Source organism: Elephas maximus, chromosome 4, assembly GCF_024166365.1.
Source record: "Elephas maximus indicus isolate mEleMax1 chromosome 4, mEleMax1 primary haplotype, whole genome shotgun sequence".
In the NCBI taxonomy this organism is placed as follows: Eukaryota; Metazoa; Chordata; class Mammalia; order Proboscidea; family Elephantidae; genus Elephas; species Elephas maximus.
Genome location: NC_064822.1, coordinates 56,901,986 through 57,030,299, shown reverse-complemented (window position 1 = coordinate 57,030,299; position 128,314 = coordinate 56,901,986). Strand labels below are relative to the sequence as shown.

At 40.0% G+C, this 128,314-nt stretch overlaps 1 protein-coding gene and 1 pseudogene across 6 annotated transcripts; one reads left to right on the top strand and one right to left on the bottom strand.

Annotated features, from left to right (window-relative positions):
• Window positions 1-39,774: 39,774 nt before the first annotated feature.
• Window positions 39,775-126,615, top strand: ADIPOR2 (adiponectin receptor 2). 6 transcript variants are annotated; one of them, XM_049885133.1, is made up of 8 exons: window positions 39,775-39,966; window positions 82,935-83,189; window positions 110,869-110,988; window positions 115,589-115,760; window positions 118,167-118,353; window positions 118,614-118,801; window positions 121,228-121,421; window positions 123,787-126,615. In XM_049885133.1, the coding sequence occupies exons 2-8, from the start codon at window positions 83,016-83,018 to the stop codon at window positions 123,913-123,915; spliced, it is 1,164 nt and encodes a 387-aa protein (XP_049741090.1). In that variant the 5' UTR covers window positions 39,775-39,966; window positions 82,935-83,015; the 3' UTR covers window positions 123,916-126,615. The 6 variants fall into 6 exon arrangements, with proteins under 6 accessions (XP_049741090.1, XP_049741091.1, XP_049741088.1 ...); XM_049885134.1 differs by lacking the exon at window positions 39,775-39,966 and adding an exon at window positions 41,973-42,164 and having other exon boundaries at window positions 82,920-83,189; XM_049885131.1 differs by lacking the exon at window positions 39,775-39,966 and adding an exon at window positions 41,973-42,230.
• Window positions 45,466-63,992, bottom strand: LOC126076228 (protein SDA1 homolog; annotated as a pseudogene).
• Window positions 126,616-128,314: the final 1,699 nt, after the last annotated feature.

Genomic DNA, 128,314 nt, shown 5'->3' with positions numbered 1-128,314 from the left:
GGTATCTGAGGCTGGCAGAGAGAGTAGGCCAAGCTCAGAGAGGGAGTAGAGATGTTACTATCCTAGAAAGGGAGGGGGGAGATTGGGAGAGGGAGGCATTGAGCCAGGCTGCACTGGGTGACAGGCCTGCAGGTGAGCCAGGCACCACATACAGATACGAGTTCTGTTCTGGGAAAGCTTATTTCTGGGGGAAATAACGGAATTACAGAATTAACTTGGATTATAACAAGCAAATGATACTGCAAAATGATCTAAAAGAGATTCTGCCTGAGGGTGTCTGTGGTAATACATACTACTGGTATCTTTAGTACCTAAAGAGGAAACTTCTGACTCAACATCAAAGAACATCAGACCCACGGTTATTTTACTGGTAACTGTTATTCACATTGTCACCCACATTCCTTTGGTCAACATTTTTAAGATGCCTGGTGCAGGTTGTAGCCATGGATGAAAATGATTGAAGCCAGTTGACCTACAAATCAAAACCTTGTCTTTTGCTTAGTTGGCATTTAACCAAATAAGCTACAGAGGCATGTGGAAGGAGGGTTAGAAGGGGCATTTGCCCCTGGGTGCAAGTTCAAGGTGGTGCCAGGCAATGCCAACAGGCTGGTGAATTGCCACCCCCCACCCTATTCTACCCCCTACCCCCCACCCATCGACATAGTTGGCTGGTGTTGGGGGGTGAGGGGTGGGGTGGGGGGTACAAACTTAGAGATTGCCTCTGGGCACTAGTTACCCTCGCTGAGCCTCTGATAAACTAACCAGTCACACAGATCAGCCATGATAGTAAGTGTTTTGAAACACTACCTGGCATCATTGCTCTTTCCTATGTCATTGTTCTGGAAGCCCAGAGAGTTACCTTCTATCAGGTGCTCAAAGTATTTGAGAGCTAATATTCAATTCCCCCTGAGAGACCTTGGGAAATTAATTGGGAGTGACTTGTCCACAATCCCCAAATCACTTCCATATTCATGAAGGGAGATGGATAATCCCTACTATGTCAAGATACTCCTTCGGAGTTATGGCAAGGGGAGGGAGTAAATACATTTTTCTTCTGGCCTGGGGAATAAGTCATTTGTTCAAATACCAATGTGATTGTTCCATCCACTGACAAACCAGGCTCAGGAAATATTTCATTTCCTTAGTTCAGTTTGTTTCCATGGTTTTAAAAATAGATTGAGATGGATTTAAAGTTATTGCCACATCCTTATTAAATCCTGGGAGTTGTCTGTGAAGTGACAAGTAATGCTGTAGGAATGTGGTTGCAGACTATGGAGACCAACCTACAAGAAATAAGCTGCTGCTGCGAATCATAGGAAGTTAGAACAGGAAGGGAACGTGACAGTCAGATCTCCAGCTCCTGGTTTTCCAGATGAGGACCTCTAAATCTTGAACAAATGTAGAGTCCTAGGCCTCTGATGCAAGAAACTTTTACTCAGTTGCTTTGAGGTAGAGCCTGGGATTAGCTGTACTTGTAACAAGGACCTGAGGGCATTCTATGCTGGTGGTCCAAGACTACACTTTGAGCAGATGCAAATCTATAGGTCTGTAGTCAATAAGAGCTAGCTCAAAATCCACAGGGAGACAGGAAGCCAGTTCCTGACTCCCAGCCCAGTACTCTTGGCAGCGCTGTGCAGGATTTCCTAGTATCTACAATTTATTATAATCAACATGTCATCCTGGAAAGATCAATGCATTGGGTGTAATGCCTGGACCAAGCAGTCCTAGCCATCCCAGGGAACCTTTCTGATGAGGTGGAAAAGGACATACTGGCATAGAGCAAAACTGATTTGCCCAAGGAGGTGCCACTTCCTCCATCTGTAGGGACATACCTGTAGGTTCAATCCCTACATGAATATGAAACACCAGCTGCCATCTGAGTTGATTCCAACTCATGATGGCCCCATGGGTGTCAGAGTAGAACTGTGCTCCATAGGGTTTTCAATGGATGATTTTTTGGAAGTAGATTGCCAGGCCCTTCAGAGGTGCCTCTGGGTGGATTTGAACCTCCAACCTTTCAGTTAGCAGCCAAGCGCGTTAACTGCATCACCCAGAGACTCCGTAGTAAGGCTATATTTGCTTAGCTATTTGCATACATCCACCTTGTTTTCAAGATAAAATTAGGGGGAAGGTTTGCCTGACATTCTCCATTGAGAAGACAGGATGGACAACTAGCAGATGGCAGGGTAAGAAAGTACTCATTCACAGCCGGGGTTACCATTAGGGTAGGCCTACATTCATAAAAGCATCCTGAGCAAAGTCTCTCAAGAATTTGGTTTCTGAGCCCTAATTTGGAGAGCTCATTTAGTTCTTCTCAAGGGGCCCTGGTGGCGCAGTGGTTAAGCGCTTGGCTGCTAACCGAAAGGTCAGTGGTTCAAATTCATCAGCCTCTCAGTGGGAGAAAGATGCTACAGTTGGCTTCCATAAACATTTACAGCCCTGGAAGCCCTATAGGGCACGTCTACCCTGTCCATATGGTAGCTATGATTCGGAATTGACCCGACTGGCAATGGTATTTAGTTGTCATATACTCTCTGTTCTTTGAGGTGAGAAAAAAAAAACTTGCTTCTTGTGTGTTAAAACCCCAGACTGGTTGTTGTCTTTGAAATTCTGCCCTGCTTCTTCTCTGTAATCATTAGTATCTTATTTAAGCTTTGTCATCCCATGGATTTCTAGGAGCTAGCAAGACATCCTGTGGCTGAGATTGCCCCACAAGATAGAAACCGTCCAGCTGCAGTAGCTTATCAAGAAATAAGCCCTATTTTTTGGGCAGAGAGCCACACCGCCCCAAGAGGGTGGAAAAATAGCTGTTTCCATCTTAAAACGGGCTCTGATACATTGCCAGACACCGCTGACACTGGTCATATGTATTTTGAAAGAATCTCAGTGTATGTGAGCATGTGTGTGTGTGCGTGTTGCGCTCATACACGCCCATGCACAGAGAAGTGGATGTTTTCCATTAATTTGGGGTGTGGGGAGGTGGGGAGACACATGAGGCATGGAATATGTAACAAATTAAAAATAACTTACCACTTCTGGCTGAGATGTTGCAGAACATGGGTTGTCTAGCTTTATTTGGAATCCCTGTCTTTTGATTGGCTAGTGATGACAAGCTTCATGTCTCTGGAAGGAACGTTGAGAAGGACCATGTGAGCCATGGTTGCTAAGTTATTGTTATATAAGAATCTCTGTGTTGTAGTTATACTAAAATAATAAGTAAAAAAAAAAAGGATGCTTTAATTCCTGGTTTTACATAAACACTGTGGACACATATATGGTTTACTCGTATTTGCCCAGTGTAAGAAAGCGTTGGCCTAGATATGAGGATGAGACATTAGGCATATGGAAGGAGACTGAGTCTCCCACACAGTTAATGTGCTAGATGGGACCTCCAGCGTGTAAACTCTCCACAGCCCTTGTTCTCTCCCTCCTGCTGCCTGCCTTTTGGCCAGGCCTCTGCTCATTCGCAGCTCTACCAGAGGCAGCAAGAGAAGATAAAACTGAATCAGTTAATTTAGGCTTTGTAAGTAGTTTTGATAAATAACTGGATTGGAGAGGAGGTGGATAAACTGAGATTTGAAAAATGATCTGTGAATTTAATTTGTCACTTATGTGTATTATCTACTACTCCCCATGATAACTGAAAACAGACTGAAAGCTGCTCAAAGCCAAAGCGGTAGGAGACTGCAGTATCCAGAAAGTAGAAGCAAAGATTCCTATCACTCGAGAGCAAAAGAGGGTCTGCTCAAGTGTGGACAACAAGCGGCCTATCAGCAGAATATCAGAAGGGGGCTTCAGCAGTAGCACCAAGAAAAGCTGTGAAAGAAGAGACACTGTAGAACGGGTGACCCCTTTTAATACAATTTCATTTTAAAGCCAAAAGGAATGTATATGGTTTTAAGCCTCACCCTGTGGTAAGTTTTCTAAGACTTGCGCTCTGTCTGTTGAGTCAACCAGCTCTTTGGCACCTGATTTAACGTTGTCTTCTTCCATATGTTTACTTTATCTCCAGTGACCTGAAAACCTAAGTTTCACAAAGGGAGGATGTTTTAAAAATTTTATTTTGTTCCCTGCTATGTCTCCCAGAACCTAAAACAGTAGCTAGAGAAAGCGGTCAGTAAATATTTGCTGTATGAATGATAATGAATTATAATTCTCAATGAACATGAGGAAACTGAAGCACAAGGAGATTTAATTGCCCAGGCCTCTGTATAGTTTGCTCTCTCAGAGTTCCAAGTAACAGATCAGTTTGCAGCTAGCTTAAAAAAAAAAATTTTTTTTTTGAGGAGGGGGTATTATAAGGGTTCAGGAGAACCTCATTGTTCCAGGGTTTTCAGGAGCTCAGGATCTCTCCTTCCCTCTTCTGTCTCCTCTCTGGTTTCCTTCCCTCTCTCTCTGGAGACCATCTTCTGCTCCTCATTGTGGGAGACGTGGCAGCCAGCAGCTTTTGAGTTTACTGGTTGCAGTTCTGGACACAGGAAGTAATAGACTCTCACCTGATCCTTGTTCCAAATTGCTGGGAGGGGCTTCTGCGCCAGGGTTCTTTTCAGCACCCCATGCATGACTTTACGGTGGTCCAAGTCAGCAAAGCAGGGGGGCTTAAGAATTCATCAAGGCAGGAGGAGGTGCTTATGTTCTCATCAATTTCCCTGACTGATGGTTAGATCCAGAGAACATGTAATCCAGTTTGTTAATGTCAGTAGCTATCCCTAAGAATTTACTCAGGAAAAGCTTGTTATCTTTTTCCTGAGGAACTCTTTATCTGTGAAAATGCATAATTATGGGACCAGTCCTGAGACTTCTTTTCACCTGAGCCCAGTAGTGTAAAAAGGAAGGCTCCTGTTCCCTAAATGACATTCAGGATGGGATAAGCACCCATTTGTCTGTCTGATGTGGCTGAGGGAGTAGAGTTGCTGAGAAGCAGAGGACTAGATTAGATTCAATGACAGTCCCTGGCTGTCATTAGGTGCCCTTGAGTCAACTTCATCTCCTAGCGACCCCATGTGACAGAGTAGAACTGTCCCATAGGGTTTCTTAGGCTGTCATCTTTACCAAAGCAGACTGCCACATCTTTCTCCCGTGGAGCCAGTGGGTGGGTTCCAACCGCCAGCCTTTCGGTTAGCAGCCGAACACTTAACCATTGTGCCACCAGAGCTCTTAAGAATATATTAAGTTGTTTATATTGAACTATATTTGAAGGGGCCAAACACTCCTATTAATGATTTAAAGATATTTTTCCTTTGTTAGTATAACTCTACAGTAGCAATTGGTTACTCGTAATTTTCCTAGTTCTTCAAAGTCTGAGTATGCCAAAAGAAGTATCTTAGAAGGATGAAGATTGCTAAGAGAAAAAAGAAAAAGATTTTCCTGTAAATCTTCCACAGCTCTTGAGGGGCAATATGCAAACACTGTTTTTTAAGCATTTCTTTAAATTGTGGTAAATACATAACAAAACAGATGAGATTTCAACAATCTTCACATGTACAGTTCAGTGATATGTTTTATCATGTTGTTCAACTGTTACCCGTACCCTTCCCAAATTATGCTGTTGTTGCCCAGCTCATGGCAACCTCATCCAGAAGGAAGTGAAATATTGCCCATTCCCACACCATTCCCTCGACTGGTTGTGAATCAGGCCGTTGCAACCCATAGGGTTTTCAGGGCTGGTGGTGATTGGTTAAGAGCTTGACTGCTAACCAAACGGTGGGCAGTTGAATCTACCAGTCACTCCTTGGAAACCGTATGAGGCAGTTCTCTGTCTTACAGGGGCATTATGAGTTGGCATCGACGGCAGGGAGTTTGGTGAGTTTTTTTTGTTTCCAAAAGTAGATCTCCAGGCCTTTCTTCCTAGCCCATCTCAGTCAGGAAGCTCCCCAGAAACCTGTTCAGCATCAGAGTAACACGCAAGTCTCCACTGACAGACAGGTGGCTGCCCACGAATTACACTGGCCTGGAATTGAACCCAAGTCTCCTGCATGGAAGGTGAAAATTCTCCCACTGAACCACCACTGCCTCTCCCAAATTACACCAACGCCCTAATGGAAGCTGGGTGTCCCACAAGCATTGAGTCCTTATTTCCCCCTCTATCCTGCACACCACACATTTGAAAATTTACATATATCCTACAGGCAGCCTTCTTTTGTCCTTTTTCACAGGAGAGCACAAGCCATCCAGCCCTAGAATCTTAGGCTGTGGACAGTAAGGACATTTTTGTAAAGTAGGAAGTAATTCCACTCACGTTTGTAACCCGTTGCCGTCGAGTCGATTCCAACTCATAGCGACCCTATAGAACAGAGTAGAACTGCCCCATAGAGTTTCCAAGCAGCACCTGGCGGATTTGAGATGCTGATCAATTGGTTAGCAGCCATGGCACTTAACCACTATGGCACCAGAGTTTCCCACACCTGTAAAGCGTTGTGAATTTCCTTCCTCCTTTTAGTTTCTAAATGAAAAAAAAAAAAAAAAAATTACCCTAACTGCTCCTCTGACAGAGAACACGGCTCCAGGGCACTCAGTCTCCAACAGGCCTCAAAACTGCGGGATCATCCCAGCACCCACACTGGGTCGGCCTGTAGTTCTCTTTCTGGCCACACGGTGTCGCTGTTTTACCGGTTCTAGCCAAACGTCTTTGGGACTTTAAAAACCCATTGCCATGGAGTCGATTCCGAGAGAAGTCGGGTAGTGGGTCCTTGTGGATTGATGGCTGAAAGCAGAATCTGGACAGCAGTGAAGCCGAGTTCTAGATTTTTCATTTGGACAGATTTGGGAAGAATTAGGTTAGGGTTACAACAAAACAAAACAAAACCCGAACTCATTGCTGTTGAGTCGATTCCGTCTCAGAACAACCCTATAGGATAGAGTAGAACTGCCTCATAGGGTTTCCAAGGTCGTAATCTTTCTGGAAGCAGACGGCCACATCTTTCTCCTGTGGAAGCTGCTGAGTTCAAACTGCTGACCTTTTGATTACTAGTCAAGCACTAACTACCGTGCCATCAGAGCTCCTTAAGCTAGTGTTACTTTACTTATTTTTTAAAGATTGAGGGTACATAGTTAAAAAGGGGAATGCCTAGTCCTACTGGGCCAGACCAAGACATCACAGTCTTGAGGAGCACCTGCAGGGGAGCGGCTGTGTACCGGGCACATATTTGGTTGTGGTTAGGTTCATTCCCTGCTCCTAAATGGTTTCCAGGAAGCCAAATACTTTGCATGCTTGAAGGTTATCATTACGTAGGTGGGTAATAAGTATAACTACCATTATGGAGTGTCTACTGTATACCAGCCACTTCACATGTGTTACATATAATTCTCTTGATATCCCTGCAAGGTAGGAATTATTATCCACATGTTACAGATGAGGAAACTAAGACTCAGAGAGGTTAAGTAACATCCTTTGCCTCACACAGCTAATAATTGGTGCTGACTCCTGAGCTCTTTCTGGTTGCTCAATGAGTTTCTAGTTAGTTAAAGAATCTAGTTACCTGATATAAGAGGTGCCCATTTCCTTACGAGTCTCAAGGTGTGTACAATAATCTTCCCCATCTCACCACCACGAATTTTGAATGAGAAGGGCCACTAGAGAAATCTCATTTGGTAGGGGCACATGGCAGAGGGAACTTGGGAATCCCAAATCTAAAATAACAGACGAAGCCTACAGGGCTATCAACACAGAAAATTATGCTGAAAATGAAGGCAGTTTATTGACTATATATTGAAGTCAAGGGAAAACATGCTGAGCTTGGGGAGCTATATGCCTAGGACAATGGAACTAAACAGGTAACTCAACATTCAGCGTGAATTGTAGAGCTGCCTTATAGCAGGTTCTTCTCACACAAGAGCTGTGGCCCTTTTCAACTTTGCTGCTTCCCACAAATTTGCACAAACGGAAACTATCTCTCCATTGCCTTTCCTCCAGGTATTGTGAGTCTGAGGTGTTTGAATAGGAAATCGTCTTTACAATTCAGAGTGCTCTGAAAATGTTTGGCATCTGAGCAGACAGGACCATGAACTGAGCTTCTGAACGTCCTTTTCCAATTTGCTCTTCCAGCCTCTTCAGTCTGCATGCCAGTATTTCACCCTCTATCACAAACACATAGTTTCTGTCATGGGAAAGGGAGACAGCCTCAGGTACTTTAAGATTGAGTGGCCTGTTGCCAGCCACTTAAAAGCCTCTGTCCCTAAACTCAGTAGAGCCTTGGCACTGGGATGTGCTAGTGGTACAGCCTGGCCAGTGAAGACTCACATGTGTGCTGGAATGAGGGACAGGGCCACTGCTGGAGCAGGAGGGAGGAAGTGGAAACAGGTACTGTGAGCAGGTTTCAAGTGAGACTGCAGAGCACTTCCTGCTCCCAGCTCCCAGGTGTGTCCATCGAGGATGCAATAGAAGGAAGAAACAGCAGTGCCTGTCTCTACCTGACTCAGAGTTCTCACCTGGGGCTCCTGAGTTCTGAACAGGGGGGAGGGGTGAATTAGGTGAGACCTGTGGGATGAGCAACGTCCACCTCCCTATCCTTTACCTGTGCTGAGAGAAACAGGCCAGGCTAAATTGAGATGGTGTTTATATATTATGAGATGTTGCTGTTGTTTTTAGGTGTCGTCGAGTTGGTTCCGACTCATAGTGACCCTCTATGACTGGGTACAACTGCCCCATAGGCTTTCCTAGGCAGTAATCTTGTTTTCTAAGCCCCTTGTTTTTTTCCAGCAAAGTAGGGAGCAGATCACCAGGTCTTTTCTCCTGCGGAGCTGCTGGGTGGGTTTAAACCACTAGCCTTTCGGTTAGCAGCTGAGCGCTTAACCATTGCGCTACTAGGGCTCCTTTATCTTATGGGATAGGAAGCTTGAAATGGACTTTGAGCAGAGCTTGGATTACAGTTAGCTACTTTGGGCCCTAGTCTGAAATGCTGCTCATGTATGTGGAAATGGTGAGAGTTGTGGTTTTTTCCCCTTCGGTGGAGCAGTGTGGAGGGGTTCACACATCCAGGTCACTAATTGCTTGCCCTCAATCCAAGTGGATTAAAATAACCTGGGTCACTACGAGTCAGAGGTGATTCAATGGCAATGGGTTTTGGGAAGATTTAAAAGTCCAGGTTCCTGGATTCCTGCCCTAGAGATTCTGACTGAGGAAGTCCAGGGGGAGATCAGGGTGTCTGTGTTTTAAAAAGATGCCTTGGATGTTCTGCTTGGCAGCTACGTTTGGGAACTGCTGACAGGGTACTGTTAGGTCTGACTACACCAAGCCTTCTACGTGGTAAGATGGCTGTTTGCAGAAAGAGTTGGGTTTACAGCAAGTGTGGCTACGGTCTCTGGCTGCTAGAGGTCAGTGGATGGAGACCCAGAGTAAGTTTTCAATGTCCATGCACCAAAGGCTAAACCTGGGAGAGGGTCATTAGTTCAAACCCCCCAGCTGCTCTGCAGGAGAAAGATGTGGCATTCAGCTTCCATAAAGATTACAACCTTGGAAACACTGTGGGACAGTTCTAATCTGTACCATAGGGTCGCTATTGAGTCGGAATTGACTCGATGGCAAGGGGTTTTGGGAGAGACTAAAATCATCAGTCTGTCTCCAAATCCTTCTACATGATAAGATGTGTGGGTTTCCTGGGCTTATTCCTAATCTGCACTATGGTTGGTTGAAGAAGCATTACTTTATATGATCAGATGAGGAAGAATTTTTTTTTTTTTGATGTGGTGAAGTCAGTCACTACAGATTAGTAATTTTTCACTATGGATTAGTAAGTAAACACAATTAAGCCCGTGTGTACCTTGCTTACTGTAAGCTGGTTCACACTATGTTTACTGGTTAATCCACCTGATTGCACTCAGGTTGTACAAACTACACAGTTTACAGATCTGGATGGACCTAGTGGGTTACATCCCAAAAGAAGCTTCTGAAACATTTCTGGTCCCACGCAGGCCTAAGCAGGATGAAGCAGCAACTGCACAGTTGCACACACTCCACCGTCTTAGCCCCAGCACAGCTGGCAGCAGCTAACTGGGGCTTCATGTTCTCTCTAAGGGAAATCTACGGGGGCCATCTCCGTTTCTACCTTCAGTGGTCTTGAACTTGAGCTTGGGCCCTGAGTTAAGAACTAACTAAAAACAAGTGTTGTTAATCTGCGAAGTCAACATGAGTTTTTTTTTTTTTTTTTTACCATCCCCTCCTATGCAGCCCAAAAGTAATCCCTGTCCTCGTTTTTTTTTTTTAATAATTTGTATTGAGCTTTAAGCGAACGTTTACAAATCAAGTCAGTCTGTCACATATAGGCTTATATATACCTTACTCCATACTCCCACTTACTCTCCCCCTAATGAGTCAGCCCTTCCAGTCTCTCCTTCCGTGACAATTTTGCCAGCTTCCAACCCTCTCTACCCTCCTATCTCCCCTCCAGACAAGAGATGCCAACACAGTCTCAAGTGTTCACCTGATACAAGTAGCTCACTCTTCATCAGCATCTCTCTCCAACCCATTGTCCCGTCCCTTCCATGCCTGATAAGTTGTCTTCGGGAGTGGTTCCTGTCCTGGGCCAACAGAAGGTTTGGGGACCATGACCACTGGGATTCCTCTAGTCTCAGTCAGACCATTAAGTCTGGTCTTTTTATAAGAATTTGGGGTCTGCATCCCACTGTTCTCCTTCTCCCTCAGGGGTTCTCTGTTGGGCTCCCTGTCAGGGCAGTCATCGGTTGTGGCTGGGCACCATGTAGTTCTTCTGGTCTCAGGATGATGTAAGTCTCTGGTTCATGTGGCCCTTTCTGTTTCTTGGGCTCATAGTTAACGTGTGACCTTGGTGTTCTTCGTTCTCCTTTGATTCAGGTGGGTTGAGACCAACTGATGCATCTTAGATGGCCGCTTGTTAGCATTTAAGACCCCAGATGCCACATTTCAAAGTGGGATGCGGAATGTTTTCATAATAGTATTATTTTGCCAATTGACTTAGAAGTCCCCTTAAGCCATAGTCCCCAAACCACTGCCCTTGCTCCGCTGACCTTTGAAGCATTCATTTTATCCCAGAAACTTCTTTGCTTTTGGTCCAGTCCAGTTGAGCTGACCTTCCATGTTTTGAGTATTGTCCTTCCCTTCACCTAAAGTAGTTCTTATCTACTAAATTAATCAGTAAATAACCCTCTCCCACCTTCCCTCCCCGCCTCGTAACCACAAAAGTATGTGTCCTTATTTTTTTTAACAATAATTTTTATTGTGCTTTAAGTGAAAGCTTACAAATCAAGTCAGTCTCTCACATAAAAACTTATATATACCTTGCTACATATTCCCAATTACTCTCCCGGCCATGAGACAGCCCGCTCCCTCCTTCTACTCTCTCTTTTCATGCCCATTTTGTCAGCTTCTAAGCCCCTCTACCTGCCCCCCGCCCCTCCAGGCAGGAGATGCCAACATAGTCTCAAGTGTCCACCTGATCCAAGTAGTTCACGCCTCACCAGCATCTCTCTCCAACCCATTGTCCAGTCCAATCCACTTCTGGAGAGTTGGTTTAGGGAATGGTTCCTGTCCTGGGCCAACAGAAGGTCTGGGGGCCATGACCACTGGGGTCCCTCTAGTCTCAGTCAGACCATTAAGTCTGGTCTTTTTATGAGAATTTGGGGTCTGCATCCCACTGTTCTCCTGCTCCCTCAGGGGTACTCTGTTGTCAGGGCAGTCATCGGTTGTGGCTGGGCACCACCTAGTTCTTCTGGTCTCAGGATGATGTAGTCTCTGGTTCATGTAGCCCTTTCTGTCTCTTGGGCTTGTTATTACCTTGTGTCCTTGGCGTTCTTCATTCTCCTTTGATCCAGGTGTGTTGAGACTCATTGATGCATCTTAGATGGCTGCTTGCTACCCTTTAAGACCCCAGATGCCGCTCTTCAAAGTGGGATCCAGAATGTGTTCTTAACAAATTTTATTATGCCAAATGACTTAGATGTCCCCTGAAACCATTGTCCCCAAACCCCTGTCCCTGCTTCACTGACCTTCAAAGTGTTCAGTTTATTCAGGAAACTGCTTTGCTTTGGTTTAGTCCAGTTGTGCTGACCTCCCCTGTACTGAGTGTTGTCCTTCCCTTCACTCAACATGACTTTTTGACAGGCGCGGAGACTTAGCCTCTTAATTCCAGGGTCAAGTGACCTGAATTCTAGCCCTGGCTCTGTTGTCGATTTGTGCAAGAACCTTAGATGAACACTCAGGCTTCCAGACTTTAGTTTGCTGATCAACTCATGGCGTTGATGCCAGCTCTACTTGCCCCTCAGCACTAGTGTAAGGTTTAGCAGCCACAGAAGATGAAAAAGTACCTTGAAAAATGTACACGATCCCATTCTTGCATTAGTTACTGCTTCAGTTTTGCCTTGAACTGTTGTGAACTGACCCAATAAACACAGGCTGGTGTCTTGTTTTCTTCCCACAAAGCAGTGTAAAACACTTTCTCTACCAAACAAACTTTTTTTTTTTGTAACAAAGAACCAAGGTAGAAATAAAAGATGTCTTTCTAATCAGAGAGTGGCTATTTGTCACCAGGACAGGTAACTGAGAAAACTTATAGATTTCATTCCCTAGAGATGTTTAAGAAAATAAGAGGCATTTAGATGCTTAGGATAATTTAGTCGAGTCTGGAGACAAGAAGTAAACCAGATATTCTCTGGAGGCTCATTTCAGGTACAGGACTCTGAGTCCTGCCTCCCTTTAGAGAATTAACCAGTCTCTAAAAAACATCGGCAGAGGCATGGGATTTGGTGAGGAAGACCTGGTTTCCCAACCAACTAGCTAAGTGATCTCGGGCAGTTTCCTTAGGAATGAAATAGGGATAAAATATCTCTACCTCAAATAAGATAGTGAATGTGAAAGCTTTTTGTAAAATATAAACCTTTTGAAAATTGAGATATTGGTATAGATACAATGAGTTCGTACCAGTGCAAGATCAGAGACAATACAATTTTTAAATGATATGATACAAGATTATAACACATAAGATTTTGGGAATCATCTCTTGATTGAAGCCATCCACAGCTGCAAGGGATCTAACGTTGCCATCTGGATTTTCCTCCCAATATAAGGGGTCTCTTTATTCAGTCAGAAATCTTGGTGGTACAGTGGTTAAGAGTTCAGCTGCTAACCAAAAGGTTGGCAGTTCGAATCCACCAGGCAATCCTAGGAAGCCCGATGGGGCAGTTCTACTATGTCCTGTAGGGCCACTATGAGTCAGAATCGACTTGACAGCAATGGGTTTGGGTTTTATTTGGTCTTTTGTATTCCCAGAAATCCACCCTTCTTCCCTGTGTTCACCTTAGTCTTTCCTGAGAGGGCCATTACTTGAAAAAAGAGCACTCCTGCCCCTGCAAAAGGGACTCTTTTTTTTTTTTTTTTTTTAAACCCCTAGTCTGTCTACCATTGTTTCTAGGGTGCAAAGACCTTAGGAAACTTTATAAGCAGAAGAAAAGCAGGCATATCCTTGGAGCTTTCAAAGGCTGTGCACAGGATCTCCTCTGTACTTACAGCACAGTCTATGACCCCGTCATCACAGAGACACTGTCTGACATGTTTGGATGGGACCTGCCCACTCTGCCTGCCATCATCAGCAAGATTATCACCCCGAGGAGCTGATGGCCTCCCTGGACCAGCCAGCATGGACGGTGGTGATGCACTGCACTGAGTCCACTACCCAGCACAGCTTGGCTCTGCAGCTGGCTGAGAAGCTAGGCAGCCTGGTGGGGAAGAACGAGCGTGTCTGACCACAGCAGGATACCTATGGTGGCTACTTCCGAGACCAGAAGGATGGCCATCACAAAAATGAGGGATACATGTGCCATGGTGGCTAGCAGCCTGAGACAGTGAGCAGCAGCCTCAGATAGCCTACCAATCTGTCCCCTGGCCTAGACCACTCAGCCTTTAAGTACTAAATATCCCCAGTTATTAAAGGTCTATTTAGAGTTGTTATGTCAAAGGAAAAAAAAAATGATGCAGACAGGGAGGAAGAGTCTGAAGGGAATTCTGGGGGTTTACTCTGCTCTCCTAGGAGACCCTGGGTGGTGCGAACAGTTAACATTCTTGGCTGCCAACTGCAGGGTTGGAGGTTTGAGTCTGCCCAGAGGTGCCTTGGAAGAAAGGATAGGAAATCTACTTCCAAAAAATCAGCCATCGAAAACCCTGTGGAGTACAGTTTACTCTGACACACACGGGGTCGTCATGAGTTGAAGCTGACTCAGTGGCAGCTGGTGGTTTTACTCTGCCCTCCACCAGATCCGATCACCCCATTCCCAGCTCTTTCTCCTCACTGGCCTCCACTCCAGGCCAAGGCAGCCACACCAAGGGCTTAGAGTTGGAGAACATCCCTCCTCCTATTCACAGTGGATCTGTGACACAGGGGGAAGATTTCCAGGATCTCAGATTTGAAGTCAGAAGGCACTTCCTGAGGGATAAGTGTTTACACATGGTGGAATTTCTGGTATCATCAAATGGTCCTTGATTTCAAGGACACAAGAAGTTCTTTTGGGGTATTCTGAATAATAAAGACTACACATAACCTTGTTTTTCTGGGGAAAATGCCTTCTAATTATAAACAGTTGCCTTACAAATTCTCTTTCTGAGAACAATACCCATTCATAGCTTGGGGACATTCTGTACTAACGACCTCTGGCTGGGTAGTCAGAGTTCCCACGAGAGGGTGGTGGGTAGGATTTCATCCGTACAGAGTGGACCTGTGATTAGAAACTGATTCCAATGTTTGCTAGGAGCACATGACCACACAGAGGTGACTGATCCAAGCCTGCCCCGAGGAACACACCCTGTGCATGTGACAGGCACATGTGCTGCCAACATGCCATTTAATCTTCACTCTGAGCTGAAGAATGTTGGCCATCAGGCTGGCTACACCCTTGGCATTTTTCATATCCCATAATTTCTTTATTAATCTGAAAACTTGAATGCCTAGATTCCTTCTCCAACCCCAGCCCCCAACCCTGTACCTCTGCCATGCCGTCACTTCCTCCAAGCCTGCGTTAGTCTCATCACAGGGCTTTCTCCTTGGCTACCTGCCCTCTCCTGAATTCATTGTCCTCTTTCCCCTCCCTTAGCCCTCCCATGGCCAGCTATTTCAACCCACCCCAGCAGCACCCACAAATTCCATCTTCCCCTGGACCACCTTGTTAAGAGAAGTGTCACTCAGCAGCATGCAAGTTACAAGGGTAAAGGCGGCAGAATTCAGCCTCTTAGGAAATGCGCTTTTAACATTCTCTCCCACTGGGCGAAACAGCCTCCTCAGAGCTGTTAAGCAACCCGATCCCTGATCCTGACAGGTAATAATCTTATCTCACATCTGAAAGCGACGTTTATGCAAGCACTTACACAGGACTCCTTCTTCCCCTTGACCAATCGCTATTTAATTTCTCTCCTGAGGCAGAGTTTGCTGAAGAAACTCAGAAACTCGCATGCTTGTGCCAGTTTGCTCCGTTACAAACTCATGATTTCCTTCTTGGTAGTTCCATCTCATTGCCCCAAAGTTGTTTTCCTTGCCCCCGGCCTCCTCGGCTCCTTCTCGGAGTCCCCTCACTCCTGATTTCCCCTAAGCTGACCTTGCTCCCATCTGGCTCAGATAATGCAAAGAGCATCGTGAATTTCTGTCACTTTTCTCCCTCTACCTCCAAGCTTTCCTGTAACTTCACTCTCCTTCTGTGAGAGCCTTCACTGTGGAGAAGAGAGGATTTGAGGGCGTTCCCAGCGTGGTGTTCCATTCATGCCTCCATGAGATTCCCTCATGGCACACAGTACAGTTGTCCTCATATTTGCTTAGTTTCTTAAAGCACAACTTCCTTAAGAACAGGAGCTTATCTTCCTCATCTTTTCATCCCGCAAGGCCTAGTCTACCATCTAGCACGTGGTAGTTGCTTGATTGCTTTGCGTTCCTTGATGAACCTGATGATAAATATGAAGAACTAGACATATCCTCTGAAAGTTAAGGAAGCAAAGTACAGAAGAGGTGTACATTTGCAGTGTTAAAGAAATGCAGTAAGTACTCATTATGATCATCTTAAAGGAGCCCTGGTGGCGCAGTGGTTAAAACACTTGGCTGCTAACTAAAAGGCTGGTGGTTCAAATCCACCAGCCGCTCCATGGGAGAAAGCTGTGGCATCCTGCTTCTGTAAAGATTTACAGCCTTGGAAACCCTATGGGGCAATTCTACTCTGTTCTATAGGGGTCGCTATGAGTCGGAATCAACTTGATGGCAGTGGGTTTGATTTTTTTGGTTTTTATGATCATCTTAATGTCCCCGGGTGGTGCAAATGGTTTGTTCTCAACTACTAACTTAAAGGTTGGCTGTTTGAACCCACATGGCAGTGCAACAGAAGAAAGGTCTGTTGATCAGCTTCCGTAAAGATTACAGGCAAGAAAACCCTACGGAGCAATTCTACTCTGTAACACGTTGGGTCACCATGAGTTGGAATCAACTAGATGGCAATGGTTTTATGACCATCTTTGGAAGCAGGGCCACCACCAGCTACCACCAGCCTGGCCTCTTGTCTAGGAAGGTGATGCAGGAGTCAGGAGACCTGGGGAAGAAATGGAAGCAGCAAATAATTGGTTGGACTTGATGGCCTTTCAAGTCTCTTCCAGCCCTGAGAGCTTCTCTTCCTACTAGCACTGGCTCAGCACTAAAATGGTCTGTGACCTTAGGCAAGTCACCACTTCTCATCAGTAAAATGCAATTAATGACATCTTCCCTCTTCCCCTGTGAGGATCAAGTGAGCCAATGCATGTGAAACCACAAAATCTCAATTCTGATTGATATGCTAGAAGCAAGGGGAGAGACTCCCTCCTCCAGTAGGAGAGAGAAAAGTGCTTTTTTTGAGGACACAATTTGACAGTTGAAGCTTGATAGAAGCTACACTTGGGACCTGCTAATTGCCTCTGTCCTAGTGAGGGACCAGCCTCTAGGAGGAGGGGCACGGATTTACTAAGTGACTCACTATATGATGCTGTTTGATTGCACACTTGCTGAAGGTGGCACCTGCCTCTGTCAGACGGTTCACTATGACTTGCCAGGACCAAGCACAGCGCTGACATCTGTTAAGAGCTCGGTAAACATTTGTGGAAGAACAAAGTAAGGGAGGGAAGGAGGGAGGAAACAGTGTGCTTAGGGGTGAGATGTTTCTAGGGAGGATGCAGCCATGCTACAGGCCACTAAGAAGGGTCATTGTCTTAGTTGTCTTAGTGCTGCTGTAACAGAATTACGACAGTGGGAGGCTTTAGTGAACAGAAATTTATTTTCTCACAATTTAGGAAGATAGAAATCTGAGTTCATGGCACTGGCTCTAGGGGAAGCCTTTTCTCTATCTGTTGGCTCTGTGAGAAGGTCCTTGTCTCTTTTCAGCTTCTGCTCCTCGGTTCTTTGGCCATCTTCACGTGACATGGCATCTGTCTTCCCTCATCTGTGCTTCCTTGCTTCTGTGCCTAACCTGCTCTTTTATATCTACACTAATATGGTCTCATTAACCTAACAAAGAAAAACTCTATTCCTAAATGGAGTTATATTCACAGGTATAGAGGTTAGTATTCCAACACATATTTTGGGGGGACACCATTCAATCCTTCACAGTGGTGGAAGGCAATAAGGATGAAGGAAGGTGCCACTCAGCGTGTGATAACAAATAATGATCCTTTTTTATGTTTTGTTTTCATCTGTCTTTTTAAAAAAATCCTCAATTTTTAAATAATGATATTTTGTGCAGACCTTTGTGGTTGTGGTAGAAGAAATGGGGGGGGGGGGACACCAGAAATAACTGACCATGCCCCACCCTTACAAACTAGGGGAGATTGACCAAATGAAAAAGATGAAAATTTTGTGTACGTAAAACCTTTAAAGAATACACCAAAGCAAATTCAAATGATTACACCCACATTTACGTCTATCTCTCTAAATATTAAAAGTCATGAGGTCATATAAAAAAAAAATAGTTACCTCCAATTCCCATCCAATGCCATAGAATTTATTCTTGTGTTCTCTATGCCACTTCTGTGACAATGAGAAACCTGGCTCCAGTGGGGAGTTTTTTAAGGAGCTGGAAACAATGGAAAAGAAGGGATATCTCGCCATGTTCCTAGCTCTCCAAATGCCAGCCCACTTTGATGTCTCTGAGAGTGTAGGGCAGACTAGGGTAGAGACAGTCTAAGAAGACCAGCTTCTTTGTGGGGCACTCCCATGTTGAAAGAAGTCCAGGAAGTTCCAGTGCCTGGAGCTGGTTTAACCAAACGCGCTGCCGTCTAGGATGGGTCTAAATAAAAGACACCCTGTTAATACACACCAGGACAAGTTGGAGTCAAGGGCACCAGGAGCCTCTGAGCTTACGCTGAGCTTCCAGGGCTCATCTAGATTAACTCTAGAGTGGCTTCCAGCTGTTGATCTGACCCTGGACTCAGGTACCTGAGCTATGATTTGGGTTAGAATGGTGTTAGGTTAATTTTGGCATTTGGGGGAAATAGGGAAGTAGGAGAGAAAGGGGAGGAAAGGGAGAGAAAGCAACTAATTTACCATCACTTAAAAGCATTAATAAAGGTTGATAAAGCTGACTGTATAATATTAAAAATTTCCATCGGCCAAAAATAGCAAAGTCAATGATAAGCAATAAACCTGGAAAATATTTACAACACATATGACAAAGAACTAAGTTTCTGCACATGCAGAGCACACTTAAAAGTCAATAATAAGATCACCAATCCAATAGAAAAATGGGCAAAGAACCTTTAAAAAAAATCAGAAGCAGAAATGTACATGGTTTTCAAACACATGAAAAGATACTCAACCTCATTTATAATAAAAATACATAAATTCAAACTAAGAGATATCATTTTTCACATATTAGATGAGTAAACATTTAAAATTTTTATAAAGAAAGTCAGTGTGGAGAAATAGGTACTCCAAACGGTGTTAAACCAAACCAAACCAAATCCATGGCCATCAAGTCGATTCCAACTCATAATGACCCTGTAGGACAGAGTAGAACTGCCCCATAGAGTTGCCAAGGAGTGCCTGGCGTATTCGAACCGCCGACCCTTTGGTTAGCAGCTATAGCACTTAACCACTACACTACCAGGGTTTCCAAACATTGTTAGGATGAGTAAAAATGCATACAACTTCTTCAGAAGGCAAATTGGCAGCCCTGGTGGCCTAGTGGTTAAGTGCTATGGCTGCTAACCAAAGGGTCGGCGGTTCGAATACGCCAGGCACTCCTTGGAAACTCTATGGGGCAGTTCTACTCTGTCCTATAGGGTCGCTGTGAGTTGGATTCAACTCGACAGCACTGGGTTTGGTTTTTTTGGTTTATTAAAATAAATAATGTATATATCTTTTAATCCAGGGAATCTGCTTCTAGGAGGTTATCTTAAGGACATAACCACAAGGGCGCACGAAGTTGTACGTGTAAGAAATTCCCTGCAGTATTATTTGGGGAGCAAAAAACCTGGAAGAACCTAAACACTTGTCTATATCCATTGCCATTGAGTTGATTCCGACTCGTAGTGACCGTATGGGGCAAAGTAGAACTGCCCCGTGGGATTTTCAAGGAGCGGCTGGTGGATTCGAACTGCCCACCTTTTGGTTAGCAGCCAAACTCTTAGCCACTGCACCACCAGGGCTTGTATATCTTGTTTATAGACATAGGCATGTGTATAAAAGCATGTGAAAATGTAGTACTGTTCTGAAAGGATGTAACAATTTCTCGATTGTGGTCACCTTTGGGAATGGGAGCGGAGGAGGAGGGCAGGCCCGGAAGGCCACGGAATACTTCAGCTTTTTCTGTAACATTTTACTTCTTTTATTTAAGAAAAAAAAAAAGGGAAGGAAGAAAGAAATAGCTATGACTCAATGTTTTTATCAATTCTGGATGATAGGAACTTGGTATATTCCACTCTTGCTTTTCTGTATTTTTCCACAAAGCACAATCCAGATGAGTGGTGTAAGATGATATCTTTGTGCTTGTCAGTGTGCTCTGTCTCTGGAAAGACAAAACAACCTAACAGAGGCTGATGCTGGGAAGGGGAACAAGGAAGTGGGGATCAAGATTGGGATGGAAATTTATTTTTTATAGCATATCCTTTTCCTCCTCTTTATATGTTTTACCATTTGAATGTAGTAGTTAAAATAATAATTATAAAGAGCAAACAGACAAAAAGCACATATTAACAGCCTTCTGTGCTTGGTGAGCACAGGCCAATCCCCTAGGTCACGGCTGTCTTTAGTTTCTGGAGAGAGACAGGGCTTCTTTTAGTTCTCTGAGGTCTTTGCCTTAGAACAGTGGGTAAATGCTGCTGATGATGTTGTGGATGAAAGAGAGGAAGAGGGAGGCACAGGCAGCAAAGGTCAGGAGGCAGCGTACCCTTGGCTTTCAAAATCCTGAGGTCCATACAGAGGAGCAGGCAGGCATAACTGGCATAATTGGCAGGCTAACGCACCAACTATGTAGTAGACAAGGCAGCAAAGAACCCTGAAAAATGTCCAATATGGCAATACGGCAAAGATAAGTATGTTGTAGGGTGAGAAGGAGGAGGTTTCCACGGCCAGGCACACTTTCAGCCTGCTATCCTGTTTTCAACGTTAGAGTCCTCAACAAGGAAACAAAAAACATTCCACAACATAAGCAAACTGAAAACGACAAACAACTCCGCAGTGATGAAGGCAGTGAGTTTCAGATTTCCTTTACCAGGCTGGAAACGCCCAATGAACCTGCTTTTGTGCTGGCCAAGAAAGGAGAAAAGCTACTTCTATGAGAATTTACACACAAACTCACACACACACACATACTCTTCAACCTTTGAACAAATGTGACATTTTACCAGTAATACATGCTGACAAAAACAAAAGGAAACAAAAAAACAGCCCCATAACTTGAAAACCACAAGGGAAACCATCACACAAACACTTCCACTCAAAACTACCCATTGTTAATATCAGGTGGATGGGGTTGCCCTGTTTTCTCCTTTTAATCTGTATCCTAATTGAATTTCTTTCCAATGGCAATGCCATAGTATATGAGAGTGCGTGTATCTTGAGCTCTGGGCTTTAGGGACTTTGAACAGAACTAGGGCAAAGGTAGTCTGGTATCTTGGAGAGAGATTACTGCTGCCTTACACCAGCCAAATACTGGTTTTGTAACTTTCCGTAGCAATGGCTCAATTGTTGCTTGCTGCAACTGTGATCAGCCCACTTCACTTCTATTCTCACTTTTGAAATAACAGTCTGGGTGAGAGGCAAGGCCAAATCACCCAATATTGCCTCCGCCAATGAGAGGATCCCTTCTGTCTGCCTCCCCGAGGACCGTCCTCTGGACCCTGAGCCTCCACCCCGTGCCATGGGATCATCGCCTGGCCAAATGGCATGGAAACATAATTGCTGCCAGACTTGAACTTGAATGGAAGCAGAAATTGAAATACCCAATGTTCATTGGGAAATGGAGCTAAAATAACTATATTCCTAAGCCAGCTTGATCCTTGTCTATAAAGACCTTTTATTTCAGTTGTAGTTTACTTGGCTGACGGCCAGGAGCACCGGTTTAGGGGGCGAACTGGGGAGAGGTAGACTATTACAATAAATGGGTATAATTTGAACTCCTTACACCTTATTTTTTCTGTATCACCCTCAGATAACTCTAGTAAGTTCTCAGAAACGTCACAAGCCCTTTCACAGACCAAAGAAACCCTACACAGTTTGCTTTTCCTGGTATTAACAAGACTCATTCTAGAGTCTTATGTGTCTCCAAAAACTCAGGAGGAAGGGATATTTGGCTTCTTCTACACACTAATCTGACCTTCTGGAGGAACTTGAAGATCTAAGTAGCTTCTGAGGCCTTCCGAGGGCAGAATTTGAATGGGGTGGATAGTTGGCCCCTGCAGAAGAGAGAATAAACCAACACAGAGAGGGGACTCTTGGGCCCTTTACAGCTTTATTGGGGGCCTTGCTTGGAAGCAAAAGGGTCTTCATCTTCAAGGAACCATGGTAACACCTTCTTTTTGCTCAGCTCTCAACTTTTTTATTTTTTCCATTGTGCATTTCAACGCTGAGACAAATGTTTGCATGAATGATGGAAACAAAGAGAATAACACTTTTTTTGTTTAAAATATTTTTTATTGCACTTTAGATGAAGATTTACAGAGCAAACTAGCTTTTCATTAAACGATTAATGTACACATTGTTTTGTGACATTGTTTGCCAACTCCATGACACATCAACACTCTCACCGTCTCCATCTTAGGTTCACTATTACCAGCTTTCCTGTGTCCTCCTACCTTCTCATTCTTGCCCCTGGGCTGGTGTGTCCATTTAGCCTCCTTTTGTTTAATGGGCCTGTCTAATCTTTGGCTGAAGGGTGAGTTCGTTATTGAGCTAAAAGGGTGTCTGTGGGCCATACTCTTGGGGTTTCTCCAATTTCTGTCAGACCAGTAAGTCTGTTTTTTTCTGTGTGTGAGGTAGAATTTTGTTCCACATTTTTCTCCAGCCTTGTGCAGGACACTCTATTTTGATCCCTGTCAGAGCAGTCGGTGATGGTAGCCAAGCACCATCTTGTTGTGCTGGGCTCTGTCTGGTGGAGGCTGTGGTACTTGTGGTCCATTAGTCCTTTGAATTAATATTTCCCTTGGGTCTCTGGTTTTCTTCATTCTCCCTTGCTCTGGATGGGTGACACCAGTGGAGTATCTTAGATGGCCGCTCACAAGCTTTTAAGACCCCAGAAGCTACTCACCAAAGTAGAAAGTAGAACATTTTCTCTATAAACTATATTATGCCAATTGAGGTAGATGTTCCCCGAGACCATGGTTCCCATAGCCCTCACTCCAGTAATTTGGTTCCTCAGGGAGTTAGGATGTGTCTATGGAGCTTCCATGACCTTGCCTTGGACAAGTTGTGCTGGCTTCCCCACTACTGTGTACTGTCTTACCCTTCACCAAAGTTACCACCTATCTATTGTCTATTTAGTGTTTTTCCCTTCTCACCACTCCCCCACCCCATAACCATCAAAGATTGTTTCTTTTTGTGTGTAAATCTTTTCATGATTGGCTATCAACTTTAATAATGCCTGCCTTTGTTTTCACTGCGTGCAATTCTCCACCCCGCACCTCTGGCTGGCACCCTTATTTATTCTCCTCTTTATTTTCATCCTCTTTTCTTCACATTGGTAGTCCAGGTTTCCCACAGTCAATGGAGGAAGTCCCAAGGATTCATCATTCCTTCATTCACCATATATTTATTGAGCACCTAATTTAAAATCACTAAAGGTTTAGACTTCATTCCATTAATTTCAGAGATTATAGAATGTACATCTCATTAGAAAAGACTTTACTCATGAAGTTTAGGTCTCTCCAGCTATGTCATAGTTTTTTTTTTTTTTCAGTATGAAGTCCTTGATATGTTATCAGGTGATGTTTAGTTCAGTGTGCTGAGTCATGTGTCTACAGAGGGCCTGACACCCTGACAGCTGGTGAAAGGCTGGCCATATTTGCCCTCACTTTGTAATGGTACATTCGTAAGTGCAGTGTTCAATTTACCCTGTTGTTCTTAACCAGCCATGATGTCTCAGTCTTGAAGTTGAAGTAGCATAGTTTTTCCCTGAAATTCAAATGCATTTACTTTTTCACCTTCTGAAAAACAACGTATTAACTTTATCAACACAGCTAAACAGACATCGTTTCTTCTCCCCTTGCTGTTTCTAGCTCCTAAAACTGGATGTTCATAGAGTGCCACATCTCCACCAGGCTCACCCCAGATCCACAATAGGGATAAGAAGTACACCAGAAGCTACCACCAAGTCCTGCTGCTGGAACTGTGGTGCCCAGGGGCCTGGCATTCACTCTCTGGTTCTCCCTTTTAGGCTCCATATAATGAACAAACGAACAAACAAACAAACCCGTTGTCATTGAGTTAATTTTGACTCATAGCAACCCGATAGGACAGAGTAGAATTGCCCCATAGAGTTTCCAAGGAGTGGCCAGTTCATTCAAACTGCCAGTCTTTTGGTTAGCAACCAAGCTCTTGACTAATGCACCACTAGGGTGCCTTAGGATTAGGTTTTTACTTGGTTTCCCTGCCTAGGTCTCTAGTTTCCTACTCAGATTGGAAACTGTGGTAGACATATGTCTGGCCAGTTTTGGTTCCTTTAGGCACCGCTCTACAACTTTATGGGAGTCTTTGAAAGCTAACCCACCCTCCATCAAAAGAGTGGGTATGTGACCTAGGCTGGGCAATCAAAGGACTCTATCCCTCCTGGCTGTGGTGATTGGTTCAGGGATAGGCATAGAACCCACACTAGCACAATCAGAGCCCTTCTTGGACTTCTTTTGTTTTAAACTAAAGTTAACTGAAAAAATGGTTTATATCCATTTGGGCTGATAAACCCTGAGAAAGTGAGACAGGGACAGCCAGTAGCCATTTTGCCCTTGGCAACAGAGGTTGCATGCAGGGTGAAGCCTAGCAAATACAAGCAAAATTCATAGGTAGTATGACGGATTGGCTTATTGTTCCCAGCCCTTCACTCCTCTGAAATAGATTTATATATATAACCATACCTTTTGCCATGTGACTTTGTAGTACCTCCTACCATAGTAAATGGGATTTACATTTCTACCCACTGACTTTGGGTTTGGCCACATCACTTACTTTGACCAATAGATCGTGGGTAGAAGTAACCAGTATGCCAGTTTTAAGATGAAACCTTAAGAGTTCCCGTCAACAATTTTGGACTTTCTGTTCTCTCCCAGGTAGCTGTTGATCTTTCCACCTTGGTCCTAGGATAAAGACAGGGTGTAGATCTGTACCCAACTTGAAGACTGGAGTCCAGCTGAGCCCAGCTGATATTACTCTAATCATAGCAAACCTGCAGATTTGTGAGCATGAAATGAATGTTTGTTGTTGTAGGCCGTTGAGATTTTGGGGTTACTTGTTACACAGCATTATTATAGCAAATCTAACATAGACGGCAAATGAAAATGAGTTCTAATTACATCATTCTGGATTCCACTGCATCTGAAGTCAATGCCATTCAATTAGGAGACTTCAGTTTCTATTATTAAGAACCAAACAAGTCCTAATGAAGAAACCTTTCCTAAGGTTCTAAGATGTAGACAGAATACGTTGGCTAGCCACTGCCAGCTCCCAAACCCAGATGGGGAGGTTTCCCAAACAGAATCCATTCCTAATATGACAATATTAATACCAAACCTAAAAAACCCAAACCCACTGCCATTGAGTCAATTCTGACCCATAGCTACCCTATAGGACTGAGTAGGACTGCCCCATAGGGTTTCCAAAGAGCAGCTGGTGGTTTCGAACTGCCAACCTTTTGGTCGGCAGCTGAGCTCTTAACCACTGCAACACCAGGGCTCCTTACAAAGCCCTTACCAAAACTCAAAACAAAACAAAACAAAAAAAAAACCTCATTGCCGTCGAGTTGATTCTGACTCATAGCGACCCTATAGGACAGAGTAGAACTGCCCCACAGAGTTTCCAAGGAGCGCCTGGTGGATTTGAACTGCCAACCTTTTAGCTAGCAGCCGTAGTACTTAACCACTACGCCACCAGGGTTTCTACAAGGCCCTTAAGCCCATTGCCATCCAGTTGATTCTGATACACAGTGAACCAATAGGACAGAGTAAAACTGCCCCATAGAGTTTCCAAGGAGTGCCTGGTGGATTCGGACTGCTGACCTTTTGGTTAGCAGCTGAACTTTTAATCACTATGCCACCAGGGTTTCCACAAGGCCCTTAGTGACTTTAATTCTATTATACCGCCATCCTATCTTCATGTCATTTTGTCCAGTACTCTAGTTCCACTTCCTTTATGTATTTATCATTAAAATAATACTGTTACACAGTAAATGTATGTTTAGAGTTACTTAAAGCTATATCAATTTCTTTGCTCCCCATTCTTTCTTTTTTGGGGAGAAGGGATCCATTCATGTTTTTCTTTTGCATGCATATGTTGCATGTGAGAAATAGGTCATACATGTAAAAATATATGAAAACATATATATATAAAACCGTATTTATAGATGAATAATATGATATCTGAATACACTTCAAAATAATCTAGGAGGGGAGAAAGTAGGTGAGGGCATAGATGAAATAAGATTGGTCATGTACTGATGACTATTAAAGCTGAGTTATGAATGTAAAACCAAAAACTATAAAGATCATAGAAGAAAAAATAGGGTCAACCCTAGAGGCACTAAGACATGGCATTAACAGGATACAAACCATAACTAACAATACACAAACACCAGAAGATAAGCTAGATAACTGGGATCTCCCAAAAATTGAACATTTATGCTCATAGAAGACTTCACCAAAAGAGTAAAAAGAAAAAAATTTTGGCTATGACAAATCCAACAAAGGTCTAATCTCTAAAATATACAGGAAAATCCAATACCTCTACAACAAAAAGAAAGATAATCCAATTAAAAAATGGACAAGGGATATGAACAGACACTTCACCAAAGAAGACATTCAAGCAGCTAACAGACACATGAGGGAATGCTTGAGATCACCAGCCATTAAAAAAAAACATTAGAGAAATGCAAATCAAAACCACAATGAGATGCTATCTCACCTCAACATCACTGGCATGAATCAAAAAAAACCCAGAAAACAACAAATGTTGGAGAGGCTGTGGGGAGATTGGAACTCTTAGGCACTGCTGGTGGGAATGCAAAATGGTACAGCCATTTTGCAAAATGATATGGCCTTTCCTTAGAAAGCTAGAAATAGAAATACCATCTAATCCAGCAATATCACTCCTAGAAACATATACTAGAGAAATAAGAGTTGTCACACAAATAGACATATCCACACCCACATTCACTGCAGCATTGCTCACAATAGCAAAAAAATGGAAACAACCTAGGTGCCCATCAACAGATGAATGGATAAACAAACTGTGGTACAGACACACAATGGAATATTGTGCAACCATGAAGAACAATGATGAATCTGCGAAGGATCTAACAACATGGATGAATCTGGAGGACATTATGCTGAGTGAAATAAATCAGTCACAAAAGGACAAATATTGTATGAGAACACTACTATAAAAACTCATGAAAAGATTTACACACAGAAAGAAACAATCTTTGATGGTTATGAGGGAGGGGAGTGGTGAAGAGGGAAAAACACTAAACAGATGAATTGTAACTTTGGTGAAGGGTAAGACAGTACGCAATAGTGGGGAAGCCAGCACAACTTGTCCAAGGCAAGGTCATGGAAGCTCCATAGACATATCAAACTCCCCGAGGGTCCAAATTACTGGGCTGAGGGCTGTGGGGATCATGGTCTTGGGGAACATTTAGCTCAATTGGCATAACATAGTTTACAGAGAAAATGTTCTACATTCGACTTTGGTGAGTAGCATCTGGGGTCTTAAAACCTTGTGAGTGGCCATCTAAGATACTCCACTGGTGTCACCCCATCCGGAGCAAGGGAGAATGAAGAAAATCACAGACACACCAAAGGAAAGATTAGTCTAAAGGACTAACGCATCACAAGTACCACAGCCTCCAGCAGACCAAGTTTAGCACATCTAGATGGTGCCCAGCTACCACCACTGACTGCCCTGACAGGGGTCACAACAGAGGGTCCCAGACGGGTGGAGAAAAAGCGTAGAACAAAATTCTAACTCCGAAAAAAAAATAAAAGACCAGACTTACTGGTCTGACAGATACTGGAGAAACCCCGAGAGTATGGCCTCCAAGGACATCCTTTTTGCTCAGTAATGAGGTCACCCTTGAAGTTCACCCTTCAGCCAAAGATTAGACAGGCCCATAAAACAAAATGTGATTAAATGGACACACCAGCTCAGGGGCAAGGATGAGAAGGCAGGAGGGGACAGGAAAGCTGGTAATCAGGAACCTAAGGTGGAGAAGGAAAGAGTGTTCACATGTTATAGGCTTGGCAACCAATGTCACAAAACAATATGTATACTAATTGTTTAATAAGAAGCTATTTGGCTCTGTAAACTTCATCTAAAGTACGATTGAAAAAAAAAACTCAGTTATGAATATGGGTGTGTGTAAAAATGGTGTAGCATCAGACATCCTCTAACTTCAAGGGGAGTAGAGAGAATCACCACTATCAAGATCAGCATCAGCCCAAAGCTGATTGCTAGGAGGTGAAGGTCAGACAAACCTCCTCTCTTCAAACTTTTTACCGATTCTGATACCAGGGGTCTGTCCTAAGGCACTCTTTACTTCTCTGCTGGGTTTGATAATTTGTTGCAATGGCCACACAGAACTCACACACCATATTCACAGTTATGGGGTTTATTAGGGAAGTAATAGGTTACAATTGGGATCAAGGTCAACAGGCTACAACTCAGGATCAGGGTCAGAAAGTACACAGGCAAAGTCTCCCTTCTTCAGTAAAGGACAGCTCTCTCAGCTCTTCACAGCTGGACAGGCCTCCTTTCAGCCTCCTCAGGGTAGGCTTCCTCGAGTCCCACTGAGGACAGGCTCCTCTCTTGGCCCTTGGTCCTCAGTCCCAGCAGGGTTCTGGAGCCTGCCCTGCTCAGGCAAGTGTTACAAAACTCTTTAGCTCTGCTGATCAATGCCCGGAAGCACTCCACCCTACCAAGAAGGCTCCTGCCCAGAAGGTGCTCAGTTATCTCATTCTGTTGGTTGATAAGCCCACTGTACCCGCCTTGCTCTTTACACCATGCTGTCTTGCACCAGTCTCCTTGTTCTTGCAGCTTGCGCTGGTAGCAATAGACTCTACTGTGTTTGCAGCCTCTTCTTGCTGTCTGTTGCTGTCTCTGGTGTTATAACTCTGTCTTCTGGGTCTAGGAGGTCTTCAGAACAGGTACTCTGGGTCAAAATGATTTACTCTGTTCCCAGCCCTTCTTGATGGTAGTTAGGTCCCCTCCTCCACTTTTGGAATTTTCTCTCTTTAAGCCTAGCTGAGTGCCAAAACTGACCAATCCCTTTGTTAGGGTTCCATACGCCTTATTTACATGGTCCCATACACCTTATTTGCATTATTAGTAGGCTGTCCAATTCTCTTGGTGGGCCACAAACACTGTATTTTCGTAGTCCCACCTAATCATTTTGAGGGAGTCACAAAACTATGCGTGGCTAGAAGACCCATATTATGTAATTCACTGCACCATAGGGTGGTTATACTATTTACTCTACTTTTATATATGTTTGAAATTTTTCATAACATGTTAAAGAATGTAGAAAAAAGAGAAGGCACTGGACTGGCACAGAGATCCTGGGCTCCAATGCTCACTCTGCTGTTGACTGTGTCACATTTTACAAGTCACTTCCCTCCTCTGGACCTCAGTTTCTTTCTCTCCAAAATGATGGAGTTGGACTAGAGGATATTTAAGATCCCTCTTGACATGGTAGAAATATCAGAAATCTTTGTTGTTGTTTGTTGAGATAAATTCACGTACCATATACTTCATTATTTTAAGTGCATAATTCAGTATTTTTTAGTATATGCACTAGATTGTGCAACCATCATCACCACCTAATTCTAGAACGTTTTCATCACCCCAAAAGGAAACCCGTAGCCGTTAGCAGTTATTCTCCATCCTCTCATTGCCTCAACCACTGGCAACCACTGATCTACTTCCCGCCTCTGTGGATTTGCCTACTCTGGACATTTCATATAAATGGAATCATACAATATGCGGCCACTCTCTGATCAGCCTCCCTTCATCATGCCTTTGCTTTTTTCTTTCACCAGCCAACCTATCCCTAAATGATACATTGTTTAGTTTTGCCTTTTTTTATGTTTATCTAAATTAAATCATACTGTATGTATTTTTTTGTGATTTGCTTATTTAAAAAAAAACAATGTTTTGAGATTCATGCTGATGCTGTTGTTTATTGCTCACTTATTTTCATTACTTAGTATTCTATTATATAAATATAAAGCACCTTATTTATACATTTGAGTTGTTACCAGTTTTTTGCTGTAACAAGCCATGTTATTATGTTCCTGTATATGTCTCTTAGTACAAATATACAAGAGTATCTACCCTTAGCAGCAGAATTTCTGACTCATAGGATATATGAATATTCAACTGTACTTGGTAATCCAAATTGTTTTCTCAAGCGCCTTCAGTAGGAAAGAGTTTGTACCATTGATTATTTCATTTCATTCGTTTCTTCTGGATTCAGTTTCCTCCCTCCTCAGTTGTTTTTTCAGAGAGGATCTGAGAGTGTTAAACTCTCTTGGTCACTGTTTATTGAGAATGTCTTTATTTTGCCTATACTGTTGATAATTTATCTGAATACAGAATTCTAGATTGACAATTTTGTTCTCTCAGTGCTTTGAAAATATTCTACTGTCTTTGGACCTTTATTGTTGCATCTAATTATAGTTCCTTTGTCTTTTGTCTCTGGTAAATTTTAAGATCTTTTTGTTGTCTGTAGTACCTTCAATTTCACCATGATGTGCCTAAGTGTGCATTTATATTTGTTTATTGTACTTGAAACTCATTCTCACTGGGTCTCCTGAATCTGAAGATTCATATCTTTCAACAATTTTGAAAAATTATCAGCAATTATCTCTTTGAATATTGACTCTCCTCCATTCTCTTCCTTTGCTCCTTTTAGATTGCTTATTAGAGATGCATCAGACATATTACCCTCTTTGTCTCTAAGTCTTCATTTTCCCTCTCTCTCATTCTGTGCTGCCATCTGAGAAAATTCATCCGCTTCATTAATTTTCTCTTCAGCTATATAGTTCAATTTGATTATTTTGTATTCCAGTCTTTGTTTCATAGACAATAGTTATTTTCTTACATTTCTTCTTTTAGGTCTTTTATAACTTAAAAATACTTATTTTAGAACTTCAATCAGGTTGTTCTAAATTTAAACCCTAAGTTCACAAGAGGCACAGGCCCAGTATAATGAATTTCTCAGGGAAGACTCTTTTTCTTTCCCTGCCCCGACCTCCACGGGCAAATGCAGCTTTAACTCATACATTTATTGCAGTGATTTTAGTTCTCTTTGTGTTTTTGGCTCCTGGGGATATAACTTTCTTTTTTGAGTATTCAGCTTTGCATTTAAAAGAAAGCTTATTGAGTGCATTTAGCAGCCCTACATATTTGTATCAGGAGAATTTTCAGGTCATCTGGCCTGCCACTTGAAGTGTACTAATTAACTTTTCATAAGATGGGTAAATTTGCAAAAACAGAGTCCATTTTTAGTTGCAGTATTAGGAAGGAACTTCTTGATAGGCTAGTAGGAAGGAAAGGATTTTCAAAGGAATTAAAGACAAAGAGGCAAAAACTGAAGGACATATTACGGGAATGGTAAATAGTTGATTTGGATCCTAGCACGTGGTACCTGGAGTAATGTGAACAAATTTCTGGAACGGTAACCAGAAATACCGACAGACTGTGGAGAGCCTTGAATTTCAGCTTAAGGAAATTTGGACCTTAAGAACATTTAAAGATTTTTGAACTTAATTCCTTTTGAAGGTTAGTGTTGGCAGCAGTAAGCAGAATAGATTGGAGGGTGGTGAGATTAATGGAAGGGAGACCAATTAGGAATTTATCGCAGTAATCCAAGAAGGTACAAAGGCAAATGATAGGGGTAAAGTCTGAGAAAACACAGAGTCCTTGAAACTACCAAATCATCACTGTAGTTAATAACCAAACTGGGGCTGAGAGATGATGCCAACACAGACATACGACAGCATTCTCTAGAGCTAAGTCACTTTGCAGTGGAGTAGCATTACAAACTCTCAGAGACTTGCTAATGTCCCCTAATGAAGTTACATGCTATTTATAAAATATCTGCTAATTATCCTGTTGGGCCAGAGCTCTTCTTTGATCTGAACCCCAACTTAAAAAGCATACCTCAGTGTGATTTGAAAACCAATATAGAATAGGAAAGAAAAGTAAAACAGACAGAGCCATAGCTCTACAGAGCATAAACAACTATTTCTAGCATCAGCCAAGTTTTATGTGGTCTCCTGATGTTCACTTTTAATATGAACAACACCTTTTAAAATTGTTGCTCAGGACTTTCAATCTCCAAAGTTCTTAAAACAACAAAAAAAAATTGCCGTCGAGTCAATTCTGACTTATAGCGATTCTACCGGACAGAGTAGAGCTGCCCCATAGGGTTTCCAAGGAGCAGCTGGTGGATTCAAACTGCCAACTGTTTGGTTAGCAGCCAAGCTCTTAACCAATGCACCACCAGAGCTCCCCAAATTTCTTAGCAGGTCAATTTGATTGCCTCTTCCTACTGGCTCATATATCCAATTGCCATGGTAGCAACCCAATATGTCTTGGATTGCATTTATTTTCACGATTCCCTGACGTATTCTAAGATTATTTTCATATATGTCCTATATGTGAGCCCCCCTTTCCCAAATTGTTGTGGAGTGCATTATAACCTGTTTCCTAATTGGCTATGTTTAAATGAATGTTAGCTGTTTAAAGATGCCACATTTAGTACTTAACTGATTAATGGACTCATGAAAAGTAGTAAGACAATGAAGCTAAGAAGTTTATTAGAGAAGAACTCTAACTTGATTCTGAGAATAGGTGACCTAGATGTGGGTGTGGAGATGGAGGTTGCTAGAGAAAATGGGACATAGAAAGTAAAGGGAAATATTGTGGTTCCCTCACTTAATTTCTGATTTATATAGATTTTACCTTCAACTTCTCTCTCTCATTCTTCTGTGTGTTTCTGTAATTGCTAGGTTTGCTTATCACGTAAAACCTTCTGCCATTCAATCAATTCTGACTCATAGTGACCTTATAGGACACAACAGAACTGCCCCACAGGGTTTCCAAGGCTGTACATCCTTATGGAAGTGGATGGCCACATCTTTCTCCTATGGAACAGTCAGTGGGCTTGAACCCCCATCCTGATGTCTAGCATAGTTCTTATTACATAGTAAATAGTCTATAAATAAATGTTGTTGTTGTTAGGTGCTGTCAAGTTAGTTCTGACTCGTAGAGACCCTATAGGACAGAGTAGAACTGCCCCATAGGGTTTCTAAGGAGTGACTGGTAGATTCAAACTGCTGACCCAAGCTCTTAACCACTATGCCTCCAGTGCTTCATAAATAAATGAGTGAATACTGTTTAAAAGGAATTGAATGATATTTTGAAATCACATTCAGTATACTACTAGAAAGTATTAAGCCATCCTTGCCCACCTTTTCTCCGTTCCTTCCTTCTACAAACATTTATTGAGCACTCAGTATGGGCCAGGTACCATGTTAGGTGTTGGAAGTCACACTGGTTTACTACTCCACCATCTTGAAATGATTTGGCAGTTGATAAAAAGCTTTAAAGTTTGTTATTTAAAAATGGCCAGTTCTTAGATTTTGATGACGTGGTACGTGGCTTACAGTTTATTATTGCCCTGAGTGCACACTTCATAGAGTCATTAGTTTTTTAAAAATCTTTTTGTCTTTGATAGTAATAGCTGTTTTAAAAGTTTTAAACTCCTGGTGGCTGGAGTAGGAATTCTTAATAGTGGACCCAGCTATAAAGGCAAATGTATGGTCTTCAAGGAGCAGGGGCAGTCCTCTGTGAATCTGTAAATATGTGATGTATATGCTTCTGAGAGTTTTAGATTCTCAAAGAAGTCTGTTACCCCCCAAAATTAAGAGCAACTGTTTTCCTTGCTTCATTAAGTTCCCAGGATGGGCCCTCTGCTACGTAACCTAGTGGTTAAGTGCTTGGGTATTAGAGTCACACTGCCTGTATTTAAATCCTAGCTCTGCTGTTTAACAACTATGTGATCCTAAGCAAGTCATCAAACCTCTCTGTGCCTCAGTTTCCTCATCTGTAAAACAGGGATAATAATAGCAATACATCATGAAGTTGTAGTGAGGGTTACATGAGTTAGTGCATATAAATAACTCAGAAAATATTCAGCACATAGTAAATGTTCTATAAACACTAGCTATTATAATAAAATATCAAATTATTATAATTGTTCCATAGATGTGGCATCGATGATGATGATGAAAATCATGATGACTTATACCTTCCTTAAGCCACTTAAGAGTGAATGAAAATGAACAGCCACAAGGAATGTGGAGTAGCCAGCTGATCACTGAGGATAAAGCTAATATAGCCATTCCTTTCTCATTCTACGTTATGTCCAGTCAAACTCCTGGGTCGGCTGAGCAGTCTGACTCTATCGCTGAGATGAGAGTACTCAAGCTGAATTATAGTGGCAAAAGCCAGTTGTTTTTTAGATTTAACTAAAATGTATACTAGATCTGTATGTTAGCCTGGGAAGGAACTGACTCATCACCCCACTGAATGTGCATTGTGGGTGCTCTGCCAGTGATAAATGATAAATGGGGAAATGCGAACTTTTGATTAGCTGTGCTTAGGTTTCTCTCTCCTATTCTCCCACAAAATACGATGAATACCTGAGAAACCTTATCTTTAAGTCTCCATCTCCACTTACTGACCCTCACTGCTGAAAAGGTCAGTAGAATTTGATTAGATTAGAATCCATTTCAAAGGTCTCTAACTTTTTCTAGTTTCTATGACCAAAGTTTCCTCTAAAAAAAAAGTTTCCTCTAGATAGTTGAGTTTCAGAGATATCTGTTGACCGTTGGTGAATTTTGCCTCCCCTCAAATGCCTGAGAGTCATTTTTTTTCCCATGTATTATTTCTGTGGTTTCTACTTGTTTTTATCCCTTCCCTCGACAGATAACAGCCCGTGCCTGCAGCAGCAGCCTCCGGAAATCTGTTTCCTGTAACAAGGGCTACTTCCCTTCCTGGGCTCTCTCTGTGGAAACAAACCCATTACTGGAACCTCTGATCCAAGAGTGCCCAGGTGAAACTGCAACAGGTGATTTTATTCAGATCCTGTCTATGAGGATTAAAATCTGTAGGTGACCTGTAGATGATTGAATATTTTCAGTAGTGGAAGACTGACTCCTAAGTTCTAACCCCCATTGCAGTGTTTTCCAAAATGTGACCCATGGAGACAGGCCTGGCTATGTAATTTGTAGGACCCTGTGCAAAATGAGGATGAGGGGCCTTTTGTTCAATTTTACGACGGTGATGATAGAGCATTAAGTCAAGTGCAGGGTCCTTTTGAGTACAGGACCCTGTACAATTGCACAGGTTACACACCTGTGAAGCTGGCCTTGTATAGAGCTCAAGGCATCAGAATTTCTGAAATCGGACTGGTAAAAATCCAACTTCTGGGGCCACCAGAGAGTTCAGGGGTCTCTGAGCGGTGCAAATGGTTAAGTGCTGGGCTACTAACAGAAATATTGGCGGTACAAGCTCACTCAGAGGTGCCTTGGAAGTAAGGCCTGGTGATATGCTTCCTAAAGGTCACAGCCTTTAAAATCCTATGCAGCAGTTCTACTCGGCACACTTGGGGTCGCCATGAGTTGGAACTGACTTGACAGCAACTAACTAACAACAAAAACCAGAAAGCTGATGAATCAGAATCTTGGGGGGTGGTGTCTGGGACTCTAACATTCTTAACAAGCTCTGAAGAGTTGATTTTGTACACAAAAAGATTGAAAATCTGCGCACCTATTTTCTTCATTTGCTTGGGAAGCAGAATAAGAAATTCCGTCTTTTAAATACACCTGGCTTCCTTGCCTGCATAGCTACCTGAGGCAGGTGATAACATCTACCTTGCACCACCTTCAGTGTTTCTTTTTGCTCTCTCGCACTCTTTCTTTTTTCTTCTTTCTCCTCTTTCCTTGTCTATACCGAGCTTGCCTTAGGCTTGTCAGTGACACCCAGGCATGGCTAAACTTGGTTGATAACACTTACTAGTAGCCATTGAGTCAATTCCAACTCACGGCGACCCCATGTGTTACAGAGTAGAACCACTCATAGGGTTTTCATGGCTCTGACCTTTCAGTAGCTGATTGCCAGGGCTTTCTTCTGAGGTGCTGGTGGGTGATTTTGAACCACCAACCTTTCAGTTGTTAACCTAGTGCTTAACTGTTTCTGCCATCCAAGAACACCTCAACCTAAAACCAAACCTGTTGCCATTGAGTCCATTTCGACTCATAAAACTGACCCACAGGGTTTCCAAGGAACGTTGGTGGATTTGAAACGTCGACCTTTTGGTTAGCAGCCAACTGCTTAATCACTGTACCACCAGGGTTGCAAGGCAGATGAAATCCTTAAACAAAGAGATGCTCAGAACACTTTTCCCATAGGATTTATGTCTTTTTCCTAGAGCCCCCTTTTCCAACCCAATTTCCTTTGCTTCTAATCTAAACCAACAGAAAAAGAAAAATATCAGAGAAACAAAGTTATGAAAAAAACACAAAAAACCTCTATCCCAGCGCCCCAGTGTTAGTGACTACTTAGTCATATTCATTGGAATTCAGTGTTTCTTCCACAGCGAATGCCTACCAGTTCTTGGGACTTACTTTTGCAAATTATCACTTCACTGCACTGCAACTCCAAAGGCTCAGGAATTCATCCTGAGTAACTTGAGAGGATTCTTATCAAATTACCCTGACTAAGTGCCTGGTCCTAAGTTCTGAGTTCAGCTGTACATCATCAAGATGTTTCAAGGTGAATAAACCTCTTTATATTATGGATTTTAAGTTTTAGCACAGTAAATGAAATGCTCTTTTTATGGCTCAGTTTTCCGTGTGTGGGTGATATGATTTGCTAAGCAGTTACTGAGTGGAACAGATGCCATCTTGAATTTTTCCTTAATAAAAAGTTGATGGATTTTTAACTAACAGGTGCTTTTCAATTACTTGGATAACAATTTTTTTCCCTACTGATTTTCACCTCTATTTCTTGTTTTTCAGTATTTGTACCTTCTGAACACACAGCTTTATTATTCTATATTTTTAAAGCAATGAAAACTTTGTTTTCATTTCCATCCTCACAGCAAATGAGATAATAGAGACGACCCTTGATAACTTTTAACCCCGGGGGGTCTTAAAATTTTCTTTTGCTTTCTTTTTATTTTGACAAATAACTTGCAACCTAGAATACAAAAATAGCTCTTATACCTCAATTATAAGAAAGGAAATAGCCCAATTTTTAAGAAACAGGCAAAAAATTTGACCAGACACATTTCAAAAGAAAATATAAAAATGACCAATAAGCACACGAAAAAGTTTCAACATCGCAGGCATCAGGGAAAGGCAAATTAAAACCACAATGACACACCACTAACATACCCACTGTTGTTGTTAGTTGCCGTTGAGTCAATTCTTACTCATGGTGCCCCCATGTGTGCTGAGTAGAACTGCTCCATAGGGTTTTCAAGGCTGTGTGACCTTTTGGAAGCAGATGGCCAACATACCCACTAGAAGAAGTAAAATTACAAAATCTGATAATGCCAAATGTTGGTGAGAATGTGGAGCAACCAGAAATCTCATACATTGATGATGAGAGTGAAAAATGGTACAATAATGTTAGGAAACAATTTGAAAGTTTCTCATAAAGTTAAGCATAAACTTACCGTAAACCAAAAAACAAAATAAGCAAACAAAAAAACCCAAACCCATTGCCGATGACTCATAGCGATCCTGTAGGACAGAGTAGAACTGCCCCATAGGGTTTCCAAGGAGTGGCTGGTGGATTCAAACTGCTGACCTTTTTGTCAGCAGCCGAGCTCTTAACCACAGTACCACCATGGCTCCAAACTTACCTTATGACCTAATTATTTCACTCCTGGGTGTTTGCCCAAAAGAAATGAAAACATATGTCTTCTCAAAGCCTTGTACGTGGATGTTCATAGCAACTTTATTCATAACAGCCCCAAACTGTAAACTACCCAAACATTCACCAATAGATGAATGAATAACTATGGTACATCCAAGTATATCATGGAATACTAACCGAAAACCAAACCCATTGCCGTCGAGTCAATTCTGACTCATAGCAACCCTACAGGACAGAGTTGAACTACCCCATATAGTTTCCAAGGAGCGCCTGGTGGATTTGAACTATCGACCTTTTTGGTTAGCAGCTGTAGCTCTTAACCACTATGCTACCAGGGTTTCTAATCATGGAATACTACTTAGAAAGGAACAGTTCACTGATATACACAACAACATGAGTAAATCTCAAAAAACATTATGCTGAGTGAAAGAAGCCAGACACAAGAGAGTATATACTGTATGATTCCATTGATCTGAAATTCTAGAAGAGGCAAAACATGTAGCAGGTCAGTGGTTGCCTGTGGCCAGGGTTGGGAGGGGGTCTCTTGAGTGGCATGAAGAAATTTTTGTGATGTTGGAAATTTTTATATTTTGACTGAGGTGGCGCTAACATAGGTGTAAACATTTGCCAAAACTCATTTGAGCTGTATACTTAAAAATGGATGCATTTTATTGTATGTTAAGTATACCTCGAGAAAGCTGATTTTTAAAAACTACAAAAAAAGCTCAGAGAACACACACATGCACACACCACCTAGGATTAATAAATGTTAACCAGTTTGTCATCTGCTTGATCTTCTTCCCTATTAAAGAAATGAAATATTACAAAGAAAGGTGAAGTCTATAGTTCCCAAAACTATTCTCCACCTCTCCCCATTGGAAAGCACATTCATAAAGTTGTCTGTATCCTTTCTGCCCATTTAAAACATCTGCTCACAACCATCTTCATTTTATGGATGAGGATACCAGAGTTTACCAAGATCTAGTGCATAATTACCAAGATCTAGTGCACAGGACATAGTTAAACAATGAGTCAGTTAGCAGCACAGCTGGTGACGATGTTCAGGCTTATGCTCATTCCCCAGGTCTATGTTACCGACCCAGTGTTTGAGAAGCTGTTAATATAATTTGTATAATTATGAGAGTGTTTATACTACTCTTAACCCTTAGTTTTAAATGATATACAACTTGGCACAAATGGGAATTTAGAGTTATTATGATGTGCCTCCAAGTTTTAAAACTGGCTGCTTGTAAACTTTCAGGTCCAAGTTTAATGTGGTTTTTTACAATATAGCTAATATGATACCAAGTACATTGTTTACTTGCAATTAAGCCAGAATACAGATATTTATGTATTCCCCTCTAATTTGCCATAGAGATTACTAGGCTACTTTCAAAGTTGGCTGGATTTGACTTTTTTTTTCTTCTTCATAGGTATCAGGCAATCATAGGGACTGATTTGACATTCCTTGCCCTTTCTTTTGGCTTATCTTTTTTTATGGTTCATTTTATATATTGTCCTAACTTTTTCCCTTAGGTCTAATGTTTATATTTCAAAAAGCCAACAGACAGTGAGAGAGAAAGGAAGACTTTAGGCTGGTTTTAAGTATTTTGTAGCAATGAAGCAATTAATTTCCCTCTGTAATTTTTTTTTTTGAAAAGTCGCAGACTACTAATTTTGGTTTTCACTAGCATAACAATTGGTCTCTCTCACTCTCATTAATAGCAATTGTCCCGATTAGAAAAACAATACACAAAATAACTTCTCTTTCCTTTATAGTGGAAGCAAGAAGAACAAACCAGTTCTGAACTCAAGGTTAAATTCACAATGGGGTCTAGAGTGGGTTTCTTTTTTCCCTTTGTTTGCCTTTCAGAATCTGAAAGCTGCACCTTCATTTGCTTGTAGTTTTTGATCCATCTTCAATTCTCATTGGCTATTGCCTTGCATATCACAATGGAGGCTAAGTGTGCCCCTGAGAGCAAGTCTCATGTCATCACACTGATTGTGGTATCACTAAAGCCACATTTTGGCATGGCCACAACTGGGTTATGAATGCTACTCCCCTAGTGATGTGTCCTTCTTGTCAACAACATCTGATAATTGCAGAGATGACTACATCAGACTAGCTGTGCCACAGGGCACTGTTGGGTCACTTGGTGACTAGCACAGAGTACAGGGGTGGAAGGGAACCTTCTTGATGCTGCAGAAGATTAAGGTCTCTACCCTCCTGTAGAGAAGCGATACCTTAAGAATGGAAAATGCAGAAATTCTAAAAGTTCGCAGCTGACACTGAAGGGTACAGAATTGTACTGAATTCCCTTTGGCTTTTGGACAGCTAATCAGAAGGAAATATACAAAGGTTAGTAATTAACTGAAGTATGGCTGGGGAGGAAGGCCTGAAACTTCTGCTTTGGAACATTTAATGGTGACATTTAGGTAAGGGATATGGGTGAAGCCAGCCATGGATATGGCTCAGGGCATGTCTCTCAGGTCATGGACAATGGCAACATCCTCATTAGCTGAGCAGGTGTGAGCATTTTGAGGAAATGATGTTTGGTTCACCATTGTGAACATCAAGAATTGGCAGCGGTGATCTGGGAATGGGGTCAAGGAGACAACCCTCAATGAGGCGAGGTGTAAAACCTTGGTGGGAAGATGATAAAGGCGTTCTTTTACATGTTTCAACACAGGATGAACTTCTCTTAAAGTCCTCTGTTTTGTCGAAGCAAGATTATTAAGAGAAAGGGATGCCGGAAAGATTTGAGATCTTTGAAGAAACTTTTTGTCTTCTTTTTTATATAGATCTGTCACCTTTGTTGTGTTAGGTGGTTAGGTGCTGTTGAGTTGGTTCTGACTCATTGCCACCTTATGAGTACCCCTTAATAAGCCTGAAAATCCTGTTCTTCTCATCTTTGACCTATGTGAGTTGGTACACTGGGTGAAATTGGCTATGCAAAGATACCTGTATTCTGTTTCTAATATGCTGTGGAAGTGTTTGTCTTCTTTGATTTCAATCTCAAAAATTTTATGGAAACGTATATCATTATTAGGAAACTCCGGTAGTGTAGTGGTTAAAAGCTAGGCTGCTAACCGAAAGGTCAGCAGTTCGAATCCACCAGAAGCTCTTTGGAAACCCTATGGGGGCAGTTCTAGTCTGTTCTATATGGTCGCTGTCAGAATCGACTTGACAGCAACAAGTTTTTTTTTTTTTTTTTAATATCATTATTTAGGACCTCTTGAGACACAATTGTTAGGCACTTCACTGCTAACTGAAAGAGAAAACTTTGTTTTCTCTATGGTCCAAGGGAAGGACAATAGAGCTAATGTCAAGTTGGCCATAGGCATAATTTCTGTAAGGCTTATGGATTTCTTAAATCAATAACAAGAGTTTTGACAGTTAAGACATTTGCTCCTTAAGAGTGTGATAAATTCCTCCTAACTCTAGATGTGAAGATAATGTTTTCTTCTATGTAGACCAACTCCTATACTTCCTTTTTCTTGTAGACTAAGTATGTAACCAAACTTCTTTTTGGTTTCTAAGAAATTAGAGCTCAACTTGAATCTCATGTGTAGAAAATAACTCAGTCTGGGTAAAAGGACACAGGTATTTAAATACTTAATTTATTAGTTTCTGATCTGCCGTTACATTAAAATTATTTTAAAGATTATTCTGAATTACATGTTTATTAAGGGTGAGAAGGTTCACATTCTTTTTAGAAGTAGTAAGGCATAAATCGTAACGCGTAATGACAAAATGCAAATTAAGACTATTTTGGGCAAGAGTTGGCTAATGCGTCGTCTTTGACAGAGAACGCCTAGCATTATACTGGCTTGGCCGTTGGCAGAAAAACACGCTCCAGCCTAAATGCCTAAATTTTGGCTTCTGCCCAAAGTGTGTAAAGCGTATTTATCCGGGTTTGAGTCTACCAGCCTCTCCGCGGGAGAAAGATGTGGCAGTCAGCTTCACAAAGATTACAGCCTTGGAACCCTATGGGACAGTTCTACTCTGTCCTATAGGGTCGCTAAGAGTCGGCGTCGACTTAACCGCCGGTATCCATAGAGACAGGGAAAAGCGTCTCCGAGGTCGGGGAGCCTCCGCCTCTTCTGCTCTAAGCGGTTTCCCTTTTCGTAGGGAGGAAAAAATTAAGGGGATTCGTGTGATCGCCCCGGGAGCGCGCTTTCTCTTGGTTCTTTGAAGCCCAGTACCGAACTGGCTTCGAGTCCAAGGCCGAACCACAACTCCCAAGATGCACTCAGAACCAGAGCCGTCAGAAGGGTAGCTTCCGGTCTAGGGCAGCGCGGTTGCGCACGGGGTGAGGTCTTATTGGCTCCAGCTGCCTCGTGCGATGCGCGTCACGGCGACGTGCGGTCGTGGGGCGGGGAGACGCGGCGGCGGCGGTCACGGCGGCGCGAGCAAGATCTCAGACGCGGTATCGCAGCGGCGGCAGCTATACGGGGTTGGGCCCCCTCCCTCCTCCGCTCCCCCCTCCTCCCCCCTCCCCCTGTCGTGGTTCCTGAGGAGTCCGAGACGTGCGGCGAGGCGGCGACAAGTTCCGGGTAAGGGTCTCTGGAGTGCGAGCGCCGTTTCTCGGGCGAAGCGGGAGAGCCCGGGTCGGAGAGGAGGTGAGAGCTGAGGGGGCGAGTGTCCTGGGCACGGGCCGGAGAGCGCGCGGGTGTCCCCGCCCTCTGCTTGGTCCCCTAACCCTGACCCGCCGCCCCGCACACTGTGCGGTGGCTTGAGGGGTTGGCGGTGAGGGGCCTGGATCCACCTTCCTTTTCAACCTCAGTGACAGGAGCTCGGAGCCCACCGCCCGCTGCGTCCCTCCCGGTAAAGGGCCAGAAGCTCAGCGCTCTGTCAGCTCTCCTCACTTTCGGGTGCACTTGTCGCCTGCCTTACTGCCCATTGAGATAATCTGCCCTCCCTCTCTTCATTTTCTTTTATCATTTCTAGGAATTTCTTTGGTGGCGGGGTTTTGCGTAGTACTACTTTTACAGTGAGTGGGGTAGGGAGATGAGTTGGAATCGACTCCACAGCAGTAGGTTTGGGTGGCGCTTAGGTGGCGCTTCAGGCACCCTACTTGGGATACCACCCTGGGCGATGTTTACCCAAACCCAGTTTGGCCTTAAAAACTTCTGACAACAGGGTTATGAATCAGTTTTTAGGGGTCTCTGAGAACGTTTCCATTGGATACGAATACTTTTTTTTTTTTTTTTTCTAAACTCCTCCTAGCTTTTGACCTTATTTAAACGTTTGCCTCTGGAGTTTGACAATTTAAGGAGATAGTCCAATAGTGAATTTTAGTAAAACGATTAAAATTGTTTACCTGGGGATTTTGTGGGTTATGATAACTTCATTGCAAGTTGTTGGCATGTTTTTAGTAGAATGACCTTTTAATATTTTTGTTTTTTGACTCTTGATTTTTCAGCTCTTTATTGTTATCCCATTCCAAAAACAATCATTTCTCCTCCTCCTCCAAGGAAACCATGTAAAACTCCAGGAAATCTGTCATAGCTTTAAAATCATTTGATCACAAAAGTTTTCCCAGTGAAATGTTAAAAGTAATTTCCTTAAATCTAGAGCTTTAGTTTTTGGGGAGAGATCATAAACCTGGTCAGCTCTGAAGTTTGAAGTGTCATGTTACCAAAGGCTGCCTTCATCTCTCCTTTAGAAAATTCATAGGTGTTTTATCCTTTTGCACAAATTAGTGTCAGAGCGCTGAGCCTTATAATCTGTAACTAAAATCATCAGTAGTTGAGACTTTTACACATGTGGCAGCTGCTGGGTGGGGAGTTAGGAAATTTGAACATTTTTCAAATTTTAATGTGAAAGGCATATTCTTTTAGCCTCAGGTTGTAATTGCATCCTTCCCAGTAGCAGATTTCCTCTTCTCACTGGGGCAGTAGGGATGAGAGTTGGATTTCCAGAGCATAGGAACTTTGCGTTTTTCTATCCCTAGACTCATTTTACAAACTTGTAAATGAATAGATTTTTTTTTTCCCCCCATCAGTAGTATTCAATTTGGAAACCCTGGTGGTATAGTGGTTAAGTGCTACGGCTGCTAACCAAAAGATTGGCAGTTCACATCCACCAGGCACTCCTTGGAAACTGTATGGGGCGGTTCTCCACTGTCCTACAGGGTTGCTATGGGTCAGAATCGACTAGATGGCAATGGGTTTGATTTTTTTTTTTTTACTGTCAATTTAGTTTACGAACTCTTTGGTATAAATTAGATTTTGGTTCCCAAAATGAAAATAATTTTATTTTATTCTTTATTTCAGGGGTCGGCAAACCCTGCAGCCTGCAGGCCAAGTCTGGCCAGCTGCCTGCTTTTGTAAATAAAGTTTTTATTGGAACATAGCCATATGCATTCATTTAAGTATTATTTGTGGTTGCTTTTGCAGTACAGTGGCAGAGTTCAGCAGTTGTGACACAGGCTCATATGGCCTTCATAAAATATTTTCTGTCTGCCCCTTGATAGAAGTTTGCCAACCCATCCTTTCTTTTACTACAAATAATGTATAATCAGTGTAGAAAATTAGGATGAGTCAAAAAAAAGTATGAAGTAAAAAATTATTCAGAATCTCACCATTCATAGAGGTTTTCTTTTGTGATTATAGTATTTGGTGGTGATTATTTTTATATAAATGGACTAATATTGTTAAGTGTTGGTTTGTAATTTGCTTAAAAAAAGGATCTCATTTTTATTTGGCTTTTGAATGCATTTGTACTTTCTGCATTATAGTTCTCACTAGGAAGGGGGTTAATGAACAAGTTTTCACAATTTGTCCTACCAGTCAAGGTTTAAAAAAAAAAATCAGGAATGATAGATAGTTGATGATGATAATGATTATTGCAATGAGTCGGACTTGACTTGATGGCAACACTTTTTTTTTTTTTGTAGTTTACTATGTACTAGGCATTTTTCCAGTCCTTCACATGTATTAAGTCATTTAATCCCCATAAAAGCTCTGTGGGTAGTACATACTATTATCATCCTCATTTTACAGATGAGGAAACTGAGGCATGGAGAACTTAATTGTCCATGTTTTATCAGCTAGTAAATGGTGGAGCTGCGATTTGAATCCATGCAGTCAGGTTGCAGAATCCATGCTCTTTAACGGTATGCTATAGAGCCTCTTCTCGCAATACTGCTCGTGTAGAAAGTTTAAATGCTTCAGGTGTGTATAATGTAGAAATTCATCTTCATTTCGCCTTCTTTCCAGTTTCATTCTCTGTTAACCACTGTTAACAGTTTGATATAGATCTTTCCAAATCTCTTTCTCTGCATATACAAATATTTATTTCCAAATCTGTATGTATGCTCTTTGTTTTTTTCCCCCTTAAAGGAGATCAAACCAACCATTGTTCTGTAGCATTGCTTTTTTTTTTAATAATTTTTATTGAGCTTTAAGTGAACGTTTACAAATCAAGTCAGTCTGTCACATATAAGCTTATATGCACCTTACTCCATACTCCCACTTACTCTCCCCCTAATGAGTTAGCCCTTCCAGTCTCTCCTTTTGTGACAATTTTGCCAGTTTCTAACCCTCTCTACCCTCCCATCTCCCCTCCAGATAGTAGATGCCAACACAGTCTCAAGTGTCCACCTGATACAAGTAGCTCAGTCTTCATCAACATCTCTCTCCTACCCACTGTCCAGTCCCTGCCATGTCTGATGAGTTGTCTTCGGGAATGGTTAGCATGGCTTTTTTTAAAATGGTTTTCAAAATATAGTACTTCTGAACTTATAATGTAAATATTCTTGATTTAATAATTTTCACAGTAATGGCACAAGTTTAGCATTCTCCTTGGAATGGAAAACTTGCTTGGGAGTTACTCCTTTTTTTTTTTTTTTTTTTACTCTTTCTCAAAAGTGCATCTCAGTGTGCATTCTCTGAAGGAGTGCTTATTTTTTGACCAGACATTCTGGCTATATTGCATCATCGTAAAGTTCTTCTGTTTTTTTCTTTTCTTTATTTGTGGGACTGGAAAATGAATTCATTTTGGTTTTCTTCCTCACACATTTGTTTCTGTCTGTCTGGCCTGCAATTGCTAGTCTTATCTCCTTGTCAGATGTCTGGAAGAGAAAGTAACTCATCACTGTCTATTTCAATATATTTCCTCTTTTGGGCTCCCCCCAAGGGCAGCACGAAGTTCTTTCCTCAGTTGGGACCAGCTAGTGATGATGGCTGCAGCTTTGGCTTTCTGCTCCTGCGTGGGCGTGCTGTTCAGCTTCAGAAGAGTGGTACATGTCAACCCGTTGGCCATTAGCATCCTTCTCCTCCTGTCTGAGGCTGGGACTTTCCCGCCCATCTTCATCGTTTTTATCATTCTCCTCTTTCTCAACTTCCAGAGCTTCTGCTCCTGGAATGGAATCTTTAGCTTCCAATTCTCTATATTCTTCCACTCCTGCCTCTATCACAGCCTCTGTAGACTTACCCTGGGATTTCTTCCTGCAACATCCTGAGGATTCAGTGTTCGGAAGAGCTGAATCAAAGTTGTAGCGGACATCATCGCATCCTTATCTCTGTAGGTTTATACTGGGCTAGGTTTTGGAGAATTTTCCTAAGTTATGGCTATAGGATATCAAGCTGTTATCTCTTTTATAGCATTGGATCCTGTCATGACTTGCCCATAGTTCTTGTTGGTAATGAAATTGTTGACCATAGTCATAAGCAATAACTGAATGATCTCTGTGGGGGGGAGGGGGCGGTCGGTAGGGGGTGGAGTACTAGATGATGAGATACTCACTCAGCAAATGGGAGGATCTTTGTTGCTTTTGGGGGGCAGGGCTGCAGAGCCTTTGCATAAGGGGATAAAAGTTAAAGAGAAAAAGGTAATGAATTCCCCCCAATCTGGAGATAAGGTTTATGAGCATCATCTTCATTGCAGATGTCTCCTCAGAGTTCTCTATCTGCTTTAAGTAGTTTTTCTGTAAAACCTTCAGAATCACGAAACGGGTGAATAGCTGAAAGGGAAAAACACTTCTGTTTTTTTCTTCTTCTTTTGTTTCTTGAGCACTTTCATAACCTTTTCCAGCCTTTTCTTTTGTTGGGAGCTTTTACTTTCCTGTGGTATACTGTACTAGCAAGTCTCTTGCTGTTTGTCCTTCCTCAGATTCTGCTCTTCACCTTTCCATAGGAAGAATGTCAAAACAGCAACCAGTATCTTGGTGACCTTAGAGAAACATGAAGTTGTGATAACATTGAAAATTTTGATATCGTTCCAAATGTTTCTTCTGTAGAGTTCAGTCATATCAAAATAAATCTTGGCTGCAGTAGTATTGCTGTTTCTTAACATGGTGTATATGAAGTTCTGCAATGCTGTATTCACTTTGTCCTTGTGTTTTATATTTATATTTTTTAATAAACTGGGAACAAAATAACATTTTAATATAGTATTTTTACATTAAATCTGGTATATTTATATTCTTGATGTCAGTCATAATATGAGTGTGTAAAGTCTTTTGCGGAAGCTTATTGAGGCAACACAGAAATTCAAAGAAGAGCTCTAGCATACGATTGATTGATGAGATTCTTATTTCTCAGCATGATAATGCTTTGCAAAGTATCTTTCAGAGATCAGGATCCAAGTCATTGTGACTATAGGAGAGCAGATCTTCAGCTCTTAAAGCTATTTCGATGTTCTGGGTAGCAGTGACCAGCCTGTGCCATAAACAAACACCAGTTTTGCCACATCTTTGCTGGGTGTTTTTGGTTGTTTTTTGAAAACCTCCACATTGAATTTGTGCAAATTATTTATACTGTTGTAGAAACTTCTCTATGTAGGGCGTCTGGTCTCACTTGACTAGATTCAGTAACTGTGCGGGCTACTGGCAGCTTATTTCTGCTGGGCATGTTGGCCACAGGCTGGCTGTCAGAAAACCCACACTGCCAACATCTTGGCTGTAGCTTGGAATTGCGCTTTTGGTGTGACCAGAAACAGCGCATAAGACACTCACTATCTTGGGCTCTGAAGTGTGTTCTTTTTTAAATGAGTGTTCTTGAAAAGCTTTTCATGTTATCTTCATCTGCTCTGTTCCTTTCAATAGTTATTAGTATTTTACTGAATGCATGTGCCATAATTGAATAGTGTCCATATTGCTGGATGGAAACCCTGGTGGCGTAGTGGTTAAGTGCTACGGCTGCTAACCAAAGAGTCGGAAGTTCAAATCCGCTAGGCGCTCCTTGGAAACTCTGTGGGGCAGTTCTACTAGGTCCTGTAGGGTCGCTATGAGTCGGAATCGACTTGATGGCACTGGGTTTGGTTTTTTTTTTTTTGGTTTATATTGCTGGATATTTAGATTATTTAAGTTTATTGTATGTAGTACATACAAAAAAAAACCCTGTTGCTGTCGTGTCGATTCTGACTCACAGGACCCTGTAGGACAGGGTAGATCTGCCCCACAGAGTTTCCAAGGAGCTCCTGGCAGATTCGAACTGCCGACTTTTTGGTAACCACTATGCCGCCAGGGTTTCCATGTAGTACATGTACATTTTATTTACAACATTTACATGCCAGTGCCTTCTTTAGGATAACTTTCTAATAGTCAGATTTACTGGGTTGAAGGAAATAAATGTTTTCATATGTATTACCAGATTGCCGTCCAGAAAGGTCACAGTAATGTGGGCAATGTCCAGCTTCTCCTAGCAATTGGCTTTTTTTTTTTTTTTAATTTTTTAATCTCTGCTTCTCTGATAGGCCGTTAAGCATTTCTTGCAGTGTATTCTGTCTGTATCACTGGCAGGTGTATTTTATTTTGATAGCGTTCTTTTAAAATTGATTTTGAATTACTTTAGGTGGGGTATACGCTCCATAGTTCTCTTTCCTAGTACTCCCTTAGTCTGAACTCTTGCTTCACCTATTTAGGTTCCCCCCACTTGACCCTTGAAAGCCTGGGATTTTGCCACCCCTGTCAGAAAGAATCTAGCGACTACCCAGTAGTCTGTGTATTTCTTGAGGGTAGAAAACAGTTTTTTTCATATCTAATAGTGATCCTGGTATATGGTAAATGCTCTTTTTAAAACCTAAGTTGGATTATGTTCTTTTGGGCATACTGCTGAGTGAAATGCTTTAACTTTGTTAGAAATAACCCTTTTCAAAGTCTTTGTGAAATACAGACTTGGAAAACTACAGTATAAAATTGTCATCTTTGTGTATGTTCTCCATATTATACTGTATTTTTAAAATAACTATCACTGACTGATACGGTAGGACTGTTTGTTAGGAGTAACTAACCTAGTATTTGTGAGTACATTTGGTATTCAGAAATTGGGAGGTAAGAATTGATTAAATAGAGGATGTGTTTTATGTAACCCATAGTTTTGAATTTTGTGGGTTGCAGTATACCACGTTTTAGAAGGGGGTGTATGTTGGATAAATGACATCATAAAAAACAGTTGCCATGAATCAGTTGCAAAGCATGGTACCCCACATGTTGTCAGAGTAGAACTGTGCCCGATGGGATTTTTCAGTTGCTGATTTTTGGAAGTTGCTCACCAGCCGTTTCTTCCAAGCCTCTGGGTGGGCTCAAACCTTCCAACCTTTTGATTAGCAGCTGGGTACATTAACTGTTTGCACCACCCAGGCATTCCAAAAATGATGTTATACTCCACTTTATTAAACATGGTTAAGTGTCCAGACAGAGGAAAACAGGCAAAAAAAAAAAAAAAAAAAAAAACCCCACTGCCATCAAGTTGATTCCAACTCATAGTATCTTGGAAACCCATAGGGAGCCGTTGGTGGTTTCAAACTGCTGACCTTTCCGTTAGCAGTTGAACACTTTTATCACTGTGCCACCAGGGCTTCTTATAGAAAAGGGAAGCTAAATTCGGGGAGCTGCCAGAGTGTCTTCAAGCATGGGAAAAATACCTGTGGGAAAGGACACTTCAAGTTTTTTAATGAAGACCACAGGAAAATGGAATTTTCTTTATAGCCGACTTACTGTGTTACACATTGTTACTGAACTGCTGTATTTTTCACAATATCCATGTACTAGAAAACAAAGTACATAATTATAGTTATAAGTTAATTAGCTTATTAAATTTTGTCCATTTAGGCTTTTTCTTTTGGATGTAGTTTTAGTTAGAATATTAGCTAGCTAATTATATTTCCCTTGATAGCATATTCACCTAAGTACTATATGTTCTGAAATTTTATTTTAGTGAAAATGAATGTGTGCTTATATCCATACACTAATTCCTTCGGTCAGGAAGGAAGTAGTGGTGGTGATGGTGATACATTTTGAAAACTCTTCAGCAGAATGGAAACAGAAGGGTTGCTTTTTATTTTCTTGAAATTTATTTTTATCGTATTTCAGTCCAGGAAGAATTTTTGGTAGCTTAGAAGACCTAGAAGTATAATAAAATATGTATAAAAAGGAGGAAATCAGGAAAAGAGAGAAGATATATTCAGTCCTGAAGTAGCAACATAGTTCAGTGACTAAAAATAAAATTTGGGTTTGAGTTTTCTTGGTCACAAAGGTAAAACGGGAAATATACACAGCAGTATATAAAGTAAAATACATAGCAGTAAACTGGGAGGGGAGTCCCTGTGTGGCGCAAATGGTTAAGCTGAAAGGTTGGTGGTTCACGTCCACCCAGAGGTGCCATGGAATACAGGCCTGGTGATCTGCCTCCGAAAGGTCACAGCCTTGAAAACCCTATATATGGGGAGCAGTACGTATGGGGTTGCCTTAAGTCAGAATCAACTGAATGGCAGCTAACAACAACAACAAAAGTGGAAGAAGAAGAAGACCAATTTTTCAGGGGTAAGTCTTCTCTTGACAAGAAACTTTAAGGAACTATTTAACCAAAAAACATAAAAGCTGTCTTTCTGTGTAAGAACACCAGTTAAAAAAAGGTAAGGGCAAAATGTTAACATTCATGCCCGTGAAAGAAATTCTGTATGGGAATTGATTTGTATTTAGGCTGCAGATGTGTGTTTTATTTGGTTAACAGACTTTTTTCCTTAAAGTCTTTCAAACATACAGAAAAATTTGTTGTTGTGCACCATCAACTAGATGCCAACTAATAGTAGTACCTCTATATGACAGAGTAGAATTGTCTCATAGAATTTTCTAGGCTGTAATCTTTACAGATGTATTGCATTGGGCAAATCTGCTGTAAAAGATTTCTTTTAAGGTTTTGAAAGGCAAAGATGTCACTTTGAGGACTAAGGTGCTCCTGATCCAAGCATGATATTTTCAGTTGTCTCATATGCATGCAAAAGCTGGACAGTGAGTCAGAAGAATTGATACCTTTGAATTATGGTGTTGCAAAGCATATTGAGTATTCTGTGGACTGTCAGAAGAATGAACAGGTCTGTCTTGGAAGAAGTATGGCCAGAGTGCTCCCTGGAAGTGAGGATGGCAAGACTTTGTCTTCCATACTTTGGACATGTTATCAGGAGGGACCAGTCCCTGGAGAAGGACGTCACACTTGGTAAAGTAGAGGGTCAGAGAGAAAGACGAAGACCCTGAATGAGATGGATTGACACAGTGACTGCAATAGTGAGCTCAAACATAGCAACGATTGCGAGGGTGGCATAGGACTAGGGAGTGTTTTGTTCTGTTGTACAAAGGGTCACTATGAGTTGGAACTGACTCAGTGGCACCTAACAACAACAACAGCAATCTTTACAGAAGCAGATCACCAGATCTTTTCTCCCACGGACCCATGGGTGAATTTGAACCACCGACCTTTTGGTTAGCAGCTGAACACTTAACCATTGTGCCACGAGGGCTCCTTACAGGAAAACTTTGTTGTTGTTAGGTGCTGTGGAGTCAGTTCCGATCCATAGCGATCCTATGCACAACAGAACAAAACACTGTCCGGTCCTGAGCCATCCTTACAATCCTTGTTATGCTTGAGCTCATTCATTGTTGGAGCCACTGTGTCAGTCCATCTCATTGAGGGTCTTCCTCTTTTCCACCGACCCTGTACTCTGCCAAGCATGATGTCCTTCTCCAGGGACTGATCCCTCCTGACAACATGTCCAAAATATGTTAAGACCCAGTCTCACCATTCTTGCTTTTAAGGAGCATTCTGGCCACACTTCTTCCAAGATAGATTCATTCGTTCTTTTGGTAGTCCATGGTATATTCAATGTTCTTCACCAACACCACAATTCAAAGGTGTCAGTTCTTCTTCAGTCTTCCTTATTCATTGTCCAGCTTTCACGTGCATATGATGTGATTGATAATACCATGGCTTGGGTCAGGCGCACCTTAGTCTTCAAGATGACATCTTTGCTCAAAAGCACTTTAAAGAGGTCCTTTGCAGCAGATTTGCCCAATGCAGTGCATCTTTTGATTTCTTGATTGCTGCTTCCATGGCTGTTGATTGTGGATCCAAGTAAAATGAAATCCTTGACAACTTCAATCTTTTCTCCTTTTATCATGATGTTGCTCATTGGTCCAGTTGTGAGGATTTTTATTTTCTTTTTGTTGAGGTGTAATCCGTACTGAAGGCTGTGGCCTTTGATCTTCATTAGTAAGTTGCTTCAAATCCTCTTCACTTTCAGCAAGCAAGGCTGTGTCATCTGCATATTGAAGGTTGTTAATGAGTCTTCCTCCAATCCTGATGCCCCGTTCTTCTTCATATAGTCCAGCTTCTCAAATTATTTGTTCAGCATACAGATTGAATAGGTATGGTGAAAGAATACAACCATGGCGCACACCTTTCCTGACTTTAAACCAATCAGTATCCCCTTGTTCTGTCCAAACAACTGCCTCTTGATCTATGTAAAGGTTCCTCATGAGCACACTTAAGTGTTCTGGAATTCCCATTCTTCGCAATGTTATCCATAATTTGTTACGATCCACACAGTTGAATGCCTTTGCGTAGTCAGTAAAACACAGGTAAACATCCTTCTGGTATTCTCTGCTTTCAGCCAGGATCCATCTGACATCAGCAATGATATCCCTGGTTCCACGTCCTCTTCTGAAACTGGCCTGAATTTCTGGCAGGTCCCTGTCAATATACTGCTGCAGCCGTTTTTCAATATCTTCAGCAAAATTTTGCTTGCTTGTGATATTAATGATACGGTTCTATAATATCCACATTTGGTTGGATCACCTTTCTTGGGAATAGGCATAGATACGGATCTGTTTCCGTCAGTTGACCAGGAAGCTGTCTTCCGTATTTCTTGGCATAGACGAGTGAATACCTCCAGCGCTGCATCTGTTTGTTGAAACATCTCAATTGATATTCCATCAATTCCTGGAGCCTTGTTTTTCGCCAGTGCCTTCAGAGCAGCTTGGACTTCTTCCTTCAGTATCATCAGTTCCTGATTATGTGCCACCTCTTGAAATGGTTGAACATGGACTAATTCTTTTTGATATAATGACTCCGTGTATTCCTTCCATCATCTTTTGATGCTTCCTGCATATTTTCCCCATGGAATCCTTCACTATTGGAACTCGAGGCTTGAATTTTTTCTTCAGTTCTTTCAGCTTGAGAAATGCCGAGTGTGTTCTTCCCTTTCGGTTTTTTATCTTCCAGGTCTTTGCACATGTCATTATAATACTTTACTTTGTCTTCTGGAGCTGCCCTTTGAAATCTTCTGTTCAGTTCTTTTACTTCATCAATTCTTCCTTTTGCTTTAACTGCTCGATGTTCGAGAGCAATTTTCAGAGTCTCCTCTGACATCCATCTTGGTCTTTTCTTTCTTTCCTGTCTTTTTAATGACCTCTTGCTTTCTTCATGTATGATGCCCTTGATGTCATTCCACAGCTCATCTGGTCTTTGGTCACTAGTGTTCAATGCATCAAATCTGTTCTTCAGATGGTCTCTAAATTCAGCATCTTTCTAGATTACATGTCATTTTCTTTCAAGGTCATATTTTGGCTCATGTGGACTTGCTCTGATTTTCTTCTGTTTCACCTTGAACTCACATAAGAGCAATTGATGGTCTGTTCCACAGTCGACCCTGGCCTTGTTTGGACTAATGATATTGAGCTTTTCCATCATCTCTTTCCACAGATGTAGCCAATTTAATTTCTGTGTGTTCCATCTGGCGAGGTCCATGTGTATAGTCGCCGTTTATGTTGGTGAAAGAAGGTATTTGCAATGAAGAAGTCGTTGGTTTTGCAAAATTCTATCATTCGTTCTCCGACATTGTCTCTGTCACTAAGGCCATATTTTCCAACTGTTGATCCTTCTTTGTTTCCAACTTTGACATTCCAATCGCCAGTAATTATCAATGCATCTTGATTGCATGTTCGATCAATTTCAGACTGCAGCAGCTTATAAAAATCTTTTACTTCTTCTTCTTTGGCCCTAGTGGTTGGTGTGTAAATTTGAATAATAGTCATATTAATGGGTCTTCCTTGTAGGCGTATAGATAGTGTCCTATCACTGACAGCATTGTACTTCAGGATAGATCTTAAAATGTTCTTTTTGATGATGAATGCAACACCATTCCTCTTCAGGTTGTCATTCCCAGCATAGTAGACTATATGATTGTCCAATTCAAAATGGCCAATACCAGTCCATTTCACCTCACTAATGCCTAGGATATTGATGTTTATGTGTTCCATTTCATTTTTGACGATTTCCAATATTCCTAGATTCATACTTCGTACATTCCAGGTTCCGATTATTAATGGATGTTTGCAGCTGTTTCTTCTCATTTTGAGTCGTGCCACATCAGCGAATGAAGGTCCCGAAAGCTTTATTCCATCCATGTCATTAAGGTTGACTCTACTTTGAGGAGGCAGCTCTTCTCCAGTCATCTTTTGAGTGCCTTCCAACCTGGGGGGCTCATCTTCCAGCACTATATCAGACAGTGTTCCACTGCTATTCATAAGGTTTTCACTGGCTAATGCTTTTCAGAAGTAGACTGCCGGGTCCTTGTTCCTAGTCTATCTTAGTCTGGAAGCTCAGCTGAAACCTGTCCTCCATGGGTGACCCTGCCTGGTATCTGAATATCGGTGGCATAGTTTCCAGCATCACAGCAACACTCAAGCCCCCACAGTACGACAAACTGACAGACACGTGGGGACAGGAAAACACAGAGAGCACTATAATTAATATTTGTATATCCACCATCCAGCTATATCAAACCTTAACATTTTCCCATCTTTCTCACTTTCACATAGAGCTGAAAGCATCTTTCTGGATTACATGTCATTTTCTTTCCAGAAGTAACCATTGTTCTGAATTTGGTTTTGACCATTCTTAATACCTGTTTCTGTATAATTGCTGCATAGATACATGTTCATAAGCCAATCCTAGTATTGTTTTGCATTTTTTCAAGCTTTATGTAAATGATAGCCTACCTATTCTGTAACTTGTGTTTCATGAAACACGTTTTTTGATTCATGTGGAATTGCTGTTTTACCATTTTTGACCTACAAAAATTACAGTTTAGTATAGCTTAACCTAATAGTTATGGGCATCACTTTCATTTGCTGTATGGTATATGATTTCAATCAGCTTAAAATTTTTTTATTCTCATTAGTAGGTGTTTAGGCTGTTACCCAGTTTTCGGAATTAAAAACAGTGTTACGTTGAACATTCCTGATTAAGAATCCTTGTGCATGTATTTAAGATCCTCTTTAGTAAGTTTTTCAAACTGCGTGTTGTGATCCACTAATGGGTTGTGAAATCAGTTTAGGGATTGAAGTAGAATAGAAGAGTATCAGGCTGTATTGCAGGCAGTAAGGATAAAATGTCTTATAAAATTTTTTATCTCACGGAGAATTTGTATGTATACATCATATATGTGGTTACTAAGTTCGGAATGAATCATAAAGGGTAAATTACTAAGTGGAATTATTGGGCTGAAGGTTATAGAGGTTATGGGTGTTTTAAACTTTATTATATACAGCCAAATGACTTTACAAAATTGTATCACTTTGCATTTTTTAGCACTGGAATATGAGAATTTGCTGTCTCCAAATCTTATGATCCATGGAATTGTCACTTTCTTACATTTTTGCAAATCAAATGGGTATGAAATAGTATCACATTGTTTTTATTTTTATTTTTTTGATTAATTATGAGATTGAGCCATTTAGGCTTACATTTCTTTAATTGGCTGTTGATTTCTTCCCTTTCGCAACTGGGTTGTCCTTTTAAATTGATTTCAGGAGTTTATTATATATTCTGGATATGTCTGTTAAGTTAGAAATGTATTCTCTCAGTCTGTATAGCTGTTAACTTTTCGTATGGCTTGTTTTGCTGAATAGGACTCATTATCATGTTTGTCACTTTTTTTCTTATTGGTTTGTTTCCTTTGTGTCTTAAGACATCTTTCCCATATCCAACATCATTAAGATATTCTCCCAAACTTCTTTCTAAATGTTTTAGAAATTCGGTTATTTACATTTAGGGCTTGGATTCTGCTTGAAAAAAATTTTTTGGTATATCATGTGAGTCAGGGATCTAATTTAATTTTTTTATGTGCATACCCATTTACCACAGCACTGGTAACAGTGTGTTTTAAAATCTTGACTTGTAATTCTTTTAAGTGGGCATGGTTTCTGATTTAGCACAATAATAGCCCTTTTGTCTTTTACCAGGCTGCTTTGTATGTTTATTATGTTTGTGACCTCTGGGCCAGAGTAATGTGGTTAGTGGATTACTTGATCCAGTAATAGAATCTAGAGGAGTGGATAGATACAACAGAGCATGTTCTGTAGGTTTCATCCAAATGTCATTTCTCTCAACCACTTCCTTAATAGGTTTCAGACAGTTTGAGGGTATACTTTGATGAGAAAACAGATTGGTGGTGTTTTTGCATTGCCAGTTAATAAACACAGGCTTTGGAAACTAGATAAGCAGGTGGTCGATTGACATCTTGTTCTAAAACTTGATGAGACTTAAACATATTTAGTTATCCTGTTGCTGTTATCACAGATACCTTCTGAAGTTTGAAACTTTTAATTTTGATGTTGGGAGAATTATGTAAATTATCTAGAGTCTGAACTTTTTAAAATGAGAGCAAGTGCTATAAGTCACTTAGTTTAAGAATGAAAACTTAATTTTTCCTCTACTTGAAAGATTTATTAATGTACTTTTAGTCTGAGAAAAGTTGCTACTGAGGCCTGCAGTTAGTTATATATTCTAGGCCTCCCACCCCCTTTTCCTTTTTTTTGGTGGTGAAAAGAAGGCCTTGTGATTTAGTGAAACAGAGCAATATTGTAGAAGCCCTGTAGTAAAAGCATGGACTTTGGAGTCAGACAGATTCATATTTGAATTCAGGCTCCCCCACCTAAAAGTTTGTGTCTTTGATGGGGTACTTAATCTCCTTGAGCATCAGTTTCTTCATCTGTAAAATAAGATCTTGTTTCTTAAGGATTGTTGGAAGATTAAATGAAGTAATGGGTGGCTGAAAGGGTTGCCTGTAATTGTTATAGTAGTTTCCCTCTCCCTTCAAAGATAACGTCATGGCCTAGGAAGAATGCACCACTTACTTTGTGGGGAGAGAGTGTTGTATAATGCAGGGGACTCAAACTGGGTCTAAATTCTTTATTTTGTAGCTTTTGTAATCTTGGAGGAGCCCTGGTCGTGCAGTGGTTAAAGCGCTCAGCTGCTAATGGAAAGGTTGGCAGTTCAAACCCACCAGCTGCTCCATTGGAGAAGGATGTGGCAGCCTTCTTCTGTAAATATTTACAGCCTTAGAAACCCCGTGGGGCAGTTCTGCTCTTCCCTGTAGGGCTGCTGTAGGTCGATATCGACTCAGCGTTAGTGGGTTGGGTTTGGTTTTTGATGTAACCCTGGGGAAATTATCTAGACACTCTCATTTCCGTCTTCTCATTTGTAAATAGAGGTAATATTACCTGTGTCCAGGCAGGATTTTAAAATTACAGTAACCCCTGGGTTATGAGCTTCTGATTTATGGACAACTTGGACTTGCCCTTTAATGTTATGTAAATGTGCTCTCACTTTGAAACAATTGAACTAGCCTCTAAACAAAACCCATTGCCATCAAGTTGATTCTGACTCATAGCGACCCTATAGGACAGAGTAGAACTGCCTCATAGGGTTTCCAAGAAGTAGCTGGTGGATTTGAACTACTTCCTTTTTTGTTAGCAGCTATAGATCTTAACCACTGTACCACCAGGGCTCCTTCGTTGGACTGAAAAAAAAAAAAAAAAAAAGTAAGGCTAAATAAGAACTATAAGCACCTGTTCTGATTTACCTACAGACTCTTAAAGATACACTTAGGAACGGCTCATTTGTAACCCAGGGACTGCCTGTAAATGAGGCTATGTATAAAAGCGTGCTAGATCAGGCACATGATATCCTTTAATTTACCCTTTTTTCATGATAATAGACGATAACATCATGTGCCTGAAGTAGGTCACAAGGAGAACTTTTGGCTGGAGATATCAGAATGGTTAAGAATTAGCCTATTTACTTTGAGAGAACAAAGATTAGGGAATATTCATTCAAGTAAAACCTTGTTTAGGAGGCCACTGTTATTTGTCCAAAATATAAATAATATGTTATTGTTGTTTAGCTGATAGAAATGTGTAGATCCTCCAAATTTTCCGTAATCCAGGATTATGTAAATAAGCTTTAGATTTGTCACTTTTTTAGCATTTAAATCAGCTTTATTGAGAAATAATTTACATACCATAAAATATATCCTTTTTACGCATGTAATTAGATGAATTTTAATAATGTATACATCCAGATAATCATCACCCCAATCAAGATAAAGAATTTCCATCATCTCTGAAAGGTCCCTTTGCATTCAGCCCACTCCCCATATCTGGGCCCAAGGAAAGCACTGATAAGCCCAGACTAATTCTGCCTCTTAGAATTTCATGTAAATGGAATCATACGCACGAACTCCTTAGTATCTGGGTTCTTTCACTCAACATGTTTTTGAGATTCATCCACGTTGTTACCTATACCAGTAATTCCTTTTTATTGCTGAGTAGTAGTCACAGTGGTATATGTGTGGTAGTTAATGTTATGTGTCAGTTTGGCCAGACTGTGATGCTCAGTGGTTTGGCAGACACTATGTAATTACCTTCCATTTTGTGACCTGATGTGAACAGGCAGTCAGTTAAAAGGTGAGTTTCCTTGGTGGTGTGGCCTGCCTCAAGTATATACATGGGTGTTCCGGCAAAGCTCAGGCTCTGTCTTGACCGTGTGCTCTTCTCATTGCCAGACCTCTGGGTCTTGTGATGTAAGCCTGCAGAAGTCTTCAGCCTGCCCCTTGACCTGCAGATATTGGATTCACCAGCCCTTGTAACCATGTGAGCTAGCACAGGTTTTCAGCCTGCTGCCTCACCCATGGATTTGGTACTCACCAGCCCCCACAATTGTGTGACCCATTTACTCAGAATTGCTTGAGCCATATCCTTGAAGTAAACCTCTCTCCATATATTTGCTTCACTGATTTTGCTCCTCTAGAGAACCCAGACTAAGACATTGTGGCTAAACTACACTTTATTCATTTACCTGATTGGGTTTCCAGTTTTTAGCTGTTAGGATTAAAGCTGCTGTGAACATTGAGGTATAAATCTCTTTGTGGACTGTGTTATTTCTCTTGGGTAAATACTTGGGAATAGAATAGCTGGGGCATATGGTATATGTTTGGCAGTTTCTTACAAAGTTAAACAGTTTTCAAAGTGCTTTTACCATTTTATACTTCCATCAACAGCAGATGTCCTAGTTCTCATCAGTATTTGGCATTGTGTTTTTAATTTTAGGCATTCTTTCTCTGTGAAGTGGTATCTCATTGTGTTCCTAATTTGCTTTTTTTCTGATAGCTAATGACATTGAGCATTTTTTCATGTGCTTATTGGTGATCTGTATTTTTTTTTGGGTAAAGTATATGGCAAATTTGTAAATCCATATTTTAAAATTATTTTTGTTACTGAATTATAAAAATTCTTTATATATTCTGTATACAAGTACTTTATCAAACATGTATTTTGAATATATTCTTCCGTTCTATGGCTTGCCTTTCATTTTCTTAACAGTCTTTTGAAGAGTAAAAGTTTTTTAATTTTTAAAATGTTTATTAGACTCTTCTGTGATAGACTCTATGGATTGAAAGATATATAAAGTACAGCCCTTATCCTCTGGGGTTAAGTTTAATAGGCATGATCATTAGCGTAACTAGAGTCCTGTGAGGCTTTGTGATACATAGCAGCCTATTCAGTATATTTACTTGATTATTCATTTATGTTTGGCTAATATTTCAAGCATATATAACCAACTGTCATACCCTAGGGTTTTTTTTTTTTTTTTCTTTTAAACTGGTATTCAAGAAGTTTTTTAATTTTGATGAAGCCAGCTTATCACTTTTTTTCTCTTATGGTTAGTGCTTTTTGTGTCCAGAGATGTTGTTAGCTACCCCAGAGTTGTGAAGATTTTTTTTCCTGTGTTTTCTTTTAGAAGTCCTAGTTTTAAAAAATATGTTATTTACACACATACCTACACATGGGAAATAAGAAAATATTGATAGTAGTTTCTATATGGTTGGCATTTCACATCTGAATATTGATGGATCAACACAGTTTCAATTTTATTAATTTTTTTCTGTATTTTCTGTAATGAACTTATATTACTTTTATAATAGGAAAAAATATTAAAAAACATCCCATAAACTCTCAAAGGAGACCAAGTCCAAAATACATACAATTGTTCATTTTCATCTTTATTGTCAAGAGACAGGCTACTATTTTTTATTTATTTTTACGAGTTTGTTTTAACTGAGTCCTGCTTATTTATTTCATTTTCATTTGTCTTCATTTTTGAACTCACTATTAAACCTGGATATTTTTCATCAGAAGGACGCTTGACGGTTTTAAATACATGTTTCTCCCATTAGTTGGAGCTGGCCCTTCATCTGCAACAAAAATGAAATTAAAGAACTTTCTTCCTACTGCACCATTTTGCCTTTGTAAGTCAGTTGCTGTTGAGTTGATTCTGACTCATGATGACCCAGATGTGTGTCAGAGTAAAACTGTGCTCCATACGGTTTTCAGTGGCTGATTTTTTCAGAAGCCGATTGCCAGGCCTTTATTCTGGGGTACCACTGGAAGGACTCAAACCTCCAACCTTCTGGTTAGCAGCTGAGAGTGTTGTTTATACTACCCAGGGACTCCTTTCTTTTAAATAAATAAATAAACATATATATATATATATATATATATATATATATATATATATATATATGCCTAGGAAAGTCAAATGGCAAGAAAATCTCATATTGTATTAAGGATGTGTTTAAGTCAGTTTAGCCTGGTCTCCTCCACTGCCCCCAGCTCTATGCCCCACTCACTGAAGTTTTCCATAATTTGTTAGTACCCAGTTAATTACAGTCAGGTTGTATTTGATAAGTACTTTGAAAAGTGATTGTTTGGAACTCCAGCATTTCTGCCTAAAACAATGTAACAAATGCTTAGGAATAATAAAAAACCACACTTTAGGTACTATGTTATATAGACCTTTGTTGATTGATTTGTAAACCAAACTACCTTATTTTTTTTATAAGAACGCTTTTAATTAAATTCACACTTGATCCTTGTAATAATCCAGTAAGGCAGTACAATGATTGCCGCACTTTATTGATGAAGAAATGAAGGCTGAGTTGAAATAACTGCTCAAGGTCACAAATCTAGTCTACTAAGCGTCAAAGCCTAGGTTTAAGTCTAGGACTGTTGCCTTTAAACCCTGTGCTCCTAACGCACTGTAACATTTCATGCTGTTGTGTGCCATTGAGTTGATTTCCAAGCCACAGCGACCTTATAGACAGACTAGAACTGCCCCAGAGGGTTTCAAGGAGTGGCTGGTGGATTCGAACTGCCAACCTTTTGGTTGGCAGCCAGGCTCTTAACTGCTGCGTCACCAGGGCTCCCTAGGTACTACAGTAAATGGAAATTAAAAAAAAAAAAATTGTTTTTTGTTTGTTGCTACCATATAGAATGCAGTCGATCGCAGAAATCTTTAAGTAGTAGTCAGGTGGAATTTAATTTATTCTCATCTAACTTTCTGGGAAAAAGAGCCTATCAAATTAGAAACGATTAGCTCCGAATTTTCATGGGTTACAGATTTGGTTAACTATATGTCTTATTTATTTATTTTTCGAGTCAATTTCTCATACAAAAACTTATATGCTCATTGTTATGTGACCCTAGTTGCTCTCCCTATAATGTGACAGCATACTCCTTCTCTCCACCCTGTATTTCCCATGTCCATTCAACCAACTTTTATCCCCCTCTGCCTTCTCATCTCGTCTCTGGACAGGAACTGCCCACATAGTTTCATGTGTCTACTGGAACTAAGAAGCACACTCCTCACCAGTATCATTTTATGTCTCATAGTCCAGTCTGAACTAGTCTTTGTCTGAAGAGCTGGCTTTAGGAATGGGTTTTAGTTTTGGGCTAACAGAGAGTCCAGGGGTAATGTCCTCTGGGGTCCCCTTCATTCTCAGTCAGACCATTAAAAAAAAAAAATTGGTCTTTTTACTAGAATTTCAGATCTGCATCCCACTTTTCTCCTTTTCCATCAGGGATTCTCTGTTGTGTGCCCTGTCAGGGCAGTCATTGGTGGTAGCTGGGCACCATCTAGTTCTTCTGGTCTCAGGCTGATGGAGTCTTTGGTTTACGTGGCCCTTTCTGTCTCTTGGGCTCATATTTTCTTTGTGTCTTTGGTGTTCTTCTCCTTTGCTCCAGGTGGGTTGAGACCAATTGATGCATCTTAGATGGCTGCTTTCTAGCTTTTAAGACCCTAGATGCCACTCACCAAAGTATATATGCCTTATTTCTCTACATTTGAAGCATAAAAATACATTTGGGTTATATGGGAAATGTATGATAGTGGATTATAACCTGTTGCTGTTGAGTTGATTTCGACTCACGGTGACCCCATGTGTTACAGAGTAGAACTGCTCCATAGGGTTTTCTTGGCTGTAACCTTAAGGAAGCAGATCACTAGGGCTTTCTTTTGTGGTAGGTTTGAACCCCAACATTTAGATTAGTAACTGAGAGCAAACCATGTGTGCCACCAAGGGACCTTAATGGATATATATATATATATATATTTTCACCCCAGTGCGTATAAAAGTTAACGTTTACACTGTATTGTAGTCTATTAGGAAACTCTGGTGGTGTAGTGGTTAAGAGCTATGGCTGCTAACCAAAAGGTTAGCAGTTCAAATCCACCAGGTGCTCCTTGGAAACCCTACGGGGCAGTTCTACTCTGTCCTGTAGGGTTGCTGTGAGTCGGAACTGACTTGACGGCAGTGGGTTATGTACATGCCTTAATTAAAAAATACTTTATTGCTGAAAATTGCTAACCATCAGCTGAGCTTTTGGTGAGTCAGTCTTTTTGCTGGTGGAGGGTCTTGCTTTGATGTTTGTGGTTGCTGACTGATCAGGGTGGTGGTTGCTGAAGGTTGGGGTGGCTGTGGCAATTTCTTAAAAATAAGACAACAGTGAAGTTTGCCACATTCATTGACTCTTCCTTTCATGAAAGATATCTCTGTAGCATGCAATACTGTTTGATAGCATTTTACCCACAGTAGAATGTCTTTCAGAATTGGAGTCAGTCCTCTCAAGAAGCACGATTCTCATCCGTTCAAATTTTATCATGAGTTTACAGCAATTCAGTCATATCTTCAGGCTCCACTTCTACAGTTAATTCCTCCACTGAAGTCTTGAACCCCTCAAAGTCATCCTTGAAGGTTGGAATCAACTTCTTTCAAACTCCTGTTAAGGTTGATTTTTTGACCTCATCCCATGAATCATGAATAGTTCTTAATGGCGTCTAGAATGGTGAATCTTTTCCAGAAGGTTTTCAATTTACCTTGCCCAGATCCATCAGAGGAATCACTGTCTATGGCAGCTATAGCCTAACAAAATGTATTTGTTAAATAACACTTGGAATTTGAAATTACTGCTTGATCTATGGACTTCAGGCATGAAAACAGCATTAATCTTGTACATCTCCACCAGAGCTTTTGGGTGACCAGGTGCGTTGTCAGCAAGCAATAATATTTTGAAAAATTTTTTGTTCTGAGCAGTAGGTCTCAACAGTGGGCTTAAAATATTCAGCAAACCATGTTGTAAACAGATGTGCTGTCACCCAGGCTTTGTTGTCCCATTTATAGAGCACAGGCAGAGTAGATTTAGCATAATTCTTAAGGGCCCTAGGATTTTCAGAATGGTAAATGAACATTTGGCTTCAACTTAAGTCACGATTGCATTAGCCCCTAACAAGAGAGTTAGCCTGTCCTTTGAAGCTTTGAAGCCAGACATTAATGTCTCTTGAGCTATGAAAGTCCTAGATGGCATCCTCTTCCAGTAGAAGGCTATTTCATGTACGTTAAAAATCGATTATCTCTGCTAGATCTTCTGGATAACTTGCTATAGCTTCTACACCAACGCTTGCTACTTTACCTTGCACTTTCATGTTACGGAGACGGCTTCTTTCCTTATACCTCATGAACCAACCTCTGTTAGCTTCAAACTTTTTTTGCAGCTTCCTCACCTCTCTCAGCCTTCATAGAATTGAAGAGAGTTAGGGCGTTGCTCAGGATTAGGCTTTGGCTTAGGGAAATGTTGTGGCTGGTTTGATCTTCTATCCGAGAACACTAAAACTTTCTCCATATCAGCAAGAAGTGCTGTTTTGCTTTCTCGTCATTTGTCCTTTATCATTTCTTGTCACTTATCAGTGGAGTAGCACTTCTAATTTCCTTCAAGAACTTTTCTTTTGCATTTACAAGTTGGCTAACTGGCACAAGAGGCCTAGCTTCTGGCCTGTCTCAGCTTTTGACATCCTTCCTCATTAGGCTTAATCATTTCTAACTTTTGATTTAAAGTGAGATGTGCGACTCTTCCTTTCACCTGAATGCTTAGAGACCATTGTAGGGTTATTAATTGGCATAATTCCAATATTATCTTGTCTCAGGGACTAGGGTGGCCTGAGGGGAGAGAGAGAGAGGAACAGTTGATGACTGGAGCAGTCAGAATACACACAACATTTATCAATTAAGTTTGCAGCCTTATATGGGTGTGGTTTATGGTACCCTAAAACAATTTCAATAGTAACATCAAAGATCACTGATCAGAGGTCACCATAACAGATATAATAATAATGAAAAAATTTGAAATATTTAAGAATTACCAAAATGTGACACAGAGAAATGAAGTGAGCACATGCTGTTGGAAAAATGGCACCAGTAGGCTTGCTTGATGCAGAGTTGCCGCAAACCTTCAATTTGTTTAAAAAAAAAAAAAAAAAGGGATATCTGTGAAGCGCAGTAAAACAAGATGTGTGTATAAGTGTATATATCTTTGAACAAATATAAGGAGATAGTTGTAGAAAAGTAGAATTGAAAATACCTTTGTAGCTAGAAGAAAGTAGAAAGTTCTTGAATAGTATGTGAGTAAAACAAGGAACCTTGATTTCATTTGAATGTGTTTGGGCCTACAATCATGTCTAACACCAGAGTAACTATTTTACTTTATGTGTACCATCAGATGATTTACCATTTCCCAGCCAGACCTAATACCTGGCTCAGTACAGATATCTCCTCTCTTCTAAAACTGTGCCTTTGGCACTGTTACTGCTCAGCCTGCCCAGAAGATTTTGTTTGTTCTCACACAGAATTTGCTGTTGGTTTGTGCCAAAACGTGGTACAAAGGTGAGGAAAACTGCTCTTCAGGCTTTGGAGACTTGACTATGTGCATTTAGCATAGGAGAGCTTATGTTGTCTTGGGTGTGGTGGTCTGAGAGAGCAGTGTAATTCTGAGGATACATACAGGCATTTGTCTGTTAAAAATGGGATGAAATTAAAGGTTGGCTTATTGTCCTTTGCATCATCCTTTGGATTTATGAAAACTGAAGACAAACCTTAAGTATGTTTATAGTTATTAATGTGACAGGAGACTGGAGCTGTTGCAGTTTTGCATGGGAGAGAACTAATATTATTGCTTAGTCATTGTGTAGATATTAATATGTTTGAATTTAAACTGGTTTTCTGTAATGTGACATTTCTAGTCTGTGACTAAAAGGCTAGTGAATAAAAATTATGGCGGTTACAATTATATTAAAACTACATTGCAGAAAGAGTATGAAATTTCAAGTTTGGAAAATTACCTTGCTTTTGCAATTTTTCTTAGAACCTTCAGTACTTAGGACTGTTATGAGGATGATGCATCTAGAAGATGCATCCGGCTTGACCAGGTACAGTACTGTCCCTGAATTACATTGCCAGTGTTTATCAAGCCTTTAGTTCCTAAAGATTAATTTTCTTTAAAGCCTCAGCAATTTTTCATCCAGTGCTGGCCGTGTTATGATCATTTGCATATGTATTTTAACTATATTCAACCAAGTAGTACTTGTAGTAAACTTACTTGATTGTTTGCGAAATGGGAGAAGGCTAGGGTCTTTTTCTTAGTAGCAGCTTTGTGGAGAAAATGCTTGAACTGGTACCAGACCAAATTCAGCAAGTAAATCTTAAACAGGCAACAAGTCCATAAGCTGATATTAATCATTCTGACTTTGGATACAAATACTCAAACCTAAGGTCTGCTGTTGGAAACATACAAATACTCAAACCTAAGGTCTGCTGTTGGAAAGTAAGAAATAAAATTAGTTTTAAGTTTCAGTGAGTCAGCTTGCTGATCATCTGCCTATCCTACTGTCCTAAGTTGATTTTGAGTGGAGAGGCTGTTTTCTTTTGAAGTTGTTCATTTCTATATTTTACGAGCCTGGTGGCACAGTAGTTAAGAGCTACGGCTGCTAACCAAAAGATCAGCAGTTCAAACCCACCAGCTGCTCCTTGGAAATCCCATGGTGCAGTTCTCCTCTGTCCTATAGGGGCACTATGAGTTGGAATTGACTTGACGGTAACGGGTCCCAAAAATCTAGGTATTGCTCCTTCAGTTATCAGCTGTGCCTTTTTTTTTTTTTAAGGGTTATAATTAGCATAGCAACGTATGGTAGGAAATTTGACAGTTTTATCAGTTAGGTTTTTTTCAGTTATCAGTTAAATGTCTTGGCACTTTTTACTGCAGAAATGTTTTGAGTGTTGGGGAGAACTCGAATTTTAATCAATTTTTTATTGCTTCTGGTATGGAGCAGGGTTCTGTATTCTTCCCTATTTCTTTTTTTTAAATAATTTTTATTGTGCTTTAAGTGAAAGTTTACAAATCAAGTCAGTCTGTCACATATAAGCTTTTAACACCTTACTACGTATTCCCATTTACTCTCCCCCTAATGAGTCAGCCCGCTCCCTCCTTCCAGTCTCTCCTTTTGTGACCGTTTTGCCAGTTTCTAACCCTCTGTACCCTCCCATCTCCCCTCCAGACAGGCGATGCCAACACAGTCTCAAGTGTCCACCTGATACAAGTAGCTCACTCTTCATCAGCATCTCTCTCCAACCCATTGTCCAGTCCATTCCATGTCTGATGAGTTGTCTTCGGGAATGGTTCCTGTGCTGGGCCAACAGATGGTTTGGGGACCATGACCGCCGAGATTCCTCTAGTCTCAGTCAGACCATTAAGTCTGGTCTTTTTATGAGAATTTGGGGTCTGCATCCCACTGTTCTCCTGCTCCCTCAGGGGTTCTCTGTTGTGCTCCCTGTCAGGGCAGTCATCGGTTGTGGCTGGGCACCATCTAGTTCTTCTGGTCTCAGGATGATGTAAGTCTCTGGTTCATGTGGCCCTTTCTGTCTCTTGGGCTCATAGTTAACGTGTGACCTTGGTGTTCTTCATTCTCCTTTGATCCAGGTGGGCTGAGACCAATTGATGCATCTTAGATGGCCGCTTGTTAGCATTTAGACGCCACACTTCAAAGTGAGATGCAGAATGTTTTCATGATAGAATGTATTTTGCCAATTGACTTAGAAGTCCCCTCAAGCCATAGTCCCCAAACCCCTGCGCTTGCTCCGCTGACCTTCGAAGCATTCAGTTCATCCCTGAAACCTCTTTGCTTTTGGTCCAGTCCAGTTGAGCTGACCTTCCCTGTATTGAGTATTGTCCTTCCCTTCACCTAAAGTAGTTCTTATCTACTAACTAATCAGTAAATACCCTTCTCCCACCCTCCCTCCCTCCCCCATCTCGTAACCCCAAAAGAGTGTGTTCTTCGCAGTTTATACTATTTCTCAAAATCTTATAATAATGGTCTTATACACTATTTGTCCTTTCGCATCTGACTAATTTCACTCAGCATAATGCTTTCCAGGTTTCTCCGTGTTATGAAATGTATCAGAGATTCTTCACTGTTCTTTATCGATGCGTAGTATTCCATTGTGTGAATATACCACAATTTATTTAACCATTCATCCGTTGATGGACACCTTGGTTGCTTCCAGCTTTTTGCTATTGTAAACAGTGCTGCAATAAACATGGGTGTGCATATATCTGTTTGTGTAAAGGCTCTTATTTCTCTAGGGTATATTCCGATTCTTCCCTATTTCTTGATGTCTTCTACGTTGTTGTAAAGCTCGGTATACTATCTGAATTGAAGCTCTTGGTTTTGGTATTTAAGTACTATCATGCATTTCTTTTTTTTTTTTTTTAGTTTTTATTGTGCTTTAAGTGAAAGTTTACAAACCAAGGCAGTCTCGTACAAAAACTTATGTACACCTTGCTGTATACTCCTAGCTGCTCTCCCTCTAATGAGACAGCACACTCCTTCCCTCCAATCTCTATTTTTGTGTCCATCTGGCCAGCTTCTGCCCCTCCTGCCTTCTCATGTCTTCTCCAGACAGGAGCTGCCCACATAGTCTCATGTGTCTGCTTGACCCAGGGAGCTCACTCTTTACCAGTATCACTTTCATCCCATAGTCTAGTCCAATCCCTGTCTGAAGAGTTGGCTTTGGGAATGATTCCTGTCTTGGGCTAACAGAAGGTCTGGGGACCATGACTACTGGGGTCCTTCTAGTCTCAGTCGGACCATTCAGCCTGGTCTTTTTACAAGAATTTGGGGTCTGCATCCCATTGCTCTCCTGTTCCCTCAGGGGTTCTCTGTCAGGGCAGTTATTGGTTTTGGCCGGGTACCATCTAGTTCTTCTGGTCTCAGGCTAATGTAGTCTCTGGTTTATGTGTCCCTTTCTGTCTCTTGGGCGTGTAATTACCTTGTGTCTTTGGTGTTCTTCATTCTCCTTTGCTCCAGGTGGGTGGAGACCATCATGCATTTCTTTGAGAACAGCATATGGCTCAAACACATAGGGTTGTGGACTTGGGTTTCAGGCAGATTAGGTCGAATCCTGACTCTGCCACTTATTAGCTAAATATGAACTCAGGCAAGTTAATTATAACCTCTGGGTGTTTTATCATCTGCAAAATGGGGAAAATAATAGTGCCTATTTTTTTTATCCCCCAGGATTGTTGTAAGGATTAAAGAGATAATCCACAGGAAATGTTCCTTGCATGTGGTAAACAGTGCATATTAGCTGCTCTTACCATCATCCTCCTCCTCCTCTAGCAAAGGATTTTGACCTCTGTTTTGTATCCCGAACCATGCTTGGTGTTGTGAATACAGCAATGGATTCCAAAGGTTTCTTGTAAGAAATTGTACATTTTAGGAGAGGAAGGCAGGCATGTAAAGAGATAATTGCGATAAATTGTGACAGGTTCTATAACAGAACCGTAAGTGAGAGAAATAAAGGAGTTAGTGTTATAAGCCTACGGAAGTCAGGGAAATTTCTTCCCCTGAGGTTTATCTTAAAGTCTAAGTAGAAATTCCCCATTCATTTATTTGACCAATATTTACTGAACAGACCTACCATGTGTCAGTCCCTGTTTTAGGTGCTGGGAATACAGGAATAAAAAAGACAGATTATGTCATTGCTCTCAGGAGCTTTCAGCCTAATGAGGGAAGAACAGTAAAAATATCAGACAGAGACAAGTCTATGAGAGAGATTAAAAGGTGATGTAATAGGGTGACTGAAGGGGGCGTTGTAGGTTGAGTGGTCAGGGAAGGGATCTTTGAGTGACCTTCAAGTCGAGACCTGCAGGTCAAGAAGCAGCTACTACCCATGGGAGATCAGGGGAATGAGCATAGGGTCCTAGGTGACACAAAGCCCTTTGAGCTTTCGGAGTGTTTGGGGAGTAGACAGTAAGTCAGTATGGCTGGAATGTAGTGGAAAAGGGGGAGAGTGGAGTCAGAGACAGTAAGGGGCTAAATCATTTGAGGCATTGTGAGCCAGAGTAAGGAGTTTGGATTTTTTTCTAGGTGCAAAGGAAAGCCATTGGAGGACTTTAAGCAGGGGAGTACCTTTTAAAAGAGGTCACTGTGTCTGATGGATGAGGGATGGACTTTGAGGGCAAGGAATGGAGTTGCATCTCAAAGGAGACCTTAGGAGGTTACTGTATTAATACGAGTGAGAGATCGTGGTGGCACAGGCCGGAGAGTAATAGTAGAGAGAAGTGGGTAGATTTGGCTTGAGCTTTGAAGACAGAATCCACAGGATGTGCTTACTGCCTGTGGCCAAGGAAAGAAACCGAGGACTCCTGTAGTTAGAAGACTGGCAGTGCAGCTTACTGAAATGTGTAAGACTGGAAGGGAGAACAGGTTCGATGCCATCATCACAGGGTCTATTTTGTTAAATTTGAGGTGTGAATTCAACATCCATATGATGATTTTATATAGGAAGAGGCCCTGGTGGCACAATGGTTAAGGGCATGGCTGCTAAGGGAAAGGTCCGCAGTTCACACCTGCCGCTCCACGGGAGAGAGATGTAGCAGTCTGCTTCCGTAAAGATTTACAGCCTTGGAAGCCCTACGGGGCTGTTATACCCTGTCCTGCAGGGTTGCTATGAGTTGGAATAGAGTCGACAGTATCGCGTAATTTCTCTTTTATGTTGTGATTACCTCCTCTCTCCCGAATCAAAAATGTCAAAGGGAGATGTAGAAACTCAGGACGTCCTGAGTTACTTGTCATTAGTTTCTGCGTTAACCAGAGATTTTTCGGAATCTTCAGTTGTCAGTATTAAGGTGTAGTTGCTGAGTGTTTGGCTAGGCTTTTCTAACTAGTGATTCCTCTCTGCCATCAGCCTCACAAGGCGTTATTCAAATTAGTGCTGGATGCTTTGCCTGTATATTAGCTCATTCAATCCTCACAACTACTTACCAAGTGAAGATTGTTAACTCTTACGTATTAATTTACCATCTGCCATTGCCCTTTGAGGGTGTTAAAAACTAGGATATTAAGTCTTCAGATTACAAAGGCAAAATGTTGGCAATGTCTGTGTATTAGTTGGGACATGATGTTAGTGGGGTATAGTCTAAGCAAGGCATCACATTCCAATTCTATAATTAGATTACTCAGTAATAGAGGATAGGCTGCAAAATATGTCCTATGGTTTTGCAGACCTCTAAGGTGAAAGCAGTCAATTTCAAAGTGACTTAAGAGTTGTATGTTGAAATCCTTCTCATTCCACATTGAATTATGCTTCTGCAGTTGGTGCATAGTTAATCAGATTTCTAGTATCAAGTACAGGCTTTTTCTTGATTGGGAACCTAAGTAGTACAAAATGTTCTACTTGGAAGTATTGGTATACTGTGTCCCTTATTACTTCTATGAAGTAAAATATAATGGATACAAATCTGAACTACTTATAGGGGAATGGGATTATTTTTAGGATGGAATAGTTCATTTCAACAATGGGGGCAGCAATGATATTAAATGTATGTACCAAATTTTCTTTTGAATACCAGCTAATTTTTTAAAATCACTATTAAATACTAGATATGTTACCCTGCCTGGCTTAAGTCTTGAGAGAAGACTTTTGAGAAGTCTTTAGAGGTTGGACCTCTTTTAAAATTAGCCTTCAGAAGTTGTACAGTGATGGAAACAGGACACAAATGAAGAGAGAGGGCCCTTTTGTACTAAAATGTTGCTTTTTCCTGGTTACACAAGCATATATGTTATAAGAACATTATTCACTTTGTGTACTTTTCTGTATGTATTTTTTACTTCAATTAAAGAGATGATACAGTACTATAGTATATTTTCCTGACGTGCAGCCTTGATTATTTTACTTTCTAGTTCATAAAACTTTCATGTGGTATCTTCCTTTATAAGCTGTGGACTCTATAGGCTCTTAACGGAGTATGTTTTTTGAAATACGTTTCTGTCTGTCTCCTTTCCACCCAGTGATAATTTGTCTTTTTAAGTAACAATTTTCCTTTATTCCTAAAATAAGGATCAATGAGCTGAGCTTTGCTGATATTAGTCATCTAATAATAAAATTATAGGAGCAGTATAGGTAAAAGAAAGAGCTCCAGGAGCCAGACTGACTAGATTGAAATTCTGGCTCACCAAGTTACTGGCTGTCTGCTAGTACCCAGATGTTCTGTTGACTTAATAGCGCCCATCCTGTCCTTAGGTAAGTTAATTCTTTTATAGTATTTATATAGTGCCTAGCACTTAGGAAGCACTTCGTAAGCTGTAGCTGCTATTACTGTTGTTTTCATCATCATCACCATCATCACATTGTCGTTGTCATCATTTGCTAAGCATGTTGATGAGCTTTTTTGGAAATTATTCTTAGTACTTAGGTGGTATGTGTGTTTTATTGGGAAACTATGTGCATTGACATTTCTGGTGTGGAGTATTATGTAGAATACTGTGGAACTGGAATTGCATATTCTTTTAAAATTAAAGGCAGCATAGAAATTAAAATCACAAAGTGGGTGAAGTAATACATTGTATTAATGTAATCTGTCTTGGTAAGAAATCCAGTTTAACTATACAGATATGATATAAATAATTTCATTTTTGCTATAGAATGAGACACTCATTCATTCAAGAAATCTTTACTGAATGTCCACTGTGGGTCAGTTGTGATTTGGGATATAAAAAACAGTGAATAAAACAAATCCTTGCCCTCATGGAGCCTACAAACAATTGGTTTTTTAAAAAATATGTTTGTTGGAGTAGAGCTAGATTTCTAGACTTAGAAGTGTTAAACAATTAACAATTTCTTCAGGTAGGGAAAATTTGCTTTTGAGGTATCATTTAAGCAACATAACTTTATCGTTATGTGGTTATTATTTGAAGCAAGGGTAAAGTCTAAGAACTAGAGTGGAATTCCATTACTTTCGCATTAGGAAGGCAAGTGGTATGATTACGTTTGACTTAGCAGTCAAGAGATTTAGGTTCCAGTCCTGCCTTCATATCTAGTTCTTGGTATTCTCTTGGTTTTTAACTGTGATACTTGGTCCTCACTCATTTATATAACTCTTTTTTTTTAGGAATTTATCTGTTGTTGTGGTTATGCTAGCAACTATGCTAGTACCGCTGTTTATGCTAGTAACACCCAGCTTCATTTTCAAGCTCATCCTCTTTCCTAAATTCCAAATGTATTTTTTTCCAAGTGTCAACATTTCTTTCACCTCAGACTCCATTTCTATCTTGTCCTTCATTGACCCCCCTCACTAAGTCATCCAAACGCTGATTCTCTCTTCTTGAGTATGTCTTGAATCAACTGCTTGCTGTCTATTTTCTGAACAGACCTTGCACTCCCTTGCTTTGCATTTTCTCTGCACAGAATACCTTTCCCTTACTTTACTTGGCAAACTCCATTTGAGCTGATTAAAATTCAGCTCAAATGTTTCTTCGTTAATAAAACCTTCACTATTTCCTAGAGGCAGAATTAGTAACTCCTGAGTGAGTATCTGCTTAGAAAGCTTAGGTCAAGTTTATTGTTCTTTTTGTTTTACAGCTTCTTGTTCTGTCATCTGCAGAATAGGACTTTATTACTGACTTCTGGGGAGACAGCCTTAGCAAAATTTTTAAGTTCGTCTGTGCCTATGCTAAATTAGTTTGTGAGAACATGCATTTTTTTAAGAGAAAAGTAGTAGGGTGTATAATATGTTATAACAATCTTATACAGAAAATGAATGTCTTTGCCAGCAAACATTGTAGGTATAATTATTCACTTAGTAATGGATGCTTAATCTAGAAGGGAGGGGGAACTTTGCAACCTGAGGAGGAGGTTTAGGAATTGAAAAATTCATGTACAGTATTATTTTCTTTCTTCATTAGCACTTCTCGGCCACCAGAGATACTGAAGAATGATGGATCTGCTCTACTTGTTGAAAATGCAGCGGTCAGAATTTGTGCAGAATTTCCACATCCATTCATAGATTCAGAGCACCTCTTGCTTGTTCTTTCTCGCCAGCTCTTGTCTGTTTGTATTAATTTTTTTTAGCTCCGTGTAATACAGCATAGTAGTCATAGAATTTAACCAATGGAAATTGATAAGTGTAAGTAGAATAAAATTAAACTCTTCCAATTAACAGCTAATGGTACTATCACTATTTCCTACTGTATTCTCTTTTATTATTAAGACCCTTGGAGCAAATTGAAGCCTAGTTCCAAATACTTTTCTTATTTCAAACACAACAGGACAATTCATTATTAATACTTTTGTTCTCTATGCTTTAAATCTTTTTTTCCCCTCCAACCGTGATTTCTGTTTGGAACTTGACATTGAATGTCTTGCAAGAAGGGATAGAGGTTAATTTCTTGATTCCTAGAATTATACTGTAATAAATATTGGCATACTGGCCTTTGTATAGTCTATAGCTTTTGGAATAAGTAAAAATTCCTAGACTTTTTTCCCAGTTGGCGTGTTTTTACATTGTTAAAGAAAATGGTTTAAAAATCATTAAATATCAGGCAGTCATTTGTGTCATAGTGACTTTTTAAAAAAAATAACAGGCACAGGAAGGGATATACTTTACTATACGGGTTTTTTTGAGCGATTGTTGTTTCTGATAGCTTATAGTTACTGTGTCTTATCTACTATCCCCAGTTGCTGATGCTGGCTACTTAGCTAGTTTCCATTCCCCAAAATGTCCTCTGATATTTTCTACCTTTTGAATACTTCAGAGCTTTATTTAATAGTTCATTGAAGTACATTTATCAGGTACTTAACTTTCTCCCATTATGGTACAATCTCAATGTACATTTAATGTTGTTAAATAATATTCTGTCTTTCATAAATGCTTCCTTTTATAGATGAGGAAACTCCAGGTTTCCTTTGAGACAGCAAGCTTCTGGATATAACCATGAGACCAGTTAAACTCTTTGAGATCTGTATTAACCTTTTTTTTTTCTTAAGTTAAATATCAATAGAATTATTGGATCAGGGTTTAAAAATTAAAAAAAAAAAATAAGTCATTAAATTTGATTTTTAAAAGGTACCCTTCAAATACAGACATTTACAAATTGAGAAAATATGCCGTGTGCTCTCAATTTTGATCCGGAAAATTTAGAGTTACCAGCTATGCACAGTGGGCCTGTTTTCATTTCCAGACTAGGAGGCAGCATGAGCAAAGTGGAAAAAGCCTGAAGAACCTGAGCCTGAACTCCATTCTTCTACTTAAAAGCCGTGTGACTCTGAGCAACCTGCTCATCCTGTCTGAACCTCAGGTTCCTTAGCTGCGAGAGGGGGAGGTATTAAATCTCTAAGGTTGTTATGAAGAATAAATAAGATGATGGGTACCTGACAACATGTACTTATATTAAATAATATATACTTAATTCTGTTTGAAATCGTGGCCTTGGTGTGTTAGATTTCCAGAGTTTGGGTATATCTCAGTGCACCTTTCGTAATTGAAGGTTTTTTTAGGATTCGAAATACTTAGGAGTTTTTTTTTTTTTTTTTTTTTTTTTAAGAGTATTACTGATTTGTAATGGGGAAAATGTTATTAGGTGTAGGGTTTTCTGCTGAGCTGTTTCAAATTCAGTGATTTTTTTTTATTTGAAAGAGTGCTTAGGCTGTTGTATAAAGAAAGGACTGCGAGTGTAAGAGTAGAGACAAGTAGACAAGCGACAGGGTTATCAAAGTATTCTAGTATTCAGAGCTATTGGTGGCTTGGCCTAATTATGATAGGGAAGAGGAAAAGAAATGGAAAGAATTTTAGAGATATTTTGCAGGTAAAATCCGTAGTATTTGCAAAAGGATTGGATATGGGGATTTGGGAAGAAGGAGAAACCTAGGTGACATTGGCGATAATGGTGTGCAAGTAAGCTAGAGTGATTGTTGTAGCAGCAACTTGTAGAATATGAAAGGTAAAGCCTTCAAACATTAAACAGGAAAACATAAGGCAAGTAAACAGTGTCCAGCTGGGATGGGCTTAAAACTACTAGAAAACCTGTAGGGAATTCATAGTTTGCCAAGGAAGTGTGCCTTTGGGACAAAAAACCTGGTTGGAACTAAGAAACCCTGGAGAGTATTATAAAATGAGGAGTGAAATGGTATCTCATTGTGGTTTTGATTTGGATCTCTGATGGCTAATGACACTGAGCATCATTTCATGTGTTTGGTGGCCGTTTGAATATCTTATTTGGTGAAATGTCTATTCAAGGCCTTTGCTCATTTTATGGTTGGTTTGTCTTTTTGTTGTTAAGTTGTCAAAGTTTTATATATATTTTGGTTATTAGATTCTTATCGGGTATATGGTTTCTGAAGACATCCTCTTAGTCGGTAGCTTGTCTTTTCACTTTTTTTGGTAAAGACTTTTGATAGAAAAAAGTTTTTAATTTTCATGAGGTCCCGTTTATTTATTTTGCCTTTTGCTGTTTGTGCCTTTGTTATTATATTAGATAATCCACTGTTAAAAGCTAGGCCTGACAGCATTGTCCCTGCATTTTCTCCTAAGAATTTGGTTTTAGTTTGCACATTTAGGTCCTTAATCCATTTTGAATTTGTTTTTGTATGGTGTGAGGCATGGATCCTGTTTCATTTTTATGCCTGTGGAAACACCATTTATTGAAGAGACTCTTCTTTCCCCGTCACATGAACTTAGGACCTAATCAAAAATCAGTTGACCATAGATATGTGGGTGTTTCTGGACTGTCAATTCTATCCCATTGCTCTATGCATCTATTGTTACAGCAGTACCAGGCTGTTTTGGTTATTGTAGCTGTATAGTATGTTTTAAAATCAGAAAGTAAGGGTCCTTCTACTTTGTTCTTCTCTTTCAACATTGCTTTAGCTATTCGGGGTCTCTTGCTGTTCCCTGTAAAGTTGAGAATTGGTTTTTCTATTTCTGCAAAGAGAGCTGTTGGGATATTGATTCGGATTGTGTTGAATCTATGGATTGCTTTGGGTAGTTTTTTTTTTTTTTGAGCATTTGTGCTTTAGGTGAAAGTTTGAAAGCTTACATAGGAAATTAGTTTTCCAATCAATGATTCTTACACAAATTGTTCCGTGACATTGGTTGCAATTGCTGCAATGTGTAAGTACTCTCCTCATTTCCTCCCTGGGTTTCCTGTTTCCATTAGTCCAGTTTCCCTGTCCGTCCCTGCTTTCTCATCTTTTTTGGAGGTGGCAAATGTTGCCCTTTTGTTCTCATATAGTTGATTGTTCTAAGGAGCACGTTTTTCAAGAGCTTTGTTTATTTTATAGCCCTGTCTATTATTTGGCTGAAAGGTGGCCTCCAGGAGTATCTTCAGTTTCAAGTTAGAAGGTTGTCTTAGGTTAATAGTCTCAGGGGTTCCCCCAGTCTCTTTCCAACCAGTAATTCTGATCTTTTTTTTTTTTTTAACTGCAACCTTCTATGGTGATCCTGGTCAGAGTGGTTGGTAGTGGTAGCTGGACACTGTCTGGTTCTTCTCATCTTAAGTTAGTACGGCCATTAGTCTTTTACTCTTTTGGACTACTTGCTTCCTTGAGTTTGGGTTTTCTTCATTCTGCTTTGCTCCATTTCAGGTCTCTAATGCCTAAGATATTGATCTCATGTGTTCTATTTAGTTTTTGACAATTTCCAATTTTCCTAGATTCATACTTAATACATTCCATGTTCTGATTATTAATGATGTTTACAGCTGTTTCTTCTCATTTTGAGTCATGTCATATCAGCATATGAACGTCCTGAACGCTTGACTCCATCCATCCACGTCATTAAAGTCGACTCTACTTTGAGGAGGCAGCTACTCTGCAGTCGTATTTTGAGTGCCTTCCAACCTGAGGGGCTCATCTTCCGTCACTATATCAGACAGTGTTCCACTGCTATTCATAAGGTTTTCACTGGCTAATTATTTTCAGAAGTAGACTGCCAGGTCTTTCCTAGCCTGTCTTAGTCTGGAAGCTCAGCTGAAACCTGTCTGCCATGGGTGACCCTGCTGGTATTTGAATACTGGTGGCATAGCTTCCAGCATCACAGCAACACACAAACCCCCACAGTATGACAAACTGACAGACGTGTACTGGTATGGGTCATTTTGAATTGGACAATCATATGGTCTACTGTGCTGGGAATGAGAGCTTGAAGAGGAATGGTATTACATTCATTGTCAAAAAGAACATTTCAAGATCTATCCTGCAGTACTGTCAGTGATAGGAAAATATTCATACACGTATAAGGAAGACCAGTTAATACGACTGTTGCTCAAATTTATGCACCAACCACTAAGGCCAAAGATGAAGAAATTGAAGATTTTTACAAACTTCTGCAGTCTGAAATTGATCAGACATGCAGTCAGGATGCACTGATAATTACTGGTGATTGGAATGCGAAAGGTGGAAACAAAGAAGAAGGATCGGTAGTTGGAAAATATGGCTTTGGTGGTAGAATTGATGCCGGAGATTGCATGATTGGGTTCTTTGCAAATGCCACTTTTTGGCAACATAAACAGCGACAATACACATGGATCTCACCAGATGAAATACATAGGAATCAAATCGACTACGTCTGTGGAAAGAGATGATGGAAAAGCTGAATATCGTCAGTCAGAACAAGGGGTCAACTGCAGCTCAGACCATCAATTACTCATATGCAAGTTCAAGTTAAAACTGAAGAAAATTAGAATAAGCCCACAAGAGCCAAAGTATGACCTTGAGTATTTAGAGACCATCTCAGGAATAGATTTGATGCATTGAACACTAATGACTGAAGACCAGACGAGTTGTGGAATGACATCGAGGCCATCAAGGACATCATACACGAAGAAAGCAAGAGGCCATTAAAAAGACAGGAGAGAAAGAAAAGACCTAAATGGATATCAGAAGAGACTCTGAAACTTCCTCTTGAATGTCAAGTAGCTAAAGCAAAAGGAAGAGATGATGAAGTAAAAGAGCTGAAGATTTCAAAGGGCAGCTCAAAAAGACAAAGAAAAGTATTATGATGACATGTGCAAAGACCTGTAGATAGAAAACCAGAGGAGAAGAACACGCTCAGCATTTCTTAAGCTGAAAGAGCCAAAAAAATTGAAGCCTTGAGTTGCAGTATTGAAGCATTCTATGGGGAAAGTATTAACTGATGCAGGAAGATCAAAAGAAGATGGAAGGAACACACAGAGTCACTGGACGTTCAGCCATTTCAGGAACCGATGGTACTGAAGGAAGAAGTCCAAGCTGCACTGAAGGCATTGGTGAAAAACAAGCCTCCAGGAATTGATGGAATAACAATTAAGATGTTTCAGCAAATGGGGCTCACTCGTCTATGCCAAGAAATTTGGAAGACAGCTTACCTGGCCAAATGACTGGAAGCAATCCATATTTATGCCTGTGCCCAAGAAAGGTGATCCAACTGAATGCGGAAATTGTCTTAACGGTATCATTAATATCACATGCCAGCAAAATTTTGCTGAAATCATTCAAAAGCAGCTGCAGCAGTGTATCAGCAGGGGACTGCCAGAAATTCAAGCCGGATTTAGAAGAGAACGTGGAACCAGGGATATCATTGCTGATGTCAAATGAATCCTGGTGGAAAGCAGAGGATATCAGAAAGATGTCGACCTGTGTTTTATTGACTATGCTAAGGCATTTGACTGTGTGGATCATAACAAATTATGGATAACATTGTGGAGAACGGGAATTTTGGAACACTTAATCGTGCCCATGAGGAATCTCTACTTGGATCAAAAGGAGTCCTTTGAACAGAACAAGGGGATACTGCGTAGCTTAAAAGTGTGAGTCAGGGTTAAATCATTTCAGCACACCTGTTCAGTCTATGCTGAGCAAGTTATCCGAGAAACTGGACTATATGAAGAAGAACAGGGCATCAGGATTGGAGGAAGACTCATTAACAACGTGCTTTATGCAGATGACACAATCTTGCTTGCTGAAAGTGAAGAGGACTTGAAGCACTTACTGATGAAGATCAAAGACCACAGCCTTCAGTATGAATTACACCTCAACATATAGAAAACAGAAATCCTCACAACTGGACCAATAAGCAACATCATGATAAGTAGAGAAAAGATTGAGGTTGTCAAGGATTTCATTTTACTGGATCCACAGTCAACACACATGGGAGCAGCAGTCAAGAAATCAAACGATGCATTGCATTGGGCAAATCAGCTGCAAGAAATCTCTTTAAAGTGTTAAGAGGCAAACATGTCATCCTGAGGACTAGTGTGCGTCTGAACCAAGCCATGGTGTTTTCAGTTGCCTCAATATACATGCGAAAGCTGGACAGTGAATGAGAGAAGACCAAAGAAGAATTGACGCCTTTGAATTATGGTGGTGGTGAAGAGTATTGAATATAGCACGGACTGCCAAAAGAACGAACAAATCTGTCTTGGAAGAAATACAACCAGAATGCTACTTAGAAGCAAGGATGACGAGGTTGTGTCTCACATGCTTTGGACATATTATCAGGAGGGTTGAGTCCTTGGAGAAGGACATAATGCTTGGTAAAGTAGACGGTCATCGAAAAAGAGGAAGCCCTTCAATGAGATGGATTGACACAGTGGCTGCAAGAGTGGGCTCAAGAATAACAACAATTGTGAAGATGTCGCAGGACTGGGTAGTGTTTCGTTCTTTTGTGCATGGGATCGCTATGAGTTGGAACTGACTTGACGGCACTTAACAACAAAAACAGTCTTTGCTCCAAGCAGGAAGAGACCAAAAGTTGCTTCTCAGATGGCTGTTCACAAACGTTTAAGACCCTAGATACTACTCACCAGGCTAGGATGTAGAACATTGTCTTTATGAACTACGTTTTGCCAGTTGACATAGATGTCCTCTGACGCTGTGGTCCTTAGCCTTCAAATCCAGTGGTTCAGTCCTGATATCTAAGTAGTTTCTGCAATTGTGTCCCTATGTACTCTGTTATGAGTGTACATGTAGCATTCACAAATATGTATGTAGAAATATCTACAACCATACCTATATATGTACAGAAGCGTATTCCCATAGGACTTCCCTCACCTATCTATGTACTCACAAACTATTGTTTGTTATTACTGTTGTTGCAGGATTACATACGTTAGTGATTGTCCCTCCTTCCTCCTTGCATCCCTGGTAACCATCAAAGAATATTTCTTTCTGTGTATAAACCAATTCTTGGCTTTTTATTATAGCTCTGGTGTGGTTATATTTCAAGGATACTTTTCAGAAAGGTTTCTACTTGCTACAGTTTGAGAATAAAGATCCTGATTTTATGGTTTACTAACCACGTAAACTTAGTGATTAGGGTTCAAGTTCTTATAGTTTCTTTTTTCCTGTTTTAGTTTTGCTGGGTAATAGCACATAAACTTCCTAAGGGCTGAAAAGACCGCGGTGTAAACCCCAGCTGCTCCTGTTTGTAGCTAGATGACCTTGAATAACTTACCTCATCTCTGAGCCTCAGTTTCTACATCTGTAAAATGGGGGATGTTAATACCTCAGATGGCTATTTTTAAGATTATGTGAAATACCACATGCAAATTCATATAGAATTTAAAATATCGTTGACCTTCCATAAATGTTAGCTGTCTCTTCTCTGAAACAAAATGAAATGGTAAGTGTGAAATGGCTTTGTCGGCAGTAAATAAATCGGCTTGATAGTATAAATTTATTATCTCAGTAGTATAATATGGTTGCTTAGGCCGTTAAGTGATAGGCACATGCCTAGGTTTGATAATCCTTAAAGATTTGTGTTTGCTCTTGCTGAATAAACTTTGAAAGTCTCTAGAGAAATCCAGCAGCAAACTCACATGATTTATGGAATCCTGCAGAAGTCAACAGTGGACTAATTCTGTGGTAGTCTATGTGTCAATATGTATGAACGATAAATACACCTCTTACCTTCTTTTTCTGGTATCTGGACCCTCCCACTGTTGCCCTCCTCTACCCTTCAACAGTACAAACCTTGAATATCATAGAGCTGTACCGTGGTCTCTTCCTTCTTTTGATATTTATTGTCAGATTGACTGACAGTCGCCTTATTTGGATATGTAATTAAATGTCTAAAATAAGCTTGTGCACTATGAGGTAAGAGGTAGAATGCCAAGGATTTGAAAGAATTGAACTCCTGGGAAACTTACTGCAGGCCAGTTTAGAGAGATATTGATGATTTCTGGAAGTGTTTTTACCACTCAAGAACATTAAAATACCATCCATCAAAAATTTATTAAACATTTATGTACATAGCACTCTCTGGGAACTCAGAGAGATATAAAAGGAGTATGCTCTGGGCCAGAGCTTCTTGCCTTCCAGGGTAATCTAGTTAGAGTTCAGAACAACTCAAAAACGTTGAAATGTCAAGCATTAAGCAGTTTGAATGTAAAACATTACCAATAATATGTTATATATACTTAGAGACTTTGTCCTACATATTTCATACAGTATTATGAAACATACACGTGTACCTATATACAAATAATGTTTGCAGATTGGTGAATTATGGAAGAAATATTTGAGACACAACAGAATTATCTTTTTTTTTTTTTGGTGGAGAGGTGGAAGTGGTTGAGGGAGCCAAGGAATAAATTGAACCAGGAACCTGGAAAGATTGTTCTGGTATTAGCTGAATTAGTTACCTTCCCTGAGTTTTGATTTCCTCACCTATGCAGTAGAAATAAAAAATACTCTTTAGGGTCATTTAGATGTTTAAATGAGATTAGATATGGAAAACCCAGTTATAATCCACATATATTCTTTCTGCAGTTCGCTTTTTTTTTTAATGGAAAAAGTGGTGTAGTATATGATAAAAAATACAAGCTGAACAAAATGGAAAATAAGTCTTTCTCAGTCCAGACCCTAAGTTCTTCTGCCCTTCTGTACCAGGAGCATGGTTTTGAATATTATCCAGTAATTATTCTGTGTACACATATACTTATATATGATTATATATTTTTATAATATATAAATGGAAACATAGTATAACCCACTGCCGTCGAGTCAATTCCAACTCATAGCGACCCTATAGGACAGAGTAGAACTGCCCCATAGAGTTTCTAAGGAGGACCTGGTGGATTCGAACTGCCATCCTCTTGGTTAGCAGCCTCTTAGAATATATAGTTTTTTTTTTTTTTAAATACCTTATTCTTCTGTCATTCTTAATGATTGCTGAGTATTCTGTTGTTTGAATATATATTAGTTAATATAACCAATGTCTTCCACCAGCACTCATTTAATAAATTTATTTAAAATATGTTTATTCAAAGCCTTCTTCTCCTTAGGGTCAGCTCACTGTTCTGAAAATCACCCTCCAAGAAGGGACAGAAAGAAAGACCTCTTTGTAAGAAAGGCTTCGGTATCCCATGAACGAGACAGAAGAAAACCGATTGTGGTGCAGCAGGACTCCAGAGCCAGATATAAGGCTCAGAAAAGGGCACCAATCTGATGATAGAAGGAGAAGGGATAATGACAACCATCAAGACGGAGATTTGGAGCCCATTTTAGAGGCACCCGTTCTTTCTTCCCATCATAAAAAAGTAAGTTACAGTGGAAGAATGGTAAATAAAACAGAAATTTATGAGAATGTAACTGGAGACAGGACGTAAATTTAAAAAATGTATGGGGACGTTGCCGGAGAGAATGTATGTCAAGAAGAACTTTGAGCACATTTGCAGCTTTTTGTTCAGGGTAACTTGAAATCTCATTCTTAAATTAGCGCAGGTATTATTTGATTTCATAGTTACGCCTTTCTGCTGATACTTGAACTCATATTTGATCTGCTTTATCTTGTTTTAGGGAGAAATAGGGGGTTTTCTGGTTCCCATGTAGCCTTTCCAATTTGACCATGCTTTAGTTATAACATTGTCAGTGATATTTTTTGGGGAAATTCTAATTGCATGTTGGACCTATGTCTCCAGATACTGTTTATCTCCAGCACATACCTTGGGGGTCAATATAATTCTGAGAGCAGAAGGCAGATTTTAATATTTCCTTTCATTCCCCAGAGGAAACATTAACCTTTAAATTATTCAAGCAACAATATCTAGAGAGCAAAAGCTTAAATATCTATGAACAGCATCTGAAATTCATTTTTGCAGATGTTTTGCTATGTGCTTTGAAACCTTGGCGTTGTGTTAGCATGCATTCAAAGTTGTGATTCCAGTACACTATTTCCCAAACTGTGAGTTGTGCCCAATAGTGGGCTGTGAAATTGATTTCGTGTATTAGACAACCAGCATTAAAAAAAAAGGAATAGCAAAATAGAATAAAAATCATACATTTAAAATTTCATGCTATTTGATGAAGTTTCTTAGTCTTAAATAGGTATGTATATGTATATAGATATGAACAATATATGAAATACAATTCTTACTGTGGATTGTGGGTAAAAACACTTTGAAAGCCCCTACTTGGAATACCAGCTTTATAGCCCTGAAGGGATATGCTTATTGTATGGGTAATAGTGTTGTTGGCTTGAATTCTGGAGGATCTTGTTCTTTCAGGTCTTTATCATAAAGATCTCACCAGAGCATTGCAGTAATATAGTCTGTTACAGCAAGCAGCAAGTTTAAGGTTATTTCTTTTATTCTTGGTAACACTCTGTAAGACTAGCCTTATACCTTTGACTAGATTGTGCTACAGTGAAAGAAGATTGTGTGTGTATGTGTGCACACACCACGTAACAACGTGCACCTATAGGACAGATTGGTAGCTTATGGGATTTAAAAAACAACTGTTTGCCTGCAATAATAAAAAAAGATTTTTTTTTTTTGCAATAGCATAGTGTAATTTGACCTTTGATGAGGCATCGGTGGTTCAGTGTAGAATTCTTGCCTTCCATGCAGGAGAACTGGGTTCGAGTCTGGCAAATGTACCTCATGCACAGCCACCACCTGTCTTTCAGTGAAGGCTTGCATGTTGCTATGATGTTAAGCAGGTTTCAGCGGAGCTTCCAGACTAAGACAGACTAGGAAGAAAGGCCTGGTGATCTACTTCCAAAAATCAGCTGATGAAAACCCTATGGATCGTGAACATGGTGTAGAACCAGGCAAGCATTTGTTCCGTTGTGCATGGGGTCACCATGAGTTGGGATCCAACTTGACAGTAGCTGACAACAATAACAATTTGGCTTTTAAACCAGCATTAAACCCGCTGCTGTCGAGTCGATTCCAACTCATAGTTACCCTATAGGCCAGAGTAGAACTGCCCTATAGTTTCCAAGGCTCTAATCTTTACAGAAGCAGATTGCCACATCTTTCTCCTGCAGAGCACCTGGTAGTTTTGAACTGTCATCCCACCAGTTAGCAGCCAGCTGAGCTCTTAACCGCTGTGCCACCAGGGCCCCTTTACTAGCAGATTAGACTTCCCTATCCAGGCTGAGGCAAGGTGAGTTTCCCTTAGTTACTACTAAGGTCTAAGCTATTATTAAGCACTTGTTATTTTATTAATGAGAACTGTCACTAGGTTTGGATAAGTGACTGGGATTATCTTAAAGGGAGTAGAAATGCAGTAAATAGAAATAGGAAGAGGATTGACCAAAATATTGAATACAGGGTCAGAAGACTCATGTTCTAGCCTTGTAAAATAGGCAAGTTATTTAATTTCCCTGCATTTCTTTTTGTCATACGTAACATGAGGACAATAGATGATCTCTGTATGCCTTTCCAGTTATGGTAGGACTTTACCTTTTTATCAGTTTCTTGATATCAAGGAATGTTCTCAAAGGTTTTCAGAATAAACACATTAAACTACTCTGAAATATACCCATATCCAATTTAAAGACCTAGTGGTGATAAATTAATCCCTTCGACAGTCAGTAGAGCAGACTTTAATTGTTTGCTTAGTAAAGGCTGATTGAATATGGGGAAGGAGAGGAGAAAAGGGAAGGAGGAAGGGAAGAAGGGAGTGTGTGAAGGGCATTTCAAGCAACAGGAGTAGTGTGTATGCAGAGGTACTGAGTGAAAAGAACTTGCATATTTAGGGAATGTGATGCCTGGTAGAGGGAGGATGGTGAAAGATGAGGTTAAAAAAGTGTAGATAAGGACCCTTGTAGAACTTGGTATGGAGAAAGTGCATCAAGGTCATTGGCAGTTTTTAAGCAGGGGAGTGACAAGATCTTGTTTACATTCTAAAATGGTCACTCTCTGACTGGAAGATGAGTTCAGAGGTGGAGCAGGTTTAGGTGGGAGGACCAAAAGTTTGCTTTTGGACATGATAAGTTTGAAATGCCCCTGAGACATCTTAATGGGTATGTCAAGTAGATATTTGGGTGTCAGTGAGGAATTCCAGAGAGAGGTCTGTGCTGGAGATAATCATTTAGGAAGTAGCAGCATATAAATGAAATTTAAAGTTATTGAAATGGTTAAGGTTACTTAAGAGGGGAAGAGTAAAGAGAGGGAGAAGAGGAGGGCCCTAGGACCCAGCTTGAGGAATACCAGTATTCACAGGGCATTTTAAGGAGAGGAAGAAAGTAGAGGAGGCTGAGAAAGAGAAGCTTGTGAGGTAGGAGGAAAACCCAGGAAAGTGTAATATCATGAAAACCAGGAGAAAAGAGTTATATCAAGAGGAAGGGGAAGGAGCCATTGGTTGTGTCTAGTGCTACTTGAGAGTTCAAGGACAATAAGGATGAGAAAGTGACTATTGATTGGATCTGGCAACACAGGGTTCATCGGTGAACACAATAAGAGCTGTTTTGGTGAAGAGGCGTATATTGTCTCAGCTTATGTTCCACTGGCCAAAGCAGTCATATGACCAGGTCCAGATACAGTGGAATGGGGAAGGAGTAAGTGAACAATTGAGAACAATAATACACAGTCGCCACAATTCCTAAAGGAAAAAAGTATTCCCCATCCTAGAATCTTTCACATAGGCTACTATGCTTCATGTAATTAATTCTCAGTGCTGAGTCTGATGCTGGAGAGAAAATTTCCTCCTTAAACACCACTTAATAATTGGCTAAGTATTCGAAGATCTAGGTTCTGATATTTACGTAACCCTGACTATGACTTTGCAAAACTTCTCAGTGCATCAATTTCTCTGAAAAAGAGTAAGAATAATACTTTGTACATTATGCCTTCTATTTGCATATTATAGGAGCCATGGTGGTACAGTGGTTAAGCACTCAGCTACTAGCCGAAAGGTCAGTGTTTCGAACCCACCAGCCGCTCCATGGGAAAAAGATGTGACAGTCTGCTTCTATAAAGATTTACAGCCTTGAAAACCCTCTGGGGCAGTTCTACTTTGTTCTGTAGGGTTGCTATGAGTTGGAATCACTTGATGGCAATGTGTTTTCTATTTTTATATGGATATTATAAGAATAATGGGACAATTTATGTTAAATTTGTTTTAGTTTTTAGTTAGATTTGATATTTGCTTTTTTGCTCCTACCTGTTGCCCTGCACTGGGTTAAAAAAACAAAATCAAATTTAGCAATTTAAATATCCAGAGGTTTCCTCACTTTGTTGTGAAATAGTGTGTACGGTTGAAATGACTATTCTGTATGTCGAGCCCCCTGTGTGTTATGGATGAGAAAATAGAGAATGAATAAATGACCAGAGGTATACTGTTAGTAAATGAAGGAACTGCTGAGATTCAGATCTTCTATTAATTTTTTTTTCCCCAACATATCCTTGTGGTTTTCAAATGGCAATTTTGACTCCCAGGGGACATTTGGCAGTGTCTGGAGATATTTTTGGTTGTCACAACTGGGGGTAAGGGGGATGTGCTGCATCTAGTGGGTAGAGTCCAGAGGTGCAGCTAAACATCTTGCAATGAATAGACAGTCCCAACAACAAACAGTTATCTGGCCAAAAATTGTCAGTAGTGCTAAGATTGAAAAACCTTGATTTATTCTACCTACTTCAGCAGCACATCATCACAAGAGCATATATAGAACTCAGTTATACTTTGTAGTAATAGAAGTATTGTAGCAGTGTGTTCTTCAGACCCAGGGCTGTTGTTTTGCAAAACTCTAAGGGATGCCATCAGGTCATAATCTTTGTAAATGGTCCATGTAAGTTGTGCTGTGTGCACAGCTTACATAATGAAACACAGTTGCCCTGTTTAGAACTGATGTTAGCAGTGAGTTTCCTGTGGACATTGACTCGTGTATTTAGTACCTACTGTGGACCAAGTGGAAGCCCTGGTGGCATAATGGTTAAGTGCTAACCAAAAGGTCGGCAGTTCAAATCCACCAAGTGCTCCTTGGAAATAATGTGGGGCAGTTCTCCTCTGTCCTGTAGGGTCACTATGAGTCAGAATTGACTCGATGGTAGTGGGGTTTTTTTTGGTCTGGATCAAGTGCCTCCGTGCTAGGAATACGGTGGTGAGGTAAGTAAGACAGACAAGATTCTGACCTGTGTGGTACTTACATTCCAGTAGAGAAGACATAGGCAATAGACTCCTTTAAAAAAAATGAATAAGATAATTACAGGCAGTGATAAGTACAATGAAGAAGAATTTTGCTAAGGCTGTGGGATAGAGAATGCATGGGTGCAGGTAGTGAGACTCTTTAGATACAGTGATAAAGGAAGGCCTCTCTAAAGAGATGGTGATGTTTGGGTTCTTTTATAAGGAACCAACCATGCAAAGACCTGGGGAAACAGCATTTCCAGGTAGAGGAAACAAGTTAGTGCAAAAGTCCAAAGGTAGGAATAAACTTTTCTTCTTCTTTTTTTAAGGACTGAAAGAAGGCTAGTGTAGTTAGAGGGTAAGAAAAAGAGGGAAGAGAGAAATGAGATGAGATCACAGGGCTGGGTAGGGACCAGATTATATAGGTGTATAGAAAGAGTTTGGATTTTATTTTAATAAAATCCATTGAAAAGTGGGCAGCCTTTGGGATATTTAAGCAGAAGGGAGGGATTCCTGTTTTTAAAAGATGACTTTGGATGTGGATGGAGAATAGATTGTGGGAGGACAGAATGGAAGAAAAGGACAGGAGCCTGTTACAGTGTTCTAGAGGAGAGATGATGTTGGCTTGAAACAGTGGTAGACTAGCAGCAGAAATGGAGAGAGAAGGTGGATTCTGGATATACTTTGGAGATTAAGTCAATAAGATTTCCTGATAGATGTGGAGAGTGTGGAAAAGAGAGGAAGCAAGATGATCCCTGTATTTTTCACTCTGAGCTAAAACTGAGGTTGGTAAAACTAGAGGCTTAAAGGGGAGAATCAAGAGTTCTGTTCTGGAAGTTTGAGGTCTGCGATTCTTACTAGACATCTTAGAAGGGGTGTTGAGCAGGCAGTGGCTGTATCACTGTGTGATTTAAGTGTACCGCAGTTTCTTAACTGTATTTAAACCTGATGCGTGCGCTTCTGGAGTTTAAGAAATGTTAAAGCTTGAGGGAACAAGAGACTAGCCAATTTGACCAAGAGTAAAAATGGCAACAAAGTTCTGTTTATAACACTAGTTCTCCCATGTAAACCATGAGATAGTAAAATATGTTCTTAGCATTTAGAATTCACCCACCCAGTCCCTTTTGGGTCAGGTTCACATTAATTGATTTTTCTGTTTCTTGTTATACAGTGTATTTTTATCATCGTCCCTTGGTAGAGTGGTATCTTCTAAAGAATATGTTTTTTGTTTCACTAACAAATAATTAAATGAATATGACTTTTAAAAAAATCCTTATGAATGAATTCATTAAACTACCCTAAAAACCTGTATTTGAGTTTCCTTAAATCTTAGAGCTAACCCAAAAGGCAATAGCCTAAACAAAAGAACCACTTTTTCTTCTGATCTGTTTTAACAGATTTTTTGTGAGGAGTAAAGGAGGGGAACTGATCCATAGATCATGAAATATTAGAGCTGAAAAGGCCCTCTGAAAGCATCTTGTTTACCTTTCTCAGTTTACTGATGAGGAAATTATATATTTTGTTCCTAATGAAAATTTGTTCTTTGTGTGTTGTTTCTCTTTGGAGCGCAGGTTCTTTGCAGCAGAAGAGAAGGTGGTGTAGGATAGACTGGTACGTTTGTATGTGCTGCCTGCCTTGGGATAGAAAACTTATTATTGGATTAGTTTAGCAGCCCAAACCTGTCTTCTGCTCTGGTCCTCCCTTCTGCCCTTCCCAGTTCATTACAACTTCTCTATGTACAATACTGTCCCTTGCTGCTAATTTCAGAGTTAGTGTAAACATGTTGTCTTAGTCATCTAGGGCTGTCATAACAGAAATACCACAAGTGGATGGCTTTAACAAAGAGAAATTTATTTTCTCACCGTCTAGTAGTTACAAAGTCCAAATTCAGGACGTCGGCTCCAGGGGAGGGCTTTCTCTCTCTGTTGACTCTGGAGGAAGGTCCTTGTCCTCAATCCTTCCCTGGTCGAGGAGCTTCTCGGGCTCAGGGACCCCGTTTCCAAAGGACACGCCTTGCTGCTGGTGCTGCTTTCTTGGTGGTATAAGGTCCCCAGCTCTCTGCTTGCTTCCCTTTCCTTTTATCTTTTGAGAGAGAAAAGGTGGTGCAGGCCACACCTCAGGGCAAGTCCCTTTACCTTGGATTAGGGAGGTGACCTGAGTCAGGGTGGTGTTACAATCCCACCCTAATCCTCTCAGCATAAAATTATAATCACAAAATGGAGGACAACCATACAGTACTGAGAATCATGGCCTAACCAATTTTGGGGCAATATAATTCAATCCCTGACACATGAGAACTAGAAAAGAAGGGGGAGAGAGTTACAGAAAACTATGTAGTTTTGAGACTGAAGTTAACAGCAAAATATTAACATCTTTAAGTGACTTGAAGAGTTCCATATATGATTTATTTGTTTTTGGAGAAAAAATTCGTTTCTTGTTATTTTCAGTTTTGAAGTTCAATTATCTGAACTATTAGCACATTCTAAATAACTTTTAATAATGATGCCTTAAATTTGTATGCAGCACTTTCACAGACATCCCATTTGCTTCTCAGAGCTCTATGAATTAGGAAGAACAGATATTTTTAAAAGGACAGGAAAGTAGGATTTAGAGAGGTAATTTGACCAAGGTCACATGGTTAAATGAGGGTATATACTAAGTCTCCTGACTGCCCTTTCTGCTGAACAGAGCTGCCTTTATGAGAGTTGGCACCAGAGTAAGTTAATGTTTCCGAATTCCAAGCCCTGGCCCAAAGTGTTTATGTTGAGTCCAGAGCTTAGATTCAATAGCTGGTACTATTTTTTTTTTTTGACAGAATTGTGTTATATACCTTATTTTCTATCTGGCAAGGATAATATTACTTCTCATATGCATTCTAACTTTTTAAAGAATTTTCTGTTTGAGAGTAAATAAACTCAATGAATCATGTGCAATCTTTCATATTTCTAATGATTTTGCATCGTTTTCCTTGAAAAAAAATTTTCCTTCTTTTTTTAAAGATGTAGAACTTAACTAGAGCTTGAGGTTCTTTTAAAAATATGTTAGTAGTTTCCCTTAAAAAATTACTAGGCTCCCTAAATTCCAGTTGTGTATAAGAATAAAAGTGTAATAGAAAAGACCTTTTCAGAGTGTTGTATCCTTTTAGAAATAGAGGTGTCTTTTTTTTTTTTTTAAATTGAAACGTACTTAAGCAAAATTCTGGATTTACAGAATTAAGATTTAAAGGTTGTTATGTTCATCAGGAAGAAATGATGAAGTAAAAGAGCTGAACAGAATATTGCAAAGGGCAGCTCAAGAAGATAAAATACTGAGGCAGATAGGGTTAACTGTGCCCATGGCTGAACAAAAGAGCTTTTAGAAGAGTATCTTTTAGAAGTTGGGTAAACAGGAACCACACCCTATTGTGAAACAGATAGGGTTAACTGTGCTGGTGGAACAAAAGAGATTTTAAAAAGATTACTGTCTAGAAGTTGGATAAACAGGAACCCACCCTGTCAACATGAGATAGGATTACTATCTCCTTCTTAGTTTCTTTCTAGTCATCTCCTCCTTTGCAGGCTCCTTATGTGCATAGGAGCAGAGTGTGACTGCTGTTTGACCTTCCATAGCTCTCCGAAGATGGCGATGGCGAAGTGGTACCAAAGATCAAGTGCGCCTGCGCTATATCCGGTAAGTGATGCCAAAGGCTGCTGAGAGGACTCCATCTTGAATATCAGCAGGTTCCATCTTGGATTCCAGATAGGTGCAACCTAATTAGCATACACCTTTCTGAGAAGTACCTGCCCCTTGAAAGAAGCCCACTAAATATTCATTACTCTCTTGTCTCCACTGAACCCATATAAGCCCTAGCCTTGCTTCCCTTTTTGAGTCAGTCTTTTGGAGAGCCTTAGATTCCCCCCGATTCCTTTTGCTTGACTCAAGCAAAATAAAGCTTGCTGAAGATAAATTTTGTCTTTCATGTGCATTTTTACTTGGGAAAAGACAAAGACCCTTTGTGTCAGACTGGCAATTGGTAACAGTATTATAATGACATGTGCAAAGACCTGGAGATAGGAAACCAAAACTCACTCGGCATTTCTGAAGCTGAAAGAACTGAAGAAAAAATTCAAGCCTTGAGTTTCAATATTGAAGGATTCTACAGGGAAAATATTAAACGACACAGGAAGCATCAAAAGAAGATGGAAGGAACACACAGAGTCACTATACCAAAAAGAATTGGTCAGCGTTCAACTGTTTCAGGAAGTAGCATATGATCAGGAACTGATGGTACTGAAGGAAGAAGCCCAAGCTGCACTGAAGGCATTGGTGAAAAACAAGGCTCCAGGAATTGACGGAAGGAGTACGATTGAGATGTTTCAACAAACGGATGCACTGCTGGAAGTGCTCACTCATCTACATCAAGAAATTTGGAAGACACCTACCTGGCCACCTGATTGAAAAAGATCCATATTTATGCCTGCTCCCAAGAAAGGTGATCCAACTGAATGGAAATTATTGAACAACGTAATTAATATCACACACAAATAAAATTTTGCTGAAGATCATTCAAAAGCAACTGCAGCAGTATATCAACAGGGAACTGCCAGAAATTCAAGCCCAGTTCAGAAGAGAACTTTGAACCAGGGATATCATTGCTGATGACAGATGGATACTGGCTAAGAGCAGAGAATACCAGAAAGGTGTTTACCTGTGTTTTATTGACTATGCAAAGGTATTTGACTGTGTGGGTCATAACAAATTATGAATAACATTGCAAAGAATGAGAACTCAGTAACACTTAATTGTGGTCATGAGGAACCTGTACGTAGATCAGGAGGCAGTCCTTCGAACAGAACAAGGCGATGCTGCAGGGTTTAAAGTCAGGAAAGGCGTAGGTCAGGGTTGTATTCTTTCACCGTACCTACTCAGTCTGTATGTTGAGCACTTAATCCGAGAAGCTGGACTATATCAAGAAAAATGGGGCATCAGGATTGAAGGAAGACCCATTTACAACCTGTGTTACGCAGATGACTCAACCTTGCTTGCTGAAGTTGAAGAGGGCTTGGAGCATTTACTGACAAAGATCAAAGATCACAGCCTTCAGCATGGGTTACCCTCCAACATAAAGAAAACAAAATCCTCACAGTTGGACCAATCCAGCAACATCGTAATAAACAGAGAAAAGATTGAAGTTGTCAGGGATTTCATTTTTCTCGGATCCACAATCAACACCGATGGAAGCAGCAGTCAGGAAATCAAAAGATGCATTGGGCAAATCTGCTGCAAAAGACTTCTTTAAAGTGTTGAAAAGCAAAGATGTTGCCTTGAAGACTAAGGTGTGCCTGACGCAAGCCATGGTGTTTTCAGTTGTCTCACATGCGTGTGAAAGCTGGATGATGAAAAAGGAAGACTGAAGAAGAGTTGAGGCCTTTGAATTGTGGTGTTGGCAAAGAATATTGAATATACCGCAGACTGCCAAAAGAACGAACAAATCTGTCCTGGAAGAAGTACAACCAGAGTGCTCCTTAGAAGCAAGGATGGCAAGACTATGTCTCACATACTTTGGACGTATTATCAGGAGGGATGAGTCCCTGGAGAAGGACATCTTGCTTGGTAAAGTAGAGGGTCAGAGAAAAAGAGAGAGACCCTCAACGAGATGGATTGACACAGTGGCTCCAGCAGTGGGCTCCAGTATATCACGATTGTGAGGATGGCACGGGACCGGGCAGTGTTTCGTTCTGTTGTACATGGGATCGCTAGGAGTTGGAACCTACTTGATAGCACCTGACAATAGCATGTTTATCACAAAGGGATCTGTCTTTTTATGTAAGTGATTACCACCCACCCACCCACACACACACACACACAAACCCTAAACAAAAAAACAAACCAAATGCATTGCCATCAACTTGATTCTGACTCATAGTGACCCCATAGGACAAAGTAGAACTGACTTGTAGGATTTCCAAAGGAGCAGCTGGTAGATTCGAACTGCCTGCCTTTTGGTTAAGCAGCCACCAGGGCTCCACTGTGATCACCAGGTTCCTTTAAGTCAGTAGATCTATATCAGGAGTGCTCATCTGATCACCTGTGGCTCTTTAAAGAAAATAAATGCCAAGGTTTCATTTCAGACCTGCGAAATTAGAATCTTTGGATCCTGGATATGTGTATTTTTAAAAAAAGCATTACAGGTGATTAAGATACGCACTACTGTTTAAAAACCAGTGCTAAAGTAATAGGCCTATCTTATTTAAGATATTTAATGTATTAAAAACTTTTCAGGACACATTTTGCAGAGACATCTGTACGTGTCCCCTGAGGAATATTAGGGAAATAAAGTTAGATTCATTTGCTGTTTGTTAAAGAAAAATGTCACATTTACTCAAAGTTGACTCTTTTAAATTAAAACATTATTATTTGATATATAATTCACATAAGGTAACTTTTATCTACTTAGAGTGTACAATTCAGTTATTTTTCTACTCTGACACAAATGAGTTCGCCATGAGTCACAGTTGACTCCCAGCAACTGCTAGTAGTAATTTAGAATTCTATGGTCACATTCTCAAATAGTTTCTATAAAGAGATGTGTAGAAAGAAAACACTAGGTTATGCTCTCTTGACAGTCAAGAAAACTTAACACACTTCTTTAATCTGTGCTAGAATAAATGCAGCCGTATTGTTTACCAGGATAGTGATAGCTTACTTTCATTGAGCCCTTACAACATAACAAGGCAGTTTTCTGAGGTCTTTTGCGTATATTGTATCATTCATTCCTGAAGTAACCTGTGAAATAGGCATTGTTAATATCTCTGTTTTATAGATGAGGAAACTGAGGCTCCACTGAATTTATGTGAGTTATGCTCTGGAGCTGTTATCAGGGAAATCATATATATTCTTTTTCTCTTCACGAGGACAGGATTTTCTTTTCATTGGTTTGTTGTCAAAAGTGCGATTTGGCAGTTTCTCTGGTTATTTGCCTTAATACATTTTAAAGGATATTCTCTTTTCATAGATGGTTAGAATTATGGAAAAAGAGACCCTATGCTGGGTCATGAAGATACATCGTACTTGTGGAATTGGCTCTCAGTTAACATCAAATACCTGTGTGTACACAGTTGCATTCAGTTTCTCTCTGCATGTTGTTGTTAGCAGCTGTCCAGTAGGCCCCCGACTCATGGTAACCTCATGCACAATGGAATAAAACGCTTGGCTGTTCCTGTTATCTATAGGGTTTTCATTGGCTGACCTTTCAAAGTAGATCACCAGGCCTTTCTTGCTAGTCAGTCTAAAAGCTCTGCGGAAACCTGTTCAGTATCATAGCAGCATACCAGCCTCTACTGACAGATGGGTGGTGGCTGCGCATGAGGTGCACTGGCTGGGAATGGAACCTGAATCTTACACATGGAAGACGCACTGAACCACCACTGCTCCCATTCCCTGTGCACCAAAAAAAACAAAACCACACCCGTTGCTGTTGAGCCAGTTCTGACTCATGGAATCCCCGTGTGTCCTTTATTTGAGGCAACAGAGAGATTAGTTTCTTTGGTTCCTTATGAAGTAGAATGGTTTTTTAGAAATAATATTTGGACTGGAAATCAAATATTTTTTCAGGGTATATTAAAATCTCTGGAACAGGAATCTTCATTTTCCACAAGTTCCCCCAGGTGATTCTGGGGCACACTTAAAGGCTGAGAACCAATGATCACAGTCTTGCCATGATACATATACACAGGTCCCAGAATGACGATAGCAGGGTAAAGCTAGGCTCAGAGGAACTGATTGTGTTTCCTCTTCTGTAAATGGAGTCTGTAGTAGTATACACCTTGTCTCACAGGGTTGTAGCAGGAATGAAATAAGTTTGTTCATAGAAAGCAGTGAGAATAGTACCTGGTGCATAGAAAGTATTTAATAATGTTAGATATAACACATCACTGGAGATTAACTTAAATTTCACTTTAAAAAGACTATCTTATCCAAAAGACAACATTAATCTATCTCATTGTTCTTTAATTACCCAGAAACTTCATAATTATCTTTAAAAAAAAAAAAGATTGACTTGGTTATTATCTGACTCCATTCACCTGAACATAACGTTTATCCCCTGTACTAAAATAGTCCCCCCCACGTGTCTGTCAGTTTGTCGTACTGTGGGGGCTTGTGTATCGCTGTGATGCTGGAAGCTATGCCACTGGTATTCAGATACCAGCAGGGTCACCCATGGAGGACAGGTTTCAGCTGAGCTTCCAGACTAAGATAGACTAGGAAGAAGGACCCGGCAGTCTATTTCTGAAAAGTATTAGCCAGTGAAAACCTTATGAATAGCAGCGGAACACTGTCTGATATAGTGCTGGAAGATGAGCCCCCAGGTTGGAAGGCACTCAAAAGATGACTAGGGAAGAGCCGCCTCCTCAAAGTAGAGTCAGCATTAATGACATGGAGGGAGTAAAGCTTTCAGGACCTTCATTCGCTGATGTGGCACAACTCAAAATGAGAAGAAACAGCTGCAAACATCCATTAATAATCGGAACCTGGAATGTACGAAGTATGAATCTAGGAAAATTGGAAATCATCAAAAATGAAATGGAACACATAAACATCAATATCATAGGCATTAGTGAACTGAAGTGGACTGGTATTGGCCATTTTGAATCGGACAATCACATAGTCTACTATGCTGGGAATTACTCGAAGAGGAATGGTGTTGCATTCATCATCAAAAAGAACATTTCAAGATCTATCCTGAAGTACAATGCTGTCAGTGATAGGATAATATCCATACGCCTACAAGGAAGACCAGTTAATACGACTATTATTCAAATTTACACACCAACCACTAGGGGCAAAGATAAATAGAAGATTTTTATCAGCTGCTGCAGTCTGAAATTGATCGAACATTCAATGGCGATTGGAACGCGAAAGTTGGAAACGAAGAAGGATCAGTAGTTGGAAAATATGGCCTTGGTGATAGAAACAATGCCGGAGATGGAATGATAGAATTTTGCAAGACCAATGACTTCTTCATTGCAAATAACCTTCTTTCACCAACATAAATGGCGACTGTACACATGGACCTCGCCAGATGGAACACACAGAAATCAAATTGACTACATCTGTGGAAAGACAACGGAAAAGCTCAATATCATCAGTCAGAACAAGGCCAGGGACCGACTGTGGAACAGACCATCAATTGCTCATATGCTACTTCAAGCTGCAACTGAAGAAAATCAGAGCAAGTCCACGAGAGCCAAAATATGACTTTGAGTATATCCCACCTGAATTTAGAGACCATCTGAAGAATAGATTTGACGCATTGAACACTAGTGACCACAGACCAGACGAGTTGTGGAATGACATCAAGGACATCATCCATGAAGAAAGCAAGAGGTCACTGAAAAGACAGGAAAGAAAGAAAAGACTAAGATGGATGTTAGAGGAGACTCTGAAATTTGCTCTTGAGCATCGAGCAGCTAAAACAAAAGGAAGAATTGATGAAATAAAAGAACTGAACAGAAGATTTCAAAGGGTGGCTCGAGAAGACAAAGTATTATAACGACAATGTGCAAAGAGCTGGAGATGGAAAACCAAAAGGGAAGAACACACTTGGTGTTTCTCAACTTGAAAGAACTGAAGAAAAAATTCAAGCCTCGAGTTCCAATAGTGAAGGATTCCACGGGGAAAATATTAAATGACGCAGGAAGCATCAAAAGAAGATGGAAGGAATACACAGAGTCGTTATACTAAAAAGAATTAGTCTATGTTCAACCATTTCAAGAGGTGGCATATGATCAGGAACCGATGGTACTGAAGGAAGAAGTCCAAGCTGAAGGCATTGGCAAAAAACAAGGCTTCAGGAATTGATGGAATATCAATTGAAATGTTTCAACAAACAGATGCAGCGCTGGAGGTGCTCACTCATCTATGCCAAGAAATACGGAAGACAGCTTCCAGGCCAATTGACTGGAAGAGATCCATATTTATGCCCATTCCCAAGAAAGGTGATCCTACCGAATGTGGAAATTATAGAACAATACCATTAATATCACACACAAGCAAAATTTTGCTGAAGATCATTCAAAAATGGCTGCAGCAGTATATCAACAGGGAACTGCCAGAAATTCAGGCTAGTTTCAGAAGAGGACGTGGAACCAGGGATATCATTGCTGATGTCAGATGGATCCTGGCTGAAAGCAGAAGGATGTTTACCTGTGTTTTGTTGACTATGTAAAGGCATTCGACTGTGTGGATCGTAACAAACTATGGATAACACTGTGAAGAATGGGAATTCCAGAACACTTAATTGTGCTCATGAGGAACCTTTACATAGATCAAGAGGCAGTTGTTTGGACAGAACAAGGGGATACTGATTGGTTTAAAGTCAGGAAAGGTGTGTGTCAGGGTTGTATTCTTTCACCATACCTATTTAATCTGTATGCTGAACAAATAATACGAGAAGCTGGACTATATGAAGAAGAACAGGGCATCAGGATTGGAGGAAGACTCATTAACAACCTGTGTTATGCAGATGACACAACCTTGCTTGCAGAAAGTGAAGAGGACTTGAAGCACTTACTAATGAAGATCGAAGACCACAGCCTTCAGTAGGGATTACACCTCAACATAAAGAAAGCAAAAATCCTAACAACTGGACCAATGACCAACATCATGATAAACGGAGAAAAGATTGAAGTTGTCAAGGATTTCATTTTACTTGGATCCACAATCAACAGCCATGGAAGCAGCAGTCAAGTAATCAAAAGATGCATTGTATTGGGTAAATGTGCTGCAAAGGACCTCTTCAAAGTGTTGAAGAGCAAAGATGTCACCCTGAAGACTAAGGTGCGCCTAACCCAAGCCATGATATTTTCAATTGCATCATATGCATGTGAAAGCTGGACAATGAATAAGGAAGACTGAAGAAGAACTGACCCCTTTGAATTGTGGTGTTGGCGAAGAATATTGAATGTACCATGGACTGCCAAAAGAACGAACAAATCTGTCTTGGAAGAAGCGTGGCCAGAATGCTCCTTAGAGGCAAGAATGGCGAGACTGTGTCTTACATACTTTGGACATGTTGTCAGGAGGGATCAGTCCCTGGAGAAGGACATCATGCTTGGCAGAGTACAGAGTCAGCGGAAAAAAGGAAGACCCTCAACAAGGTGGATCAACACAGTGGCTGCAACAGTGAGCTCAAGCATAACAACGATTGTAAGAATGGCGCAGGACCTGGCAGTGTTTTGTTCTGTTGTGCATAGGGTTGCTATGGGTTGCAACTGACTTGACAGCACGCACCTAACAACAACAAACAAAATAGTCCAGGAATATTGTATTTGCTCAAGAAATATTTAAGTGAAGAAATGAATGAGTCAATGAATCTGAGTTTTAGTCCTGGCCTTATTACCAGCCAGCTTTGGGACTTTGGGGAATTTTCTTAATTTCTTTGGGCCTCATTGTCCTTACATTAAAATGAAGATGTGGAACTAAATGATACCCAGGTGATATCTCAAATTCCAATTTTCTGTGGTCCCACACACTGTAGTTTTAGCACTTTTTGTTGGAGGATAAAAGATTAGTGAGAATCATAATTTTTTTTTTTTGACCTAGATCAGACCAATTAGATGTCCTTGTTTGGGCAGTCCTGTTTAATGGCTACTTTTATTATGTTTGCTTTTATTTAGTAAAGCCATTTCTGTGCACTAGTATGTCATCTAGAAGGAAGCAATTTGGTATAAAATAAAAAGGGATTTGGGGTTCAGAGAGACCTGGATTTGAATCCGTGATCTCTTCTACGTCATTATTTCCTGACCTTTTTGAGTAGGAAGACCCTTAAAAATACAACAAAAACTTACTGAAGTATATAATATGTATACAGAAAAGTACATATATCATAAGCACATAGTTCGATAAAATTTTATAAACGGAATATGCCGGTGCAGCCAAGTCCGCTTTCTGCCCCCTTGTCACTGCCTAATCCCCAAAGCAACCATTGTCCTGACTTCTAAAAGCATAGATTAGTTTTGCCTGTTTTTATACTTTCTGTCATTGGAATCATTCAGTATGTACTCTTTTGTATCTGGCTTCTTTTACTCAGTTTCATGATTATGAAATTAATCTGCATTTGCTGAGTATAGCTGCAGATTGTTCATTTCGTTTTTCTGTAGCATTTCTTAGTGTAACTATACCACATCTTATTTATTCATTCTGTTGTTGAAGGATACCAAGTTGTTTGCAGGTTTTGGCTACAGTAAATAGTCCTACTAGGAATATTCTGGTACTCCTGGTGAACACATGTAAGCATTTTTCTTGGCTACTTAACGAGGGGGTTGGATTGCTGGGCCAGGAAGACGATTCGCCTCACCCCTTTGGACATCAAAAACATTTAACATGGTAGTTGTATTTTTAATATTTGTATGAAAAAAATACATGATAGAAATTGACTGTGGGCTGAGTTAATCTTAAATGAATTTGTTTCATAAATCATTACAGCGCTTACACATACTTGAAAAGTAGTAGCTGCTGTGTGTATGAGATGTTTATATATTCAGCCCACAGTGTTTGATGTGCAGACAGACTTCCATAATTCTTGAAGTAACTCCAAGATGCTGTTTATAGTTTGAGAATCAAAGTGCCACTTAGGGGTGTATAAATTGTTTTAGCCTCCGTTTATTCATTTACCACTCTTGATCTGGCTTTCCCCGTTATAAAATGGGTATTGAAATACTCATCTCTGAGGGTTGTTGTGAGAATTTGATTATTTAGTTTGTAAAAACACTTAGTGTAGTGTCTGGCATGTAGTTATTACACAGTAAATAATAATTCTGTTACCCTGTCCTTTCTTTGTAATAGTACTTTACTGATGTAATTGCAGCAAACCCTGGTAAACACATCCTGAACTTAGCATATATTTCAACGACTCTTGACTTCAAGGATCTTTTCACAGAAGTGATTTCTAAATCGGTCACATTAGTACTGACCTCTTTATTAGAGGTTTAACTGTTTCAAATTGAAATAATTTATCCTGCCTCCCCCTCTCCCCCATGATGTCCTGATTTCCATTAAATAGTACCAACTTTCAAGTCCCCAGATTTGGCTCCTAGAATGTTAAGAGTAGAAGAGATCCCAAGAGTCATTTAGTTTAATAGATGCACGCATGCGTTTATTCTGTAGGTGATTTTCCTTTACCATGTGTTGGCATTCAGGGCACAGAAAGATAAGACATGGTTTCTGCCCTTAAAAGCAGCTTGCAGTCTAGATGGAGAAACAAGTAAATCAATTCATCTGTGGCAAGTGCTATGTGATTGTTTGCATAGGGTAGTATGGGAGCAACTCCAGCTGTAGGCTGGGGTCAGAGAAGGTAAAAACTTAGCTGCAAGAAAAGACTAAAGGGCATTCTAGGCAAAGAGAATAGGAGATGTGACGACTCAGAAGCCCGACATAGCATGATATTTTTAGGGAATAGTAGCAGTAATAGCTTACATTTATTAAGTACACAGTGACGTTTATTGATGTCTGAACCTGAACAATGTCCAGCATAGCTAGAATGAAAGGTCAAGGCTACAAGGCGCTAAAGGGCAGGAGGGGGTCAAGCATACAGAGTGTGGTAGCAGGTAAGCCCAGACAGTTAAGGCCTGAAATCCAGATCTCTAGATTCCTGGCCCAGTATTCTTCCATCATCCAAAATTGTTTTTGAGGTTTGTAATGTTGTGTATTGGTCAAAATGAATAGTCCATTGCCTCTAGGCCTCTGACTCTAAAGGCTGTGCTTTTAATTATATTTGCTTATATAGTTCATAATTAAGAAGCATTTTGTGAATTCTTAGGCAAAAATAAAAGAAGGATTTCATACCAGCTTGCCCTGATCTTCAGCCTTCTGGCTTTATTTTACATCTGTGAGTTTCCAAGGTATTAGGTTGAATAAAGAGAGCAGCCTTTATGGTTGTCCTACTTTTCCCCTGCTCCAGATTCGTCTTCATAAATAGGGTGATTGGGAGCCAGCTTTTATTCACTCAGCCTAGGAATTATTCTGTTTAATTAATTTACTTTAACCAAACTCCTAAGAATGCCACTGTATGTGTATTATAAGAAAGCTAACATGTAAGTAGACTCTTGTCTGTCAATCACTTAATTTTCTTTTCTTAGGAAAGTCCACCTAGCAAATTCAATTAAAATTAGAGAGTTTCCACCTGAGAATAAAAAGAATTAAATGATTTTAAAGATCTTTTCTATCAAGCTTTGGTAAGAGGTAAATAGTAAATACAGGTTAAGATTGTATATCTTTCTAGGCAGGCAAGAATAAGTGTTCATATAGGTCAGATACTGTATTTATTCAGTTGAACTATGGGTATTAGAATAAGACAGATTCATCAGTGCTTTCTCTTCAGCTATGATTTTTTGTAGACACCTCAATTTCCACTTAATCTTGTGTTTGTTAGCTTTATCAGCTTACTAATCCTCTGGTGGCACAGTGGTTTAGAGCTCAGGCTGCTAACCAAAAAGGTCAGCAGTTCGAATCTACCAGCCGCTTCTTGGAAATCCTGTGAGGCAGTTCTACTCTCTCCTACAGGGTTGTGAGGAGCCAGAATTGACTCGATGGCAACAGAGTTTTTTTGTTTGTTTGTTTAATGCCTTTGCTATAAACCTCAGATTTCTAAATTTAATGTTGAATTTAGCCTGACAATTGCCCACTTTCCAAAAAGAACATCAAAGTAATCTGTTGATCAAACAAAGCCACGTTACTTACTGCGGTAAGGGTGAACATTGCCCTCGAGTCCTAGTAGTGCTTTACAAGAAAAGATCAGTCTTACTGGTCTGAAAGGGACTGGAGAAACCCTGAGAGTATGCCTCCCCGAGACACCTTTTTAACTCAGTAGTGAAGTCACTCCTGAGGTTCACCTTTCAGCCAAAGATTAGACAGGCCCATAAAACAAAAGGAGACTAAATGAGTATACCATCCAAGGGGCAAGGACAAGAAGGTAGGAGGGGACAGGAAAGCTGGTAACAGGGAACCCAAGGTCGAGAAGGGGAGAGTGTTGACGTGGGGTTGGCAGCCAGTGTCACAAAACAATATATGTATTAATCGTTTAATGAGAAACTGATTTGCTCTGTAAGCCTTCATCTAAAGTACAATTAAAAAAAAAAAGTCCTAGTAGTGTTTTAGAAGTCAGTGTTTTAGAGGTCATGGGTAGATATTTTTACAGTTTTGGGCCTGGGTTTAAGTTTAGGCAGGTCTTTCAGTATGGTGGATCTTGTTGAGATGGACAAAGTTCATGATATGATAGTTTAAGATTGTAGAGCTGATGAGTAAATACTTGTTTGATAAGTGAGCAGGTTTACCCAGTTGAGTAATTCATTGTTCTAGAAAGAAGCTGGTTGAACAGTCTGTTTGGTTAAATGAATTTTCGAGAAGTTTCTGGCACTAATAATGAAGTTATTTGCTAGTTTGTGTTCTTGTCTTCCCGGGCAAGAATTTCCTGGAACAAATAAAGTGGTGTTGATGTAGGTAGGAGCCTTAGATCTTAGTCCTCATAATTAAGCTGTATGAATGCAGAAAGGCTCAGTTCTCAACCACATATATAAAGGAAGGCAGTTTTTTTTTTTTTTTTTTAAATTGTGCTTTAGGTGAAAGCTTATAGAGCAAATTAGTTTCTCACTAAACAATTAATACACAAATTGTTTTGTGACATTGGTTGCCAACCCTGCGACATGTCAACATTCTCCCCTTCTTGACCTTGGGTTCCCCATTTCCATTTGTGCAGCTTTCCTATCCCCTCCTTAAAGGCAGGCAAATTACAAAGATTTGCTCTGCCCAGCTCTGGTATCTTACCATTCCCGTGACCTTTTTCTTCTAATTGTAGGTGGTGGTATGATTGTGGCTTTCTTTGGCATTTTGTCTACCAACTTCAACTGGTATTTATGTTGTTGACAGTTTCTTTGTTCCACTTAATTTTTTGTGCTGTTTTTCTTTATGTATTTTCTTTTCATTGTTGTTGACTTTCTATTTGTGGAGTCTTTATGTTTTTCTTGTTTTTTATTTTTGATGTATAGGATTGTTAGTTTTCTTTGTGGTTACCTTAATTTTTTTTACCCACATTTTTCTCAGTTTAAACCAATCATTTATTTCTTTATATCACCTTAACTTCCCCTCCATATGAAGGATCTATGACTATATTATTTAGTCACTCTTTTTTTTTTTTTAATGTCATCTTTTACATATTGACGTTTCTGTTTCCCTATTTTCAGTATCTTGGCTTTGATTTATTTGTGATTTGACTATCTGGGTTGATATCTGGTTGTTCTGTCCTATGTTCTAGTCTTTCATTGTTACCTGATGTTACTGATTTTCTAACTGGCGGACTCCCTTTAGTCCTTCTTGTAATTTTGGTTTGGTTTTTACAAATTCTCTAAACTTCTGTTTATCTGGAAATGCCCTAGTTTCACCATCATATTTGAAGGACAGTTTTGCTGGATATATAATTCTTGGCTGGTAATTTTTGTCCTTCGAGGCTTTGTATATGTCATCCCACTGCCTTCTTGCCTGCATGGTTTCTGCTGAGTAGCCAGAGCTTAGTCTGATTGACTCTCCTTTGTAGGTGACTTTTCATTTATTCCTAGCTGCTCTTAAAATTCTCTCTTTATCTTTGGTTTTGGCAAGTTTGCTTATAATGTGTCCTGGTGACTTTCGAGTTCTGCCTTGTCAACTGGTATTTAAAGATATTATTTATGTCTTGCTACTCCCCTAAATGTATTTTATACCTCATTTCTATTATAGTCATTTATGTGGCTAATTCAGTTCCATAGTAAATTTTAAGCCCGTGAAATACAGGGACTATACTTTATTCATCTTTTTAAATCCTCTCATTAAATGTTAAATGTAGCTACTTTGTTGAACTAAGATAGGCTAAAACAGATAGGTATCTATTAGGTTCATGAATTATTTTCATAGTAGACTGATTTTAAAGGCCTTTCATCTTTATCACTGTGAATTCTCTCTCTTTCCGAAGGTAAAATGTAGTCTAAAAGATTGTCATTTTAGGTTACACTTTGGACAGATAATCAGAGTTGATGTCATTGTGTTTTGAAGTAGAACCAACTTTATCTCTAATTTAGCCTTGCAGATGGGTTTTACTGAATATGGGAGGGGAAAATATTTGAGTGTCTTTGTATTCAGTTGAGAACGCTGACCTCTCTTCAGGTTTAAATATAGTTGTTTATTCATAGAAAGCCTTGGAGAATTAGTTTTTTTATGCCTGTATTTGGATAGCTTCATTTTTAACTGTGTAATCTTCTTTCATAATGCACTGTTTTTCTTCACAGTTTGTTTTGATAAGGGTAAGAAGTATGATAACACAAGCAGAACATAAAAAGTGTTTAACGCTTGCAAGTTATCCTTTTAATATAGATGCAGTTTAGTGTTGAGAGAGATCACTGGGTACTGTGGTTTAGTGGTTGCTGGAGGGAAATTGAAATAGTAATTTCTACTAATGGAAAGGTAGTAATTCTTTAGAGTTAATTTTAGAAAACAGTGATTATTTTTACTGTAGTGCCTAGCACAGGCTGTCTAAACTGTTAGTATGTAGTATAGCTGTAAATTTACCTGTGTGTCCTAGGGAAAGCATTTCATATCCTCTTTTTGCAGCCAATATTGAATTCTGTCATCTTACTCCTAACTTGTTATCCTCTGTCTAACCCAGGGAACTGCATTCACCATCACCAACACCTGTGGATCCTTTATTAGTGTTATGGATTGAATTGTGTGCCCCAGAAATGTGTGTTAACTTAGGCCAGTATTCCCAGTGTTGTGTGGTTGTCCACCATTTTGTCATCTAATGTAATTTTCCTGTGTGTTGTAAATCCTACCTCTATGATATTAATGAGGTGAGATTAGCGGCAGTTATGTTAATGAGGCAGGACTCAATCTACAAGATTGGGTTTTGTCTTAAGCCAGTCTCTTTTGAGATATAAAAGAGAGCCTAGAGACGGGGACCTCATACCACCAAGAAATAAGAGCCAGAGAATAGCGCATCCTTTGGACCCAGGGTCCCTGCGCTGAGAAGCTCCTCGACTGGTGGAAGATTGATGACAAAGACCTTCCTCCAGAGCCAACAGAGAAAGAAAGCCTTCCCCTTGAGTTGGCACCCTGATTTTGGACTTCAGCCTCCTAGACTGTGAAAGAATAAATTTTGCTTTGCTAAAGCCGTCTAGTTTTCGTATTTCTGTTACAGCAGTACTAGATAATTAAGACAGTAAGCAACTCCATAATGCTTGAACACAATAAATAGCTAATTGTGGTCTAGTATCTTAGACATTTATTCTTTGAGGACATACTTGAGAGTATTCCATTATAATAGGGTGAGAATTGGGGACACTAACTTGACAAATAAGTAGGCTTATTAATACCTTGCACTTATGAAGGAAATTTTCACTTACAAAAATCCTGGAATCTTGCTGACATGTTGGAATGGATGAAAATATTTTGTCTTTACTGAAATGACTATTTCTGCCCATCAGGGTTTTTTTCTTTTTTTGCCTCATAGCATACATTGGGCCACTAGAGATAAAATTGTTACACCAACTCTTCACTTATCAACATGGTTAGGTTCCAAAGACCAGGTCATTATGTGAAAGTTGGTGTTATGTGAAAATAGAGGATGACCACATCAGATCACAAAATGGAGGATGAGTACACTGCCAAATTGTATTGTTACATAATTGCCAAACCACTGAGAATCATGGCCCAGCCAATTTGACACATAACCTTAACCATCACTACCAGTGTTACTCTTGCCTTGCCACCTCGGTGTTTGTTACTGCCAGGTGCTTGTTTTAATATGCAAAATAGTTGGATAGTAGTTTTTTACTGTTGTCATAAATGTGAAATGTCAGATAATGAGATGAGTCAGTAAGTGAGGAGTAGGTATACTGTTGTTTGTATTTATTAATTAAAAAATGAAAAACTGGTAGTAGCTACATATCTTAGAACTATAATCCACAGTGAAACTCTTACCTTATGTATTGGCTAGGATTCTGTGGAATTGAGATTAGCTCTTTTATCCATTTTGGATAGAAAGTGCAGTTGTAAAAGATGAAAAGGAAATTTTATATAGGCTGCCCTTGCCTTGCAAAGTTCCAAGTATGCATGGATTTTAGTTATCACAGTTCAGTTAAGTAACATCAGTCCTTCAATAATACGGTTCAAATTTCAGATACCACAGTATATTAATGGTGAATAATTGATCCACAGATGACTATAACAAGTTGTAAATGCACGTCATGATCAGTGACCAAGCATGCCGTTTCTTTCAGAGACTGTCAGTGATTAATTGGTTATTGCATACCTGTTACTCTGTTAATGCACAGGCAGCAGAGCATGTTGTGCTGCTTCCTTGTCTCCCAGTAAGGAGCCCACGTGACATTTTAGAGAACTGGATAATCAAAAGAGGAAATCGGCCAACAAAGATAACAAAGAAACAAAAGGTAGTGATATTGGACATGAAAGTCAGATTAAATATAAATGGAGTTATAGAGGAAGGATATCATGCTTGGCAAATACAGGGTCAGTGGAAAAAAGGAAGACCCTCGGTGAGGTGGATTGACACAGTGGCTGCAACAGTGAGCTCAGGCGTAACAGTGATTGTAAGGATGGTGCAGAACTGGGCAGTGTTTCACTCTGCTGTGCATAGGGTCGCTATGAGTCCGAAGCAACTTGACGGCACCTAACAACAACAGTAGAGGAAATAGCTGCCTGCGATGTTGACACTGCTGCCATTTAAGAGATTTTAGATATGCACCCAGAGGAAATCAGTGATGGCAGACTTAATGACATACATGAGATAAGTATGATGATAAAGATTCTGTCCAGAGAAAGTGATGCCAGCAAAAAACATCACATCACTTGGAAGACACTGGAACTCAAATGTATTTCATGACACTGAAAGTGCAAAGAATAAAATGTTGAAAGCTGATCCAAACCTAGAAAGGAGTATAACAATTCACTGAGGCATAGAAAAGATGCTTAGTTTGCATTGAAAGTTACACAAGGTGAAGGAAAGTGCTGTTGAAACTACTTTTGATACATATATATTTTTTTTTTACAAAATACTTTAATTTTTAATGTTTCTGTTTTGAATTATAGCATATTAAATACTAGTTGTAGTATTAAATTTTCCTATACATTTAAAACCAACAGTAAGACAGTTTTTAATATTTTTACAAAAAAATTTTAAAGGTCACAAAAAAACTGTAATTTTTCCCATTATTAGGATTGCTTTGCATGGTTTTGGCTTGCACAGTCATTTTTACTGCCCTGCACTACTGTGCAAGGCAAGGCCTGACTCTATTTGATTTGACCTTTTGGCCAAATGTCTATTACCTGAAAAATCGGGCAGTTTCATAAGTAGAAAACTAATGTGAATGTAACAGATAGAGCATGAACTATGGAACTACACGGACCTGAGTTTAACCTCTGCCTTTGGCATTTCCTAGGTATACGGCCTTGAACAAATCATTTAACCTCAGTTAAATGTAAAATAGTAGGTGCTCAGTGAGTACTTTTTGTGTTTTTTGAATGAATGCTTACCATTTAGCCCTAGCAACCATAAGCACTTAGTGAGTAGCTGTCACTTATTATCAACATCTTTCACAGTATTTGATAAAATATTTTTTTCTATAAAATACTTTTCACAGTAAAGTATCTGATAAAATAATTAAATATGTAAATATGTAACATTGGACTGTGGTGTATATGAGGTTTATAGAACCTCATCATTTCTTACTTTAGATGAGATTTTCTCAACCACTGTTGACAAAGATGGAGCCCTGGTGGGGCAGTGGTTAAAAACTCAGCTGCTAATCAAAAAGCTGGCAGTTTGAATCCACCAGCCGCTCCTTGGAAACCGTGTGGGGTGGTTCTACTTTTCCTAAAGGGTCTCTGTGAGTCAGAATCGATTCAATGGCAGTGGGTTTGGTTCGGTTTTGGTTTTATCGACAAAGATAATTATTTGTTGTCAGCTACTGTCCTGTGTATTGTAGGATGTTTCGCAACATCCTGGCCCCTATCCACTAGATGCCAGTAGCATGTTTGCCAAAACATATTTGGCTTCTTTAGTTCAGTGTTTTTGCAATTCATCCATGTGTTCTGTATGTCACTAGTTCTTTTTTATTACTGAGTGGTAGGGGGAGGAGGAGGGGGAATCTCTGGGTGGCACAAATGGTTAAGCTCTGAACTACTAGCTGAAAGGTAGGTGGTTCGAACCCACCCAGAGGTGCCTCCGGAGACAGCCCTGGCAATCTGCTTCCAAAAGTTCTTAGCCTTGAAAACCCTATGAAACAGTTCTACTCAGCACACTGGGGTTGCTTTAAGTTGAATTTGACTCAACAGCAACTAACAACAGTATTCCAGTATATGAATACATAACACTTTGTTTATCCATGTTCTTATTGTTAGACAATGGGGTTTCTGTTTTTTGATTATTATAGATAATGCTGCTATGGACCTACTTATGTTTTTTTAGCCTCACATTTCTCTACTGCCTCACATTGGCTTTTTGCTGCGGACATGCTAAATGACACATTCTTTGTGCCATCCTTTTTTTTTCTTCTGTGTTTTTAGATACATGCTATTACCTTTACCTGTCATGCCTTTCTCCTATCATGTCTGATTGGTGAACTTTCGCACATTTTTTTAAGGCTGAGTTCAGATGTCACTCTGACGGTGCCAAAATTAACTTTTTTTTTTTTTTCTGTTTCCATCAAACCTTATACCGTTCTCAAGCTCATTTCTGTAGTTCTTGTTTACATGTCTATCTTCTTCATTTGGTTGTGATGCTGTCTACCTAAATTTCCTCGGTACACAGCCTGTCATTATAATAAAGGCTGCCATTTATTTATTGCTTTCTGAGTTGTAGGCCTTATGGATAGTTTCTTTTTGGCACTGAGTTTCGCTTCCCTTTTTCTATTAGTAATCCTCTATGGATCCAACTACACTTAGCCTGACATTCAAAATGACCAGTTGTAAGTACAGATAGTCCCCGACTTACAGTTAGAGTTTCATTTGGGCAACTACACTGTAAGTCGGTTCTGATGTAAGTCGAGTACCTTTTTTTAGTTTTCATTATTATTGCCTTTTATTATCAGTATCTTTATAAATCCAATCTTGTCTTTGAACATCTACAGGTGAACATCTGAAAATGATAACATCAGCACATTACACACAGTAACATTGTATGTGTTACATATTACTAATGATAAGACACCCCCCCCCCCCAAAGATGGTCTTATGTGGTTCGCTGTAACTCGAATACATCATAAGTCGGGGACTACCTTGGGCAACGTTGCCTAATGTTGTATATATGTTAAATAGTGATAAGAATACTTTACCTAATAAGATGGTTTAAGAATTTAGATAGCCTCTTTTCTCATTGCTTGGCATGTTAAGAATTTAGTAAATGTTACTTCTCTCTTTTCCTTCTTTTGCCCCCATAGCACTTACGACATTGTATTACAATTATTTATATGTGCCAGGTGGTAGGATTCTTGGAGACTTCCTCTTCAGTAATTTCTCAGCTTTTTATATTATTATTACGTGTTCTATAAAAATAATTCTCAAAACAAAAAACGAACCAATAGAAGTTACTCCAAGAATTTGTGTCTGAAACAAACATAGGGATGATGTTGTAGTAGACTGATAATTTGTCTTTCAAGAGACTTGAGTAACTATTGTTCATCTTTTAATGTTCATAATTCTATAATAAATTGACTTTACTTCCTATGTTGGTGACATTTCACTGAGGCCTTGTTTTGACCTTAGGAGAATTTCTTTATAATTCTGTGTGTTGATGGTTTCATTTGACCCCAGTCTCTGTCCCTGACTGTTTCTGTGATTGCCTTGCAGAGCTCTGAGGAACATGAGTGCAGTGATGAAGCCTCTCAGGAAGATGAGAGGTTTATGGGCATGTCCCCTCTCTTACAAGCCCATCATGCCATGGAAAGAATGGAAGAGTTTGTTTGTAAGGTAAGATGGCAATTTCTTGTCCGTATATTTAGCCCTTCCCAATAGAAACCTTTAAAGAGAGCAGTAGTTCCTTAGACTTTGGTTTGCTTTGGGGGTAGTCTATGGCAAAATAGGGTCAGAGGCAGTCTCATGACTTTAACTCTTTCAAGGCACAATTCATTTGTTTGCCTGGAGCAGACATGATAAAGTTTTGATAAAACTAAAATATCCAGTTGGGAAACAAGACTTTCTTGATACAGGTTGACAGAGTTAATGTCCTGTTGATAGTTAAGACAAGGCAGGATGAAACAAAATTGGGGGTAGTTGATGTCTAGACTTACAGGGGATGTTAAAATGCTATTTCCAAGTTCTTTGAATTTACTCTACCTTTTATTTGACTACAATGGCAAGTGCGCTGTGTTCTTTCTAGGTATTCTGTGCATAATTAAACTACTCTAGATAGAAACCTTCCAGTTCTCCCAGTTCTTATACATGGTATTTTCAGTTCAGCTGGTATATTTTCTGCCTCTAAGATTTTTCTTTGAATTCACTGTCCGATTCATCAGGACTTACTGTGGAAATACACGCATACATACACATGTTTTTTTTTTTTTTTTCCTCTGAAATGATGACTAGCATTGAAATTGCTTATCTAGAAAAAGAAATAAACAAAAAGTCCTGGCGATCTACTTCCAAAAAATCAGCCATTGAAAACCCTATAGAGAGAGCACAGTTCTACTCTGACATACATGGGGCTGCCATGAGTTGGAATTGACTTGATGGCAACTGTAGTAATAATAATTTAGAGAAAATGGTAAGGGACACTGGTAAATTTATAGCCACTTGATGAGTCTGTTCAGTAGGGTGAATGGGGCCCTAGCAAGTATGATACCAAGTCAGCATAGTTTGTGTGTGTGTGTATGTATATATAAATTCATTTATTAAACATTTCTGGTGAACTCTTAATCTTTTAGAGAGATTTTTGTGACACTTAGCTTTTTCATGAGTTGTATGAAATAGACTTTTTGATGCATGTGCTCTTATATCTTAAAAACTAAACGAAGATTCTCCTATATTCACAATGATGCTGGAAATAATTAGAGCCAACTTTGGATCAGGAGAGGAGAAGAAAACATGATCTGAACATAGACATCCTTTTCGTGACAAAGGGTGATGGTGGTGGTAGGGTTTATAAAAGTTTATGAGCACATAGAGCCCAGGAGATTTTATTCAGTGTTTGAAAATTGGTGAAGGCCAAGCCAACAGACCTATTCCAATAATTGCTGTCTCAGGAGTATTAGTACAAAGGGATACAAAAGACATACTTCATTTTCTAAAAGCAAATTTGATGTTCTGAAATCTCAAATTGTTTATTAAACAAATTTTATTATTAAAATAAGGGATTTTTTAATATTTATAGACCAGTGGGGTCTATAGCTGACTCGACTGCCTTTTTATCCTCTCTGTACTAAGAACAAAAAATAAAGCAAATAAGACTTTCAGTTTAACAGTTAGTGGGAGAATAAATAGAACATTTTGCTACAAACTGATTTAGTGAAGAAAAATGAGTGGGATTCAAAATTATTACTCCTCTCTTAGCTCCTATCAGTTTGCCTGTGAGAGCAGAATGAAGAAGCATCCTGTTACATGATGCTCTCCAGGATTGCTCCACCCTGCTATGGCAGTGCACCTGACCGTACTTGAAAAGTAACCCTGTCTAGTGATACAAGGGTTCTGTTTGTTGGATTGGAAGCAATAAACAGACAAGAGTTTAAAAGGACGTCTGCCATGGTCTTGATGGTGTACCTTCCTTTTAGGATTAGAGGAAATAAAATCATTTAGTCTTTAGGGTTTCCAAGTTTAATAGTCATCTGTCCTTTTCTAGCATTCAGTTTTTGTTATTTTACCAGCATAGCCAGGCCAGTGGGGAAATAGGAGGTGTGCTGTGGGTAGTTTTTTTTTAAATAATTTTTATTGTGCTTTAAGTGAAAGTTTACAAATCAAGTCAGTCTGTCACATATAAGCTTATATACACCTTACTACATATTCCCATTTACTCTCCCCCTAATGAGTCAGCCCGCTCCCTCCTTCTAGTCTCTCCTTTGTGAGTTTTTTTTTAAGTTTATTTTTTTAATGTGCATTTTATGGTTTGATACAAACCTAGCAGGCCACTCATTGCTATTTGGTTTAGGAAGCGTCTTTGTTGAGCTTATAAGTATTGTTTGGCTAAGTTGTGATCCTATTCCTTTCTCTGGTAGGTAGAAGAGGATACCTATGTGTTGGCATTTGGCTGGCTGTATCTGACCGCAAGCTGGGAATGAGGATGCTGTGTCTGTTGAATGTTTCACTAGTTGTGAGACAATCGTGAAAGTACAGCTCCTTAGCTGAGTATTTAGACTAGAATGTTTAGAAGTTGGAAGGGTAATCACTCTGCCATTAAACACATATGTAACTGGTCAGAAACTCAACATAATTCTTTTGGACTATGAAAAGGGAACATTTGGCTGTTTTGCTGGTGTGTGATAGCATGATAGCACTTTTAATATGCTCACAGCCTAGCTATTTGTTTATTGTGAGCGCTTTGAGGGTGTAAGAATTATTTTTCTATTTTCCTCTCTTAGAAAATAAAATTCTCTGAAAATAAAACGGAGTAGTAGCATTTTGTAAGGTTAATCTGAATAATGATTATGTTTTCCAAGTTCACATGGGTAAAAAAATTCAGTATTTTGGCATCTTTCTTTTCTCTCCAGAAAGTCCTGTGGAAGATCTCATAAAGCTCCTTTTATAAGTGGTAGTACTATTTATTAGCGGTAGACGTTAAAAATCTAGATTAATCTTTTAGTATTATTTTATTGTGATTTAGGAGCAAACATGGAGTGGCCAGATTAGCCCCAGCAAAGATAGGCCCCAGATCTTGAGTTCGGGGGGAGGGTAGAAGGAAGTCAGAATGAATATGAAATGAGTATGAGTATGTGAATATATGTGTTGATAGGGTATTAACCAGAAAACCAAACCCATTGCCACCGAGTCGATTCTGACTCACAGCAACCCTATAGGACAGAGTAGAACTGCCCCATAGAGTTTCCAGGGAGCAACTGGTGGATTCAAACTGCTGACCTTTTGGTTAGCAGCTGAGCTATTAATTAGACTGTGCCATCAAGGCTCCGATAGGGTATTAGAAGGGCCATATCTATTTTTAAATTGTTAATCCTCACTTCCTTTGGAGGTGGAGGAGATATTATAGAGGATTATTAGTTCTTTTGCAAATGTCAATAAGGAAGGATTAAGGAGAGCAGAGAACTGGAAAATGTTGTGGAGTAAAAGGAATGGATACAGTAGCTAGTGAGTAGTGGGAATCTTTCTGCATAGTAAAGAGAGACAGTCAAGTTTCTATGGCTTGGTGATGTTTGTCACAAGTCTCCTGGGGGTTAGGGATTGGGGCTCATTGTCTGAAGCTGAAGTCTGTTGATTTGTAACCTGGATTCTTGCTTTATAGGGTACTAGACTGGAAGGACTGCTAAGACCACATTATTAACTAGAAGGTAGACCTGGCATTTTTCTTTATATCTTTCTGGCTAGCCAAAGCAAGTTAGTTCAGGATTCAGTGATTCTATGTAAACTCTCTGAGCTGAGAGACATTAAAAAAAGCAAAGCACAGAGGTTGAAAACCTTTTTAAGGAGGAGGATACCCAGCCCTTGATTCCTTTCCTCCTAACCCGAGAGAAACAGTGAGGAAAAGGGAGACAAGGTGGCTAAGGCATTTAAGGGTGAGCTTCTTTGTCTCTCTCCAGCTTGAGAAGAAGGGTGGATTAATCACTAACGCTTAGGCAGATGACAGCCTCTGGGGATGGTCAGGATTACATACAACCTTTGGGGTGGATGCTAGAGATTGCTAACTCATTTATGAAGCGCTTTGTGTTATCTGACCCTTCCTTATGAAGTAATTGTAGCACTATTACCTTCATTTTGTAAATGAGGAAACTGAGGCTCGGAGATTTTGTGATTAATCAAAGCTCATGCAACTAGTTAACGGCAGAGACCCAAGATTTCCTGACTTCTGCCCTCTTTTCTACTTCATTGTATTTGCTGTGGTGGGAGGAGAAGGAGAGATGTTGGCAAAAGGTACAAATGATTTTATATAGCTCTTTTTCTGCAACAGGTATAAAATATAAAAATGATCATAATTAGTACTACAGGGGCTTTTCAGAGGTAAAGTCTGTTCCAGAGGATGAGGGAAGGGTGTGTATGGGTGGGACATGGGACCCCTCACTCTACCCTTTTTTTTTTTTTGGAGACAGGCCATTTATTTATTTATTACCCTCACTCTACCTTTAGCCAGATTGAAACAGAGCTTGAAGGCACTTTAAAGGGCATATCCTATAAGTTTATTATTTCCTTTTCTTAAGAAAACAACCCCATTTTTAAAGTATCTTTTTCATTAGCCTGTTCTTAAGGACTCAGAATATAGGGCATTATACTTTTCCAATGCATTTGCCTTTTTAAAAATCAATTATTTTTCCTGTCGTTAAACAGTGTGGTGAGAGACAGTTGTTTGGGACCAGTGTTCTAGAGTTGACAGTTAAAGCCACAAAGATGTTTTATAATATTCTTCTCCTTCCAGGTATGGGAAGGTCGATGGCGAGTAATCCCTCACGATGTACTACCAGATTGGCTCAAGGATAACGACTTTCTTTTACATGGACACCGGCCCCCCATGCCTTCTTTCCGGGCCTGTTTTAAGAGCATTTTCAGAATACACACAGAGACAGGCAACATCTGGACACATCTCTTAGGTATATAATATCAACTGTGTAATGAATGGCGATTCAGGTTATTCCTTTTTATTTTCATGTATTTCAGGATAAGGACAGAACTAAAAATATGTATTTGGGATTTATCATTTTGCATTCTGAAGTTATAATGATGGAAATCCTCACAGGCTTACTCTGTAGTTATCCTAGTTTACTCTGTAGTATAGTTTTATTACAACTAAATCATATTTTTGTCCACTAGGTTTTCAGAAGTCACTGTCCTTGAATCAGGCAGAGGAAAATATTCTATATAAAATGTGGTATATTTTAATGAGCACTGAGATGAAGGTAGTTATTTAATAGAAATAAACTGATTTTTAAAATCATTACTTGGAATATTTACAGTTAAATTTAAATTTGGCTTGAAGTAGAATGTGATCTGTAATTTTTTTCCCCCATCATGATTGGATATTAAAGGAAGAATACAATGGGGAAAGAATAGTCTTGCCAACAAATGGTGCTGGGACCATTGGATATCTTCATGCAAAGGAAGGAAGTTGGCCTCCAACTCATACCATATACAAAAATTAACTCAAAAGCTATACACTCTTAGAAGAAAACATAGGTGTAAATCTTTGTGACCTTGGATTAGGCAGTAGTTCTTAGATACGATATCTAAACCACAAGCAGCCAAAGGAAAAATAGATAAATTAGACTTCATTCAAATAAAAAACTTTTATACATCAAAGGACACTTAAGAAAGTGAAAAGACAAGTCACAGAATGGGAGAAAGTATCTGCAAACCATCTCTAATAAGGTTTTAGTATCCAGAATATATAAAGAACTCTTACAACTCAATAAGAAGACGATAAATTGCCCACATAAGAAATGGGCAAAAGATAGGGAATAGACATTTCTCCAAAGAAGATATATAAATGGCCAGTAAGCACATAAAGAGATGTTCATCATTACCCATCAGGGAAGTATAAATCAAAACCACAATGAGACACCAGTTCACCTCCACCAGGATGTCTATGATAAAAAGACAGATAATAACAAGGGTTGGAGAGAATGTGGAGAAGTTGGAATCCTCATGCATTGCTAGTAGTAATGTAAAATATTCCATCCCCTGTGTAAAACAGCTCAGCAGTTCCTCGAAAAGTTAAATGTAGAGCTACCTTGTGACCTAGCAGTTTTACTCCTAGGTATATACCCAGTAAAATTGAAAACATGTTCACACAAAAAAGTGTATACAAGTGTTCATAGCAGCATTATTTATAATAGCTAAAAAGGAGAGACATCCCAAGTGTTCACAGACATTAGATAAACAAAATGTGAAATATCCATAGGATGGAATATTATTTAGCCATATTTAGAATGAAGTACTGATTCATGCTACAACACGGATGAGTCTTGAAACAAGAAGTAGGTTAGTAGTTGCCAGAGACTAAGTGGGAGAGGGGAATATGGCGACCACTAGTGGGTACAGTGTTTCTTTTTTAGGTAATAAGAATGTTCTGGAATTAGATGATGGCAGTGGTTGCACAACCATGTGAATATACTGAATAGTTCCTGGCCTGACCCCATTTGACCTGCATTTGTTGTCTCACATTTGATTTCCACTACGCTCCCCAATTTCCTGCTCATTAGTATAGTAAGAATAGAATTAGAGAATCAAATCGAGTTTGTTGTAACTTCTAACTCCAGAGTAAGTGCTTTTATTAAATGCATAAAACAGGATCACTTAGCAAATGGCAACTTTAAAAAAATTTTTTTACCTTCCTTGTGTTGAGTGGCCCTTCCTTAAGCAGTAAGAACATGGTATCTTACTATGTAGATGGACAGTTTAAGAACTGGATATGAAATAGCCTGAATAGGTATTTTACTTTCCTTAATTCTCCAATCTATTGAGCCAGTTGGTGAGTACCAGGGAAGCATAATGCTCCTTGACTGCTATTGGTGGAGGAAAGCAGTATTTCTTGGCAGAGTTTGAGGGTATTGAGATTCATCACGATAGCGAAAGCAGAATGAATCTTTGAAAGCTTGGCTACAGCATATGTTCCAAAAACTTTATAAATGAAATTTCATACTAGATCTAGAGGTGGGGGAGGACTCATTCAGCGTTCTAGGAAGTAGCAGCACTATCTGGTTTCTTTTTGGATCATGCTCTTACATAGATAGTTTATTGTGTTCTGTATACTCAGTTTATGAAGCTGGGATGTATATGATACCAACAATGTTTAAAGTAAAAGTTTGGATAAACTTCGGTTACTTGGAAAATTATTTCATGGAGCTTCTGATTCAGATACTTCTGCAGTTGAGGGTTGCTATGAGTTGGAACTGACTCTACGACAATGGGTTTGGTTTTCGGTTTTATGAAGGATTGAAAGCATAATGCTGTCTCTTCAAAAGGATGATCTTTATCCCCACCATGTACTTCTTTCCTAGGTTGTGTATTCTTCCTGTGCCTGGGGATCTTTTATATGTTTCGCCCAAACATCTCCTTTGTGGCCCCTCTGCAAGAGAAGGTGGTCTTTGGATTATTCTTCTTGGGGGCCATTCTCTGCCTTTCTTTTTCATGGCTCTTCCACACAGTCTACTGCCACTCAGAAGGGGTTTCCCGGCTCTTCTCTAAGTAAGTATCTGTGAAGTCTGTATTTTGATCAGTGATTTAGAGTCATTGGGTTAGGGAAAAGCATCCAGCAGATTGGCAGAATTCTTGATGCCATTTGATGGGAAGGCTGTATATCTGTGTGTGTGTGTGTATGTGATAATTAAAGCAAGCAACCCAGTTTGCCTCTTAGCTGTTATTAATAGCTCACATCATGGGGAGTTAATTGGAACCTGTCGTGGGCAGTAATTTTTTGCATTAAATGGATTTTTTTTTTATCGTAGACTGGACTACTCTGGTATTGCACTTCTGATTATGGGAAGTTTTGTTCCTTGGCTTTATTACTCTTTCTACTGTAACCCACAACCTTGCTTCATCTATTTGATTGTCATCTGTGTACTGGGCATTGCAGCCATTATCGTCTCCCAGTGGGACATATTTGCTACCCCTCAATATCGGGGAGTAAGAGCAGGTAAGAATATATGGAGGTTTCATGCCGAATACTCATTTATTCACCAGTCATTTATTTGGCAAGCATTATGCTGTCTGCTTGTGATGCTAAAAAGAATAAATCATAGTTCCTGTCCTCAAGGGGCGTTTAATGTAGTGGTAAATGTTTATTAGTTGTCTTAAAGTACTAGGGTGGAGGGACGGTGGTGAGCTGCGTTACACAAGTCTGACATATTTTGGTCAGTGTAGTTTACTGGAGTTTACAGAGCTGAAGGTGATGGCTCTGTAACCTTTGTAAAATAAACAATGATTCATTTTACTCTCAGCTTGGAGTATATTTTTGTAGTAAGTGGTTCTTTTTATTATCATTTTTTGATTGATTTTGTATTTTTGTTTTAAAATGTATAATAAACCCAGTGCCATTGAGTTGATTCTGACTCATATCCTTATGTAATTAAGACCACTGCTCACTGATTATGGTCTGCTAAACTAGGCATTATACACCTATTCTGATGTAGGGATAAAGGGGCTTTTTATATTCAAGATGATGCCTGTTTAACCAGAGATCATGTGGAAAGCCAAAAGTCCCTTTGTGGAGCCTTCCTGTAGGAGCATGGAGTTAGCAGAAAGATGCTTTTGTCTCACTGGACTGGTGACTCCTTGTAGGCGAGGCCATGTCTTCAATTTACTATTTCCATTGTCAGCCCAGTGCCTGCTGAGAATGAATAAGCAGTATCAAAAGGAGTATTTTTCCTTTCACCCCAAACTGCAGTTCATCTACACTTACCTAGAAGATTAGAAGTAGAATTAACTTTATATATATTCCTTTTTTAAAGTGTTCATATGGCCAAATGAATGGTGCTCAGGGTTGGCTTTCAGTAATACTTAACGGTGGTGTTAAGCCTGTTTGAGCACATGAGCTAAGAACTTTGGTGAGTAGAGTTGAGCATCCTTCTATTTATATATATCAGAAGAACCAAGTTCCTGAGTCTTTGACTTAACAAATGATAGGCAAGGCCATTAACAGCCTTTGCTTAACGCATAGCAGAAAAGAACAAGTGAAAGAACAGGATCATGGTAATTTTTCTTTAGAGAGCAGTCGTCGTTAGTTGCTTTCAAGTCTTTTCCGACTATGGCCACCCCAAGTAGAGGTAGGAAATATTTTTTATGTATGCCTGCTTGGTTCTTGTCTTTTTGTGGCATCAGCATTTTCGTTTTCTCTTTTAGATGCCTATTTTATTTATGAGTATGCATGTCTGTATGTGTGCATACATATATTGTTGCATACCAGCCGCTTATTTGGTAATGTCCAAAGCAGGTATAATCGGTTCCCTGTCTTTTGCAAGAGTCATTCTTGACTCTGTGTGTCAAAATGCAGGAACAGTTACTGGCTGTTTCAAGTTCTGTGTTGCTTTGGTTAACACAAAAGTTTCACTTTTTTTTTTTAGATCAGTGGCCTTTAAACTTCTTTAAATTATGAGATTTTCTATTACAACTCTAAATGTATATGTATATGTAAATTTATATATATATATAAATTACAAATGTTTTCATGAAGTGAAAACCCTCCACTTGTGACACAGTTTGATATTTTCTACTGTATTTTACTAAGAAGAAAGAAAGAAATATGGATTGAGACTTAATTGGTCTTGCAAGCTTGGTCATATTGGAAGTTTGAAAACACTGCTTTAGATAATTTTGGAAGCATGAGGGCTGTGGCTGGGTGACTCTGACAGACTTCTGTACCTGAATGCTGCTTTTTGGCCACGGACCTGACTGTGAAGCTTTTAGAATCACATACCTTTTATTTACTCTGTCATGTTAGTACAGTGTCTACATCACCCCCATCCAAATTAGGTCAGTTGTTCAAGACACTTTAAAATTTTTATTCAAGTGCCCAATTACAGGCAGTAGATTTAGGTTACTATTATAAGTATCTTAGCTTTATGGCATCACCTAGTTTTCCTGGTTTATCTATCTGATCATTGCCTCCTCCACCCTTCCACTCTCAAACACTCCCCCCAGCCTCCTAGGGTCTGTTGCTTCAAAGATGAAATATGTAAAATTGCTTTTTATTGTAATCTGTATTCATAAAGAGGCAACATTAAGAGAGCTTTAAACAAATTCCTGGGGGTGTCCTTTCGTAAAACACTTAGCAACATAATTCTAAACCCTTTGAAGACTGCTGAGTTGTTAGGCTGAATCTCTCTCAGCAGGAGGCTCCTTGCATTTTTGTAAATTGATCTCTTAGAACATAGCCGTGCTGTCTTATGTGAATGTCCCAGAGATTGAAGAACATTCTTTTCCTTTCAGATAGGAAGCTAATGTTGGCGTCCTACTTTGAAAATAGACAGCTTTCAGAGTTAATGGTTCTGTGTTATAATACTGAGTTTTTCATCGTTATTTCTCTTTGGTATTTTTGCTTTATTTTCGTCTTGTGATTCCTAGGAGTGTTTTTGGGCCTAGGCCTGAGTGGAATCATTCCTACCTTGCACTATGTCATCTCAGAGGGATTCCTGAAGGCTGCCACCATAGGGCAGATAGGCTGGTTGCTGCTGATGGCCAGCCTTTATATCACAGGAGCTGCCCTGTATGCTGCCCGGATCCCAGAACGCTTCTTTCCTGGCAAGTGTGACATCTGGGTAAGTGTCAACAGAAGTGATTAAGTGTGTATACATATGTGTTAGTGGGCTATTGGTAGACAGGGAAGTGATGCACTTAAAAAAGTTTTAGACTCAAAGTTGGGAGACTTGTATTCTAGTACTAAATTAACTCTGTCCCTAATAAGTTGTATTTCTCTGGACAATATGTAAAATAACAACATTCACTGAGCACTTACTTGGTGCCAGGCACAGTACTGAGCGCTTTTCATGGGTTACCTCATTTAATACATTTGCTGTATGAGGAATAATAATTATTATTGACTTTATCTTACAGATTAGCAAACAGAGGTTTAGGGAGGTTAGGTTAGGTAACATGAGGGCACGCAGCTATTAAGTGGTAGAACTGGAATTTGAATCAGGTCAGTTTAATATCTGTGTGTAGGCTTCTTTTTACTACACCATACAGGCAAGCATTTAGCTATTCTTTGCCTCAGTTTTCTCATTTTGAAACGAGAAAATTTCTCATTATGAAATGAGCATGATGGACCATATTTTTACCAAGGTCCTTTTTTGATACCAAAATTCAGTGATTTATATTGAGAGACTGAGTGCATATACATGTGTTTGGTTGAAAGAAAAGAGGTAAAGATAACTGGATTGTAGTTAATGCTAAGAGAGGAGGGAAGAGTGAAAACATATTTTAGGGACTGATAGATGGAAAATTGTATAACTGAAGAGGGCATAATAGATTTTCAGCAGCAGAGTATTGGAGTGTTGTTTAATGTGAAATCTGACTTTCTGAATTCTGTTCCTTAATCTATTGCTGATTATTACAGGCTAAGCTGATCATCTAATCCCTTTAGTGTCTAGCTTAACTATCTGTAAAGTGAAGATAATGCTGAACTCAGGCAATATTTGGAGCTTAAAATTAGCACATTTATCTTTCTGAGATTGCCATAATTCATAATTTTGACATTGGTATGAAGGGATTTTTTTTATCCCTTTTTCCGTTTTGTTGGGAAAATTAATTCCCTTTGGTTTCCTAGGAAACATCTCTTGGGATGTGACTTGTGTGTTCTTCTAGTTTACACTTCTTAGATTAATGTCTTTCCTTTGATAAATACTGTTTTCCCACTGTACTTTTTCATTTTGTGACTTTAATGAGAAAACAGTATAATTTTTGAAGTGATGTTTTGTGCAGTGACAGTTGATTACCTCTGTTGAGATGTGAACTATCATTCAACAGAACAGGTTAAATTGGAAATTTCACATGCTTTGTAGACCACCTTCGGAGCTCAGAAGGCAGTAAAAGGTGCTGTTTTCGTAGTCTTTTGATAATACACCCACTCCTCACTAACTGGCATGGTTAGGTTCCAAAGACCAGGACATTAGGCAAAAACTACCATTATGCAAAAGTGGAGGATGACTACATCACATCAAGATGGAGGGTGTCTGCATCATTACATCACTGCCAAACCACTGAGAATCATGGCCCAGCCAAGTTGACACACAGCCTTAATCACTGTAGCCAGAGTTACTCTTGCCTTGCACCTTGGTGTTCGTTACTGCCAGATGTATGTCGTTAATGTGCAAAATAGATAGCAGATTTTTTTTTTTTTTTTTTTTACTATTGTTCTAAGTACAAAATGTGAGATAACAAGATAGTCAATAAGTGCGGAATAGGTGTAGTATGTAGTTCATGTAATTCCAGGGTCTTAGAACTGAAAGAGACTCTAGGAACCATTTATTTTGACCCTCCACCCAATCCTAGAAAACAAAACCAAACCTGTTGCCATTAAGTTGATTCCAACTTATAGTGACCCTACAGAATAGAGTAGAACTGCCCCATAGGGCTTCCAAGAAGCAGCTGGTGGATTTGAACTGCCAACCTTTTGGTTAGCAGCCGAGCTCTTAACCACTGTGCCGCTAGGGCTCCTTAATAGCAAACAACATTTAAATAACCCTATGGTACTTTTGTCCATGTAATGGACAAAATTGTCCATCAGCAAAAAATATGAAAAGACCCTTCCATCCATCTGTAGCCCACCGCTAGGCATCAAGGTAGCCTTGCTGTGTGGTCTGCGAGCAAGACAGGCTGTCTGTATGTCATTTACCCCTGGGCTCACCCAGATACTCCAGTGATACATGCATACGTTTTCATGTCTAGAGGGCTTAGCGGCAGCACCTCGATTTCTTGGGGACAACTGACTTCTAACTCAGCAGAATGTGATACTGCCTAATGGACATTTCAGGGTCTGTGGACATCTCGAATTTGAGCTGTCTCATCTATTTCCTGTCCTTTAGTTAGCATAAACCAGGATTAAATGATCCTAAGAATCTTTAGCAGACTTTCAATAATACATGGGTTTCTTCACCCCCCCCCCCACCCTTTTTGTCTTCCCAGTTTCACTCTCATCAGCTGTTTCACATCTTTGTGGTTGCTGGAGCTTTCGTTCACTTCCATGGTGTCTCGAACCTCCAGGAGTTCCGCTTCATGATTGGCGGGGGCTGCAGTGAAGAGGATGCACTGTGATTCCTACCAGTGGCCAGGGACTGACCCTGAACAGGGCCCACAGCACCTGCAGGCCTCCCTCACTGGCTGGTGATGCCAGTACCAGAGGAGCCCCAAGACTTTGACAGCCTCACGGGCTTTGTGATGCCCCAGGGGCTCCACGTGGTACACGACTGAGAAGAGAAAAAATAATAATAATAAATCATACCTCAAAGGACGGAGTGCATCAATTTGGAGAAGAGGAGAAATGCCCAAACTCTGACTCTTTCTTGGGATCTACAGATTGAGGGCTCTGCAAGACCCTTGGCAAACTGGCTTCTGATCTGTATCATATTTATTTGTAGAAGATGGGGAAACAGTTTAGTTGGGGGTTCTTTTCTCTCCCTTTCTCTCTCCTTAAAACAATAATACAAACCAATTTAGGTGAACATTTATATCCTATTAAGGGGTGGGAGTGTGATTTTAGATGCTCTTTTGGGAGAACAAAGAAATTAATGTAAATAAGATTTCTAACTTACTGTTTAAATAAGAATTTATATAAATGTTTAAAACATGGGGACAGGGGAGGGAGGGAACATTTTTGTATAGAATGAAACATGCAAGTACCACACACTGTTTCAATTTTGCACAAAGTAACTGTAGGAGGATCAGGTGAATAGCCCCAGAATGTATAATGCCTTGGTTCACCAAGGTGCCTTCCAAAGGCTGACAAACCTTGGACCCTAGTGGGGCAGAGGGTATAGCCCCAGCCCAGTGATCACATGAGCACCCTCATGCCTGAGAGCTGAGACCTTTGGGAGTCAGGAGGTTGAGGAAGCAGTATGTGTTTTCTCAGTGGAAGCAGCATGTGAAGGACTACCAGGATGTGAAATGATAAGGCTCTAGTTAAGGTGCCCTTTGAGAGATGAACTTGTTTTCTAGACCCTTTCTAAGGAGTAGAGCCACCTACTTGGGAAGGTCAATTATGATGGCATTTAAGGGGCAATGTTAGCATAGGGCTGATCCGATTACTTCTTGGCATCCTGTTGAGTTTTGTGGTAATTCTGATCTGTGGAGAGTTGTGCCAGTTTTCCATATCCTTACTGTGGAGCTCTGGAACACTGTAAATTTTCCACTATTAAAATCACTGCCCTAACTACCCTTCCCCCTTCTGGGAATATAAGTTGACCTCCACCTGGCATCATATAGTTCTTGGCATGGAGCCAGCCACAAAAGAGATTCTGACTTGTCCAGGTGCCTCTCGAACTCATTTGCACAGGTTGGGAGAAACCTTCCTTTGGAGCAGGACAGATGTTTCGCCTCTGGTATACTGTCTTGGTAAGTCTAGGTGTGATAGACACCACAGGTCTCCTTGAACAAGAAAGCCAGCAGAATTGTTATAAAGCAGAGTTCAGTACCTACTGTGGAGCTGTTGGCATGGCAGAAAGTTTAAAGGGAAGTGATGGGTTGTTGCCGGGTAGTGTGGTAGAATCCTTAAGATCATGTCTTTGAAGAGCTTCTAGGAAAAAAAGATTGCTCACCTCCCAGAGGATCTCCTTGTTAACGGTATCAGGATGAGTGGTAGAGGAAGGCTCTGGTTCTTAGAACTCTGATCTTGGCTCACAGGCAGGCAACTAAAATATTTTAGCACTTGAGTCTTAGGTTACTATCGTCCAAGACTTTGGGTGATTAAGTTATATCCTGGGGACTGTGGGTATTAGAGCTAAACATTGACACCCCACGCTGGGGGGTGGGTGTTTGGGAAAATGGAAGAGGTCTCTTGCTTATTCAGGAAAGAATTTTCTTGGTTATTTTCCTCCTATCTCTCCCCTTCCAATCTCCAGCAAAAGCTGGGAACTAGGAAGAAAGAATTCATAGTAGAACTTGAGAAGAACTTAAAGAGTATTTTGGTTCTGGATAAGATCACTGCCTTGGGTGCTAGGTGGATTGAGCAAAAGACTGGGTGAAGTGTTGCAGTGCCTGATGGAATAAAGAACAGTATTAATCCCTCCGAGGAAACAGAGTCCAGCAGGACAGTGGCCATCTGGAAGGAAGCTCACTTAGTTCCACGGGAGCAACAGCACATATCAGAAGCCAGACTTGCTCTTCCGTCATGCACTTTGGGACACAGGGTATAAAGTTCAGCCCTGTAACAACACCAACAGAAGTAGCAGTCTCTGGCCCCAGTCACCCCACACCCCAAAGGAGGAGCTGAATCTGGTTCTACATAGCACAAACCCTTAGGAAAAAGGAAATTAACATCACCGATGCATAATTCAGTAAAAATCTCCCTCTTTAGGATGTGTATGTGTGTGGGCATGTGTGTGCCCATTTATATGTATGTGTCTACATGCAGCTCAGTACCAACAGCCTCACTGTGCACTTGGTCTTACAGTGCTAGCTGAGAACTCTCACCAGGTTGGCGCCTGAATGCCTTACTCTCAGCAGTCAGAGGCTTGCTTGCTCGCTCTCTATCTCTGTGCAGAGTTTTAATTTTCTTTTTTGGTTCTAGGCTCATTTGGACCTCTATGGCTTCATTCTTTTCACCATTAAATAGTGGCCTTTTTCAGTATTTTTCTCCCTCCCCTTTCTAACTTGCTGAAGCCACAAAGCACAGTTTTGGGGTTCATAGAAGATTTGGGTCCAGAAGGGCATCTGTGTGATGGCTCCATTCACCGTCGGAATTCCCTACTTGCTGTATTCTCAACTTATTCTAATAAAAAGAACCAAACGGAACATGAACTTTTGCTGTGTGGTTTTTCCTGCTTCGGCTCACTTCCACTTAGCTTTCGGCACTTTTTACTTGAAGCCCTAATTTTTAGACACTGAAGCTTATGAAATGTTCAGAAGCTTCCCAGTCTGTGAATGCACAAGTCTGAATGCTTATGGCCCATACTCACTTCTCTGAACTCTTTTTCTTATGCTTTCATGGTAGCTGGAACCAGGTTTGGAATGGAAGAGAGAGAGAATTGTAATAACTAACATAATGAACACTTTTATGCCAGGGACTGGGTTAAAGGACTCAGAATATAATTGTAACAATAACTCTATGACCTCTAGTCAGTTTTGTTTTCACTCTCATTTTATAGATGAGGAAATTGAAGCTTAGAAAGGTGAAGTCTGACTCTAGTGCCAGTACTCTAAGGAAAAAAATGCTTTTTCTCTACTTGGGTTTATCGTTCTGTTTGAACAGTTAATCTGAGGTATGTTGACTTAAAAACAAAGGTTTCTAGGTTGGTTGGTTAACCTGATCCCTTCTGTGTAATTTAAGAAGGGAGAGGAAATCCCAACACTTTGCCTTGGATAAAATTTAGTTTTTGCAGGGGAATTTACAGTATTTGGACAATAACATCCAATCTGTGTTCTCATTTTCAGTTATAGGTAATAACTTTAGGGTTTCCCCACATGTTATCCTGATAGAGAGCACTGTATTGCATTCTGCTCTTGACAAAAAATAAGCTGAGGTAAAATCTTGTGCGCGGCCATTTAGATACTCCACCGGTCTCACCGTTTGGTGCAAGGGAAAATGAAGAAAATCAGAGACACAAGGGAAAGGTTAGTGCAAAGGACTGATGGACCACAAGTACCAAAGCCTCCACCAGACTGAGTCCAGCACAACTAGAAGGTGCCCAGCTACCACCACTGACAGGGATCACAATAGGCGGTCCCAGACAGGGCTAGAGAAAAGTGTGGAAAAAAATTTCTCACGTGCGCACATGCACACAGGCGCGCACACGCACACAAAAGACCATACTTACTGGCCTGACAGACTGGAGAAACCTTCGAGAATATGGCTCCCGGACACCTTTTTAGCTCAGTAATGAAGTCACGCCTGAGGTTCACCCTTCAGCCAAAGATTAGGCCCATAAGATGAGACTCTATGGGGCAGTTCTACTCTGTTCTGTAGGGTCGCTATGAGTCGGAATCGACTCAGCAGCAGTGGGTTTGCTTTTGTTTTTAAAAAGCGGCACACCAGCCCAGGGGCAAGGACAAGAAGGCAGGAGAGGACAAGAAAGCTAGTAATAGGGAACCCAAGATGGAGAAGGGGAGAGTATTGACATCTCGATGGGTTGGCAGCCAATCACAGAACAGTATGTGTTCTAATAGTTTAATGAGAAGGTAGTTTGTACACCTTCATCTGAAGTACAATAAAAGCAAAAGCTGAGGCCTACAAATAACCAACTTTATTTTTTCCTAGTCTCTTGCTGAAAGCTGTATGTATGTTTTCTATTACTCAGGTGATGTCCTGTGAGTACTGTGGAGGAAACAGAGAAGGACAAGTTTGAATTTGGACTTTATAGAACACTAGGGCTCTGGGTGGCCTAGAGAGGCCTATGGGCAATGTTGTTTTAAAACCATCCCAGAAGTAATAGCCTTTTCTCTAAAATGTTTTGCTTTGGCGCGAGCACGTTTCAGAACTCACCACCCTCTTGCCGTATCT

What these genes read in the sequence shown, in the direction of transcription:
- ADIPOR2 (XM_049885133.1), top strand. Translation starts at nt 83,016, where the DNA reads ATGAACGAGACAGAAGAAAACCGATTGTGGTGCAGCAGGACTCCAGAG. An exon ending in TGGAAGAGTTTGTTTGTAAG is followed by an intron (nt 110,989 to 115,588) that starts GTAAGATGGCAA and finishes TTCTCCTTCCAG; the next exon opens with GTATGGGAAGGTCGATGGCG. An exon ending in ATATCGGGGAGTAAGAGCAG is followed by an intron (nt 118,802 to 121,227) that starts GTAAGAATATAT and finishes TGTGATTCCTAG; the next exon opens with GAGTGTTTTTGGGCCTAGGC.